This window comes from Ochotona curzoniae, unplaced genomic scaffold (genome assembly GCF_017591425.1).
Source record: "Ochotona curzoniae isolate NIBS_2020 unplaced genomic scaffold, NIBS_Ocur_1.0 contig_1, whole genome shotgun sequence".
In the NCBI taxonomy this organism is placed as follows: Eukaryota; Metazoa; Chordata; class Mammalia; order Lagomorpha; family Ochotonidae; genus Ochotona; species Ochotona curzoniae.
The window spans coordinates 11,498,917-11,643,095 of NW_024464918.1; the positions used below are offsets into that span (position 1 = coordinate 11,498,917).

The 144,179-nt window shown below is 36.6% G+C and overlaps 1 protein-coding gene across 1 annotated transcript; it reads right to left on the minus strand.

Moving 5' to 3' along the window:
* Positions 1-5,718: 5,718 nt before the first annotated feature.
* On the minus strand, positions 5,719-56,204 carry GABRA1 (gamma-aminobutyric acid type A receptor subunit alpha1). Its single transcript, XM_040975699.1, has 10 exons — positions 55,970-56,204; positions 53,536-53,624; positions 50,157-50,269; positions 41,680-41,747; positions 32,313-32,533; positions 29,619-29,701; positions 22,994-23,137; positions 14,593-14,745; positions 9,799-10,001; positions 5,719-8,517 (listed from the first exon to the last, which is right to left on the minus strand). The coding sequence occupies exons 2-10, from the start codon at positions 53,607-53,609 to the stop codon at positions 8,206-8,208; spliced, it is 1,371 nt and encodes a 456-aa protein (XP_040831633.1). The 5' UTR covers positions 53,610-53,624; positions 55,970-56,204; the 3' UTR covers positions 5,719-8,205.
* Between the last annotated feature and the right edge of the window lie 87,975 nt (positions 56,205-144,179).

The following is a 144,179-nucleotide window of genomic DNA, read 5'->3' on the forward strand; positions in this document are numbered from 1 at the left end:
TAAGTCAAGAATATTTCTATGAATACTTCTTGAATGGTTACTACCTAAGACTTGAATTGGAAAACAATCCTGAAATATTACCTGTTTCATTCGTTCTGATTTTGCAATGGCCCTTAGGAGCAAATTTGTGTGAATAACCTCTAAATACGTGAACTCAGAACCAACGTGTCAGCTTACCTGGTCCCAGTGCTAATTGCTGAAAACATATGCTTGCTGAGGAACAAGTGATCACCAACGTTAAAAGTACTCAACATTTTGAGTACTTATGTATTAGTGCTTGAGTAACTTGTTAAGTGGAAATACTCAACAGTATTATTTAGAGGTTCTTACCATATTCCTTGTCTCAGGATAACGGAGGTACCAGAAATCAAATATATTCTACAGTGTTCAATATAATCTATAATACAACATAATATATAATATAGTATGATGTCATTGTAACATTTTGGGGAACATTTCTGCTTCTGTTTGTGGTATCACACTTTAGTCAGCACCTGACTGGCTCATATTGCTTCTACTGTGTTTATATGAAGTAGGAAAACGTATCTTAGATGGCCAAGAAGCAAAACATACTTTGCAGTGTCAGGATTTTGGCATTAAATTTTGATATTTCCATGTGACATTTTCTGTGCCTTCTTGAATAGTAGAAGGAGCAGGGACAAACTCTAACGCTTTGTAACGCTTCCTCTGCAGAAATGAATTATCATGGACCCCTGAGCATCAGCGAGGAATGCTGTAGGATTCCCTGGAAAGCATCATCAGTGGGCTGCCCTGATGTCCGACTCATTCTGCACCTGTGGTAACCAAGGTGAGCAAACTGGCAGGAATGCAGTGCAGTCAGCCAGGCCTTCCGGCCCTGCTCTCAGAGTGCACACACGGTGTGAGCTTCTTTTCTTTAAAAAAAGAAATTTATGTCTGCAGAATTCCATGACATGCTAGATCTGAGATGTTTGAATCATAATGTCAAACACATCCTTGCCTCCTTAGCTTTTTTGGTTGGATTCCGTTGGTTTTTGTTTGTTTGTTTGTTTGTTTGTTTGTTTGAGAAATTGTTAAAGTGGCTTTCTAAATTATCATTTTCCTTCCAACTTTTTTGCTTTGAGAAATTTTCAACTTCTACAAATCCTACAGCCACACATTTACCCTTGATCCTTATAACATAGATGCAGTTGTCTTGTAGCTGTATCTGCACATGTGTGTATTAATGTTTTGTGTGTATGTTTATGTAAAATATCTCTTTCCCCTCTGAAGCAGGTGGGAAGTGAGTTGTAGATATTATAATACTTTATATTATGATGTGCTTCAGTATGTATGTGTCTTCTAAGGATAGTGACCTTCAAAACAACTAAAAATTTCATGATCATGAATAGGTTGCTAGGCATCTGATCTTGTGCAAAAAAAGGTTGCTGAAATGCCTTCTTTTAATATAACCTGTGAATTTTTAAATGAACCACACAGAATGTTTTAAGAGTATATAACTGCCATGGAGAGCTGTGAGGTAAACTGGGTTAAATGTTTTGGCACCTCTTTTTTTTGTTTGTTTGTTTTTAAAGATCTTCTTAGATGGCCATAAAGGCCAGGGCCAAGCCTGGCTGAAGCCATGTCTTCTTCATGGATAGTCAAGGCCAAAACATTGGTCCATCTTCAGCTGCTTTTCCCGGACCATCAAAAGGGAGCTGAAAAGGAAGTAGAGTACCTGGGATATAATCCAACACCTGTACAGGAAGCCGGCTTTGTGGCTGATAGCATTGCCCATTATGCCACTGATATTTTAGAATTAAAAACGATGAGAGGCAGAGAGTGAACAAGTGCCTGTTCCTGTCAGCTGGTTGACTCCCTAAAGACAAGGCTGGGCCAGGCCAAAATTGGGAGTCTGGAACTCAGTGCACATCTAAAGGAATTCAGTTACTGGTCACTGCTGTCACAGTGAGTCCGTGTTAGCCAGAAGCAGGAATGGAGACACTGAACCAGAGACCCAACCTCAGACACACTGACATGGGTCATGGACGGGTTAACTGTAGACTAAACAGCTGCCATGTTGGAATTTTTAAGGTTTGCATTTAAAACCACTGCTGTGAAATTTTACACATCCCCTACCTTGTTGGAACTATTGATTCTTTTTCTATTAGCATGTTTCTTTTTCCTTCCTGTATACCTTCCCTTTAATGCTGACTGTAAGTACTGTACCTTAGTTTGTATTCAGTATTATTATTGCAAAGAAGGGATGAGTTGTATAAATTGTGAAGTATATCATGGAGATAAGAGATCATATGAATTAGTTGACTTACTAATGATTTTTTAAACTTATTTAACACTTTTGATAGAAAGAAAAACTTAGTCCTTTCTCATCTGTTCACCTCTTTGTTGTTTGCTTATAATTGAATAGACAAGTATGACTCATAATGGAATTCCTATGGTGAAAGTGAATGGTTCATCTTGTTTGTGCCATATTGTGAAATTAGTGAAGCAGATTGGATTTTTTTAAAAGCTGATGTCATAGTTTGATCATGGACACCTTACATTAGAAAAATGAGATTGTAGATTTAGTTGAATCAGATAGAAAAGGCAGTTGTTGAATCACATAAAAAATATAACAATGAAAAAGCAATAAGGTTGAGTGTTGGAAATATTTTATTTTTTCTACTGAAAAATGATTCACAATGGTAGTGTTTACATTGGGAACAAAGGCCCTATAGTGCATGTGTGGTTCATTCATCTCCTGTTGTGTGTAGTGGTGAAACTGCACTGAAGCAGTAGCCAGGACAGCTACAATTAGGAAGCTACTTCGAAAACAACATTGTTGGGGAAGAGGACCTGATAAATCTGCTCTGCTTGCCTCTTCTAGAGATTTCTAGCCCGTCTACAGGAAAGCCCTGGAGTCCTAGAGTTGGTCAGGCTCTTTGACCCCCATCCCAATTCATGGATCTAAATTTTTCTCTGGAGTCTTTTTTTTTTCTGCCAAGGGCATGTAGATATGTATAAACTTCAAAACAATAAGTATCTAGGTGATGGCTCTTTATTGCCTGCTCCTTTCCCACTCTCTTTTAGATCTTTCTGAACGTGAATTATACTTTATCTTTCAACGATATATAATGTATCATAATTGTAAAAGCCACAAATATATTCTTGGTCCAAGAAAGCTAATGGGCAAAGTAAATACACTGTAAGTAACAGCAGCAAACGTTATTGTTGCATTCAAATAGTCATGATTATAATGTGATAAGGGGAATATAGTTTCATTGATAGACTCTGAAATTGAATTTCTTCCTTAAAGGACAAAGTAATTTAATTTTCAAAAAAAAAGTTGAATTTAATTAGGTAAGAACCAATCATCTGTTTTAGCAGATCCATTGACTTTTATTTTATTTTTCTTTTATTCACTATTGCACGTATAAGTGGAAGTTATTGCAGTTTCCAGTTTTAGTTTGAACATGACAAAGATGCAGGATCTAGTTCAATAAAACATTGAATTCCTTGTCACACACACACACACACGCGCGCACACACACGTGCGCACACACATTAGGAATGGCTAATTTGAACTATTTATGTTTTTCCTCAAATACTTGGCGTAAGTTCATGCATACTTGGTGTGTATATGCTGAACACACTTAGAAATATGTACTCGACTAATTTTTTTTATGAACTCATTTATTATAATCACCATGTAGAGCAATATATTCTTGCGTGTAATCTCTCAGCCTCATGAAACATCTGTAAACATTTTGCCAACATGTGGTTCCTGTCTCTTCTACTCCCCATCTCCCACCAACTTCTACTCTCAGGCAGCTGCTTTCTATTCTCTGCTTCCCTGTGTTTAACACCTTCAGATCCCATGAAACAAGATCATGTGGTGCTTGTCTTTCCACACCTGTCACATTTCAGCCATATAATTACAAATGACTGGATCTTGTTTTTAATTCATTGTTTACGTCATTTTATATGTATCGCATTTTCTCTACCCATTTGTTCATTGATGCATACTCCCGTTGATCACTGTGTTTTTATCATTGGATCTTTCATCTATCCTTTCCCACCAGCAACCATGCCCATCACAGATGTACGTGAAATATCAAAGCTTCCTCCAAACACTTTGGCTAACACTTTCACTTGACAACTTTCCTCATGCCACTCTTCAAACATAAATCCCCATATGCTCATGCATGTATCAGTAGTCTTACTTGCTTTGAGAAGCATTGTGATTCTGAATTCTTCTGTTTCTCTATGAACTTATAAAACTTCCAAAAACGCAGTGCATTTTACCTCTAAATGCTCAAGCAATCTACCCCCAATGCTGAAGGCTTCCTTGAAACCTCAACTGTTAGTTTAATTAAAGGTCCAACAAGTCGCAGAACTGGTGTCAGATCCTAAATCTGCTGACTCATTCATTGTCCACTAGATTTTCAATTTCTGTTATACATTTCAAGTTTCACTTTGGACATTATTACTTCCTGCTTTTCCAATTCCCTAATCTTTTAAATATTTGTAAGATATTTTTCCTATATGCTGTGAACAGTTTCTGCCATTAACAGAATAATGATTTCATTATCTTTTTCTGATTCCTTTTGTTTATGTCCACCAGAATTGTAATTTCCTTAAGGGAAAATGCTATGAAACATTTATTCTGAAATCTACATAGTGAAGCATGGACCTTAGCACAGATAGGGGATTCATCAAATGTTTGTCAAATTAAGTTTAGTTAAATCGACATTCCGTCTAGACTTACTTGATGGAATAATGAATATAATATTACCAAGACAAAGGTTTGCTCTTATTAGCCATCAGAGATGGGTTGATGACCCTTTTAGAATGTTGTAACTAACTGGAACAGTGAACTCCAAACAGATGCTCAGCGGTAATGCCCAGCCCTTTCTTACATGAGTCTTGTGATAATTGTAAAAGTCTTGACATGAGTTTAGTTGGTAGCCACAATCGTCATCAGTCCCTACTGTCTTTTTAAAAATCCCAGAAATGAATGAATGAGATATTTATGCTAAGAAATATGGATCATTTTATTTGGATTGCATAATTACATTGATTGGAGGATTACTAAAGTTATTTTTTTCTAAGTTTGGACCTTTTCAAAGTAGATACACATCTAATTTGTTTTTAAAAAGCTTGTTTTGGCATGTTCTCTGTCTTTCACATGCTCTAGTCTGGCTACTTATCCCTGAAATTCTTTTTTGAATCTCTTTCAAATGGTTATGATTTTTTTTTTTTACTTTGTGCTGTTTGCTTATAATATGCTAATGAAATTAATACAAATACTAAATATTAACAATTTAGGGAATGGACTGTCAGCCTAAGCCAGGTATTGAATTACCTAGAGAACTGTGCAATCTCCAATGCACTCTCCAAAAATAGACATAAAATCAGCTTTTCTGGGGATAGATCAGAAAACAATTTTCATATTAACACTAGGTGTGAACAATCTGCATTATCATTTCAACATTTTGCTTCTGTTCTGTTTATGTTCTCTAAATTTTCAATTGCCAGTTGTAGTACCAGACACCAGGTATCTTAAAATGTTGTTGTTTCAAGTAATTCTTTGAAAGTCATGATTCAGGAACATACTTGTAAGTATCTTCACTAATTTGAGTGGCTTCCATACATTTCTAATATCTGGTCCATTTAGGTGTCCTTATTCTGGGAATGTATTAAAGCAAAGCATTGGAAGACACTTTTGACAATGTGAAAAGAGTCAAGTATTCCATATAGTTATTGAATAATGTTAGCTTTATTGTTGTAATAGAATACAATATGACATAAAATTAAGAGCTTTTGCTAAACTCTGTGAAGCAATACATGCATCTGCCATAAACAACCTTGACTCATGTTAGGTTTTATTGCCACTTCACTGCACTAAGTGCAATAAACATTCAATGTCATCTTAAAAAAATTTTCCTGGGAGTAAACAGGAACTGTCCCTCTATAAGAGTGTATCTTTATTTTCAAGGAAGACTTAGCTTGTGTTAACATGGTTTAGCAAAGCATTGTAGAAAAGCTACATAGAATAATCTTGTCTTTGATCAACTATGCAATCAATTTACATAACAGGATACTATCCACGTGTACTAACAAACCAAGAAATGATAAAATGCAGTCATTGCATAGCAGAAAGCGGACTATTAAGAAATATTCACATCTAATGAGCAAAATACATAACAAAAGTTATCCACAATGAGTCTGGGAGATAAAATGCTGTCAAGAAACACATTAGGTTAACGCCGAAAAAATAATAAGATAAACAGAAACATTGAAATCGGAACCATAATTTCTTTTATTTTCTATACATAGTATCTACACATGATACCAGAGGATGAAATGTCCTTGATTCGGCCTTTCTTGGCCTAGCTCATGAAATTCAGGCAGGACCAAAGCAAACAATAAAGGACATAGAAAAGGAAAAATGATGCTTTAGGTAAACACAGTGCCTTTTCCTATATCATTGGATGGTAGCTTTTTTTTGAGAAAAGCATTGCTCAAGGCATGAGTATGGATCCCAACTGTCTTATTTGGCAATTATGCTAACAAGTTTATGTTGTAGCGTTCTGTGGATTCTGAATGCTAAATTATCTGTGAAATTCTATCAAACAAAAGAAGACTTCAAAAATACCTTCTGCATATTTACCTCTACAACATCTGGGCAGTAATGGATCAGGCTAGAATTTTTATAGGGAATATTAATGATCCTCTTGTATTTAAAGCCCTTACATAGTATGCCTACAAATATATTGCTACAATATAAATGAAATGTAATCGTATTACTCAGTAAAAGCTATTTCCTGTACATCCGTTCATGTATTTGATATTTAATGCTACATATGGTACAGCACTTATTGAAATAGTTGGTGTCAGCAAATATAGCAATAATATACAGTTGATATTCTAGGTCCCATTTGTTTTCTATATTACAATAGCCTAACATAGGGAAATGTGGTGTGGCAGAACTTGAGCAGATAACCACTGATCTACTGTATATCAGGCAACCATTTGAAATGATAAGCTTTTTCTGCACATGGGGACCTCTTAACCATACAGTTTAAGTTCCATCTGATTCCTGCCAGCTGTTCTATTCTTAAATTCAGGCTCTAAATGTATTTCCATAGAATTTAATAACACTCTAGTAGGTGAGAGAGATGATTCCTATGCAGTGCTTTAGTAACAAAACTTTTTTTTTAAAAAGTAAAAATGTACAATCTCATGCTAAATATTTACATAATTTTAGTTTCTATTTTTGTTTGCTAATCATAAATTTCAATCTAAAACTTTAAGTGTCATTATACAAAAAATACATTCAACAATTCTATTCCTTGCAAAAATATTTTTGCCCCTCTAAAAACATCTTCACTTTGAGGATCAGGTGATGATTGGGCCAGTGTAATATCTGGGAACAGAGTGCAACACAATATTCTTAAACTATTTGTTTATGAATTTGCTTACTTATTAGCTTCTGTTAAGTGTATGTATTTGTCAAATTGAATCTTCCTTGAATCTAGCAGTAAAAGCTCAGAGGATAGCCAAGTAGCCTATTGAAAGCATTTTTTTTTTTTCCTACATTTGATTAAATGTCTTTAGTGAGCAACTGGAACATTACATATAAGATTTCCATGGATTTAAAAATAGCAGTTAACTAAAAACAATAAATTTGGGGCCTTTGAGAAGAGGAAATATGTTGTCTTTGGAAACAGAACATTAAAGCTATATATTAATTAAAAATCAAAACAACATTAGCACTTCATATTTCTGTAATATATATATTTTAAAAATTCTTCATTAAACATTTACAGTTTGTTCTTTTAAGCACTTTCACATAAAAATATTTTGACATATTCATTATTTTTAATAACATTTGGAAATATATATCTACAAATGACCTAGGGGCTCTAGCTAGGGTTTGTTTTGCTTCTACTTTTGTTTCTATCTTTGGACTCTCCTCCCTCCCTTTACATCTCTCCTTCTGTCGCCTTCTGACATGATTTTGTTCTCTCATTTCCTGTCTCAGAATCCTGTCTCCAGGTTGCATTTTCTGCTCTGCTCCAGACTGCCAGACAGGGGTCGCTTGTTCTTATGTGGATTATGGAAATAAGGGAACCTTCGGACTCTTTAAGACAGAGGCGATAAAGCAGACGGGAGTTACTGCATTGAGAATGGAAAGCATTTCCCAGTGCAGAGGACTGAACAACAGAATATAACTAAGAGGACCTATTGGTGTGGTGTGGGGGCTTTTAGCTGAGGCTCTCTGTTTAAATATGTAGCCCAATAGACCAAGTTGAAGATCCCAAATAGCAGTGGGAAGGCTATTCTTGACAGTCGGTCAATTTTGCTGACACTGTTAAAGGTTTTCTTGGGTTCTGGTGGTTTTGTTTCAGGCTTGACTTCTTTTGGTTCAATGGTTGCACTTTTAGCAATGGTGGCTAAGCCAGGGTCGCCCCTAGCCAAATTAGGGGTGTAGCTGGTTGCTGTTGGAGCATAAGTGTTGTTTTTCTTAATGAGAGGATCCTTCACTTTCTTTGGCTATAGAAGGGAAAAGCAAAAAATATCTTATTCAGTAAACTATGAGAAAAAAATTTTAAGTTGCTAAACAAAGTGACCTTACTTTGGAACTGTAAACTGAGCTTTATTTAAAAATCTAAGAAGTAATGTACATGAGTATCTTGTCAGGTCAGTTAAAATCCAGACCTTATTTTACAGACCAGGCTTGAAGAGATAGAGTTTATTTTCCCACTCAACATAAAATGGAGCTGTGACTTAGGCGGAATGATATCTGACATCCCAACTTTAAGAAACTTTCTGATTCGGTCTCTCCTTTCTGGAAACATAGTACTCCTGTGTCAAGAACCTGTATCTGATTACTGAATGACCAGAGAAGGCATGAAGTGAGCAAATTGATGGTAACATCAAGACTGGTCTTTCTCCACCCTCCAGTAGCCCAATCTTCTGAGGGATCCCAAGTCAGGCTCGCAGAAGCCTATTTTAACTGAGAACTCATTTCTTTCACTTTTTAGAAATATATTTCACTTTTTAGAAATATATTGATTGAAGTTATTTGAAAGGCTGACATGGCTAGTGGGCTTCCTAGGCAGCATCTAAAACTGCACCAAATGCCCATTCCTGTTTATGCTTTTTAAATGGGACTAGAAAATTTAAAAAATTATGTATATTCTTCACATTTGTGGCTGAAAGTATATATTCAAAATTACGTATATGGTTCATACTGGGGGCTAATAGTCTAAGCAATACGCATCTAGGAAAGTGGTGTTATTCTTTCATGCACATTGAATCATAAAAATGTCTACTTTGAAAAAAGAAAATGCACCTTCTGTTGACTTCACTGATCACTGATGATAGCTAATTTTTGCAAATTCAGTTAAATTGAAGGATCATATACTTAAGTATTTGACCAAATATTAGAAAACAACTAAAACACAATTTTTAAGTTTGAAAAACTGTAATGTACTTGGTAAATAGTGGAATTGAGTCATTTTATATGCTCCTTATGCTTTGCTTATGTTTACATCATAAATGTTCTCAAATCCATAGAAAGCACATTGAAATAGAAATTTTTTTATCTGCTCTGTGCCTCCTTCACTCTACTCTGCATTTGTATTCACCAAAACAGGCTGTCTCTTTAGCAGTAACGAAGTTATTTTTGCCACTTAATCATATATGAAGAAATAAAAAATAAGATAATCTTCAGTACTCTTCTTCATTTAATTCTCCAGGCCCAGATATTTCATCTCAGAGGCTTAAGCAGAGTTAATACTGATATATCAAAGAAACTGTTAAAGCATTTACCTTCTCGGGAACCACACTTTTCCCATCCCATGCATAGCCTCGCTTGGTGAAATAGTTCACTGTGGCAAATTCAATCAGAGCTGAGAATACAAAGGCATAGCACACCGCAATAAACCAATCCATTGCTGTTGCATAAGCCACCTTAGGGAGGGAATTTCTGGCACTAATGCTCAAAGTTGTCATTGTCAGCACTGTCGTTACTCCTGGAAGGAGAAAAATTAAGTGAATGTAGGGTTCATATCACATAATTTCATCATTGCACACCAGCCTAGTTGAACAGAGGAAAATTATACTGCGTGCAAAATTTGGTTTCCAGTTCATCTCATTGGGGGATGAATGAGAATCAAACATACACTGATTTTTGTTCCATTCCCCATGTTTTTTTAGGTACATTTAAATCAAGTTCTATATAGCTTGTTTCAGTCCATACAGCGAAATAACAAAATTGAAATCTGAAGGCAGATTTTTCTGACTTAAATGTTTGCTATCTTTCTCATTCTTCTAATATTGCGCCATCTTACTTTCTCTGAAATTCCTCCTGAAGAACCTTCATTCAAAGCGATGTTCAAGGAAATCCTTTTTTACTTTTCTAAGATACTGGTATGAGTTGGTTTGTGAGAGGTGATGTTCTTTAATACTTATTTAACCAATCAAAGCTGTCATTGTATCATATGGCAGTATTATGCTGGGAAGAAGAATTGTGTAAGGTTTCTAGTAAGTTCTGTAAACACAGGGAGAAAACAGTTCACCAGCTGGGCCAGGCTACATGCCATGAAAACAATCCTCATCTCTTCTACCGACTCATTGCAGCTTCAGTGAAGTAAACTACTTTGAGAGAACCTCATTCACTGTGGTTGTAAAAGGAATGATTAGTCCTGCATTTTCACTGTTGCTTCTGGCTGGCCCCTCACAAGATTATTATAAGGATTAAATGCAGTAATGCACAAAAGCATGCTAAATATTATAACTTAGTGGTATGGATGACATTGTCTTTCTATGTATCTAACACTCATATATGACTCCCCCTTTTGATTAATTTTAAGAAGTCAGTAGGTTCACACATCTAGTAGGTATAAGTTGCTTTCAGGCAACCATGAATTGCAAGGTTTCAGGAAGTGACGTGATCAAGAAGAATCACTGTGAAACTTTTATTAAATTGTATTTTGGACACAGATCAGGGTTGTAGAAAGTGAAGTCATTTTGAGCTTTGGAGTTATTACTGGAAGTTCTGGGGGAATCCTTCTTATTAACCAGCCAACAATTGGTTTAAGAAATATTGCTGGAAAACTGCCCCCAATTTTACATATCGATATTAACTTGAGCAAATAACAAGGTAATTAAAAGTCAGTATTTGGAGAACAGAGTAACCCAGTTTCAAATCCCATTTTTATAACTGCTGAATGACCTTGGGGAAATTGCTTCTCAATCCTGAGCTTTGGTTTTATTTTTAAGAAGTTTTTTCCTTCTAAACTAATTTTAATAACAAACTCAGAGGGCTGTTGTAAGTATTAAACGAGATTAGCATTCATACCATACAGTATTTAATTCTTAGACTGATAACTGTTTAGGGTGAAATTAATGACTTATTTTTGATAACTTCAATCTGCTTTTTCATAGGTCCCTACTATAAGGAATTCCATTTTTCTCAAAATTTAGTTTATGTAGGTAACTATCAGAAGTAATTTGAGAATGGATACTTAAAAAAATTATTAATCCATTTGATAGCCTTATATAGAAAGGGAGAGTGAGAGAGAGGTCTTCCATTGACTGGTTCATAGCCCAAAAGGCCTCCATGACCAAGACTGCACCAGGCTGAAACTAGGAGTCAGAAGCTCCATCTGCATCTCTCTCATGAGTACCAGAATCATTTAACATTTCACTGCTTTGCCCAGGCCATTAGCAGGGAGTTTGACAAGTAGTGGAGCAGTTGGGATGCAAACTGGAGCCTGTATAAGGTGCTGCATTGCAAGTGACTGATTGGTAACACCAAACCACTGACCAGGGAGTGGTTATTCTTTATTCACATGCATGCATACATTTAGGAACAGTTAAGAATAACATCAAAGGGGGGTGTTTGTGTATGTGCGATGTTTAACAATTCCAGGTGTAAGGAAAGGGCAAGGTATAATATGTGCTAAACAGCAATTAAATCCCACATACCTAGTCTGACAATTTATTTTTCATTTAATTATCTTAAAAAACACTACTGCACTTTATTTGTATTCATATTTGGCAGGCAACTGAAATGTAAAAAAAAAAATCAGGTAAATGGTTGTAAAATTTAGATCTTGCCATGTTGGCATTGCAGCAAATCCCCATGACAACATTACTGCAAACTAGAAAAACCATACAAGGCTAAGAAAATGATCTTTTATAGCATAAAATTTACTTCAGCTTTGTTGCATTCTGGATGCATCTGAAGAAACCGTTATAAAGTACAACGTGTGTGTGTGTGTGTGTGTGTGTGTGTGTGTGTGTGTGTGTTTGTGTTTCTTTAAATATTTTTATATACCTGTGATTCTCTGAGACATTTACCGAACTCAGAAAATGTGCCATGTTCAGACTAAAACCAATAGAAACATGTGCTCTAACTAAATGTTAAAAGGCTAAAGGTCTAGGAGAATTGTATTTGTGCTTTTGATTGAATCTAACACTTTGGAGACATGTAACTTGAACACAGAAACACTTGCCACCACTGAGTTTACAAATATACAGTTGTGTTCACCAAAAGGGCAGAAGTCAATCGACTCACAAGATTGTGGAAAATATTATGAACAATGTTTTGACTTAAAAATCTCCTAAAATTATTTAGAGAATTTCAATGTAGTGAAGATTTGTTAGAGAGGAGAGGAAGTTATCATTGAAATAAACGACAGTGTCACTATAGTGCTAGGCAATTTTAACAAGGTAAAGGAGGAATACTGAGCTGCCCATGTTTTAAAATTTTCATTTCCCGGTGAGTGAAGGTCTCAAATGTCGTTCACATATAGAAGTAAGCACCTCCGTGAGCTTCAGTCTTTTGTAACATTTGTGCTGGTTCACAACCACGACGCTAGTTAGTAAAAATTACTTGCAACGAAATGTCCTTTGGCTTTGCAGCTGGAATCATTGCGGATCTTAACTGAACTCTACTTAGTCTGCTCTCAGAATAAAGATTTGGTGTTTTTCAATTTGGAACCACTTTCCAAAATTTGGGGCATTTATACTGGACTCTTGCTTTTTTTTCTGAAATAACTGATAACCTTGCATATTACTGAAGGATGTTACCAAGGGAATCTCTGCACATGAATAATCCTCAGATTAGATTTTAAGCTTCTTAAGGCTTTTATCCTTTAGCGTAAGGACTTAAACCCAGCAAGGGCCTAGTTGGTATTTATGGAATGAACCTTGGTGATTATACTTTTCTCCAGTAAATATGTGTTTCTTATTTTCAAATAAATGGCATTGTCCATAACAACCCATGGCTTGTCATGATAGCAGAATAATACAATGATAAGCTAGCATAATCATTAAGAGCACACACCCTAAGCTAAGTGCTTAAATTCTACTCCAGAAGCTTCAGGAAGAACTTCTGACCTTGGGCAGGTGTCAATGTCTTATTCCTTAACTTTCACTTTTATAAAATGAGATAATAAATATAAATAGACTTTTTTAGGATTAATTAGGACAGTATAGGACAGTTGCACAGAACAGTGTTGGCACAGAACTACTCAATACATATTATCTATGATGATAATGATTATTCTGATTTCAACCTGAATAATATAACCTTCAAAGGGCAGTGGTTTATTAGTTCACTAATGGTTTCTTTACCTAGAACACAGTAGTAGTCTCTAATGTTGGTAAGTTAAAAAATGAATAGAATAAGCGAATCAATACATTTATTTTAGTGGAATCTTTAACTTTTATTAATCTGAAAAGTACAGTTGAGATTGTATATTTATATCCAGAATATACATGTGCTACTTTATGAACTGTAATACATGAAGAAGTAAGTTTTCCCACTGGTAAACAGTTGTCCATTTAAACAATTGTCCATTAGTTTGCCTTAGTGGAACCAATGTAGAATAGCTAAAATATTTTAAAAGACAAATGTAGGTGAGCACTTCAAAGATATCTTGGAAATAGGAATCAGAACATAAGTTTATTTGGGCAAAAAAAAATTTAAACTCCATGTATAGTGGTTTTATTTTTGTAACATAGATTATTATAAACGGTTTGGAAGACCTCTTATATAAGTAAATCTAAAATGTTTGTTGCACCAAATAAACTTAACACTTAAATTCATTTTCCATGAACCATTTGGAGTACACTCATATTTGCAAATATTAAGGTTTGTATATCTTTGGGAATGTGAGATATTCCTGTACTGATGCAGTACTCATTAATCTCTCTTTACTAAAACAAGCCATGTTACTCTGTATATAACGAGGCAGTTTTGCTGATATTTTCTAAAATCCTGAAAAAGATGTAGTGATGGTTATCATTTATTCTAAATGCAAGCTTTAAATGTGAAGGTTTTATAGGTGTGTTTTTAATCTGGTACAATTCATTTTATGCCTTTTCAACCACTTTTTATTCTCAAAATTCAAATCTAATACACACTAATTGCATGTATTCATATACACTAAAGTAGCTTGCTAATTTTTCAGATCATCCCATGATGAAAATGGTAATGGGAATTATCCATGGTACTAACTTCATATTCAAATGTATAATGCCTCTTTACATTCTTTGCAATGTCACAGACATTTGCCCTTCAGACATTGAGTGCATGTCGTGATTGACACTTACCAAAGACAGTTCTTGCTGGTACAGACTCTCTGTTAAGCCAGAAAGAGACTTGTGAGAGAATAACTGTCATTATGCATGGCAGGTACGTTTGAATAACAAAATAGCCAATCTTTCTCTTCAAGTGGAAATGAGTGGTCATAACAACATATTCTCCTAGAGGATGAGACACAGAGCAAGGTTGAGCAATTTGACCTTGAAAAGAAGTCACTTCTGAGATTTTTCTGTGAGCATCAAAGAAGTGAAAGTTAGACATATTCGTTTTATGTAAAAAAAAAAAAAAATCCAACTCCTAGAGAGGAAAGCTTTTGTTCAAGAAACAAAACAACATTTTTTTTGACAGACGCAAAATGACTGCTGGGAAGAATCTGAGGTGCTACAGTCCTCACAGATATTCTTACTCTCTGATCTTGGTCCATCATTTATTTAAGGGACAGATCTGGACATATATTTACATATTGATATTATGGTCCACAAAAGCAGTATACTAGATCTTGCAAACTACATTATTAGTTCAAAAAGAGACTAGATCCCCCCATGTGTCCATCACAGTGCAAGTTCAGACAATCTACTGGCGCAATCAGGACAGCCAAATTCTAATTCCAACACGTACCCTCTGTCATCTGCAACTTTATCGTTTAGCTTGGTCTGCACTCCAAAATGTGGAGTGTGTACTAAAATCTATTGATTCTCAAATTGTATTTCCCAGAATCATCTTGGGAGCTTTTGAAAGATGTAGGTCTTCATATGCCACATGGGTTCACAAACCATTCTTCAAATGGTTGGGGAAATGTGTATTTATAATGAGTTTTTGAACATGTCCCAGTTCTTAGCTGGTTTGGGAAGCTGCTCTTGTAAAGCTCTCTTCATGGTCTTTACGTACTACCAATCAGCCCTTTTTTTTTTCGTATTCTAGTTTCTCAGTTATACATCATAGAATTTTTCAGTCTGAATCACTCAGAATTTATGCTTAGCAGCCTGTGGGTGGGTAGGAGAAAATAGACATGTTCTAGATAGGAAAGCATCACTCTATTTAGAATACTTGTTTCTCCAAACTGCTCTGTCCTTTTTCCTCCACACTTCTCTCTATACAACCTTTTAATTTTTTTTTTTCTAATCTCAGCCCATTGTCATGTCATCTGACTTCAGCCCCCAGAATGTAACTGCAACTGTTCAGGACTCCTCCATTTCCATAACTAAATCTGTTTTCTTTGGTTTCATGCAAGCTGTTCACCTTGATAACACCGTTAAGTATTAACCATCTGTACTCTTCTTGATAGCACACTCTTTATTCCCATCTTCTTTCATATCTTTTTCAACTTCTTTTGCTAGCTCACTGATTATTTCCATCAGACATCACTTATTGAGCTTTTTCTATCAACTGGGCACTCCAATTCCCCTTTCTTCAGAGATTTTGTAGACATTTTGCTGCATAGAAATCAGAGTATTCCTATTCTCAAGTCTCCTCTCTGGCTGCCCTTGACTCTAACAAGGAGCTCCGCATCGCACTCCTGCTCCTAATTTTATCTTTATGCAGCTGCACAGATATTTGTCCAATCTCTGTTTGTAAATGAGCTCTTTCTCAACATAAAATCCTAAATTTCCAAACACAAACTAGAGTAGACTGGTTTTATAGATATTAAATTCTCACTGATCCCTCCAACTGTGTTCCAAACTCATATTGTCTTTTGCTACAGAAAAATGACCAGCACATGGCACTGCTGGTTCTGCAAACGCATAGTTTTATAACTCAATGACATATCATCTGTCAAGTTGCTCAGACTAAAAACCTACAATTAATTAATCCTTACCTATTAGGATGTATTTGGGATAAGAAGGGAAGGAATCAGTTGATTATTTCAATCTAAATTTTTTTCCTGTGCAGTGTCATTTTGTCTTAAAAAGAAATTTTGATTCGGCTTTGGTAGCAAATGAATTTGAATCAAAACCTGGATATATTAATTTCTTGATAGGTAGCATGGAGCAATACAAGTAAACTCTCTGATATTCATGTTTAAAATACTAAGATATATAAGATAACTAAAGAATAATGACTCTAATTAAGATGATACAACATAAACCTTTTCATTTTTTTTTGTTGTTGTTGTTTCTTTTCCTCAATTTCTTCACACTTCTTGCCAATTAGAATTGGTGTAAGCATTGGTAGAAGAAACACCCTGACTGTCCAGCAGGAAACCATCCAGGAATTTGTTTTTAATTGCTATTAGTAGCACCTGCCATTTACCGAGCACTTATGTGCCTTATTTATAGCTTTAGCTTTTTCATGTTCACGATAAGCTCTCATACTTTGCATTTTAGTTGTTTTTATGTTTATATCTGTTCCACCAAACCAGAGGCTAACTGAGAAGGCTGGTCCTTGGCTGAAAGTGAATATAAAGAAACTCAAGTAGGCTCAATTAAAGAGCAAATTCATAAGCTTCTCTTTTTCAAAGGTTAAACATGTGACATTTAACGGTGTCTTCAATGTCATTTGAAACCATAAGAAGCAATCCAAGTTAGAAAGCAGAGCAGAAAAACAGTTTTCCAGAGTTATACTAAAATACAACCTTATGTGGATATATGCATGTTACATTTCATCATCCTAGGTGTGCGCATTATTATTCCTAACCATTTATTCAGTAGTGGCTTGCAAAATGTCACCAACTCAAAGGAAAAATGCCATCTTTTATACAATGTCAGAAAGAGGATTGTCTAGTTCTGTTCCATTATCTTTTGTTGTTCGCAATGCGACTTCTTTTGTGGAGATTCTTTAAAGAATACTGTTTTAAGACATCTAAAGAGTTATTATTTAGCATTATATTTGTTTTATAACAAACTCATTCCTGAACAGCTTAAGAAAAGCATATAAGCATTTTCAACATTTTAAAACGTTTTCCCTAATCTGAAAAGGGTTGGCTCGGAAGTTTTTTTTTTTAATTATTAATTGCATTGCATTATGTGACAAGCTCAGAAGTTTGAAATAAGGAAAAGAAATAGCGAGAACGTCAGAATTATGTTGCAATAGTTTAAAAATGAAAGAAAAACAACAACAACAAAAAACAAGTCTTGTAAATTGGATAGAAAGAGTATGTGTATGCACTGAGCATGTAAAATTCCTTCTCTCTAATTCAACAGTCTGAAAGAATTGGAATCCAGAGACCCTTGCACATCATAAGAGTCCTGAGGGAAGCTTGTGACAATATCCCTGATAAATTATAATGCAAAACTAAGATGAGTGAAAGAAAAGAAGCAATGGCATAATTTTCCAAATCAGCATCAGCAGTTTGTTTCGTACTGGTTTCCAAGCTTAGCTTTCTCAAATGCTAGTTACCTGAAGGAAAACACTTTGCCAAACTTTATTCAACTTCAGTTTTCAGATTTGCCAAAGTAATATCACAGCGCTTAACTGTGCCTTAAGGCATTATCAGTATAAAATTAAATGTGAAAAAATAATTTAGAAATTAAAATGTTATGAAGATTTATAGGGAAAAAATTGATGTTTTTACCTTCTTCAGATAGGCAATTAACCATTGAGTAATTCAGCAAAATTGTAGTGAACATTGATTCTTAATGAAGCTGTCCTATTCAAAAAGATGTTCTAAATTCCTAGTTTTATGTGAATGCTATCATGTTAAGACAAAGCATATATGAAAACAGTAATAAGGGAAGGATAGGGCCCCGGTGGCGTGGCCTAGCGGCTAAAGTCCTTGTCTTGAATGTGCCGGAGTCCCAATGGGTGCAGGTTCTAATCCCGGCAGCTTCACTTCCCATCCAGCTCCCTGCTTGTGGCCTGGGAAAGCAGTCGAGGACGGCCCAAAGCCTTGGGACCCTGCACCCCCGTGGGAGACCCGGAAGAAGTTCCTGGATCCTGGCTTTGGATCGGCATAGCATAGTTGTACTCACTTCTGGAGTGAGTCATCGGATGGAAGATCTTCCTCTCTGTCTCTCCTCCTCTCTGTATATCTGCCTTTCCAATAAATAAATAAAATCTTAAAAAAAGAAATAAGGGAAGAATAGTCATACAGTGATAGTTAAAAGGCTAGTGAAATGGGAGCAAGAAAATATTGTTATGTTCTAGCCACTTATCCTCTCTTGTACTCTCCTGAATTGAGACGGGAATCCTTTGGCCAGATGAACACAGAGGGGTTTTTGTTGGTTTTGATTTTCTTTTTCTTCTTTCCTGCCTGTTTTCCTTCCATCCATTCTCCCTTCCTTTCTGCCAGATCTTGCAGTTCATGATTATAAATACTTTTCTTGAAATCTTATACCAGGTTTTATTGATAAACATATTGGGGTTAATTCAATGCTCATTGTCAGTATCATTTCATCCAGACTCAACAGATGATTTTCTAACTATTTTGACTTTGCAGTGTCATCCATAAACCAACTGATTCAAAGAGAAGTCTATCTCCTTGACAGAATTCCCTAATATCTCTTATGCATCTGTGTGAAGGAGTAACAATAGTTATTCAGAAGAAGCATTCTTAGTCATCAAGCTAATTTAGATTTCTGGTAATCAAATTCCCTAGATAAACATAGAGACTTTCCTGTCATCACTGTGTGTTTTATGACCAGTATGTTATCACATTCTTACTTTCTGCACACTGATATTCACAAGCCTAAATGTTCATTTGACTATTTATCTTGTATCAAACACGTTTCATATTCTCTAATCACTATTGCATTTTTGCACAACTCTCCTTAAAGAATTACATAGAAGGTGGAAAGAGACAGAGAACAATGCCTGAAATAAAATTCTAAATTCCCTTTCCTTTTCCGTCAGGAAGACATATCTTCTTTCTCCTTTATGCCATCAGTAACTCTTGTAATAGCTTCAATATCATTACTGATTGTAATGCCTGTTCTTTATTGTGTGTGTGTGTGTGTGTGGGTTTTTTTGTGTGTGTGTGTAACACATTCATTGTTCTTCTAAGGAGCTTGCTTGCATTTCAGTATTGCATTAGCTCATGAAGGAGAAATATGAGAAAAAAGGAACAGAGCACTGAAACATTTACCACAAGTCATGTAACTAATTAGTAGTATGACAAGTGTTAAGCCATTGTGGTTCAACTACGGAATCCACGTTAGAAGGGCATATGCTCACCCATCTCAACTGTCTGTGTTACCTGTGTTACCGAAGTTTGCTTTGCAGCTGAGAGCACAGACTTACATCCAAATCCCAGCTCTGCTGTTTCCCAGGAGTAAGACCTTGGAAAAATGGTGAAAAATCTCTGACATATATCCCATCTGTAAATTAGATACAGTAATTGTACCTGTATCTGAAGATTTTTTTTTTTCAATTTGAAAATGAAATCAGTGCCAATACAGTCTAACTACTAATCTTACTCAGCCATTAGTTTATTTATGGCTGTGTGCCTTCATTGCTCTTTACCATTTTCAATCACAGTGTCAGACATAGCAAATAAACAAGATATTCATGGAGTAAATGAACGAACTGTGACATACTTAGCTTTGAAAGCAAATTGGACTAATTCTTCATACCAGTAATGGTTTTATTCTGTGAATTGATTAAATTTTCTTCAAACTAAGGCTGAAAATAATTTCTTTTCTTAAATGTTGCCGGTTGCCAAGAAGGTATTGTGTCATACACTGAACCAAAACATCCAAGTACTGTGAAGTCATTCCTCTGTCGCACCGGAATGATGTAGAAGTATTTTGAACTGAAACAGGTCTCTGAGCTTCTGTATTTGTATAATGACAAGCTGTTGGTGATGGGTAAGCAGGACATCATCTTTTAACCTTGTAAGAGGGGTCTGAATTGATTAGCTCCCCCAAAGAATTTTGAGATGGAAGAAGAGGCCTTTTATCTGGTAGTTTTTTTTTTATGTGTGTGCACTATTATTCTGTATCTCTGACAGAACAAGAATGTGGTAATGGTCAGTGGAAATTATATAAATTTTTCCAAGACTCTACAAAGAGACATGAAATTTAGTATTAAATACCATACATAACAACCAAGAAGCTTCCTTAGCTGCTAAAATGTACACCGAAAAAAGTGCAGTTCATGATCTGATTGTGAAGTAGAAAATATACCTGAGAATGAGCTTCCATATTTGAGAATTTGCCTTATTCTAATCTCTCCTAATATTCTGAGGGATGATAGAATAAAACTCTTATTTTGAACAGACTTGTGGCTGTAGCACGGAATGTCCACATATGACCTCATGTGTGAGATCTAGCAAGCTTGAGGGAAGTGAATAGGTCACTTCCCATTATCATTTTGTTGACTGTGAAATGTTTTTGTTACTAACTAGAGAGTAAACAGGCTGAATCCTCCGGAAGCCAAGGGCAGTAAGTTCTCCCCAGTTCTCCTGACTAAGCACTCATTTAGAAGGCACGAGACCCGAAGCTAAAAATGTTTAGCGTGACATGGTCAATGCCAAGAACTAGAAGGAAGTCCCTTTTTCCTATGAACAACCTTCAAGACTTGCATTTATTCCTTCTATGTTATGCACATTCCTGCATTTGAGTTGTCTCCCTGACATCCTCTGACTTCCTCTCCAATAATAACAGGTGAAGATTTTCTTGAGCAAAGAATCTGTGTGCATAATTCTCAATGTCCTGACCAAGGACAGTGATGAGTTGGCCCCTGACAAAATTTAGACTAACCAAATAAACAGTCAAACCCCCTGCAGTCCCTTCTCAATTGTCCTGTCCTGGAATCATCTTATTATTCAAACATTAAAAATAATTATTTTGTTACTATGTTCAGCTACTATAGAAAATAGAGTAGAAAAAGAAGAAACAGTCACTGCCCTCACAATGATTTATGGTTGATATGCTCATCATTTTTTAGACTTCATATGTCAACAGAGTAAGATTCATATCTTGTCTTTCACTGAATCTCCAGTGCCTACTACAATGCACAGTTTATAACAGCACTCAATTTATAAAGAGTAATTGCAGCTCACTTCAATATCCTCTCCAGAAGATTCTGTATGGCAGAACACACCCAGCATCCTGCATGTTTCAGGATATTTTCAGTAACTGCTACATGATATTCTGCTGTGCTTTACACTTCTTCGTCTTTAATGTAAAATTATTATTATAGCTCCTTAAATAAGATCAGGCTTCTAGTCAGACAAATGAATTTTCTAAAACTCAGAAGCTTTCTAATTAATAGCACCAGGGCTTCAGTTCCCATTTTTCTGACTACAAAGCCTACCATCTTTCTATTATGCCGTGAGCATTTATAGTAATGGCAAATCTAGGGGAAAATCTTTTCCATTTGTCAAAACAGTAAGAATATCTCCTATCATTCAAGAATAATTTAAAAATCTGGTCTTTGGGAAGTATAAATTTTCTGTTAAGAGTCTGGTCTTCAGTTCAAATTCTCTAACATACGGATCCTAATTCTGGTAATAGTATATACATTTGAACAATTTCAAATACTGTGGCCTAATTCTTTAAAGCTATCTGATACTGTTATTTGCATATCGTTATTAAAGCAATCACAGCACTGAAGATGATGCAATTTCATTTACTTTTTACACTAATAATTAATATTTACTGTCATAAAACTCTTAGTCTTATATGCCAAAGAGCATATAATCTTATGCCAGAAGACTGAATCTTGAAATATGTCCCCAAAAGCCCTTCTATATTACAGTTGTGTTTTAGGGTTGAAAATTACATTCTGGTAAGATGAGATTTGGTATAAGATTAAAAAGTATCTTGGGAATGTCTCTTACAAATTATTAATCATTAAAGATAATTTCTAGTATACATCCTCAGTATATGTATTTTATGTCTAAATTATGCTTGTTTCTAACATAGTAATATATTCTAATGTGTCCTGAAACTTCTATAAAGAAGAGATTTAAATGGCAGAAAATAAATGAAAAATTAATTTAATTTAATTTCCAAAATTTAAGTGGCTAGCTGTGTAGCCATCTTTCTGTTGAGTTTAAGGGTGGGAGATTCTCAGCCAGAGATACACATGAATTTGTAGAGGAATGGGCCTTTTGATGTGTGAGAAATACTGCTACAACTTCTATGGAGACTTCTTGATGCATGGAAATAAAGGAGGTCTAGATAGTATTAGTTGCTAGCTTTACGAAAGCCTCTTCTTGGTCAGGAGATGTGACAAGTAATCTTTATGCATCTAATGCACTAATGTCTGTGATTGACTAACGAGCAGAAAGATAAAGATCTAACTCAAACATTCAACCCCAAGCATTCACATCTTTTGTGTTACACTAATCACATGGAGTCAGCGTCTTTCTTTAAAAACAGAAGCAAAAATCCAGTGAGAGTCTAAGACCACGTATCTACAATTTACCTTCTCACTCAAATGATTAATGCAGTTTTCCCTCTGTGTTAGCAAAGAACCAAATGAGTTCTCACACTCTCAAAAATATCTGGAGAATCACACAACACTTGCCTGTACTGGACTGAACAATTCCAGAGTCCACTGTTTGTCCAAGAAGGTCATACTGGTTAAGGCGTGACCCGTCTTCTGCTACAACCACCGACCGTGCTGGCTCTCTGGTCCACTCATAAACAACCTCTGCTCTTGTGTAAGCATCTATAAGGAAAGTACAGAAAATTACCCACTCATTTTCACAATTACCTTCTTCTGATTTGTTGGTATGTTTCATCACCTTTATATTTCTGTCTCATGGTTTTAGAGAGTGAATTAGAAAAATCCATTTTCCTTAATTTTGAGAAGTTAAATCATGTTTTCCTGTTTCAATCATTTGTATACTTTTCTAACAAGTGGTTTTTAAACATCAGTGAACGACAAAGCCACTGTATTGAGGACACAGTAGTGACTGTCGCAAATAAGGCCCTTGATCTTAGAGACCATTCATTGTATTGATGGACCAACTTGCCCAGACTGAATACAAGGGGGAAGTGGAGAGAGGTCCAATAGTGTGGACTCACATATTAGTGAGCCAGAAACAGTTAATCAGAAACATGATTTTAAGAAACACAAACACCAGAAATTTTGCTGTACATTCATTTGTATGAATTTCCTCCATTTTCTATTGATGATATTTCTCATCAATACTTATTTGTAATGATTATGGAGGCAAGTAACATTATATGGATTTTCTTCTTAAACATTTTTATTTGTCATGTCACTTTTAACCAAGCTGTTTTCTATAAAAGACATTCGGTAAATAACCTCGATCTTAAGTTAATGCAGACTAGAAGAGAACAGTGCAGAATGTGACAGGGAAATTAAGGAGGTAGAATACCATAGCTTTGAATAATTTCTATTTACACAGTTTTAGCTATAAAACATTGATTTTATTTCATTTTGAATGATAGTAGATGTTCTCCAATAATTATATACAGAGTGGTGTTTAAAATTTAAGGAATATCACGCTAGATTAAAACCAAATTATTTTTAGGGTTTCTCAGTGGGAATCCTGTTAGCAAACATTGCTTTTGTTGTTGTTACTAAATCTTTGGCGAGTGGCCAACTTCTTCATCAGGTACAGTGGCACGGAGCCCAGGACCTACTATAATTTTAGGAGGACATGAACATGCTTTAATTTTTTAAATGGGAAGATAAATTGAATATAATCTAACTTGGACTATATTCATCTTTATACCAACACAGTCATAAATATAACCTATTTTACTAAGAATTGGCTCAAAAATACAGAAGTGTCTAGAATATGAAAATTTTACATAGCTTTTCCTGACTCAAAATCCTAACCATATGTAAGTAGCTTTGGATATTGTGTCTAATGAAATATATATTATGACAAAACTATGCATATACTTAGGTAATTTTTGTATCAAAATAAATTCATCTGTCAACACCATTTTTTCACAATAAAGCATACCCATATTCTCCCAGGTTGAAATGAGCTGTAGAATTATTTTTACATGAAAATAAGGCTATCTGAAAAAAAAAATTGATATGACACACATCCTCCACCTCTGCATATGAACTTCTTAAGGAGATTTCTTTTTCCTGAGGTGAGGGGTATAGAACAATGTGTCAATGTTCCAGGATTTTTTCTAAGTATCTTGTACTTCAGCTTCACTTCTGGACTCTATTATGTTCATGTATCACTGTAAAGCCATTTTTTCTAAAAGTTTGAAAGAATAAACTAGAAACTACCTGGGTCATTCATCGGAGGCAGGGAAGTGACAGACAAATAACCTGAAATTTGCCCTTATTGGCCCTTCTTTTGTAATTTTCGATTGTCCTCATTGATTTAGAAAGCAAAATAAAGCCTGTCAAGCATCGCACATGGTAGGATAATTGCATGTTTAGAAAGTGTTAGATTTTGTTTTACAATAATATTTTATTTAATCTCTTAGAAGAGACTGAGGCATAGTAAGTTTAGTAGGATGATTGGGTATATACCCATAATGATAAATTCTGCCTTTAAATGGACTTGTGTTACCTAAGAAAATGCACTGAATTTGTGCTGGCACAGGATGATTGAATGGTCAATAGAGGTAAAGACCTACAGTTTAATTGTGTTTTACAGATGCTAAACTAAGACACAGAACACTATACCCACTTTTTGGTGGGAAAACTGAGACTAAAAACTCATGATGCTCTTTATTCTACTCCATGGTTGTTTGCATTTTACAGGCAAAATCTGTGTATTACATGCCCCTAAAACAAGTACAGACACTTAGTGGTCATGTCATTAGTGATGAAAACAATTCCAGATCTACATCATTTTACAGCAAACTGAGCCTCATGCTGCTATATTGTACTGCTGTTAACCACAGTGTGGGAACACTTATTTTTCCGTCTTCACATTGTTGTCACTGGAATGCCAATGTCATTATGAAGGAAACAATATTTACAAAGGACTCCTGATTTCCTGTAATTTGGTTTCAGTTGCATACACATCTCTGCGTATGAAAATCTGTAGACCACTCACTATAGACCTGGTATCACTGTCAGTATGTGAATCAGTCAGTGCTGACATTTCCTGTTGGTGATGTTCAAAGCAGAGTCAATTCTCAGGATGAACTCTGCTATTTTTAGATAGATGAAGAAGGTAGAACATGTAAGATCTTGTCATAGGTGATGTATCCTGTTGTTTCCTCACATTTGAGTACCTGGAACCTAATTTCTATAAAATTTTACTTGATTCGGTTTAAAAAGTCTTAAACTTCACTGTTATTAGGCAGAAAATTGTATTATAATTTCAAATAAATCCTATTACCTAAGAAAAATGCTATAAGCCAAAAGCTTTGCGCGATGACTATGAAAGATCTTAAAAACGGTGTAAACTTGGGTATTAATTCAGTATCAAAAGGACGGTTGCTATTTGACACTATATGTTGACTTTCATGAGTCTGTTTCTCCTGTTTTGTATGAAGCAGGTAAACTAAACAATTTCTAACTTGTAGTTCAGAATTCATCAAAATATCCACTCATAATCTCTCTGTTCTTCCTCTTTACAAGGCATCATGCTTGATAATCACTTGGTCAAAATATATATATATATATCTTTTATGAAGTCTCTACAGAATTCAGTCCTTGCTTAAGTCTTACTGTCAGAATCCATAACACGAATCTCTTGTTTCAACATCAAAGCCTTATTTTGTGTTTTCTTTGATGATAATAATTAAAAGGTGATAGCCATATGATGCACATATCTTCTAGTTAACTGACTATGTGAAGAAATAGGGCTGTATCCCTAACCGACAGAAAGTGTAGTTTACCACTGACAATCTGAGTTTCAGGGAGCGTGATAAGGAGAACATCTGCTTTAATGCATTCCTTTCTAGTAGCATATGGATGAGATTGCTTCAGAAACTTCACAAACATTTCTTACAGAGAATTTCACTATATTACTGGAAACTCCTCTGGCTTATCCCCTTTTCTGATAGTTTGCTGAGACACTTGCCTCACCTCCACATGTGAGCCACACAACCTTTAGCCCACAATTGCCTCAGTTTCCACACCTTTGAAATATGCTAATGAGGTCAGAAAGAGGAAACAGCTAAGCAGCAATGGGACCTCCAGTGTCTTTCCTGATAAAGAATGTCCTGTAATGGTAAGTGGTCAGTATTGCTTTCAGCCTTTGTTTCAATGACCGATGTTCCCTTTTAACCCCTGAGAGGTCTCATTTTCTCTTTGCTAAAACTTACATGTTGATGAGATATTTAAAGCTCTATTATTAGAATCATCACCCAGTCGATAAAGATTTAGTGAGTGCCCCCATTATGTTAACCTCTAACTTAGGAAAATTGTGAGCAAATCACCTTCTGTTTTTATGAAGGTTTCAGTCTACTGACAACAAATACCATTTATTAGCCAATAAGTAAAGCTAGTAATTACTGCAGTAATCAAAGGTATAAAATAGGTGATCCCTGTGGTCTCCAAGAGTAGTACGAATGTTAAGATCATTTGCTGAGGTCCCAGAAGATGTTCATCTTAACATGTAGTGAGATGGAAGAAATAAGCCCTGCTGAAAAGCAAAAAGGGTAACCTAGGCAACAAAGGAGCATGTACAAAGGCTCTGAGGTAGAAAATAGCCCCCTTATTTTATTTGGGCTTCAGTTTTCTTTAAAAAAAAATTATTTATTTTTGTTGATAAAGCATTTACAGGGAGAAAGAAAGACAGAAAGATCTTCCATCTGCTGATTTACTTCCCAGATGGTTGCAACAGCCAGAGCTGAGTCAAGCTAAAGCCAAGAAAGCAGCCTCTTCCAGGTCTCCTATGCAGGCACAGGGTCCCAAGGCTTTGGACCATCCTCTACTGATTTCCCAGGCCGCAGGAAGGGAGCTGCAAAGGATGTGGAACAGCTGTGACACAAAGCAGCACCCATATGGGCTGCTGACACTTGCAGGTGGAGGCTAGCCAAATGAGCTACACCAGTCCCTCACCCAGTTTTTAAAAATAAATAAATAAATAAATAAATAAATAAATAAATAAATAAAAGAATGAAACAAAAAAAAAGAAAAGTATTTTCTATGCATTATCCATTTTCATTTTCCTAAAATATTTCCAAAACTCTTCAGGATGGTATATATTTTTAAATTCCATATCCTCCTTTGCAAATACCATTAGCAATGTCACACACATTTGATATGAGACTTGATGCCTCCCAGGATTTTATAGAAAGCTTTTACCATTTGGATAATAGCACTACTCCTGTTTTCCTGACCAATTACTCCACTCAGTCTTGAAAGCAGATACAATGGTGTGAATTTCAGCAGCCATCTTGTGATGAGGATGACCATCTAAAGATACCTTCAACATCAGCTCTGTTAGTGCTGAACTAATGAGCAATTTAAAAGCTAACATATTGGGCCAGCATTCTGGTTTAATGCGTTAAGCCAGCACCTGTGACACTGGCATCCCAAATGGGCTCTGACTGGAGTACCCGCTGCTCCACTTCAAATCCAGTTCCTTTTATAATGTGCCTAGAAAAACAGCAGAGGATGGACCAAGTGGATGGGACCCTGCACTGTGTGGGCGGTCTGGGCGAAGCTCATGATGTCAGCCCTGCTCAGCCTCTGCCACTGTGACAGTTTTGGACGTGAACCAGCCAGTGGATTATGCATATTTGTCTATCATCTATCTAACTCTCCCTCTAACTGCACATTTACCTTCATCATATTTTATGAAATCTAAACCTTCTTATACCTGTCTTCATTGCTAAGAATGTACTTGACTAAATAGTATGGTGAATCAAAATGACTAATACTTGACTAAAAATGCAGAAAACATACTGTAATTCATTGTCAAAATCTGGACATTGATTTTTCAGGACAAAGAGGGTTCTCTCAGTAATCATACTAGAATAATTGACTTAAGTTACTACTGTTCTAAGCAAGCCATGATTTGTTATCTTCTTAACTATAGATTATGCTGTGGATTAGATGACTTTCACAACAAATATACACATATTAACATAAAATTCTGACATACACCTAATACAAAACATATTTACATTGTTTGAAATGGGGCTGGTCATATAAGAAAGCATAGTAATCTGTGACATAGAACATAGAGAAGATTTGGGGAAAGGCTAGGGTAAAGAAAGTTTTTCCCCAAGGCCTGTGTAGCTGAGAATTTTTCAAGTCATTAATCCTTGGGTTTTAGTTTACAGTGAGAATTATAAATAGAGTCAGCTGTCTCTCCATGACTAGTACAGCCAGAGAGCCTGAAGGTCCTGTGCTATTTTCTTTGCTTGCTCTCTTCCTACCTCACCACTATTTTTCTTTTATGAATCATATCTTCACCAAAATAGTTGCTTAGACTGCCTGTCTGCTGAGAACACAAAGCATCTTCGATATTGCGGGAGTTGACTCAGTCCTTCTAAGTAATTCCTCTGCAGCAAACTGGGAATTTTTATTTCCACTCATTTCACACATGCAGCAGGACAGAGGGAAGACCACAGAACCTGGTTCTCCTGGCCCCCCTTCTCATGGATCCTCAGAGATGCTCTGAATATTTTTATACAGCAGTAACCCCAAAAGCTATCGTAAAGGAGACTTATACAGTGGGATGCCTTCAAGAACATGAATATGCACATGAATTCCGTGGAATATACAAATAAATCTTGGAATTTCCTAAGAATATAATTAGGGTACTTCTTGTCTGAAAACTGTGTAGGTTTAAAGTTTGTTACTAAGAAACAGCTACGTCTCTCACCACTTACTCTTATTACCACCTGGTAAACAAATTAAAGTACTCTTAAGGTCAAACAATCCTAGGTCATGATGTGAAATGAACACAATGACTTGTATTTATTAGCAGGAGAATGTTCTTCATGATGTATAAGCACCCATACCTACCCCTCTTTTTTTACTGACTACAACAAAAACAGAAAAATTCCACTGAAGAGTTTAATTTTTGATGTTCATCCCTGTATTTACAGAATCACTGCTCTTCAGCAACAACTTTGTTAAGTTATATCAAGGGTTTCTACACAGAAAGTTCTTTTAGTATATTATTATGAAAGTTTTCTTGATATTCTTCTCTAATAGATGTAATGAATTGAAGGCATCTTAGTTACAGTCTTAATCATTCATGATAATAAAGAAGGTTAGAAATGAATTTACTCACAGCTCCCAAATTTTAGTGGGCAGGCATGGGCATCCATAGGGAAGTCCTCCAAATGCATTGGACATTCAGCTCTCACAGTCAGCCTTATTCATTAAGGGAAACAGAAGATACAAACAAAAGGCCCGTAGGTTAGCAGCATACACAAGTGTGATGTTACCAATTTTGGTAAATACATCCACAAAAAGGAGAAAATACAAGCTTAGAGTTACGCTGAGTTTTTAATAATGTAGGACTCAAAAAGAATGTTTAAGAACTAGAGTATAGGGCCAGTGCGATAGCATAGCGGCTAAGGTCCTCGCCTTGAATGCGCCAAGATAACATATAGGCACCAGTTCTGATCCCGGTAGGCCCACTTCCCATCCAGCTCCCTGCCTGTGGCCTGGGAATGCAGTCAAGGACGGCCCAAGACTTTGGGACCCTGCACCCTCGTGGGAGACCCGGAAGGCTCCTGGCTTCAGATTGGCTCAGCTGAAGCTGTTGCGGTCACTTGGGGAGTGAATCATTGGAGGGAAGAGCTTCCTCTCTGTATGTGTACATATGGAGTATGTCCATTTGTTTCCTTTGAAAAATACCAATTTCATACAACGTATAAATGTTACTAATGGTTTCCCAAATAAGCTCCATCAACCACTCCACCCAGCTACAGCAAATATAACCAAGAATTTATGAAAATCCAAATTTGCAGAACTAGTTCATCCTTAGTTGGGCAAAAGATATTGATATCAAGGAAAATAAGGTAACATCGCCTGTTTCAAACGTAGTTTCTTTTCTCTTTCCCACCCAAAGGTAGTAAAGAATGCATTAAGTAAGAGGCATAACTAAAGGAGCAGAATCCTTGGAACTCTATGATATCAAAGTTATTGTAAAGTCCCGTTGAGAGTTTGAATGTGATCTCGTTTTATTCCAGTCATTTAATTTTATTAAAAAATTGCCAAGACTCCGCGTGCTTCTGTTTTAGTTCTTAGGATATTCTGGAATGTGAATTTCAGTCAGACTTTTCAAAAATGATTGCTAAGGAAAGAATTCAAAAGGAATATGCTTGCTCTGCAGCATTATACAGGAATTTATCCTCATTTTCCTTTTAACACTTTTTGCCCATATATTAAATAGTTCATGTCTCAAGAAATGCAGTAAGATAGTTTTATAACAAGCCAGTGAAATTTTTAGCTGTAATACAGAATCATTCAAATAGGAAATGAATAACAGTGATTACATTCTTGACCAATTATTAAAGAATATGATAAACATAAAAATGGATGATAAATCAAGAATATGAAAAAGATAAGCTAGCTTTTTTCCCCTTGTTTTTACATTCATACTAGGGCCTCTTCCCCTCATGCTGTTTCTTCCGAGATGTTCTCTTTGCCCCTTGACTGCTCTGTTCAGAGAGCAAGTTGGAGGCCAAAAGCTTCACTCCCTGGCTGGGCAGAGAGCATTAACCATTCCACTTGAGCATCCAGCAGATCTGAGCTTCTCGGTAGCTCTTTAAGACAAAGCAGCAGAGGAAAATGGCACATATCTGAAATCACTAATAGGCAAAATGATCAGGATACATAAATTCCATTTCTGATCATTGATACTTGAAAGGATTGAACATTGGGTGTGGGCTCAGAGATAAATATTGGATTGCTATCGGGAATAATAGTCTAGGTTTTAAATGTAAGTATGTCCCACCAGGATGATTTGAAATGCCTCAACACAGGCCCATTGTCCCTTCGTTTTTATGCTTTATTTTTGTTCTTGTTGCTGTTATTTATTTTTTAGGTTCTGATTACATTGGCTAGTTAGTTCCAACACCTAAAGTATCTCTTAAAGCATTTTCTTCCTCTTTCATTTCGTTGTTTCTAATTTGAAAAGCAATTCATTCTGGCATATTTTTTCACTCAAAATATCATTCTACTCCCATGCTAAATACAATGCCTTTAATTGAAAAAATGCCATTAATGCCAATTATACCAAAAGAATAATTGGGCTGCTTATATTTATAAGCACTGGCCAGATTTACTAAAACAGCATTAAAAATAATTCATCTGAGAATGAAATGCTGCTGATCTCAAGACTGTGTCCAGGACATTACTTAATTTCTCATAAATTAATAATGTCTTAAAGTTTACCTTTTTTCTTTATGCATTTTCTACATTTCATAGTGAATGTTTTGAGCAGTTAGTAAATGCCAAATTTTGCAGTAATCTCAAAAAGGGTAAAATAGTTGTAAGCAGAAATATATTGTACATGGTTTTCAATTTATAATATTAGTTTTATTGTACTCACAGTCTATATTATTGTGGTTCATAATCTTCTTCAAATAAATGTTTGACATTAATTTGTATTTTTTGCTATATTTTTCAGTTTTTTAATTCCTTCACTTACAGCAGAAAAATATTCAGATTTAGCGTCAGATAACTTATAGAAATTTAATCTATACCCTAGCAGAGTTCAGAACCATGTGAGACTTAGAGGAGAAAATGTTATTCCTCAAAATATTATAATCATTTTTCGTTATTAGAATAATTTTCTTGACATTTAGATGCTAGGATAACATTTCAGAAAGCCAAGTTTTAATATAGTAATTTCTTATGTTAAAAATCAGGACAAGTAAGAAGCCAAAATAAGAAACCATCATAGCCTATCAGTGCCTGTAAAGAGGAGATTCAGTGTAGAAGGGGTCCTGAAGGGAAGTGCGGCCACCCTTACCTCATGGTGTACAGCAAGGTGCCGTCCTCTGTGATCCGTAGCAGTTTGTTGGGCATGGTCATGTTGTGGGCCACCGACTTCTTTCCATTGTGAAAAAAGGTGTCTGGGGTCCAGATTTTACTTGCCATTAGATTATTTAACCGGAGAACGGTCATGGGCCCTTTAAATTTTAACCTTTCATCCTTCCAGCTTTGACGGAAAAAGACATCTATTGTATATTCCTAGGTAGTTTTGGAAAATGGAGCAAATATTACCGTGCTGTATTTTGCAATGCAAATATCTTACACGGAGCATCCATAATTTTTACAAGTTTGGAAGCAAAAGGTGAGCTATGTAATGTTCCAGAAGTAAACTTGTAATACATTTAAGTGTCCTGGAAATCACTGGTTGCCATAATGATACACATAAATCCAAAATTTATGTATCTTAGAGATACATAAATATATTTCTAAAACCCCCAACTTTTTTCTAATTAGAAGCTTCAGGCCTATCATGTTCTTAGACTGTAAAATAAGAGTAACACCCCACCCTAATGTCTACCTTAACCTCTACCAAACCTGCAGTCAAAACAAATAAAATTTATTACAGTAGAAATCACACTCAGAGGCAATTATTGAAAGGCCAACATTTACATTAGATATTTCCAGCCATAAAGAAAAAGCACTGTGTATCCTAAGGCAAGGTGGTCATGATTCTACTGGACTGTAAAAATTTCATTGTCTTTTTGATTAAGTGAACCTTGTTGGCACAGATAGTGTAAAGACAATGAAGATTATGAAATGAAGGGATTCATTTCCCCTCAAAAAATGTAAGTAAAAAAGAAATGCAGAATGTGTCTATGTGTGAGTTGATGTGTGATCGTGTGCGTAAGTCACATGAAAAATGTGTGAAAGTCATCATCATTCACAGTTAGAGACTTTATTTATTTGAATAAACATAGCATCCCTTATAGCAATACCCAGAGACAAACATCTGCTAATCTGAAAATAAGCAATGAGCTTTACCAGCTCTAAAAATTGAAACAGGTGGTATCTATCTCGCCTGTAAAACTTGCTACACTGACACTGTATTTGGACTCAATAGTTTGAAATGAACGTTACCACATTCTCTGTCAACCCAAGCATGCTGCTCACCAGAAGGAAGATGGATGGTGAAATATCCTGCTGCATCATAATGTCTCAAAAAGCATCTGGTTTTATTAAATCATATACTTTGTGCTTAAGAATACACAATAATTATGTCTGAAGGCATTTATCTACTTATCTCCTTCCCATGGCTTAAAAAAGGTCTGAAAGTTCAATATGTCCTTCCGGCACATTTGGCATTGTTGAGGAATTACTGGTTGAGTAATTTAGAACTATTATTGGACAGTTTGTAATGCACAGAGCATACCACCCATTGCAGTGGAGAGAGACACAAGGGAGTTTATCTGTCTGTCTTTGTGGCAAGTCCAGTCATTTCATTGGTTAGTTTGATTTTTGTGTGCTTGGAGGAATCAAATGGAAGAGTGACAAACGATAGGCATTTACCCAAACACTTCTTGCATATCTGCTAAATTTAGCAGAGGGAGAAACGATTTAGTCATGGGTACTATAAGAAATGCTCATAGAGAAACTGAATAGGATTCAAACAGGAAAAAGGGGAGATACGAGGAGGGAGACTGAGGATTTCATCAGAAAATAATACAGTACAATGATGTCTATTAAATAAATACATGAATATAACCTGGACTGGATCTGTTGCCATCATGGACAACACAGCCTGGGGTGTGACATACAATATAGGGTATTTGTGTTACTCAAGGTTTAGACACATGGACTCAATTATTAACAATCAAAAGAACTCTTTAATTTACTCAACAGTTCAAACACTACCAAAAATAGGTTTCCAAAAATGCCTAAGATGATACCATCCAAATGTTTAGTTCATCTCTTTACTCCCAGTATTTTTTGAAAATAAAAGTTAAATTTAAAATCGATGTACTATGAAATCTTGACAAGGTATAAAAGACAATGACTGCAAAAAATTATATCAAAACATGCTTGCACCCTAACATTGAGTCCTTTATACATCCAGACCCAGCTCTACTCACCTGTGTGAACAGGCAATGACATCACAAAACTCATTCATGATTCTCCCTTCAAATGCATACCACTTACTCATATACACATACAAAGGGAAAAATATAACTTGGTAAAGTTCATTTCTACTATGGCCTCTGTTGGAAGTAGAAAAGCAAATCTGGAATTAACGCAGTTACTGAAGATCAGTCACTGCCTAAGAGTGTGAATATTTGATCTCTCATTTTCTGAAAACTATGGCAGGTGCTCCATCATCTGTGAAGTATGACATCCTGCTCGATGGTCCCTGTTCGTTACTTGAAGAAGAGCATCTGAAGTAGTGTGGGACAGAATCCCATCTTCAGCAGTTTGGAACAAGTTAGTAGAAAGAGGCAAAGCCCATGGCATACTGTTGATGGATTCAAATTCCAAACCTTTCAGCTGAATGGCCCCAGGTGATTTTTTTAAAATATATTTTATTTATGAGTTATGGTGAAACAATTTCATATGTTGCATACACACAGATTTAGAAAAGGAGATTTGAGAGGAACATTATTTGTATCGACTGTGAGCACATTGAATTTGTAAAGTTCTTTGAGTAGTCTGAGCCTTTTAGTGACAGTATTTCAATCCACGAACATGATTCTTCCATTGTTTTTGGTGTCTTCTTATTTCTCTTTAAATGCTTTGTTATTTATATTGTAGAGATCTTTCACTTCATTGGTTAAGTTAATTCGGAAGTGTTTTTAGTAGCTAATGCAAATAGCACTAATTTCACAACCTGTTTCTCAGTCATGGTATTGTCTGCGTATACAATCCCTATCAGTTTTTGCCTGTCTACTTTATAACCTGCAACTTTACCAAATAGTCTCGTAAGTTCCAGTAGTCTCTTATTGGGTCTTTTTATTATTTTTTTTAAAGATTTATTTTTATTATTTTTTATTGGAAAGGCAGATATATAGAGAGGAGAGACAGAGAGGAAGATCTTCTGTCCAATGATTCACTCCCCAAGTGAGCGCAACGGCCGATACTATGCCGATCCGAAGCCAGGAGCCTCTTCCGGGTCTCCCACGCGGGTGCAGGGTCCCAAAGCTTTGGGCCATCCTCGACTGCCTTCCCAGGCCACAGGCAGGGAGCTGGAAGGGAAGTGGGGCTGCCGGGATTAGAACCGGCACCCATATGGGATCCCGGGTGTGCAAGGTGAGGACCTTAACCACTGCGCCACCGCACCAGGCCCTTATTGGGTCTTTAATTTCCCTACAGAAGCATGTCATGTACAAACAGGAATAATTTAAGTTTTTTATTTCTGTTTTGTATCCCTTTGATTTATGCTTGCCTAATAGCTCTGGCTTTGAATAGCAGCAATGAGAGTGGGCATTCTGGTATGGTTCCAGAGCTTAGTGGAAATGCTTTCAGCTTTTCCCCATTCCATGTGATGCTGGGTGTGGTTTCTCATCGATTGCCTTGATTGTGTTTTGAAATGCTTCTTCTACATCCAATTTTCTTAATATCTTTTATCATGGAACGTTGTTGTATTTTATCAAATGCTTTCCCTGAATCTTTCAAGATACTCATGATTTTTCCTCTTTAGTTTGTGAATATGAGGTATCACATTTATTGATGTGTATCTGTTGAATCATCCCTGCCTAACAGAGACAAATTCAACTTGGTCCCTGTGAAATATTTTTCTGATGTGTTCTTAGATCCAAATAGTCAATATTTTGTTGAGAATTTTTTCATCTATGTTCATAATTGGCATTAGTCTATTGTTCTTCTTATTAGATATTTATTTCTGGCTTTGGAATTGGGGTGATGTTGGCCTCATAGGAGAAGTTTGAGAGGATTCCTCAATTGTTTTTGAAAATATTAAGAAAAATTAAAATTAGTTCTTGAAAAGTTTGATAGAGCTCAGCAATAAAAGCTTTCTGTTAAGAGAGCTTCTATCACTGCCTTAATCTCCATCTTAGTTATCGATAGGTTTACATTTTTATTTCTTCAAGATTCAATCTTGGTTGATTTTATGTGTTCATAAATCTCTACATATCCACTAGATTTTTCATTTATAAAAAATTTGTGTGTAGTGATTCCTGCTAATTCTTTTTCTTTGATTTCCTTTGTGACATCTCTCTCTTCATCTCTGATTTTATTAATTTGATCCTCTCTTATTTGCTAGTTAGCTGAACCAGTTCAATTTTATTTACTTATTCAAAAATCTTGCCCTTCATTTTGCTGATTTTTTTGGTATTTATATCAATTTTACTTATGGTTTTTCTCACATTAATTATTTCTTTACTTCTACTAATTTGGGGCTCGGTTTCTTCCTGTTTTTATAGGTCATTAAGATGCATTGTTTTGTCATTTATTTCATGCCTTTCTAATTTTTTGATGTGGGCACTAATTTCTATAAACTTCCCTATTCACTCTGTTTTTGCTATATCCCTTATATTTTGATATGCCATGTTATCATCTTTACTTGTTTCCAAGAATTTCTCTATTTTTCCTTTTGATTCTACAACCCAGTGTTAATTCAGGAGCATGCTGTTTAGTGGGATGGGTGCATTTTTTCTAGAATTTCTTTAATTGTTGATTTCCAACTTCATTCCGCAATGATCAGAAAAGATATGTGATTTAATTTCTGTGAGATTCCTGAGACTTACACAATAGGTTGGTATATGGTCTATTCTAGAAAAAGTTCCATGCACTGATGAAAGACTGTGTATTCTGAAGCTAGAGGATGAAATGGGGATGAAATGAGTGATACGTTCTATAGGTATCGATTAGATCCATTTTGTACACAGTGTAGGTCAGTCCCATTAGCTCTTTGCTGATATTTGTTCTAGTTGGTCTATCCATTGACAAAATGAGGTGGTGAAGTTGTATTTTAGCTATTCATTATTGCACTGCAAAAGACATCTCCATTTATATTCATTTACATTTGTTTTAAATAGCCAGGAATTCTGGCATTGACTGCATAAACATTACTATAGTCACATTTTCCTGTTGAATCGAACACTTAATTTCACAATGACTCTCTTTGTCTCTTTTAACAGTTTTTGTGTTAAAGTATATTTTTTCCAATATTCAGATGGTTATTTCTGCTCTTTTTCGCTTTCTGTTAACAAGGGATATATTTTTTTCCCATACTTTCACTTTTGGTCAGTGTGTGTCATTGGTGGTAAGTTGTGTGTCTTAAAGGCAGCGGCTAGACGGATTTTGTTTTTGAATCCTTCAATCAATCTGTGTCTTATACTTGAAGAATTTACCATTTACATTTAAGGTTATTACTGATAAGTAATTACTTGACCCTGCAAGTTTTTTTTTTTTAAGTATTCCTATTGTTTGCTCTGGAATTTTCGTACTTTTACTGGGAGATTTTCTTTCTTCAGTATTGTCTGCATCATTATTTAATGCCAAATAAGTGGTGTTGATTTTTTTCAATTTCAGTTTGTTTTGGAATATCTTTACCTTTGTTCATACATGAGAGCTTTGAAGTGAGGGGAATGCCCCACAGGCTTAAATAAGTGCCTCGCTCCCTCCAAATGACCAACACAGGCTCAAAGTCAGTGAGGGTCATGAATTCATTCCTCAGACAAAAATCCTTTAGTTTCAAGCCTGTGAGGCCATGCAGCCTGTGTCTGGCTTTGTTAAGGTGGCACTTCCTCCCCGTTATTCACAGGGAGCCTTCTGGGGCAGATGGGAAGCAGCCAACATGCTCCCAGTTCAGATTTGTGTGAACACTCTGCTGTAAGCTAGCACTCCAGGCTGGACTCAAAGTACATGGAATCCACAAGTATTCCCTCATACCTCACCAGTGATACAGGCTGTTGCAGTCACATTGACCTTGAAGAAGATGCTGATTCTCACGTTGTTCATGGTAAATTTCAAAACCCTTCTCAGCCATGGACTCCTAAGCGGGGCTACTGCACCTGGCCATTGTGAGAAATAGCTTCAAGCCTGTAAACAACTTCCTCCAATATGCCTAGAACCTACAAAGCTCTTAACAATTGGTAGAAAGTATTTATTTCCCATTTGATTATTTATTAGCATGGATTCATAGATTCCTATGGTGCTGGAAATGAGATATTGCTATTTCTTTGGGAGGGCCTTGGGACACGAAACACCTAAAAAGTGAGCAAAACAAACGTAGGACGCAGTGGGAAGGACTCCGTGGAACAGTGTGAGCTTACAAGAAGCTTGATGAAAGAATTTGTTCAAGTTGAATATTTCCATCCCTCACTACTCCAGTGAAAAGTTGCTCTCACTTCTTTTCCTCAGCAGAGTAAGTCCCTGGAGGATGAAAGCCGTATCCTGAAGATCTGGGACAAAACATCCACTGTGTTCCTAAATAAATATTGTATTGAAGTGTTCCTACTTGCCACATTTATTGCCATCTCTGTAAGCTTTGACTTAATACGTTTTAAGCACTGTAGAAAACAAATCCCTGTGATTGTGCTGCCTCGATATTTCTGTCAGAACCTGGTGCCCTGAGAATATTCTCTATGATGGCCAATTAGTGGTTTTTTAAAATAAAATTAAGGAGGTGTCCTAATTTTGTTTTCTATTCCTGATAAAGTCAGATGCCTTGAGAGCTATTGAGTCTCTAGGGATGGAAAGACCGGGTTCCCGCTGCTACACTGAGCAGGTCACACGGTCCTTCTCTGGAACATGTGTATAAAAATTGTATTTAGCTAAAAGGTTTCATATAAGAACTAAATCAATCTATAAAGTTTCTAGCGTCATGCCTAAAATATTGTGATTATTAGATAATGGCAAATTATGTTGTGGTTGTTATTATGGATTAAATATTACATTAGTTCTTAGTTTTAAAATTACGAAGTTTTTTTCTCTGTTTAGAAAAAACAGCTTTAGCCTTCTGCCTTGATATTTTGTTTCTCGGTTCACTGATCCTTCTTCATAATTCTTACATATATTGGTTTAAATGATGAATCTACTAAAGCAAACTAGTCAAGTACAATTTCCACTTAAAAATATTTGCAGAGCTATGACTAATTTGCCCTTTTATAGAGAAAACATTGTCTTTTGTTGTCATATTCAGAAGCTTTGGGTGATATGTTAGACATTGTATCTATCAGTTTTATCTGTTGTGTGACAAGGGTCCTATGTGAAATATAGTGCTATATTGATGCTATCTGAGAAATCCTCTTGTGAGACGGCACCTTGGTGCAGTGTAATTAGCTCCTCATTACCACACCATGGTGGACTGCTCTAGTGTAAACTACTCCACTTCGCATCCACTTTGTTCTAATATACATGGAATGGTAACAGGTGGTGGGCATGTTCTCGGGCCCCTGTCACACACATGGGGATCCAAAATGCATTTCCAGCCTCATAACTTTATCCTGGCCAATCTAACTCCTGCCCATTTCAGCTGCTTGGGGAGTGAACCAGTAGATGGAAAAGCTTGCTCACTCTTTATAGCTCTCGCTCTCTCTCTCCCTCCCCTTACTCTGTGTGTGTCTCCTCCTGGCTCTGCAGCTCTGCATTTCAATTAAATAAATCTTTTAAGAATCCTGTTATATATTTTTTACTTCAAAGGGGGAAAATCACTGGTTCTTTAGGGCCCTTACGTCACAGTTAACTTGAACCGGTAACTGAGAGACATGCTAAATATTTTCCAAAGGAAAAGATTTCTACAACACATGACCTCAATGGAGCACTAATTTTGTGTGAAGAATCATGATATGTATCAGAAAGAGAATAGTTATTTTAAAATTTAAAATTATTATCATTAGGGCCAGTATTCTGATCAATATGGGATATTAGTGATGTTTTGTGCCCTCTGTTGATGACTTGATCAATAAGATAATAAACTTTACCAGTAGAAAATGTTCAAATGCTCTCTTTTTCCCCTCATATGCTTCTGGAAGAGAGATAAAGGGAAGGGTTATTTATGCTGATCTGTGATTTTGGGAGGAAAACACACTTGTCTATTTTAGTCCTTTTGTGTGCCTTTTTCATTTGGATGCTCTCTGTTCATCCTGACAAATTCTGTGTTCCTCAGTGGCAGAAGCTATACATCTAGTACAGATATATTTTATTTTCTGGAACAAATTTAGGAAAATAACACTTATCTGTGCAATCTAAATAACTTTGCAAAGTGATCATCTGTAAGTATCCAGATGGTAAATTGTATATCATATTTAATGCAAATTACTGAAATATAGAAAAGGAAAGCTGTATTAATGTAAAAAGTAATTCCATCAAGCTTTTGGATCTAATGGAAGCATGTAAAATACAGGATTTAGATTGGTAGAGTAAAAATGAAACTTTCATGAAGTCTATATGATATGATAATAGGTCTAGAGGCAAAAATAACACTGTTTTTCAATTTGGGAGTATTAATGGTAAATATCTCACTTATTATAGACATATATGATAAGACACACGTTGAGAAACATTGTGTCTTAGGAACTGAAGCAATTTGTCCAAGATTATACTGGGAGTGACGAAGAGGTTCAAATTGGAATTTCTCCAATCTTAAAACTCGTCTTGCTAGCCCCTACTTATATTACCTCACAAAAAGCAGGCTTCATACAAATGACTAAAGCAATCGTGTATCAGAATTCATTTTTCAAACGAAGATTATTCTAACAACAAGACATTTCAGAATTAAGATTCAATTAATATATCTGAAATATTCACAATAGTATGTCTCCATGTTCTGTTTGTGATGCTTTGTTTATATAGAAGTTTGAGCTCAGAAACATCATACACACATCATACATACATCAAACATGCACAGCCCTATTAATTAAGTAACTCCTGAAAGAAATTCGTGTTGGCTTATTTGAGTGAACATCAAAAAATACAACCCCGTATTCATTTTATAATCACTCGTGCTCATAATGAGTGTATCAGTGCAGCAGAATGTTTCTCATTGGTATAATTAGTTTTAACCATGTCTGATTTTGGTCGAAGACTCATTCAACGTTTATACCATTTGTATGCATTTCTCCCTTCTATCACAAATTAACATGACCGCCTAACTCAAATGAGGGGCGACTTGAACTACACGGCTAACAGAACCCAAACCAAGTGAAGAAACTCAATCATTTACATCAATAGAAATAAGACTATTCTAACAAGCTGATGTGTTTTTCCACTGCACGGATATCATTTGTAAGCACATATATGTCTGTTACTTTTTATATGTTGAGTACACAGTGACACAAAGATATAGCCAAGCTTTTTCAAGTTGTTCCCAAATACTTAACCTCTATTTTTTTCTCACCTAAGTTCAGTTTTGAAAATCTCTCAAGAAAACTCAAAGATTCAGTGCCACTTACCATATCATGGTCTGAAACGGGTCCGAAACTTGTGACGAAGATGTCGGTCTTCACTTCAGTTACACGCTCTGGTGGAGCAGGAAATGAGGCCAGTGAGTGTCTATCAACAGTTCTGATTAGATATCATCACCACATACTCACACCCAAATGAGAAACGTATTGACTTTGATTAGCTGTTTCTAAAATTGGTCCACAGTGTAGTCCTCGTAATTCACTGCTTACACATGAAATTTCACAGTTAATATTTTCAGTGAAGAACAGCATCTAAATATGCCACTTCGGGGAGGCAGACTATATGGAGAACTCAGCTGCTGCTTAATGAGTTGTTTGAGAATGGACACACACTTGCCTAAATCATACTAACCCACTCGGCATTGTATTGAAAATATGTTTGTATTTGGCTTTGACTTCCCTTCAAATATTTTTTACACTGTCAGGCAGATTCTCTAGGTATTTAGGCTACTCTGGGGAAATATATAGTACATTTTAGCAAGCTTTATTTACTCTTTGAATTCTTGAGAGCATGTTGTATAAATGACTGCCTTTTTGCACTAAATCATACTGATTTATTTCAAATTATTGTGGGGGAAAAATATGCCCACCTATGTATCTTCAATTTTAAGGATGAGAACATATTTTGGTATAGAAAAACTTTATTTAATAGATTCTGTTTCACATTCACTGTCATTTTATTACATTGGCCTCTGATGGCATATATATCAACCGATAAAACATATTTATTGTAGTACTATGACAACTCAACACAGACATTTTCAAAGAAATATAGTCACTCACCAAGAACTAGAGAAATGTTGCTTGCAGAAAAAGAAACAATTTGTTGAGGGGTGGGAATGAATAGGATGACTGTGATTTTCACCTTAGTTATAAAAGATAGCAGTCCAGTTTCTTAAGCAGCTCATTTCTTTTATCAGGTCATTTGTACCTCTGGCATAGGACTTTAAAGTTGATCTATTATATGCAATAATAGATGTCTCAGAAAATTTAAAAAGCTGTCCTCTCTCCCTTGTGAATAGTTAATCTCAATAAAAACTTCTGTCAAGGAGACCATATTTTATGGGGTTACTCAAAAAAATATAACTCTGTTTTTGATGTGATAATATTTTTTTTCAATCAATGCATATTTTTTTTCATACTACATACATTCAGTGAACTTTCTGAAGATGCCTCTTACACTGCATGGAATCCATATCTGAATTTACAAAATAACTCGTAGCTAGTGAAGTTCTTTTCAGTCATGGGTCTGATGTTTTTGTTTCTGCAGTACAGCAGTGTTTCAGCTGTCATGCCCATCCTCTTAGGAGGTTCCCATCTTCATCCCCAGTACGTACACATCTCTACCACACTCTCCCAACACAGATTTTGTTTTTATCACAATAACACTTTTTCTTAGCTAAAACATCTGCTCTTTCTTATGATTATATTAAGACCTAGAAAATGAGTTGTTTAAGAATTAGAAAGTCCATATTTTCACTAGAAATGTTGTATAGTAAGAAACACAGACTCATATTTATTTGTTTGGTTCTGAGGACTTATTACTTATGAAGGAGGTCTGTTTACTACTCTAAGCTATTTTTTGTCCATCAAATTCAAAGGGAAAAAGACTACACGGAGACTAAATTACTAGTATTAGTCACTGTGAAATGTATTTTAACACCTTACTTTAAAATGATTCTATTTGGAAATTAAAAATAATCCTGGCCTTCCACATAAATAATGTATACTTGTACATTATGCAGTACTCTAGCTACCTATGAGCAAGATTTGAACAAACTGGTCCTTCATTTCTATTCTTATAAAACAATGTCTTAGAAAAAAATGTCACCTTCCTCCTACTTAATAAGAAAAGCTTATTTCAGGGAGGGGGTTACCGTGCTAATTGTGCATATGGACTAGATGCATATATATTAAGGTATCTAACCAACTGCTGATCATTCTGAGGTTTCAGGATTTAAGAAGTTAGATAAAGGCCAATTTTATTACCGTAGATATTTATTTCTTTTTCACTGAGCACCATTCTCCCTACACCATCCCATGAGCAGTTTATATCGAGAGATTAACTTTCATAATGAGGATACATTGCAATATCTGAGTTTCTTTTTATCTGAAAAGTCTTGATCAAAATTCTATAACCTGTGTAAATAACCTTGAGACATAATATTTCCTGTTCGCAGTGTGGTAGTTAGTTATACAATAATAATTTCTTGAAAAATATCCCATCACTTGGGACCTTGCATTCTCTTAAGTTTTCCAAAAATGGTAGTTTGTAACAGCCAACGAGGCAGCTCTCATCTTAGCGATACTATGCCATTTTTCAAATACAAAATTGATATTCTTCAGCCAAAAAAAAAAGCAGTCCTCTATAGAAAACATTTTTAAAGATAGCATATTAATACTAGAGTTATAATGGAAAAGAGAGACTGTATAAATATCAAGAGTATTTGCCCAAGAAATAAACTTCCCATACGCCAACACCGTGGTCTTGAGCACAGTCTCAGTGGTTACGTTCTATCTCAGGAAGTTCCTGGCACTGACTGAGGGGATGATTTAAACACAACAAGAAGGATAAGAGCAGAATGTTTTCTAAACATGCTGCAGTATTCCTTTGGGCATACGGGTTAGATTCATTGCAGAAGCTGACTGCCATCTCAGCCAGGAAAGGTTACAAGGTGCTGCTAGTTCATTTGAAAACCTCAAAAACCTCTTAGGTTTTTGGTAATTGTCTTTTCTATGAAATTCACCTGAATTACAGCGTGTCCAAATAGAGTGATTATGACGGCAGCATACAAAAATGTGCCGTTGTCTTGCATTAGGAGCAATAGTTAAAATATCACAAGTTTGAAGGAAAGAATTCCAAAAGAATTTCAAAAGATAACACCACAGGCCATTTTCTGGTGAGTACACATAATAGTAGAAATAAAGACTGGCAGAGCTTAACGTGGCTATTTATTCTTTGAATATGGTCAGTAATTTAGGATATTTTTAATCTTGTGATATTATGGCAGAAATTCCTAGCTCTTTATTTTTGAAATTCTTGCTTTTCAGTGTAAGTATAAAAAGAGTATTCTAATGTGGGCTGAACATGAATGGATCATCCCTCCTTAATCTCAGTTTTACAGTGTTAACAAAAAAATCACATGACTAATCTGACATCCCACAGTTTTGAGCTAGATGAAAACTGAATTTTTAAAAATATTGAATCCTCTGCTTTTTTTGATTATCTAGTGACCAAAACTGTAAAGTTGGACAAAACCATCCAAAACTTGATTTACTAGTTGCATCATTAGTTTTCACAATTTTTTTCTTATTTTTACCTGAGGAAATTACAACCCGTGATCTAAGCTCATTGCCTCACAAGCCAATGCTATTTTTGTAGCTGCAAAGGATTTCAGACTAAGCTAGCTTTCTTTTTGCACTTATGATTTGTTATAACTTACAGTTGCACTCTTAATTAAGCTGGTGGCTAATTTGAAATTTGTTTCAGTGGAATAAATATTTCAAGAATAGGAGAATCATGATAATAAGGAGACAGTGTGTTGTGAGGCACATATTTTTTAAAATCGTAATGTACTAGTACTAACATATTAGTATCAACTGAAGTTACAAATACTTCTTTAATAATTTTTACTCATTGAAATTTACCACAATACACAAATGAGTAAAACCAAAACAGCCAAATATACAAACCTTACAAGGGGAAAAGGATGGAGGAAGGACAAAGAAGAAACAGATAGAAGATTCAAATTGCTATTGTGTAGTAAGGATAAAGATAAAATTTGTTCTTTCCCTGCCTGCCTAACTACCTAGCTAGTTCATCTGCTTCTTTACCCATCCTGGGTTTGTCACATTAGAAATACACCTTACCTCTGTTTCCTGTGCCATATCTTTCGTGTGGATGGATGATAAAATCTTTGAGAGGTATCTATCACCAGATTTTTTTACTGAAATTAAATTTCAGACTGTATTTAGAAACTATAACAGTATTTTCAGGAACTGCCCTGAGCAGGTAGGGAGAAGGGGCGAACGCTTCTATTGCAGTCCCTTCAAAATGTGACATAACCACTATCTGATTCCTTCAGCTCTATCCTATTTGTATTCCTGTTAAAGATGGGGTTGCCTTGAGTTGTTTTCAAAAGAGTGATGTTAATTTATTTCTGAAGTAAGTGTCTTTTATGAGTGAGCTGGGTGAGATGAGCATGTGGACAAGAGGAAGAGGATATACTTAGCCTGGTGATATTGGCTAAACAAACAATTGCACGTGACTCTGGCTCGCTGTGGGATTTGGGGCATATAGTAAAGAAAGGGCAAACTTGTACTCTTGTACAGTGGGGCAAAGAGGAAGGGAAATGTACCATGGAAAGGTATCATTTGTCCTTAGAAGCCTAGAACCCTCAAGGACTACTCCTGCAATCTGTTTATAGATTATTTTTCTCTATCCCTAGTGTTAGGAATTAGCCAATAAGAACCTCACTAAGATTTCATCTAGATGGATGCAATTCATTGTTTAACGTGTAATAGTTTAGGAAGCTGAACATCATCCTCCCTTTTACATTTAAGATAATCGTGGCTGATAAAGAAACAATTTAGGAGAACGAATTTCTTCAGAAAATTGCCGATGTGGTCACAATGGAAAATGTCAAAAGGAGCCTTTATTATTCCTGCGACACCTGAACTCACCTGACACTCAAGATGTTCAGTTTTCTCCACCACAGCCTGTCCATTCCTTTCCATTATCTCCATCCTTGGTACTCCATTCTTTCGCCTTATTTTCTGCCCCCACTGCCTTGTTCTACTTTTTATTTTTTTTATTTTTTTATCTATTTTCTCTTTTACCTCCCCTTTTTATCTGACATTTACATTCTCCTTTCCCAGGTATTTTATTTTTGGTACTGACCATGCTAGAAGCAAGAATCTTGAAAAATTATTTTCAACTTCCAATTGCAAGGAATAATCACTTCTTTATTACCTTGCCAACAAGCAAAAAATTATGAGAATGAGTTTGACAGTTATTGACAATTTTGATTTGCCTTTTCTGGATTTATATTTATTTCAACTTTTCTTCATTTACTTTGCACTTAAAATGTGCATGCGACCAATTTATTTAGTTTTTTTTATGTTACTGAATAGCATATATACAAACTTAATATCATACATATCCTAATTCTTTTTCTCTCACTCATGTCTTGAAAATTATTCTTATATATATATTTTCTGTTATCTGTTTTATTGCTTTTTCCCAGGATTGAACTTGTCCCTAAAACGTTACCATTTTTTATTCAGTTACAAAATTTGTGAACTTGTTTATGTCATTTGGATCAACCAAGTTATGCATTTGAATGTTCTACTCGTTAAACCCTCTGATGTAGAGATCAATCATGATGAACTTGCACATACGAACATCCTTTGTGTTAGTTTCAAATCTTATTACGTGTTCCCCTATTTTCTGAAGACATTGAGAAGCAACTATAGCTGTCTTTTCAACACCACTGGTAATTTTACTTAAAAAAAAAAATTGTCCTAATGAAGAAAAAGCAAGCATTTCTTCTGCAGGAGGATATTATCCTAGCTGAGAGTATGAACTTACTGTAAGTAAACTTGTCTCCTCCTAAGCTGACAATATTCTTTCTAGTATTTCCTATACTGAGTGTTTTCATCCAAAAGCATTCAGCTCACATAAGGGGACGGCTGTCTGAAATATGAACTATACTTTTTTTTTCTCAGAAATATATAGTTATGGAATGAAATTAAGTATTTTAATTTTATTGACAAAAAAGAGCCACAAAGTAATTTCAAGTTATGTCTGACAGTAATCAAGATATTATTGTTTTCCTTTTCTATAGTTGATTATTTTTTAAAAGTATGTGTGATATTTTAAATTGTAATTCTATAATGATAAGCATTCTTAGCATATACTGAAAATCTGATAACTCTGTAGATATATGTAATAAACTAATGTCATTTTTATACCTAAAACACAATAGAATGCACTAAAAACAGAATATAAATTACTACATTTTGGCAATATTAAAATTTACTGCATAAATCTCTATTTCATAGCATTTGGTTGTACTATAGTTCTATAACATTTATAAGAAAAATAGAGAAATATTTGAGTCAATTTTAATTTTGTTTTAATGTCTGTTACACTAAAAAAAAAAAAAGGATAAGTGTTTCCAGGAGTCAACAAAAGGAGAAACCTCAACAAAAGTAAAAATGAAGGCAAATCCATTCCTTTGATTTTACCAAATCCTGGAATTTACTATTATTATAAACATGCAAGGGACTTGAAACAGATTGAAACAGATTTTTCTTGGTGAAATACATGTTTTTTTATATTGCAAATTTCAATGAAATTTCAAATACTCCCTCGTATTACATTCATTTTAATCCAAAAGAAGTTATCTTTGTCTATATTCAGTAAGATACTCTTTTGCTCTTCAAATTTACGTATGTATTTCTTATTTCCTTGAATTAGATAATAATAGTAAATTTAACAAAGATTATAATGATTCAGTATGAGTTAACTGGCCTAATTTTATAAGCAAATATTTCAGTTGCTTGACAATTGCAGATTCGTTTTTCAACCTATTAGTTTGTATGTCCTCAGTGTCTATGGTTGTCCCTGGTTTAGCTGTGCTATGAGGATTAGTTAATATACTTCCTGATCAGACTATATTTGATCAAATGGTTATAATATGCACTTACTAAAGTTATCATGGGCAATTATATGGAAATTGGCTGTCATGGCTTGTTCCTTGTGCTCTGAACTGCAATATAGCCACACACCTGATCACTAAAGAAAGCATATATAAGGAAGATTCCTTAAAAAACTGAAAACTATGCAAAGATCTTTCAGAGGATATTCATACTCACACCTTGAAAGACTAGACAGACCTCCTGAGCTGGGGAAAAGAATAAAAAATGTGGATAGATTGCAAAATTCTACTGCCATTTTAATTATATCATAGATTGATAAGGAGAATCAGTAAAGGGATGGGATATAACTCATAACTCTTGCTTTTCAAAAACTGTATGCGCATCCTGACTCTGATTTTTTGGATACTACTCCCCTACACCTGCAGCGTTAATAATGAATTCCAAATTGTTACAAATCAAGTATTCTCTCTGGAAGCAAATTCTAGTGTGTCCATGCAGATACACGAACACTTAGGAATACAATTATGATCTTCACTTGGTGCTCATGCCACATTTAATTTTTAGATTTTTCTCCTAGCAACTTAAATGGAAACGAGGGCTGAATACATTTGTATATTGAGTGCCAAAACCAATGTTTGAAATTGATTTTTTTAAAAGATACCTGATGAGGTTTTTCACATTTATTTCAGCTGTGTCTTTGACAGTTCTTATGTCTTCAGCCTCTGGGACTTTAACAGAACTTGACAGCCCCAAAGAGACCCTTGTTGCCCATCCATGAGTTTGCACTGTGCGGAGTATTTATTAAAAAGTAACTAAATCCAGTCCCACTCATTGAGTTGTAAAATCTGTGTTTTGTTTTCTAAGCTTCTGTTCTCCCTTTGTCTTTGTTGGCTTAATGAAGTAATTTTCTCAATATTGTCATTTAACTATCATTTAAGTATTGATATTAAATAGTTATCATGCATTTTTTGTAAAGGGCGCAGCATCAGCTACAGCTGAAAGTCAGATTCTTCTTTTTACTACTTGTGTGACTTTGAACAATAATCTGTTTTCTTGCTTCATTTTTTTATTTGGAGATCAATATTTTACTTTAGCTTCATTACTAATTGTTTAACCAAACAAGAAAGGTTGATGATGTTATTCAGGAGATGCTTAAATAAGTGCAATTTCTAGGACTATTTACTCTTATTATTGTTATACATGTAATGCTATGAAATGGCATACATCCTGCTAAGCAGATACTCATCAGTATAGTTAGTGAATTTATATATCAATAAATATAAAACTTAACCAAAGAAAATCAGAATCTAAGTTTCAATGTACGTTAATCTATCATGTTAACCTTTTATTGTAGGAAGGAGATAATAATTTAACACAATGTAGTGGATCGATACATAATATTTCAAAATAAATGTTTAAAGCAATGGAATCGAAGATATCCTGTTTGAATGCAATGCAGATGTAAAATGCCAGGGTGAAGCCAACACAGTCCTTGCACAGGAAGGGATGGTATCGTCCCCTTTTTCTGCTATGTAATCAACTCATTCCACAAAACACTTCATTTTCATCAGAAACATATAAAATCATCTTCACACAGTTACAAGAAGTTTGTATCTGCCCTTCACGACTTATAGGTATGTCCAAAAAACTAGAATTATAAATGAAGTTAACAGTGATCTAATAAAACAAACAATCATCAAATTATGACCTTTATTATTACCTTAGCATTCGGTGGGAAAGGGAAGCTATAAGGGTAAAAGTTTAAATATTATTCTTTAAAATAAAATAATAATACAACCTACCTCCCAGTCCTGGTCTCAGGCGATTGTCATAGCCATCCAGAAGTCTGTCCAAAATCCTAGTGAAGACAGTTGTATTATCTTTAAGTTCATCTTGCAGTGAGGGCTGTCCATAGCTGAAAAGGGGGGTGAGAACAGGGATGAGCAAGTCATGCATGTCTGCCCAATCCCGTCTCCAACCAAGGCCTTTCCAAGATGTTCTTGCCATTTGTTTTCCAATTGAATCTCAATTGGGATTCCTCAAATGGAGCTTAAAAATGAAGTAATATTTTAACACTCTGCATTCTCTCAGAATTGTTCTCACTGATGATAAGCTCTTCATTCTAGTGTTTCTAAACATGGAAGAAAAAGTGAGAGAGCTCTATGCAATGTCATTAATTACTATATTTTCTGCATGCAGATTACATTCTCATGAGTGTCTTCCCTGACTTAGCAAAATATTAAGTATCATAGAAAACTAAAACCCGTGGAATTTTTCACAAATAAGAAAAATGTATGTAATAGGCAGAATTTGTAGCTTTTCCTTATTACAGTTTATCCAAAAACTATATTTTCACTTCCCAGGATCCTTGTATCTACTTCGTATAAATCTGTATTTTGCTTTTATTATGTTCTTTCTTCAAGATATTGAGATAAAAATGTAGATAACACTTATATCTTGGTGTAATTATATGTTTGCCTCAGTCTACACATTTTCTTTTCCTTTAGCCAATTTCCTCTATAAACCAATTTTTAAATGTGTCTATTCAAGCTCCTAACTAATGGGATTTCTGTCATGTCTGGTCTTAAATGTGAAAGGAACTTTGCCAAAGATTAAGCTCACTGCTCTTAATTTGCAATTCACTAAACTGTCCCGCAGTTTCAGTGTTTGTTTTGAGAAGACAGCGATTTGTGAGCAAAGCTCAACCTAGAAGCTGTCTTCATCTTGGTTTTGAAACTTTATTTGCATTTTTCTCCTTTGCAAAAAAAATTTAATTAGACCTTAATATTTGAGAACAGTTTGTATCCATTACCATTGCTAGTCTTTGAGTTTCAGAACTATGGTAACCGTAGTTTAAAATTTGTCTATTTCTTGCACCAATCGCATTTCTGAGTATACTTCGTGAATCATATTTTATGTAATCATTAGCATAATACCTATGGAATCATCCAGAAGGGCATTTTCTATCCCCATAGATTACACTCCTGATACATCTTAACAGTCTCTCTGACCTTGAATAACAAAATAAGCAAATAAAGGAGGTATACTCAAAAATTGCTGGAAATCTATTACTTTCATAATTTCCCCTTTAATATGACTTTTGCTTCATTCTTGTGTGTTTATCTTAGTGAAAAGTATCTTTAAACATTTTAAATGCGAGTTCACTTATTAACTGAAGGACAAAATACAATGCTATTTCAAACACACTCACTGATTACCAGATGACTAATTATGTAATGGCAAAGTATAATGGCTATATTTTTCTGGTTAAATCTTAATCTACTAAATTGATTATAAATAAAAAGTCTCCATTATATTACATCTATAAAGAATGTGTTTATGAAACTATTTTTAACATTAGTGACAGGAAATCAGAGTTTACACTCTTTTGGCCAAAATAAATGTTTTGTTCACTTTTTAAAATCTAAATTTTCTTGAACTCTGTAGCTTCTGTAACATTTCACTGGCAGATGACTGGAGTAAGGCAAAGACAGTTTCCTGGAAACAATTATTTGTAAAATCTCGTGAGTGTGCAGAAACAACTGCTATGCATTCATCTTTCAAGGATATTGGAAGGTCATCTTGATAAAGAAGGAAAAAATAAAATGTTAGCACACCTTAAGTTGTGAGGAAGGCCTGATAAAGAAGTCTAAGCTAGGCAGAAATTAAAAAAAAAATGTAGGGAAGAAAAGATGAAATGTAGTGGCGTTATAAAGTGCAATCGATTATTAATATAACCCTTACAATATGTCACTTCTACCTGTACTCCCTATGCTTTTATAGCTTATGCAAAATTTAGGAAATGGCTTTCTCTGATTGTATCTTATAAAACATTGCTTTCTCCAACAGTTTGCGTTGCAAAACAAATGTTCAGACTTGTTAATTTTGCTCAGGAAGACTAGTTCTGCTATCCAGTTTAAGGAGAAACCTTTTATGAAATTGTTTGTGATCAGGTTCTCCTTCAGTTTATACTTCTAATTTACACATTGTATGTCAAATTATAATTGCCAGAGAAGTACTCTAGGGAGAAAAAGATCAAGATTATGAATTTGGTGTTAAACACTTATGCCAATGTAGTGTTTCCTAAATTGAGTGCATATTTTAAAGAGAAATGTCAGCTACAGTACCTGATTTTGATTCCATATGAGCCACTAGATCATAAAACACTGTGCACTAACTCCATCTACAGGTCATTATAATAGTAACAGTTCATGTAATTTTTCAAAAGCAGTAAAGGGCATTTAACTCCTCAGATGAAGAGTGTCTGGTAATAAAGTATGCTCTAGGCATACAATGGTCAGTATTTATCACATGCAATTATTTATAACAATAAGAATAGACTAGATCTCAAGAAAAGAATTCTCTTAATTTCATATGCTTTTTCAGATTAGTCCATCTTGCCTTTTAGGATTTCACGTTCAGACTTTCTTATGGGCCAGAGGAAAAAGCCACATAGAATCATTGAAACACATACAAATAATCTAAAACACTGGCCATTTAAGTGGTTTTAATCGCAATACTTTGTACACTTGATTGGATCACTTGAAACTGTCTTAAATGTGTTACACTTAGGAAACTCTTCTTACAATTTGTTAATGCGGTAGTTATGTCTAGTTGGAGTTCAGTTTTACCCATTGTTGATAAATATTTGTATGATATATTCTACCTCTATTAATTATAAAAGTGATGGTTTCAAAACATAATGTGCTCATGCATTTGTAGAGATGTATGACTTTTGAATTACAAATATATGAAACGTTCCATTTTTACAGATTTACAACCTATACCATGATCTTTAACAATGCTAGAAATTTTATTGTTGGAAAATGAACTGACATTGTATGCAGACAAAAATCAGGGTAACTTTTCCTGTAAATCATAAAGTCACACATTTTGTTAAGATACATGTGAGTAGTGAAAAGTTCAATTTAAGACACAAAAGTTGAATTAACACATATTAAAACCTTATGAAGTTTGTCCAAACTAACATGCAAATAAGACTTAATTTTTCATTTTTTTCACTCTAGTCTAATTTATTCCGTGATGTGGTTGAATTGCAGTTAAATTTTTTTTTTAATTCCCTTAGTCATGAATTCATCTGAGGACAATTTTCTTCCCCCTAATGGGATAAATGAAAAGTTACAGAAATTCTCATGTAGATTTAAAATAAAGTGTCCCCACCTTCTTCCAGTCAGGGTGCTCAGAAGGAGGATTCCGGCCCAAAGAGAGTGAGAGAGAGAGAGACTTCCCTTCATCGCGGGGATGAGCAGCTGGAAAGTAGAATAAGTCTAGATCAGTGTGTCTTGCAGGAAACATCAGGTTATAGCCACTAGGGCTGACTGAGGCAGTTCAGATGAATGCTTTCAAATCAGGAAATGACCTCACTGGAATATGATACCTCATTGGAAGTAATGGAAACCTGGACCATCCATTCTCCACTTTCCCTTCCATCCCTCATTCAAAAACTATATCTGTACTTTAATTGCTCCTGGACAAAAATACAAGTTGAAACACTTTGTGGTGCTAATATGGCTCAACACAAAAATCTGTGACTAGTTTTTTCCTAGGTTCTATTTAGCTCATATAATTTGATGTAGTGTCTCTTCTCTCTGCTTCTCATCTGAAAATTTTGACCTTTTTGATTTAAGTTCCCATAACTGAACTCTTTGTTGGGGTTTTTTAAAACTGGTTTCTCTAACAGGAGGAAAAATATCTCTCTAAAATGGGTGGGAAAGCAGAGGGAATGGCGTAGGTTGCCATTCCCTGTCAACAGAATTCATCTTTGTTTTCTGACTGTAGCTTTATGTCAGAAGCAGTTGTATTTTTTTTCCTTTTTTTTTTTTTTTTTCAAAGCTACTGGAAACACACTGTTGAATACCAAATTCATGCTTAAATTCTGTGTTGATGATTGCCTGGTTAAATGTGCTCACTAAGGCGTCTGTGAGGCTAGAGGACATACTCTGTAGTCAAACCATGTGCTGATCTCTCTTTCACATATAATCCATACACACCACACGCGTAAATGCACACAAACAGGCACCCACACATCTCGCAGTCCCTCCTGAATTCTGCCAGGTTGCTGCTACAAAACGGTTCGTCTCTAACAGATGGGACCTGGAGGGCTTTGCTTGGCATGAGTAAGGGGGTTCTTTTTCCCTCTTAGGTAAAGTGCAATCAGTCACTGTCTGATTGTTGAATTTAGACTTACAAGTGGGGCGATGGAGGAAGAGAGGAGTTCGGGAAGCTCAAAAAATTCAATTTATAGAATCTAACTGTGGAGTCAGTTTTTGAAATCCAGGGCACTACTTGGTAAAGGAGCAGATTGGATAACATTTTACTCTCATGTACCATCATTAATGATAGTCATTGTATGAGAAATGTTAAAGGTGTTTGATAACACTTCCCTAAATCTCTACTCTTTTGTATGGTCAGTGATTAATGGATTGCAGATATTTTAAAACATATTTTCATTAAGCACTGTCTACTTTGGTGTGCTATGTCTTTAAATACATCATAAATGCATTCTACACTCTTGGAGATCATTTAAAACAGTAAAGAAAAAAAATCACAAGCAGGCTGTAAGCAACGAAACATAATTTGTTTAGAATTGAAATGGTCAACAGATGAGAACTGTGAGGCTTTTACTGAAGATAGTAACTGCTTTTGACACAGATAAGTTGAATGTGATCAGAAATCTTTGGTAAATATCATTGTGTTAACAGATTGCATCCAAATTATGCATTGCAATTCACCCTTGTGTTAATCTTTAATATCTACTATGAAGAAAAGAGCCCTTGTCTTGGCCTGATTAATTTTCACTGATCTTTATAGAAAGGAGGAATTCCTGAAGGGATAAACAAAACAAAATGCCCAGAAAGGAACTATCCCCTTTCACCATCCTCTGACATTTTAAAACGAGAAAAACAAACCCATCATGGCACTTCAGTTGTTGAGTAAGAAAGTTTCTTGCAAATACAAACATAACAGTCTAAAAGGAACGCAGCAATCTCCTGCCTTCTTCCCACCTCCAGACACACACAACCCAAACACCCATGTCCCATGCCACCCGTATTGAATAATAAGTTGAGGTCTTCATGTTCAGCGTGGCAGAGACCCCTACACCAGAGGGCATTTCAGCAGCGCGCACCGAGGAGAGGGAAATCTTCAGCCAAGATAAGTGTGCTTATCTTCCGATGGAAAAGGGAGACAGGTTTTCTGTCCTAGCATCTTAACTTTAGACGATGGTCCCCAACATCCTTCCTCAACTCACCCAGCTCCTCCTAGCAAGAAAAAAATTAAAAAAAAAAAAAAAAAGAAGAAGAAGAAGAAGGAAGGAAAGGACCAAAATGACATGTCACCACCCATCCCGCGGGATAAATTGAAGCCTGCCTAAGAAAAGAGGACAGGGAAGAAGAGAGAAACAAATAACATCCTTATGTAGCTGCAGTTGTCACCCTGGAAGAAAAACATTCGTTGTTCCTACCTGTCATGGGATTAGGCTCTTGTCCTGCTCTCCTTTGCTCTATTTCCCCTCCTTCACTAGACAATTCCTGTCTCTCCAGCTAGGCAAAACCTTATTCAAAGCCGTGGGTATCCGGTCCGAAGCCTCACTTACCTCGGGCCCCCTTCTGGGCACAGGATCGCTCAAGACCTGGGAAAAGTCTGCGAGAGGAAATCGTGGAGACAGAGAGAGAGGCTGGAGCCGGCGCGAGTCCGCGAGTCCGGGCGCGCGGGGAGCGGAGCGCAGCGGCGTCCTCGCGCTGCCTCTCACTCACTCGGTCTGAGCCATCATGGACCCTGCGTGCTCTTTTGCTGAAGATTTCACACCCAAATTCGCTTCCCAGTGTTCATTCTGCAGCTATACAACAAAAGATTTCTCTTTACCATGACAGTAGTAATACGTCCCAGGGCAAACCGGATGTGAAATAGGCGGTGACTTCATGCCAGAAAGATTTTATTTTAGAAAGGAAGGTGGTACCAGCCTCTGGATCTGGAGAGCAATCCGCCCTTTTTTTTTTTTTTTTTAATATGCAGCACAATTTAACTTGCACCGCTCTGTCCCTAATCCCCTTCTCTCTCGCTGCAGACTCAAATCCTTCCACAATCTGCTGCAAGCTTCCCTTTTTGGAGAGGAGTGGGAATGGGGGAAAGAAGCGTAGAAAAGGGTAGGGGACACCGCGACTATATTGAGAAATTCTTCACATTTGCCATCTATGAGCACCCCGTTTTAAGGTGTGCCCATTATTTTTATCAGACTATCACTGCTTTGATCAAATATTTAACCACCGCATGCATATGAATGAACGCAAGCTATGAAACAGGGAGGCGCAGGGTGCACATGTGGGGCGCGCACGCTGCTCTCCCCCCTTGCTCGCACGCACTGGTACATGTATGTCGGAGTCCGTGCCTGCCAGAGTCGCCCGTGCTGAGGACGGCGGGGAAGAGTTCTGATCCGCGTGGAATTGGTCCCTGGGAGCCAAGCGCCCCCTGGCACTTTTTTTTTTTTCAGGTTGCGAGCGCTTTCTACCCCACCTTCGTCTGCAGCTGGGAGGACAGCAGAAACACGTTCGGGAACCAGGGAGGGAAATGTCTCTGTCATCGCGGAGAAAACAGGCGCCCGTAGCTCTGAATTATCCTACGTTCCTGGGAGAGGGATATTTGCTTAAATAATCGCCCTGATCGTTTCTAGGTTGGAGAGTCATAGCTCTATTTCCGGAGTCATCCCTCGGCCTGAGATTCATCATTCTCTAATTTAGGAAAATGGGAGAGGGTGAGGAAAGGTTTTTAGAAGCAAAGTTAAGACCCGCTTTTCCTTTTTTTTTTTTTTTTTTTTGCTTCTACTTATCTTGCTAACCTCTTCTTTAACCCTCCTTGGATGCTCTCCACCCACGAATAGACTTAGAGAAGGGGCGTGTGGTCCAACATCAGTCTTGACTAAATTGCCGAGGAACCAACGAGGAATGTAGTTTCCGTCTGGATTTTGTGAATGGCTTTTTGTAGCAGAGAGTGGGTGCTGCTTCCCGGGAGTGCTTACTGACAGGAACCCCCAGGGAACTGTCCCTTCAGCACTTTTGCCCAGACCAGGCAGGAGGCGCTGAACAGATGGGGTGGCCCTTTCTTCTGGTGGGTAAGATTGGAGGTGTGCTAAACTCACTGGCTGTTTTCCTCAAATGGGCTTCTGGTAGATCGACTTTTTGGATAGGGGAGGAACTTGACAAACCAAAGCGAAAACATAAACAGAGAATAGTTCAGAATCGCTTTGGAGTTTTTGTGTCAATATTCTGTTCATTTATTTATTTATTTGCATACTGCCATCAGTTTACCTTATCAACATTGAAGTCAGATTATTGAAATGATAAGCAGTATAAAATTACAAACCATTTTCAGAGGTGATCTGGATCACCTTCTTAGCGTGGATGGGAAATGTGACTGCGAAATAAGTTGAGGAGACACATTTTCAGAAGGGAATTTTGACCATCGTCTTAGAATGGCCCTGTTTCCGGACTGTATTTGTTTACCTGTCCTTTCAAAACACATGAAATACCACTATGTAAATACCAAGAAGATCTCCATCACAGCTTCCTTATGTAATATTGTTCGATTATGACTTCCTTATGAACCCATTAAGCTGCTGATTCGCTGAGCAGTTTTGAGACTAAGAATGCCTAGAATAAGACTTCCAAGTCCTGAGCAAACAATTATCTTCTTCCCTTTCCCTGTTCACTGCGACTTCACAATTGTAACAAAAATCAATAGCAATAAAAACGGGTTTTTTTCTGTTTTAATTTTTCACTGTTCTTTTCAAACCCCTCTACACATTGATTCTGTAAGTAGTGCCACACAACCAAATCATTCTGACAGTTATAATTTGTGAAAAAATTGTGGAATCTTTGTCATTTATTCCATAGTCATTGATATTAAGATCCATCATATCTTGTTTCATACTAAAAATATAAGGTTACAGTGCAATAGAATACAATTGTACAGTATTTCCACAGATTTTTTTAAAAGTAAATATTTACAAGCACTTTTGAAGCTTGTAATATTTATGTAGAAATGAATGAAAGTGCGTGCTCTGATTTTCTCTTTAAAAACATTACTGGCAAAGGAGATTGTACTGATTTCCTATGTAGAGCATCTAAGAGTGTATATGAGGTTTTTCATAAAGTCCACAACAATGTATGTTATGAAAAAATGCATAAGTTCCACAATTTGCTTTGCCTCAAATTGAACTTATCTTTAAAGTAATTTTTTCAATGAAATTCTTAAAATGAACTCATGTATGGAACGATATGTTTATATAGTTAAAGCTGTGTTTGGCCATATACATTTACTGTGGTGTATCGATGCTTTTAATAAGTTGAATGTCTATAATATTGACAATCTGACTACACAAAGCTAGCAGTAATATTCTAAATTATGAGTGTCTATCATTTTCCATCTGAGCTGTCATTAACATGCACATAAAGCTGGAGAGCAAACGCAAGAATTAATGATTATCACTTTATAGAGTCTTTATATAATAGGTTATATAATACTTTAGACAGGCTTGCTGTATTGGTGCTTTTAGATAACTTTGGCATTCTTGTTTTTTCTTTTTCCACATCAAATCACTTTATAATATGGGTGTATCTGATTAAGTTATCAATTATTCTTAATATTCCCAAAGTGTCTATTTAATGCCTAATGTTGCTACCCAGTGTATAGTCAGCTAAATTTTTAAAGTACATTCATGCATGATGGTCTCCTACCATTTTTGTTTTCAAATCATTCAAAACATTGTGATTTAGAGAGATTGACTTACGCAAGGTCATTCAGCTGGTGAGTATCTGTGCTAACGGGCAAAGGCAGATCCTCTGACTTCAAAGCTGATTCTCTCAAACACACTCCTGTATTACTCTGTTTCCTCACTACGAGGTTATGACTCATGTTAAAATCTTTTAAATTCATTTTATACACGTGATTCACCATCTTTGTATCAATGATATGCAATCTGTCTGAATACTTGCATTATTCATTCATTATTTAAGTCTTTTGATAATCAAGTTCGTCCATTTCAACATAGTGTCAGGTTTACTTTGAATGTGTTCCAAGTGGCCAAGACCCTCTTAGCAATTTTTAGTTATTGGCAGAGGCAATTTGAGGTGAATTCTAGGTCCATGGATCCTGGGGAGGCCTAAAAGCTCTATCTGCAGTGTTGCAGTCTGGTACATTTTGCTTTTTCTGTCAATTTGGTATTTGGGCTTGTAGACACGCGGACCTATTGGATGTTTGCTGGGCGGTGGCGAGTGCTTCGATATATTTTGTTGGGGGGGTACGGGAGAATTATTTTGGGCGTTTATGGGTAGTTTTTTGGTGGTGTGTGGGGGGTGGGTGGGACATAGGGTGGGGGTGGGGATTTTAAGCGGGTCGTACACTTATTGGGGTTGGGTCCTTGTTTTTTTTTTTCAGTTTGTTTGGGTATGTTTAGGGAGGTTGGGGCTGGGGGTGCATTGTAGCGAAGGTGGGTAACGAGGAATGGATTGCCTTCAAATTTGTTTGAGTGTCACTCATATCCCCCCCCCCCCCCCCCCCCCCCCCCCTAACCACCAACCCCCAATAATCAAATACAACCCAACAAATCCAAAATACCCTACTAACCAACATCACCCCACACATTCTATTCATTTTTTTCCCTTCCCCATTCATTATTCCAAACCCCCCCCCCATCACCCCCTACTTATACCCCCTAACTGTTTTCCTAATCATACATCACAAACCTCACACCATTCCCCCCAATCCTAACAATTCCCTCTAACCCCATCCACTATTTTATACCCAACACCTAACTTAATCTCTTCCTAAACATATACCCCCAAATAACCACCAAAAAAACTAACCCCCCCGTAAATCTTCCTAAAACCACCTCTCCACCTCCCTTCCGCCCGAGGGCTCAGATACAGTGGAAATATTATAATGTTTACGTACTATGAAATGTGGACACCAACATGCAAAAATAAATGTACAAGTTGCAATTGAATGTGAGTTTACTTATGTTTATGGAAGTGAATATTTATATGGATTATTTCATTGTATTTATGAAAGTATTCTCATTTCTCTGATTTCTCTGTATATAATCCAAACCACATACTCAGAGGGGTACTCATTCTTTGATAACTGATTCAAAAGGAGTAGCTCAGTTGGAAAAGGGAATAAAAACATGATTCTAGTCATGGAGTACTGCTGTTCCTTAATATAGACACAATTGTTTTCTTAGGTACTCAGAAAAAATATTTTTTCTAGGCTAGAGGGCTAGTGTGGCACTTCAACATACTGAGAGATAAAAGATATTAAAACAATAAAACAATTATTAACAGTTGATTCATCAGTGCTTGACACTCCGGTCAGACTTACAGACTGTTGTCCCAATCACTTCTACAGATGACCGTGTAACTTGTCCTATGGTCTTTGCAGAAGTAGAATCCAGGGCAACATGGCAAACAAAATGGTTGTATGTGATTATCTAGTTGAAATCCCTGTACTTAACAGATGGGTGGCAAAGGTAGATAACTGAACTTCCTGAATCTTGCTTTCTGGGGCCTTTTAAAGGGTTTTCCAAGTTTCAAAAGCTGGTTGTGTCATTACATCGAAAAATAAATGTGACTCACAAACCACTTTTTTGTGGCATTTAATGGAAATCTACTATATTATGTTTTCTGTCCTTTTTTCACACTATGAATTATTTTTAACAGCAACTTAGTACCTTACTTACAGTACATTCATATAACCCCAACTACTGAGGGCTTTTCTCACATTTTGCAATAGATATAACTGAAGAATAAGGTTACTATCAGACAAGATGCTGGCAAAACTCCCATGATACAATAATTCTAGGTCAATGTTCTTATTTCTAAAAATCTTATGAGAAGCAAAAGGATTCTCACTGCATTTAATTTAGGCATGGAGTATTTTCCATAAACTCCAAACCAGAAACATTTCAAGATAGACACAGTCTCACGTCACACCCATTGAGTTACTCATAGGCCTCGCCAATGAGACTTCTGCAGCGCTTACTTTGCAGTGATGGACACAACAGATCCCCAGCAATAAACGATGAGGATGATTCAGCATGCTTATGCAAAATGGAATTGGCGTTCATGTTGGAAGTATTTAGAATTTTGGTTTATTTTGGTGCAAGGATTTTGAGTTCCATACAAAACATTTTTGAATAATACATATTTTTATGAAATTTTTGAGGAATATCTAGATGATATAGATAGATATAGATATAGATACAGATATTGATAGTTACATGCACCAGAGTCTACTTACTAGTTATGTAAGTAGGGGACAATCCAGTTCTTCTGTGTTGGCTTTTTCGGTTTATCAGCACTCACTGTAACCCAGATTCACCCATTCTCTTTCAGACATTTTCTTCCACAGATATCGAACCCATCCACCCAAGCAGGTAAATGCAGATTTACTCAGAGAGAGAGGAATTGGTGATTAGCCAATGTTTGGAAGAAATTATTTATTTTCAAGTTAAAATAAAAATTCAATAATATTTAACATTTTGAATATGAGTCTTTTGGCTCTGTAGAGTCAATTGATAATTTGAAAAAGTAGGGAGATAAAAAATCAAAATAATGTCTTAAATGTTGTAATTCTAGATAAGTTACAGTTTTGTATCTTGTATTATGACTTGGTTGTGGAAACGTGCATTCTCTATTTTTACAGGAGAAACTGAGGCATTCAGGATGGATATGTATTTCCTTTTGTGTACATAAGATGCACCAACTATATGCTCATTTTTAATCATAGCTATACATATTCACCTCTTTTTTTCTTTGTCTAGGAAACAGAATCAAAATTAGTAATACTTAGTAAGTTCTGACATGCAGAAGAAAGATCTGAGATAGCAAATCAGTTTAGAAAAATTACTTATCAGATGCAATAAGAATAATACATGGGTTAATACCAAGAAACTTCATTTAGCTCACGCACAATCTCTTGGCATGATTAGGATATGCTCAAAATGAAGTATATGAAGAGTTAAATGTTGTCTCCTTTTTCCTGTTGAATGGCTGCCTTTACATATGTTTAAAATCATAAAACACAAAAGCTAAAATCACTATTAGGCAGCATTAAAAAAAAATCATCCCTCATGGCCATAGGATTTGTAGAAAGGATATGAAACAGAAGGATTTACTAGAACAAAGATCAAGAATTAAGACATTAATGCCCCATCTGTTCAATAGCTCCCAGTTCTTGATGTTTACAATAATTATGTTTTGGAGAATGAAATGAAAACAATTTTGTGGACACAGATGCATTTTCATATGATGGTTAAACATAAATACATCAAAACATAACTAATGCTCTGTGTTAAATGTAGAAAATGGAGCTAATTAGATTATCTTACTATAATTCATAACTACACAAACAAATCTCTTACTATAAACCATTTTCAATTTGGCTTTCAATGATTCTCAGGTTTTTTTTTTCAGAAAGAAAGATCTTAGAATGAAAAGAGACACAGAGACACTTGTGAAAAGAGAAGGGAGAACTAAAGAGATTAAGGTGAGTGCCAGTCCCTTGTGAGTCATTATTTATAAGCCAATGATAAGCTCCAGAAAATCTTCAAAATGTAGATTGTTCCCCCTGAGAACTTTGTTCCACAAAGTATTGCGTTAGATGAATAAAAACATATAATATCTGGGCCCACATAGCCCAAGGCTACCTTGTAAAACAGAACCAAGATGACAAATAAAGATGTATTTCCTTGTCCTACACTTCACCTGCTTATAAAATAACAGCACAAGATTGTCCTTGAGAGACATAAAGTGAGATTTGGATTGAATGAATTTGCAGTTGATCAGTATTCACATGCCATATTAGAATTTCAACATAAAATGGATGAGGAAATGAAATCCAAAATAACACCCCTCTCCTCTTAAAAGATAGTACTTTAAAATTAATAGTTATAATCTGCCAGATGATGCAGCAGCATTTTTCTTGACATAATTCTTGTATTTACATGATCACAATATGCAGTACTATTTACAGAACCATACTTCAAAAAATAGAGGCTTTTTAAAAAATCAATAAGATTTAAACATAGACATGGATTTTGTGACATCCAAAACATGGTGATTATAAGCTACTGAAGGTATATCTCTCCGATAAAGTCTGGAATTTTTGAGAGATTTGTGAAAACTATTGTTGATCACAAATTTTGCAAACAAAATTTAGTTATTGCAAATTGATACAGGTTACGTATTTAGTTTGTGGAAACAGTGCAACATAGTAAAAGAGTACTTGAAAACATTCTTAGAAATTGAATTAAGCAAAAAGTTTAAAATCCATTATATAAGAAATCTTTGAAAAGTCAATAAAATATGTATCATGAAAGAACTATGCATGGATTTCAAAATCTTTGCATCCAATAAAACTGCTTTTCAATTGAACTTTCCACAAACTTTTTGAAATGCCTTCACACTTAAGACAAGTATTTTGAAGCAGACTTTTTTCTCCTAAAATGGTAAAAATTTACTTTCAATTTGAGCACTGTGACTGGCAGGGTAAGCTATTTATTTCATGACTTGCATCACATGTTGAAATTCACCTGCCTCTTCTTGAAATCCGACTTTCAGCCAATGATAGATCAAATACTTGGGATTCTGCTGCTACGAGAGAGCCAGATGGAATTCCAGGTCCTTGGCGTTGGTATGGCCCGCCAGCAGACACAGCAGACATGCAGGGAACAAATCACTGAGTGGGACAGGGTTCTTTCACTCTCTTTCTCTCTCATTTTTCTCTGTGTCTTTTTGCCTCTAAAATAAATGAAGGAAAGCAATTTTTAAAATCATGTTTGTTGATGACCAAAGAGGATGACCTAATATTGCAGTCGAATAATACGGAATACAAACTATATGGAATAAAAAATAATGAATAAACCAGAGTCTAATAGAAATTACCTATTCAAGCTGCATTGTCTGCTTTTTCTTAGTAGATGCTGCTAAAGCAGGAAGCAATTTACATCATTCCAAATGGTTTAAATCCATCGAATTCTAACATTTTTTTTTTAAAAAAGAAACCGTAATTAGAGCAGATAAAAGACAAAGGACAATTCTTTTGTATGTCAAAATTTCACGCCATGGTTTATTTATTTATGTAGGAGTATGTTAGCAGTTAAGTTTACTCCATGATTAAAGAAATGAAGCATAACAGTGACTCAATTTTCAACACACACATAAATGCTATTAAAGACAAATCTAGATGATTATATTGCAAATTTATCAGTATATTTTATTTTCTTTCAAACTTTTTTTCAAAAGTTGTGTTATTTAATCTCCGAGAGAAAGCTCGCATCCACGAATTCACTACCCTAACTACCTACAACGGCCTGGCTTTGCAAGACTCAGCGCCAGCAGCTGGTTTAGTCACAGGAACCACTGCTACCTCTCAAGGTATGCCTAAGTAAGAGACGGAGCCAGAGTTGGCCTTGGCACACAAGTACTCTGATATGAGATGTGTGTTCAGCCAGCATTTAAACTGCAAATGTCCAGTTTGCAGTTATTGATATAGGCAGATCTGATTTAGTGTGCTTACATTTCTTCCTAAGATATCAAAGTAAAATAAAGCTGGAATGTAAGCAAACTGCCTGAATGCAGCTTTGCCACACTTAGGTTCTGTTGTTATCCCTCATTATTAACTCTGTGAGCCAGTCTGTGGTGACCTTCAGAGACTTAATACCTCTAGGAAAACTAGCTGTTTCACAGATTGAACTGTCCTGAGTTAGTCTGACAGCCGTATGTTTAAATCATGATTTCAGTGCCTGGAGAAATTTTTGTCAGGCTCCCAAACAAGTCAGCAAATTCAGTAGACTTGCCCTGTGGCTTTGGAGGAATATGTTTGGGGAAGGTCAATCAAGGTTTAGAAAGCCTTTGTCAAAAGTTTAAAGAAGACTTCATTCCAACCCTGTTTTCCAAGAGAATGGCATGTGTTTACCATGTCAACATAGAAGCCTGCATATTTGTTAGACACACATATTCCTTGGCTTCTTCTCCACACCTTTCTTAAAATCAATTTGTACTTGGACTCTGAGTAATATATAAGAAGAAATGAAAATTTACAAAGTAAAAATAATATTGGCTAATGAATTACTTCACTAGAACATAATTATACACATGTGGAAAGAAAAGAGCATTGCAAGTTTGTTTAAATATTTTTAAGATTTATTTATTTTTATTGCAAAGTCAGATATACAGAGAGCAGGAGAGACAGAGAGGAAGATCTTCTGCCCAATGATTCACTCCCCACGTGACCATAACGACCAGAGCTGAGCCAGTCTGAAGCCAGGAGACAGGAGCTTCTTCTGGGTCTCACACATGGGTATAGGGCCCCAAAGCTTTGGGCCGTCCTCGACTGCTTTCCCAGGCCACAAACAGGGAGCTGGATGGGAAGCAGGGCTGCAGGGATTAGAACCAGTGCTCATATGGAATCCTGGGGCTTTCAAGGCAAGGACTTAAGCAACTAGGCCACGGTGCCGGACCTTTGTTTAAATCTTATAGTAGCTTGTCCATTGTAATGCATAGGTAGGTGCGTGTAATTAATGTGCTTCTTATATTGGAGGTTCCAGTTCCAAATCTTATCATTATTTTTCTTTAAATGTGTTTGTTTACATCTAGTTAACAAATCCAAATTCAAATTTGAGACAGCACCTTTTGTTAAAGGTTTTTATCACTAAAGGTGTTATGATTTTCTCATGTCAATTTTTTTGAATATTTATCCATTTTCCTTGAAAGTCAGAATTACTAAGAGGGAGAAGCAAAGAGGAAAAGAGAGCGAGAGTGATCAACAGACAAGAGATCTTCTATTACTGATTCGTTTCCCACATGACTGCCTTGGCCAGACCTGGGCTGAAGCTGGAAGCCCACACTTCTGGGAATCCCTTGTGGGTGTATGGGCCCAAGAACTTGGGCCATCCTTTTCTGCTTTTCCAGGCCATTGACAGGAAGCCAGTTCAGAAGTAGAGCAGCCAGACCTGAACCGTTGCTACTATGCTGGCCTCATTCTTGTACATTTTTAGAACTGCTAGATATGTATATAGTGGTAGGTATGTACATACTTACCTATATTCACTATCTTGGAGCTTCCAGAATTTGTTTAAATTTAAAAAAAAAATCTCAAACAAAAATACTTGTTAATCTAATCATATTCTTTAAGAGCTGATTATGTTCACTCCAAAATTCTCTGTTAATACCAGAACATTTACCAAGATTTATTTTGAGGAATGCAAGTGGAGACACAGTTGTTTCTCTGCTAGATATAAAAATATGTATGAAGCTATAATAAATAGAACTCACTATTTCTAGCCCTGAAACATTTGTACAGCTATAAATCCAATGAAGAATTTAGAAATAGGTCCATTCATATAAGCAGAATTTAAAATGACAAAGTTATTTTCTAAACTGTTGTGAGAATAATTTGCTATTTAGCACATTGAACAGGATTATAGGCCATAGGTTAAAATAAAACAAAAAATTCAATCATAAAAAAATAACACTTCCAACCAACATAAAAATGGATTCCTGGTGAATAAAGAAAACTGTAAATATTCTATGTATAAATTAATAGTAAAAATGCAGAAAATGAAAATATAGGATACTAAGAACGTTCAGCTAATTATCAAAAAAGCCAGGAACTGGCACTGAAAAGCGATTGTAGCCCAGGAAAGACAAATTAAAACAAGATGATATTATGATTATAGGATTAATAAAATCTTTTAAATAATTAATGATCTCTGTCATTCATCTGAATTAGTAACAAGTGTGTAACTAGTATATTTGTGCATATCAGGATGAAAATATAAAATTGTTGTCAGTATCCTGTTTCTAGAAATTATATAGAACCTATATGTGTATGCATTATCAGAGGGCATTACAAATGGATGCTTGCTATAGGATTATCCAGATGCCTCTGAAATTAAAGGTACCTTTTTCAAAATCCTTAAATATTGATATTCGTTTTATTTGAAAGATACACACAAAGAGATGGATAGAGAGAGTTGTTCCATCCACTGATTTATTCCTCAAATAATAGCAACATTCATGTCTGAGTGGGCTGAAGTTAGGAGTCAGAGCTTTCACCTAGAACTATCAAGTGAGTGACAGAGATCTGCTGTCTCGAGGACCTGGATCCACAGAAACCCAAGTTTGGGAAGCAGAATAGCCAAAACTTGAACCATGCACTGATGTGGGATGAGGCATCCCACCATTGGTTCAGGTGCAGCCCCTACAGGTTCTAACACGTTCAAAAGCAGAGGAAAAGCTGAATGGATTTTGAAGCTTAAAATGATTTGTGGCATTATATGCACCATTTCAGAAGGAAATGTTTATTCCTTGAAACAAAATGAAGCTTACAAAGTATTGCTGGGTCCAAAACCAGGGATATAAATAGAATGATTATTATGTTATCAGTTACATAAAATATGCAAGGCACACATTATAATATGCAAGATAGACATAGAATATGCAAGATACAATAGATATAATGTGCAAGATAAAACGATGGCAGACATTTTAGATACACAAAGTATCAGGAATCATTCCTTTTTGTTTTATCCTTTTCACGTTATGATTTTTTTGTGCTTTCTTGTATCTGTAGTTAATTTCTTCATAAAATAGTAGCCAAAAAATGTAATTCACATTGTTCAATACAGAATAATGAGCTGTTGGCAATAGCATTCACTTAAATTTGGAAAATCCTGAACTCTAGGTTCACAAAGACAGACTTGTTATAATTATCACCCAGGAAAAGTTGGAGTCTCAAAATTCCTGAGATTTCACTCACTCCTAGAAGTTGAGGAGGAAGTGGCAGCATGGTGCTACAAGTTCACACCCTCTTCCTTTGCTTTCCTTTAAAAAAAATTATTACTCTAATTGTATAGTCAAACATGAGTAACACTTCCTTTCAGAAAATTAGATACTTAGTTCAGCATCTCAGGCACCCCTCCAGATACTGTGCTTATATGTCTACTGTAAATTCCACAACACATTATTGAAAATAGAAATTGTTAGTCAGCTGAACAGATATGATTGAGTAAGAAAGAATCTCTGGCGCATGCTATAAATATCAAGCCATGTTTTCAATATCACCAGTATGAAGAAGTGGAGCCACTTCTGTTTTTGGTTTCAGGGAGAAATCATTTTGTGTCTGTAAATACCCTAGGGAGCATATGTTGAAGTAAGTTAGCATCGCGTTGAGGGGAAATGGAATTCCTCTCCTGCTTCCTTCTCTGTACTCCTTGGAACCTTCCGTGAGTCATGTGAGTCTCATAGTCTGGTTACTCAGCGCGTCTCCTCTTTTCCCCTGTGCTGAAGGACCTGCGAGTTTGGCACTTTGGTTTTTGCACAGTTGTGTACCTAGAGAGTTGCAAAGAATGTCCTTTTCCTTCATTTGCAAATAGTCGCGCCTACACGGTTTTAGCAAGCAAAGTACACTTTAAATAAGGAATGAATTTAAATATCCCAAGTTCCTTTCATATCACCCTTACAACATGCAGCAAATCACAAAAGTGACATAAGTAGTTAAATCACAGTCCGAAAAAAGTTAACATTTTTATATCTTTGTACTAAGAAAACAATTCTTCAAAATAGGTTTATGAATAATAGTTTTTGGATGCCTATTTTTCCTTTTGTTGGAAACACATCTTTTTGCTGAAAGAATAAAAATAATCATTAACAGTTATTTCTTGATTATGTCCAAGTGGAGATATATCAGAATAATTTCAGGCAAATATGGATTTATGTTCTAGCTCAGCTAATTACTAGCTAAGATACTTGACACGTCTTCATCTCTGATTATTCACCTGACAATTAAGGGTGATAACCACTTCATATGTTTTCTTATAAAATCTGAATTGCGCACTTAAAGTGTTTTAATAATGTCATGCACATGATTAAAGATTCTAAAATATTACTGACATTTATTATAGTTATGATAAAATACTATGTATACTGTAATATGTATCCTGTACTATATATTATATCATTATTGTAATTAATAGTATTACCATGACTGTCATAAGGAAACGTCTCTATACTCAGTCCTGTTTGTGGTTGGTGATGCCAGAAGTCAGTACTCTAAGGAAAGCTCCACTGCAGGCGTTACTGTGGTTACTGCCATCGCCATGCTTATTTTAGGGAATGCAGTGTGTCTCTGCTACTTCAGAAGTCACAAAATAGTCATGTTAATGCCACACATCAGAGAACATGCATCTTTCTGATCTAGATTGTAATTCAAGTTAGATTTTGAATTGCTTTATATCTTAATATAAAATCTATAACATATAGAATATAAATTTATTTACATAGTTTTATGATTTGTATAATTTTAATTATTTTATATACCTCAAAGAAACGTCTTTTACAGCAGATAAGATATTGTCATTTCAGTTACTTTGTGTTCTAATCCTGCTTTATGACTGTATGGATGAATTCAGGATGAACTTCTAGAGAAAGATGATACTGATGTGTATTTGCTTGAAGGGCCACTATAGGCTCTAGACAACTCTCTCTTGAAAACCACCCTGTGAAATCATGAAGGTTAGAAACATCCGGGTAGTTAAAACACTGATACTAGCTCAGGCAGAAACAGTCCTTCTACGCTAGTATTCATGAAACTCTCTATAAGTAAACTATGCTAATGCTTCACTTTGAAAATTATGTAAGGTTCCTTCTCGCTCTCCATTTCTTCACTGAATAAGCAGGAACATTGTTGTACCATACATCAGAAAATAGGTTCCTTATGGATAGAGCAAAAGGCCTTGCTGAACAATTTTAAAACTTGACAACTCAGATTTCTACTGCACTAAAAATGTCTTTCCTTTGATCTTGGCCCCATAAACAGAAATTGACTATATATAATGCTGTGTAGGAAAAAAAAAAAAAAACGGTTCTAGCCTCAAGGTTTTGGAGCGAGGCAGATCAGGGACATTCGGCTTACTACAAACACCACGAATAGTCATTTACGTGAAGGAATTTTTTGTCAGTTCAAGCTGCAGTATCTTGTGCCAGGTTTAATAAGTGTGAGAGCTTCAGAGGTTTGCTAGCTCTCCACTGCCACTGGAAAGGATTATTGGACTGCTTTCCATGTGCTCTGCTTAGAAGGATGGGTCTGCTACAACACGAGCAGCCACATCAACATCAGAGGCTCTGCTCATGGCCCTTCCTTCTCTGACGAACAACCTGCGTTTACTTACAGACTGGAAGTTCCACCAGGGCAGGGTCATGCAGAACAAAGGAAAGGCATAGAAGAATCATTTAGAAGACTGAAATCGAATGTTAGTAGTGTTAAAGGGATTTGCTTCCTAGAAGATGGTTCACTACGTCTATCTAGTGTTTCTGCACATTTTATGAGCAGCACCATTACCAGCCGTTATTCCACATTATCTTTTCAAGAATGTTTCTGTAATAAGCCGCCTGCCCAGAACACAGAGCAGTTTGGAATACTTGGAACTTGGAGTTGGTGTTTGATTCCAGCACAAGCAGCAGGCTACATCATTTCTCATAAGAAAATAGGTGTGTTCCCTAAGGTTAGGTCTCGTCACAAAATGAATGCTAGCCCATGGATGGCCGTTGTCAGGTCCTCTCTGTGTTGACCTTTGAGAAGTAGGGGAACGGTTGCTGAGGCCAACAGGATGTGCCTTCATTGTCAGGGTCCTTTGTTTTGGGCTCAGGAGGCTCATGTCTTGTGCCAGGAACCATGAAACTGCAGGACAAAGTATTAACTTGCAGGTAAAGTATTATATGCTTCATAGTTCTTGTCAGATCACAGAGAAATAAATTGATGCAGCAGATAGAACTCATGAAGATAGGAAGTTTTTTAAGCAACTCTCAAATCCCCTTCCTTTGTGTTTAATAAAGGTTTTCTTTGCACTGAATCCCTGTGACAGGCGTTCTTCTAGGCGGTAGGAGTGGAGCAGTGACTATAGCTGACACATTTGCTCTCTTACTGCATTCTGGTTACAGAGACAAATTCAGATGTGACCAAATATTCATATATATATATATATATATACACATAATTTGTAGTGAGTACAGATGCTTATTATTCTGTCTTGCTAATTAGAAAGGATAGGTCCGTGAGAGAATACTTCTTTAATTGGCATGATGAGGAAAGTTCTTTCTGAAGTGATAGCATTTTGTGTAAGATCTGTGCGGTAGAAATTGGGGGAAAGGACATTCCACAGTCACAGAAAAGAAGAGGTTGTGTAAGAGAGTGATAATGGGAAAATGTGAGAGAAAAAAATTAAATAGACAGTAGAATCCTGAGGAGTTTGATTCTCTTCCCAAAAGCAAAAGGAAGAGAAATATCTCAACATAATGAGTGAGAGGAAAAAAGCTATTGGGTAGACTTGAGTAGTGCTACAGGACCCAGATTATATCAGAAATTTCAAATTTCATTAACAGAATTGATGATATAAATGCTAGCACTTATCCTTCATGATGTTGAATAGGCATAATTTCCTCATTTCTTTAAGATTTATTTAGTTTTACCGGAAAGTCAGATTTCCAGAGAGAAGTAGAGACAGAGAAAAAAAATCTTCCATCCACTAGTTCACTCCCCAAGTGGCTGCAATGACCAGAACTAAGCCAGTCTGAAACTAGGAGCCAGGAGCTTCTTCCAGGTCACCCAAGGCTTTGGACCTTCCTCTACTGCTTTCTCAGGCCACAGACAGGGAGCTGGAAAGGAAGTGGAGCGGCCAGGATACAAACATGTTCCCGTATAAGATCTCTGCACATGCAAAGCGAGGGCCATAGCTACTAGGTTACTGTGCTGGCCCCTCCTCATTATTTTATAAATATTCTGAAAGCAACATGTCAGATGCAAGTGTATGGATTTCTAGAACAAAATGAGAAAAAAAAAGTACCTTTACATAAAAAAAAAATTGGAAAACAAGGTGGAGCACATTTGCAACAACAGATTTCAATTACTATCATATCTAAAACACATTAAGCTTACTAGGTCTAATATGTGCTGTTAAAAATGATGAAGAATCAAGAGGAAGAATAAGGAAGAAAGCGACAAAGATAGTAAATAGTACAGAAATTCTTATATGCCAAGAATGATGTTCAATGCTTTACATAATGTTTCTAGACTTTAAAATTACCATGTAACATGCTGAGGTGCTCCATGTGGAGATGACAACTCAGGCTCCCAGAGGTAAATCCTTTTGCTTGAGTCTTCTCTGCTGGCTGGTTTGAAGCTTGGAACGATGGGCCTCCAGATTCAGGAAGTCTACATGATGCGTAGTCTGTGTTCTACGGCCACGTGTTCATGCCACCCATGTTTATTTCTCTTGGAAGCAGGCGATTTTGTCATCAGCTGATAGAGAATTGTGGTATTCCCAAGATTGTGAGGTTCAGTCATGGGAACAAAATAATTAGTGGTTTTTATCTGCATTGTTTGAAAGTCTGGCTCTACAACAGTGGCTAAAATACAACACACAATTTTCCCCCCAGTGGATGTCATTGTAGATAGCAGATGTTCAATGTTTAAATAAAAAGATAGACAGATGTGCCCAAATGTATCAGGTAGCATGGAGACATGGCCAACCCATGATTTATTCCAGTTGCTTTTAGATTGCCTTTTTGGAAGAAAATGAAATATACACATACTCTCTCTCACACACATACACACACATATATATGTAATTATATATGTGTGTAATTATATATATATATATATAATTCTGAAAAAAGCACTTTTCAAAAGAATTTTTATTTTTGGACTAGAGAAAATGTTTGTTAAGTGCACAAAGTCAAAGTGCACAATAAGCATTACCTGAAAACTGCAGGTTTTGACATAATAGAAATCAAGTGTGTGAGGATCTGAAATCTGCTTCCTGAATATTAAAGACACATGGCTAGATAAATCTGCTTGTGGGGGAGTATGTGTCTCAGTTTCTAGTTAGTCATGAGATCATGAAGGTAGAAAATTGATACTGTATTGTTAATATTCTCTAGATACAATTAGTCAATAATTTATATGAATTATTACATGTTTTTAAATAAGATTGATTATGTGTTAGATCACGTTGTCCAGATGGAGGTTACTTAAGTGTTCTCAGAATGTTGAAGAGATGATAGGCTAGTCTATAAGTTTATGTCTGTGTTCTTTTTAAAAAAAAAAAAAAATTGGTTTTTTTATTGGAAAGTCAGGTTTACAGTGAGAAAGATCTTCTCTCAACTGGTTTATTCCCCAAGTGGCAACAACAGCCACAACGGAGTAGAGCCAAACTGAAGTCAGAAGACAGGAGCTTCTCCCCGTCTCCCACACAGGTGCAGGGGTCCAAGGTTTTGGGGTGTCCTCTACTGCTTTCCCAGGCCGAAAGCCTTTCCCAGATGGGAAGTGGAGCCATGAACCAGTGACCATAGGCAAGGATTTAACCATCCTGTTAGGCCCAAATGTATATTTTTCAATAACTTATCTGGCATCAACATAGAGGAGGGACAAGTGAAGTTATTTACAAAAAGTGAGAGAAGCAGACACAAGAAACAAAGGAAATCAGACACAGGGAAGCCAAGTTGGAGTTTGCTGGAATGTCCTGAACAGTATCAACAGGGCCCAAACCACTACAGCAGCCATTGCTTGGACTGATGGTTAATGAGCCCCTAGGGTTAACCTCTAGAGACAGTGCTAGTTGTGTGAATCTTAGCAGAAATAACCAGAAATAAATGGACACTGTCTTTTAAACCAAAAGGAATTCTAATTTTTTTTAAAAAAAGATTCCATCTTAAGAGTGTGGTTATTTTTAAGTGCACAAACACACACACGCACGCCCTTCTTTGAATTAAGCTGGTTTCCCCACTAACACTCAGCAGCTTCCATGCTGAAGACTGTTTTAATCTGTCTGCCACCTTGCCGATCTCTCAGTATCCCAGGATGGGAGCAGGCTGTTCATCTTAGTGTCTACAATGAAGAACACATCCATTTCCCTTGGCACTTAGAGGCTGGTGATAGGCAGCTCACGGGGCATGCATCAGCGGACTTGCTTGAGCTTTGTGACAGAAGCCAGAAGCATTTTCGTTGAAGCTGATACCATTTACACTGAAGAACTAATGACTGTGTCATCAAGAAGCTCTACCTATGCCTGATTTTGAAATCGTCATTTTTTGGGGGTTAAAATGAAATGTAATCCCTTAACATTTCTAAATTTGAAGACAAAATATTCACATCTGATTCCATTAGCTCTTACATTAACTTTCTATCAAACCAAATTCAGAGAAGACTGAGGTTTTGAATCATTCCTCTTCCTCACGTGGAGTGTTAACTTGGCAATATTTTCAGAAGAGCTGAGAAATATTTCCGAGTGAGATCCCCAGCTAAGAAGTTGCACTTTGCCCAGGTCTTTGTGTTAGGGCAGTTGAAGGTAAATTATCTTCCTTGATGTAGTTTTTTTTTTTTTTTTCTATCATTTTTATGCTATCCACAACTCTTAACACCTCCTGAGGTATGTCTCAGAGAAATCAGTTGATGTTGGAGGAAATTAGTACTTAAGTATTTCCGTGCTGCTTTTGCTCATCCGTTGTATGAAGCCTCTGGTTTCTTCATTTTCTCCCTGAAGAACTCTTTTCCTTTCAAGGCCTTCATCTCTTGCTACAGAAGATATCTAGGAGACACTGTTTATGAGGATTTTCAGAAAACATCACCGACTTTATTGGATTATAGGAGATATCCAGCAAACATATGAGGGAAAAATACATAGTTTAACAATTACCTACCTTAGAAATATATTACCCTAAAATAGACCACTTATAGAAAAATGTATTTTCACTTATTTGGGCTTTCCCTATTTCCAAAAATAATTAAGAGTGAATAGAGGTCCACCATAACTTGACCTTAAACTGATTGTTACAGTAAAAGTTTTGGGACTAGCAGTTTGGCACATCAGGTTTAACTTGCTGCTCGAGGTACCAGTAACTGTATGAGTGTGTGGGTTTGAATTTCAGCTGTGCTAATTTGGCTCCAGCATCCTGCTTACACATCTGAGATGAAAGCAGATTTGCAAATACTTGCAGTTCTGTCAACCCTCCTAGGGGACTTGGATAAAGTTCCAGGCTTGTGCCTTCAGCCTAACCTTGTCTTTCCCGCATGCATAGGAAACAACCTGACAATATTTATAGCAAACAAAACCTGAAAATCTCAAAGATTCCAAGACATATTGGTTATGAAGAATGCTTCATTGGATGTCTGTACTTAAAAGAAGACAGCCATCTCAGAACAACTTAATGACCTTTGGAAACTCACCTGGTAATGGAGGCCAACTGGGGCTTTCTGAACTCTGCTTTAAAATTGCTATGAAATAATGAACTCCCAGGCAAGTTATCCAAGCAGAAAGCATTTGATAGGACTCTAGTTTTGCTCCTTCAGTAAAGTAGATATTTGACTGTACAACCTTGGGTGTTTTTTAAAACTTAGCTTTCACTTACTATTTTTCAGACAGCATATTTTTAACTTAACATTATGGTCAAAGCTTCAATGTTCAACTAAATAAAACTCCAACAAATACTGCAATAAAAAGATTATAGTTCAACAGAAATACTGGTGAGGACTATAAACAATAATCAACTGAAAAGATGTTAAGTTTCACTTACATATAATAACTCTAATTTTTGGCATAATGTACAACTGTGATTTTTTAAAATTCCAGAATTTACTTATGTAAATTCTAGCTTTTAAAAATCCCCTATTTATGTAAAGTGAACAAATATTATGTATTTCACTATATATAGGGGCATGGTGATACTCCCTTCCCAACCTCTCTTGCAGTAACCTCTCTCATCCACCTCCTCCATCTTTATTACTTTTTTCCTTTTCTGAATTTTTACAGTCATATATTTTCATTATTTCACTTCACCACCACAGGGTTCACATTCCATTAAGTAAAAATTTCAAGATGTAGCAAGTGAAGGAAAAAGCTCTTCTTTTCCTTGGAAGAATAAATATGGGCTGTAAATAAGAATCAAATTCCAGGATATTGATCTCGCACATATAGGATATGTGTTATTTTTGTATTCTGTATTAGATAAGGGAAAGCACAATATTTGTCTTTCGGGGGCTCACTTGTTTTACTGTTATTAATGGTTTTCAATTGGATCTACTCAATTCAAAAGAGAAGATTTTGATTTTTTAGTGGCCAAATACTATTCTATAGTGTATATATTATCACCTCCTTTTCTTTATTGAGTAATCAATTAAAGAGTATCTGGGTTGACTCCATATTGTGAATTGTACTGCTATAAAAACTGGGTGCAGATAACTCTTTCGTATGCTGATTTTATTTTGCTTGAATAGATTTTGAGACTTGGGATGGCTGAATCTTATCAGATCCATTTTCAGATATCTAAGGACTCTTTATACTGTTCTCTGTTATGAATACACTAGTTTAATTTCTTAGCTTCTATCCCCTCACCCCCACACATATTTTCACCAGTATTTACTGTTTTCGCATTTCTATAGGATAGCCATTCAAACTGGGGTGAGGTGAAACTTCCTTACAGTTTTTAGTTGTGTTTCCCCAGTAGCTAGTGAACTTGAGAATTTTTTTTGTATATCTGTTGGCCTCTTGAATTTCATCCTTTGAAAAATCCTTGTTCATGTCCTTTGCCCATTTCTTGATTGTTTATTTTCTTGAGATCTTTACCAATCCTAGATATTAATTCATCATCAGTTGCATAGTTTGCAAATATTTTCTCCTATTCTCTTGGCTGTCTCTTCACCTTGTTGCCTGTGTCTAATGCAGTGCAGAAACCTCAAGGCTCAGTGTAATCCACTTTGCTTATTTTTTCTGTGCTTCTGGAGTCATTTTAAAGAAGTGTTTGCCTACACCTATGGCTTGTAGTGTGTTCTTGTTTCCTCTAGTAATTTAATGCTATCATATCTTAGATGTAGATCTTTGATCCACGTAGTTATTTTGTATAAGATACAAAGTAGGAATCAAATTCATACCTCTGCATGTATAGTTCTAATTTTCCCAGCACTATTTGTTGAAGAGACTGTCCTTTCTCCCTGGACTGATTTTGGTTCATTTGTCAAAAAGTAGCTTTCTTGTAGATATGTGGGTCCATTTCAGGCATTTCTGTTCTGTTTCCTCAATCTTCATTTCCACTTTTGTGCTGGAATCTGGTTATTTTGGTCACAAGTGCCCTATAATATGTCTTGAAATTTGGTAGTGTGATGCCTCCAGTTACATTTTTGTTGTTTAAGAACATGTTAGCTTTTCAGATCTCTTGTATTTTCATGAATTTTAGCAACATTTTCTCTAGGTCTGAGAATGACGTTAGATGTTTTGATTTGAATAGCAGTGAATCTGTAAATTGTTTTCAGTAGTATGGATGTGTGGGTGATACTAATTCTACCAATCCACAAACAAGGCAGATTTTTCCATGGTTTGGAGTCTTTTGGTTTGTTCTTCAGTGTTTTGCTATTTTTGTCATAGAAATCTTGGTTAAATTTATTCTTGGTTAAATTTATTCCAAAGTATTTAAGGTTTTTTTGTAGCTGTTATGAAAGAAAGGAACTGGTCTCACAAGTTCTTTCTCAGTTGTAAAATGTTTTATGGATACAAAGATTTGATTTTTGTGTGTTGATTTATAAATAGAGATAGCTTGACTTGTATCCCTTTCGTTGTTGTTGTTGTTGTTGTTGTTGCCTAATGCCTCTGGCTAGAATTGCTGGGTCTATATTCAATAGCAGTGCTGAGTGGGCATTTTTGTCTGAGTTAAGAGCTTTCTAGAAATGCATTCAAATTTTCCCCATTCAAGGTGATGCAGGCTATAGGTTTTTCATTCATGTAATATCTTAACCATGTTCTGAAATGCTCTTATTTTTAAAAAGATTTCATAAAAACAGCTAAAGAAACAACAATTAAACCACTGCTTGAGGTCAAATTTAATCAAAGAAGTGAAAGACCTCTACACTGAAAACTAAAAAGCACTAAGCACTGAATGAGAAGATACTTTGCATTTTTGAATTGGAGGAATTAATATCATTATAATGTGCATACTACCCAAAACAATGTATAGTTCCAATGCATCCCCATCAATATCAAAATGACATTTTATTCATAGAAGTAGAAAAAACATTATTCCAGTTTATATGTAATCACAGAAGATCCTGAAAACCAAACTGACCTTGAGCAAAAGAATGAAACGTGGGGTTTTATAGTTCCCAACTTTAAGATGCACCACATAGCAGTATACTCAAGACAGGATGCCATTGGTATAATAAACATCCGCTAGAACAAAATAGAGAGCCTAGAGGTAAATGACCAAACTGACAGCCAACTGACATTTTTTTTAAAGATTTATTTTTATTATTTTTTCATTGGAAAGGTGGATATACAGAGAGGAGAGACAGAGAGGAAGATCTTCCGTCCAATGATTCACTCCCCAAGTGAGCACAACGGCCGATGCTATGCTGATCCGAAGCCAGGAGCCTCTTCCGGGTCTCCCACGCGGGTGCAGGGTCCCAAAGCTTTGGGCCGTCCTCGACTGCTTTCCCAGGCCACAGGCAGGGAGCTGGAAGGGAAGCGGGGCTGCCAGGATTAGAACCGGTGCCCATATGGGATCCCGGGCATGCAAGGCGAGGACCTTAACCACTTGCGCCACCGTGCCAGGCCCAAGCCAACTGACATTTTAAAAAGTGCTAAGAATATGCACTAGGAAAAAGAAAGTCTTTTTTTTTTTTTTAATCAAATAGCACTAGGGAAATTTGATGTCCATGCATAGATACACAGAAATATGCTTCTCTCTCACACTATCTACAAAAATCAGTTAAACATGCCTGAAAAATTCTAAATGTGATGCTTGGAACATTGAACCTCTTGAAGAAAACTTAGAGAAAACACCCCAGGACATGGGACTGGGCAAGAATTTTCTGGGTCAGATTACAAAAGCATAGGAAATAAAGCAAGAAATGGATGAATGGATAAAGAAAATGTGGTGTGTGTGCACAATGGAACATTAGCCATAAAAAGATGAAATCTGGCCATTGGAAACAACACAGATGAAAGCGGAGGTCATTATGGTTAAGTGAAATAAGCCAAGCACAGAAACAATAAGATCACGTGCTCTCGGTAATCTGTGGGGTGATAAAATGATTGCTTTCACGGAAGTTAAACCACGTGAACCAGAGGCTGAAGAGGAATATGGGAAGGGATGAGTGAGGAAATATCAATCTATACATATTAGATTTTTGTTAGATAGGAGTAAGAAGTTAGATAGCAATAAGAAGTTCTGGGGTCCCATTATATAGTGGGGTGAGAATAAACAATGTTAATTGTGTATTTCTATGTTTAAAAGACTAGAAATATAGGATTTAGGGATAACTTCAGTATCAAAGGTTTAATACTTTAGACAATAAGTGTATTTATCTTGAGCGAACAATATATACACACGCAAAACATCAAATAATGCCCCATAAATATGTTCATCTTTGTATCTTTGATAACTTTTTAATAATAAATTTTGAATTAAAACCCTGTATGCTATACTATGAAATCAGATTGTTAAAATTTGATAGAATTTTAAGTGTAATTATGTCTCTTGACAAAGGGAGATGTGACAACACATTTTAGCTAGTAAGAAAAGCCTGTATAATTTACAGTTAAGATTACAGAAGTTAAAAGATTAAGTGATCTTCCTTACAGTTCTAGAAATACTTAGTAACCCAGTTTCTTATAATCTGATTACACCACAGCAGGGTTTATGTTTGAGAGCTCTTGAATATAAAAGTTAAGTATAGACCAAAAAAAAATAATAATAATAATAATAAACCAACCAGAGGGAAAGACTTTACTTTTCTTTGAAGACTTACATTTAGTAATTAAATTAATCAAAAGTTTTTTTTTTCATTTTCCTGCCACAATACACATTTTTAGAAGCCATTCAAATATAAATTGCCTTCAGAATCATGCTAATTGGCTCTCTGGTAGTTTAAGAGATGACTTCTTGATGAAGAAGATAATGACAAACTCAGGAGGGAATGTAGAGAGCACAGTTCCCATTCATGCTTTTTAAAGATATAAATAGGAAGGGGGACTTGAATAGGAGTTTCAGAGGGATTTTTAAAGAGACAGTAATGTTGTTTTAGATGAAAGTACTTGACAAAGCTCATGGAGAAATAGAATTAAAAGATGAGTTTATCTTGGTCCAAAGTATTTTGAAAATATTTCAGGATTTCCTAAAAAAACGTGTATGTATGTATCTATCGATTGAAAAAATGTTTATTGAAACTTTTGAAACACGATTAAAAAAACGTGTTTGTGTATATCTATCGATTGAAAAAAATGTTTATTCCATTTTAGAAGTCCTGAATTCCATTATAAATATCTGTATTTAATGTATTTTTTTTCTGGGAAGAGAAATACAAGGGACTGAAGCTTTAGCCATAATTATAGAAGTATTTTTTTAAATAAATCATGTTATAAAATATGAGCTGAAAAATCCAATAAAATGAAGTTTATCCCTCCTCTTCTTTCTCTTCGTCCTTTCTTCCTTACTTGCTTTTACTTTTGTTTTAGTTGATATTCTTAGTACGCACAACAAAGAATATAATTAATCAAATCAAGTGTGGAAGAATTAGCAGTGGACAAAATTGTTAAAAGTTTGTTTATGGGGCCAGTGGCAATACCACGTGTAACCCTCCACAAGCAGCACCATCATCCCATATGGGCACCAGTTTGTGTCCTTTTCCATTCTTTATCTAGTTCCCTGTAATGATTTGGGGAACAATGAAGGATGGTGGTCCAAGAGCTTGGGCACAGGTATGTATGCTCGAGACTCAGGAGAACCTCCTGGCTCTGCCTTCAGACCTTGCCAGTTCTGGCTATTGAGCCATTTGGGAAGTGAACCAAAGAATGGAAGATATTCTCTCTCTCTCTTTCTCTCTCTCTCTCTGTTATAACCCTAACTTTTAAAAAAAAAAACTTTAAAAATAATTTACTGTTTTTTCTTCCCTTACTCTTCTCTATGTAGGGAAAACCATATGGACTGTAGCCTGTGACGTTGGTAGGACTTGGAGAAATGTATGGAGGTGTAGGTTGGCAGGATTTCTCAGTGATAAAGAATGCAGACATTGGAATGGATTAGAAATGCTTAAGATGAACCAACTGCAAGGCTTGATGACTAACAATGGGAATAATGGGAGAGGTTAGGGCTGAAGAAGACTAAAAAAATGGACAGTCTGGTTAGGCTGGGTTACAATGAAAACATAAGCAAAAGTATTGAAGATGATCAGAGCCTTGCAAGGCAAGAGAACATATCAACAGAAAGACAAACAGAATGGAAAAAAAAAACAATAAATGTTGGCCTGAAATTTGAAGTTTAAGTATGGATTCTTCACACATACAGATCTATAGTTGTATATGAATTCACATACACACAGTTCCAATCTCTAGATATTAAAAGGACTTAGAAGCAAGTTCAGTATTTTTTTTTTCCTTTTGTTGACATGAAAGGGGATTAGGGGTAGAGAGAGAAAGAGAGAAAGAGAACAGACAGGCAGGGACAGGTCAGGGTCACAATCCAAGAACTCTACCTGCAGAAAATCAACTACTATGGATGTTATTGTAGTATATCAAGTAAGGTTACCATCTGCAATGAGAGCACTCCATTTGAGTACCGGTTCATGTCTCAGCTGCTCCACTTCTAATCCAGCTCCCAGCTAATGGGCTGGGAAGAACAGCAGAGAATGAATCAAGTGTTTGGGACCTACATGGGAGACCTGGATTAAACACTTGGTTCATAGAAGTATGATATAAACTTTGTAGTTCATATTATGCTTCCCATGAGGTAATGTTTAAAGAATATTAGGGGAATGTTAAAAAACCTACAAGTACCCAGTCTGATAGTGATTTCTCAACACAATAAGTCACTGTATTTCAGCCTCACTGAATAAAGATTGTATTATTTTATGCTATTATGGAAAATTAATTGACAGAATCATAGCATCCGTTTTGCACAATTTGTATCTATTATTATAAATAAGTAAGCAATAGGTTTATTTCTTGCAATAGGATGCCAATGGATTTTGCAGGAATAATGGGATAAACGAATCATCACTAGCAAACATCATAGTTGATTTAGGCAGATACTGACGTTTCACTCCTGAAAAGGTCAGGAAAATACAAAAGCAGACATGTATACAGACAACAAGAGAAATTTCAAAATAGATATGTGGCAGTATTTTAACAATTGGACAATCTGGATATGCGAACTGCAAGAAGTCTTTTCAACCAAATAAATGTTTTTTTTCAATGAGGTATAAAGGTATTCAAATACAAATATTAGCATTGACCACCGAATTAATACAATGACTACTGCAAAAAATGCAAACATTGCTATTTAAATGTTAGCTAAGCATTCAATACATCATTCCTTAGTCCAACAAATACTAAAATCCAAACATGTTTGTTCTGTTGTTTCAAGTGCAGGATTTACAAAGACCGAGCCAAGACCTTGCAAATATCCAGACTCAAACAATCCACAAAGCTATGCTGAGGAATGTACTGTGTGTTTTTCTGATGTAACCCTAGACCCCTGCGATCACTGACGTGATTTTTACATCTCCACCATACTTTAATTGGAAATGATGGCCTTAAACAGAATAGTAAGTATATCCATCAAAGTCATTTCTTTATGGTAACCATGCTCCCCCCGCCTTAGTTCCTTATATCATTAGTTTATGAGATATTTCATGTTGCCAGGATTATGGATAGAAGATTTAAAAGGAAAATTTTTTTCCATGAGCATCATTCTGTTTGTTGGAGCTGAAAACATGCTAGTAGTGCATTGCTTCCTCAAAGAAATATCCTATTCTCTTCTCCTCAGCTCACTGTTTCATGAATTTCAAAGGTCAGCAGCATGGTGACTAAGAGAACAAAGGCCAGAATCCTTTATACATTTGTGGCAGAGGTCCTCAGTGCAAATAATACTTTAAATTACTTAAATAGAAACACGAAAGAAGATGATATGAATGGCACTTCGCTTCCTAGTTTTGGATTTTGAAAGAACAAACTTCCTTGTTGGCTTTCATTTACTCCTGATGGTGTATGTACCAGGAATATAGACTTAGTGAACCATAAGGAAAAAATGTGAAAATCTCTAAGAATCCATACAGTCCATTTCAGGGGGTTATGTATTGTTCCCTTCTGTTTTGTGGAGCTGCCCTTTTTTCTAAAACTGATATTTGATAGGGACTAATCAGAGCTCTCTTAATTTTACCTTTAGTGTACAGTATGACTATTTTATTTCCACATGCATATTATTTAGAATATGTGCAGATATGAGACATAGAATTTAACCCGGGCATATTTGTTGCCTGATTACACCATCTCAGGCTCAAACCTGCTGTGCTCAACAAGTATAATACTAATAAATAAGGTTTTCTCAACAGGAAATTCATACTGGAAATAATGAAACAAATTGAACATAAGAATGGAATACATATTCATATGTCCATGATAAGCAATAGATAAGATTTATTTAAGGAGAGATCTCCCATCATGCAGTTCACTTTATAAGTATCTGTATCAGTCGTGTGAAGACATGAGCCAGAATTTCATCCTTGGCTCCCACATGGGTGGCCAAGGGTCAGCTACTTTTGCCTACTTCTTCATCTGAACTATGTCTAGTCTTCCAAAAATTTTAGTTACTTATTAACTTTCACGTTAGAGATTTATTTAAGTTCAGCAATTTAAATCCTTCCATTTAATTTCTCTTTTAAATGATGTATTCAATTTAATAGATAGTAGAAATATAACTGTTCTAATTGTTTAGTAGACAAATTCCAACTGTTTTGCAAGGAAGATCCAAATTTTTAAGTAAAAGAACAACAACAAAAAAGCTTAGGGCTGGCCTGGTAGCATAACAAGCTAATCCTCCACCTGAAGAAGCGTTGGTGTCCCATGTTGGTGGTATTTGAGTTCTGGCTGCTTAATTTCCAGTCCAACTCCCTACTTACGGCCTAGGAAAATGATGGAAGATGGCTCAAGTCCTTGGTGCTTGAACCCAATGTGGGAGATCCAGAGAAACCTCCTGCCTCCTGTCATTGGACTCATTCAGTTTCACCATCATAATCATTTGGGGTATGAACCAGCAGATGGAAGATCTCTCTATATATCTCTTCCAATCTCTGTAACTCTTTCAAGTAAAAAATAAACAAATCTTTATAAAAATTATTTTTTCCTGTAAACTTGTAACACAATGGAAAAAGAGAAAGAGTACAGGGAAGAAATGTCAAATTGTTAGATCTGGTGAACAAATAAGTAAGAAAATACAGACTTGGTTGCTCCTTCACCTAGAACAGTACATACCTTCTGTTTCTAAGATCAAAACATGAGAATTAGGGCCCGGTGCGATAGCCTGGCTGCTAAAGTCCTCACCTTGCCTGCGCAGGGATCCCATATGGGAGCCAGTTCTAATCCCAACTGTCCCACTACCCATCCTGCTCCCTGCTCGCTGCCTGGGAAGGCAGTAGAGGACAGTCCAAAGCCTTGGGACCCTGCACCTGTGTGGGAGACCTGGAAGAAGCTCCTGGTTCCTGGTTTTGGATCAGCTCATCTCCAGCCATTCTGGCAATTTGGGGAGTAAACCAGCAGACAAAAGATCTTTCTCTTTGTATCTCCTCTCTGAGTAAATCTGCCTTTCCAATAAAAAATAAGTCTTAAAAGAAAGCCTACGTTTGTTTAGCTAAGGAAAACTTCCATGAAGCTTTTTTTCTTCCTTGAAGCAAATTTTTGAAATATTACTTCATAAAAAATTTCCTATTATATATCGTCTTTCAGTTCCCTTAATTTTGAATCAAACTACTTAGCTATCAGGAGAGTGTGGCACTTCAGACTGAGCCAATGCCTGCAGTGCCAGCATCCCATGGGGGTGCCAGCTTGAATTCCAACTTCAAAGGAACTCCTGCTAATGCGCCCGGGAAAGCAGCTTAGGATGGATCAAATGCTTGTGGGAGATCCAGAGAAACTTCTGAGCGCAGCCTGGCCCGACCACAGGTGTTGCAAATATTTAGGTGTAAACGGGTAACACATGGAAGAGTCTGTCCCTCTCGTGTTCTCTCTCTTTCAGATCTCTTTTGTAAGAAGAGGTTGTTTTAAAATGATTTTACTGGAGAAGTTAAAGCAAAATTGTATCCAAAAAACAATATCTAATAATCAGTAGCAATTAATAAGTGACAGCATAGTCTTGCGTTGGGATTATCGAGTCCTCTAATTTGGGGCAGGTCAGCGCTCCTCTGTCTCTGAGCTTCAGTTTCCAAATCAACAGCAACAACAACAATAATGAAGGACGTTGAACTACAAATGATCTTTTCTCTTTTGATATCAGATTACCCTGACACTTTATTTGAACCAAACTATCTTCCCGACTTTGGAAAAATATTATACCATTTTCAGTTCCTCTGATTCTCTTCTCCCCTTCCAGGCCAAAGCCAGAATTACTGGCCCAGCCCGTTAATCGTGCCTCTTTAAAAGCACCTGTCTGCGCCTGCCTTATTTAGCCGCTTGTTTCTGCCACCACGGCTGTCACCTGTGACCACGAGCCTAGGCACTTCATGCTTCGGGCAACAGAAGGAGTTGGTGGAATGCATCCTACAAAACCTGGATTTTCAGCATTGTTCAAGACAGGAGACAGCAAGTTGCTTGAGGACACAGTTTTATCTGCCTGAAGGTAAGGCCTACAGCAGTGTTTTACACATAACAAGCAAATGGATGATAAGCAAAATACATCACCTTTTCCTTTGCTATAAATTGCTACTCCAAGTTAAGGGAAAAACAGACTCACACCTCAGGTTCTATTGCTGAGGTACATAATGTGTCTGAAAGCAAATTTTATGAATCTGTGTCTTTTGTAAACGCGTGCAGGCGGACATGTGGGGGGGAGGCCATAAGAAAAAAGGAGAGAGAGAGAAAAAAAAGTTATCAAATCTGATACAGAAATGCTGTTGTTTTTCTCAGGATGTGATTTTTTTTTTTTAATTTTCTCTTTCCTGTTTTAGATGCTTTTGGTGAAAGACTGAAAGTAGATAAAACTCTAACGTAATTGCTTTTATACTTTTTCAAAGTATACAGGGAAAAAATTCTCTTGTGTTGCTGAGAAAATATATTGAAAGCAAAGATATCCGCTAAACTAAAATACATCTTGCAAAAATGAAATTTTGAAAGGCTCTGGGAACTGATGCCCAAATCAATGATGTTATTTGGTTCAAAATTCATGCAACCCGGTTCATTTTAAAATGACTGCTTGAATTTGGAATTTGATTATTCTAAGTATTTTGACAAATGTCCTAGGTTGTTGCTGCTTTTGAATCTGTGATCAAACATAGTTTTTAAGAACAACTCTAAATGGCATACAGTTACACTTATCTATTAGTAAAAATAAAACTTGTATAAGTATCATTTACTCAACATATATGTATATATTCCCACAATATGTAATAATCTAGGTGCTAGTTAGTACTCATGACAAGTCAGCAAAAAAAGTCTACTCTGGTGGATAATTTTTTCCTAGTGGAAAGAGATTGTATAAATGCTGTGTTGTCAATATCTTATAGTTTGTAATGTAAAGTAACAAGTGCAGTTGAAGAAAGTAAAGCAGGGAGGCATAGATTATGAACTGTTCTTTGAAATGGAGTTACCATATAAAGCCTCATGCAGAAGGCAACGAATGAGCATCATCGTGAAGAAAGTGGAGAAAGGCCTAGGGTGAGTTGAGGAGTGTTGCAGATGGAAGATACAGGACAAGCAAAATGCTGATCATGGTAGCCCGGATGTTAAAGGAGGCAAGGCTGGCGTACGAGGAATGAGGGAAGAATGACTTGGAGTGTATATGTTTCTTTCTTCCTTTAATTAATAAATTTATTTATTTAATTTTTACATTGCATGAAGGTAGAGAGAGGAAGAGATCTTTCATCCAATGATTCATTCCCCAAATACCAACAGCCATAACTGAGTCTGGCTAAAGCCAGGAGCCAGGAATTCAGTCTGCTTGTCAAACACAGATAGCTCTGACCCAAGAATCTGAAACATTGTGGTCTCCCAGACTGAGCCTTAGCAGGAAACCTAATTAACCAGAGCTCAAACGACAGAGCTGCATCACTCCAGCGACATTTAACAGTTCAGCCAAATGCCATCAATAGGTTATATTTCACATAAGGAAAAAAAAATTCTTTTAAAAATCTCTGATGTTGTACTATACTAAATCAATAGGGTACATTGGTTTCATTCTGTCCTCAAGTATTATATTGGAACGCTATGGGAGAAGAGCATTGTAGCTTTCTATATACACATAGCAGTTAAAAGGCAAAACTGGGATGACATCCACACACAAAGATGGAAGACAAGGACTTGTAAAGTATTACCAGGAGCAGCAGATTTTTCCTTCAGCTTTACTCTCTGTGCTGCAGAGTATTTCGGAATGGACCTGCACAGAGATCAGCCAGAGAAATCATGCTTGATTCTCATCTTCTCGACTCTGCTCCACAAGTAGTGTCCCTGGCTGAGAAACAAAGCAGACCACTTTGATGTTACCTATACGACAGGAAGAAGCAAACACTGAGTCTGGGTTGCCCACACAATTTAGCCAAATATTTGCCCCAGCAGTTTTTTGTTTGTTTGTTTTGGATGCTGAAAACTGAATCAGACTTAGTTTTTGTTTATTCTTTCTGCTTCCTCTGTAACATCTTATAAAACAGTGAGTCCTTTATTTCTAACCAAATTTAACAAGTAGGACATACTAAATAGTTCCCAGGTAAGTAACCTCTTCTGGGAAAGCCAGAGAACTCTCCTTACAAACCCTCTTGGAGCCTCTTTACTGGTACCCGGGAGCGGAACGCTCTACCACTTCCCTCCTGCTCTGATCCCTCCACTAGCCATCTGCCCTACTCCCTGGAAAGTCATTGTTAATGGAATGATGAAGAAACATTTTCAAATGTCATTTATTTTAAGGCAGTGTATTTAAAGAAGTGGTCTAAAGCTCAAAGTATGAACTCAAATTCCCTGGTTACTAGGGAATATTTTGGAGACAAGTTTGCAGGTAGAGCTATTTTCTACCCAACTACAAGGCCAAACAGCTTCCCTTAAATATCTGTTATTTGCTTGCACCTAAATTCCAAAACAAGCAAATAATCAAACAAATAAAAAAATCAGGTCCAGGATAACATCATCATGTGTTCCTTTCCCAACCCTATACTGCTTTATATGCTTTGTGTCATAAACACAGAAAGGAATGAAACCTGTTCCTAAGAAAGACTTATGGACCCACCACAAGATGCAATGTCATTAAAATGTTTAGGATTCAACTGATGGCAGTGCGCTGTGGCACAGTGAGCTGAGTTGCCATCTGTAGTGCCAGCTTCCTTTATTGGCTTATGGCCTGCACTGCTCCGTGTCAGTGTGCCTCGGATGGCAGTGGATGATACGTCAAGCATTCGAGCATCTGTAGATGGAGTTTCAGGCTCCTGCCTTTAGCCAGGCCCATTCCAGGCCGTTGCAGCCGTTTCCGGGGGTGAACCAAGGGATGGAAGATCTCTTCCTCTCCCTCTCTCTGTCTCTCAAAAAAACCCCACATATTTAAAAAAAAGTATATATTTAAACTTTGAAGAACCCAGATTAACAGAATAAAATGGTCAAGATGTGATGATCTGTGAAGAAAACACAGTATGTTTTTAACAAATATGCATATTCACTTTGTCCACAGGAACACAAAAATGGAAATGTACCAACATGGGTATAAAGATGTAGACAGAAAAAGAACTACTATCGGTAAGAATTATCTTTTTTAAAGGTATGCCATGTTAGCCATTATATTGTTTTGCTTTTGCTCTTAAAGGAGTACAAAATGTGATGGCTAAGTAGGATTGTGTTTTAAATGCACACATCTCTCAAAATGAAACAGTTGCTCTGTAACCTCTGTTGGCACCAACCGGAAACACACATGAGGCACTGAGGTCAAGCAGCATCCGCATGCCATGTGCACAGATTCGTCCCCAAGGGGACAATTCAGAGGACATTCGGGCTGGTGAACATGGCACTGAGATGTCCTATTTTCTTAGACTGTTTGCAGCATCTAAATGCAGTTGGCAGTCCAAGCACACAGTTTCTTTGTGAAGGAGGTTTGCTGCTGAAGGGTGTGCCGTGCTTTCCATTAAAACGTAAATCCATTGGCTCTTGGTTAAGACTCCTGTGGAATGAAATCAAAGCCTTCATTAATGGATTGTGGTTCACTGGAAAATGTAAATTGGCTTCCCCACCTCAAGAGAAAAGGATTAAACAGTATAGGAGGCTTTGCATATATTTTCCACACACGGCATCTCTCTTGCTAGGTAAAATTTTTATTGCTATGCTTCTTGTTGCACCTGCTAACTTGATCTCTTCTGAAGACACAAATTCCCATTCTAACCAGAGAATGAGCGATGCCTCTAAAATTCCTAGAAAAAAAATGTTTGTAGTTATTGATATTTTATACTTTGATGGTAGGGATGCAGGGAAGGAGAACTGTATGTGAAACCTCAGGGATGTTTTCTCCTTTGCTATCCTGCCCAGGCGAAGGATGCTTAGAAGCAACCTGAATACAAAAGGGACAGCAGCTTGCAAAACAGAAGAGCACCAGAGGCTTGCATAATATATTTGAGATTTCTAGGGGTTTTTTTGGAAGAAATAAAATATAATGTACCATGTGTCTGGGGGTAGGGTAGAAACTCTGGCTTATGAAGGAATCAGATCTACTTGCCTGGGGGTAGCGTGCCATAAAATTTAGACTGCGAAGTGTTGTACATGTCCAAAATCCTCTTTTATAAATCAAGCATTAGCATTTAGTGTTATAAATTGTGTCTACTTTTTACCAAGTTTTCTCTATCACCATATTTTACAAAAAAGATTTTTCCATAAAATACTAGAATTGATTCCTTTAAGATGTACTTCCTTGTAGCCTTTTGAGATAGCTTTGAAAAAATAATTATGAAAATATAGATCGTTTGATTTAAGTAGCTTTACCCTGGTTAGGATTATTTTCTCAGTGATGGATGAGAATAAAGGAAGAAGCAAATTTAAAATGATCCTGAAACGGTAGGAGGCAACATAAATTCAATATCAAGATTCTTTCTAAATACGAGGATATAAGGAGTATGGGGGAAGGGAAGGCAAGGCAGGTGATTTCCTTCTATCATTTTATGTACAAAACTTTATTATTTGTTATCTAATTTTTTTATTCAGTTATCATCAAGAAACTCGTCTCCAAATTATAAATTTAGCAAAGAAAGTAGTATCTGTGTATAATCCTAAAAATTCATGTTTAGTGATCAACTAATGATGATACGTGAATGGTTCACTAATTAACTGCTAAACCGAATGTTGTACTCCCTGTACTTTCTCACAATACCTGTTTCTTCAGATCTTCTCACTGCAGTAAGGAGGCACTTACTGAAGTTCACCTATAGAAATTATCAACTGAAATACCTACTTCTCATCCTTAAAAGTATCACCAAATATCATCCCTGAAAAATTTCATAGTACTCTGTAGGACAGAGATTAGGCAAAAGCAAGGAAAAAAACTGAATGGGACTTTTCAAATATTCGTTGTGTTTTCTTTTCCCATAGTGGAACATGCTTAAATTATAATTTATAACCAAGACCTCTAAGATTTCTAATTGCAAAGAATGGCCTCTGTACAAGTCCCAGAGTTTTTGAATATGACACAGAAGAGGGAAAATGATTTAGACACATTGAAGATCTAGGTTTAACACAGTTTAAAACGCTTTCTTGACGCTTGCTGTGAAGATGGGTCTCTTTGTCTAACTCAGTGTTATTGCTGGTAGGACCTAGCTCACTGGTTCTCACATGTTCCTCAACACCAAAACGGCCTTGATGTCAGGCCTGGCTCTCACCTAATTTCTTTCCACCTTCAGTAAATCTAATTTTACTCAGCCTTTCACCAAATATCCCAGAATTCTTCCCCAACTTATTCCTCTTTAGCCTATGTTAAATCGATTTACAAGTAATCATATATGAGGCGATTTGTTGCCAAAGTAAGTGGAAATAAAGGCAGATTTTTTTTTTTTATATAAGATACACATTCTTGTGAACTTCTTGGAGACTTATCATTTATTATGCTGTGTAATCTCATTATTTTTAATTTTTTATGTGTAACATAATTCTTAAATTTTGAATTTATATGTTGGTTGGGAAGCAGAATAACTAGAAAAAAGAGACCTGTTATCAGAAAAAGGATGAGCATGATGGAGTTATCAGGAAAAATACCACCGTGTAGCAGGAAATGCTACCAGAAGCAGAGCATGACAATGGAGAATTTAAAAATGAGCATTGCTGGCATTGGGCCTGGTTTTTACCGTCATGAGCTTCCAGTATTCTCTGCGTATTTAATGAGGTTTTGGGGGTATATAAAGGCTTTCTGTTTGGTCCCATGTGACAGTGTCTTCTGGAATAGAAATAATGTTGATAGTAGCCAGCCACTACAGGAAACTTGCATCATATGGATCTCAACCAACTCTTTGCTACCAATCTGCATTTTATGAAATTTCAATAGGTTAAACAAGTGTTACTTAAAATATTACCTTTTGTGAGTGATTTAGAAATCCATACATTTTTTGTTCTCCAATTCCAATGATTGGATTTAGATTTTTATCTTTATTCTTTTCCCGTATGGATGTTTGTTATGTACCAGATTTATGCTAACATTTGTTGATCTAAAAGCGACCAAAGTAAGTGAAGTTTCTTCTCAGAATATCCTAACTTCCTCAAGAAGCAGGTGTTAATCAAATAACCATATAGAGCAATGGTTGGAAATTTCATTGTATCCTTTGAGTACTAATAAACTTTTGTAGGACTTTTCCCTTTGCTAGTTACTTCATAAAGTCTTTACCAGTATTAACTCATTAATCCTTGCCACTACCCTTTATTATTATATCCACCTTACAGGCAAAGCAACTGAAGTGGGAGAAATTGAATAGTGTGGTCTAAGAATACAAGGTGTCAAGTAGCAAAATGAACGCTAATACAGCAATGCTATGACTGTGCATCAGTTAATTTTCACTGTAGTGTGCTGAACTAATAATCACAGTATCTCAAAGGCGTATAATAATTGTCTATTGAATTATTACTCATGTTTATGCTGCATGGGAAACACCTGTACTGCTGTTTCATATCTTCTTGTTCCTGAAATCTGCACTAAAACAGCAATACTCCATTAGCTGTATACCCTATTCCTAGATGTAGAATCATCATTACTTCTGGTAATACTTACAAAGCAAGGCTTCAGACTAACTTAGGCATCAGTGGAAAAAGAACTGTTCTCCCCTTTAAAGAGGAGACACCACTATTATTCCTCTTAGGATAAGATCAAAAATCAGGTCATATTTAGAACAAATTATAAAGACATATAATGGGTTTCATATCCTAGATTAAAGAGGCAGGACTATCTCACAGTGTTGACATGGATGCAGTGTGTGGTTAAGTAAAAGCTGTGGTCCACTGCATCCCATATAGTAAAGACACCATAGATAAATATGCAGTGTGAGTGAGGATGTTCTTGTTGAAGAAGATTAAAAAACTGGCTGAAATAAAGGCAGCTCTAAGGAGACTAACTTGAGATAAATATGCAGAAGTGAGCAGTGGAAAGATGACTCCATTCTTGTAGACTTCTAAAAGGATTGGGGCATTTATCCCAATGAAGAGGCACTAAATTATTTTAAGCAAAGTGGATGAAACAATCACTCCCTGGTATTTTGGGCTGCTTTATTAAAGTATCATGCTAGCTAAGCTTCAGTAACTTATCTCTTGATTGCCTATATCCTCCTAAAGTAGTGTTTAAGTTGTTTAAGACACACAATCAGAAGTTTAGTGTCTGTCATTACTCCCGGCAGGGCACACTTTCAGATCTTTTCCAATATAGCAAATAAGGGTACTGATATTTTCTGCTCCCAAGAAGCTGTCGGGAGCCCACGACCCTTCTTAGGATTTTAGCTCACTTTAGTGCCTTAGCGCCTCTGTTTTCCTCTCCTCTTCCCAATGAAATAAAAATGAACAAATGGTGGCAAGGTAAATCTGTATGCTTTGTAGTCAGGAGAGCAGCACATCCAGGAATGGTACCAGTTTAGCATTGGGGATGTGTACAAATTGCCTCCAAGTTATGTGCTTATTCATTTTCCCTACGTATTTCCAAAAACCTCTAATTGGCCTTGGCCTCTGGTGACTTGTTCTTGCTTTCATGATAAGTCCTATGCTATTGGACATGGCAGAGACACTTCCCTATGTGACTGAATCTGTCTTTTTGTTCTTTTCTCTAGCCATAGTCTTAACTAGCTTTTTGTTGCTTGGTAATCGGAATGTCAGTATTAATTCCCCAAATGGTGTCACTTTTCTTCTTGCAAGTCTCTCTTGTGTCAGAGTCACCTAACTGTGCGTGTGGTCTTAGCACAGATGCCACTCTGTTTTTTTTCTTCTGTATTACTGAAAGCAATGCGACAGATTGTTTCAAACATCTGTCTCCCGTAAGGTTGGTAGTGTTTTAGAAACAAAAGAACACTTGATTCATATTTGCATTCCTGGTAGCTAGCACAAGTGAATACCCAAATTGCTTTAATATTTACCAAGAATCAAAAATATGGATAAATCAGTCAACTGGTCAAAGTGAGGAGTGTTCTTTTTGACAGTTTATCGTCTGATGTTCTAAGATATCAAATTTTAAGATAATTCATTGGATATCTTTCATGCATTATTACTAATTTGAAAGCAGCTCTGAAATGATGACTGTTTTCAAAGTCTAGTCTAGATTTCAGTTCTCTAAGCCTTAGCACATTAAAATTCATGGTTTAAAAATGCCTTCTCTGTACTCCATAGAAGTAGTTTATAAGATAGAGCCATAAACCGCAGCAGAGTGATAACTGTTAAGGGTAAAATGATAGCTTTATACACAATTACTGGACGTCCAAGTCAATATTAGATTTTATAAAATCAGTTTACAATATATTTTGATAGTCCTTAAATAATTCATGCCTTTTATCCTGAAATTTTATTTCTAGCAGTCTATAGTAAAGATCTAACTTCAGTGCCTAGAATATTTAGGAAAAAAGTATTTTTGTTTCAGTGTTACTGTGTCTATAGTCTGATGTCAGGGAGCTGAGACTAGATAAAGATGATGTCTTCGTATAAGACAATATTATTTACTCATTTGTTAAGAATTTCGTGAAAGTAATAAAATGAGCAAACAGAAAAATTGAGTCTGCAAGAATAAGCAACATGATGTGAAAATTTTATAAAATATTAGAAGATGTACACTTGTGTAAAAGGAAGAAAGAGAGGACAAGTAAGAGACTTTGAAGAAAACCGTATCAAAATAAATTATAAAAGTAATGTTTCCTTTAATCATACATTGATGTTATAATTTAAGAAACAGCCATCAGGAAGTATTTGCGCCATACCTGTTCTGTGTCTGTTCACTTTTCTATGATTTCTCTTCAGAAAATACTAAGATTTACTCCCCTTTGAAAGGTCAGCATGCTGAAGTTCAAGCATCCTGAAGGTCAAGTGGCCACTGACGTAACCTACACAGATGGCTAGCTACCTCTTGTTTAAACATGGAGTAGAATTCAGGAAAACAAGATGCTTCACTTGCCATTTAAAAAATATAACATTGAAAGTGTTCATCAGTGAAAATCTTCAAGATACCACAAGTGCTCTGATGAGAAAGGATCAGAAGAATCTAAGGAGGGAAATAAAATCAATAGCCATGAGATATTAAAGTTAGGGAGAGGCAGAGGCCATGATTCGGCAGTGGACAAGAACATGACTGGCAAGGAAGGCAGAAGGTGACAAACAGAATGAGGAAGCTGGGCTTGCGTCTGACAGTCTTCCAAATCTGCGATCCCAGCCTATCCCGGGAACCCCTGTATCTGAATCTTACAGATGCATTACAACAACTCTCTTTACCCTTGTCTTTTGAGGTTACTTGAGTATTTATTTATTTATTTATTTATTTATTTGCAACTAAGTAACCCTAAGTAATATAAGGCTTTGCCAGTTCATATGAGCAGAATATATACAGGCCATGATAATTAAATATATAGACCATTATATTTTTCAACAGTGTCTTGTTTATATTGATTTCATGTAGTGATGCATTCACCTGTTAGAACTCAATGCTTTAACATTTCCTTCTAGCCTTCAGAATATTTGAAGTGGAAATAAAGTGGTTATTATTCTGCATCAAGTTAAGGGCAGAGCACATGCCATTTTTATGCTACACTTTATTTCATTCACTTGTTTATTTGGTCAGTATTCTTTTTTTCCAATTTGTTTATTTTTATTGGAAAGGCAGATATACAGGGGAGGAGGGACAGAGAGGAAGATATTCTGTCTGATGGTTCACTCCCCAAGCAGCCACAACGGCCTGGAGCTGAGCCAATCCAAAGTCAGGAGTCAGGAGCTCTTCTAGGTCTCCCATGCGGGTGCAGGGTCCCAAGACTTGGGACCATCCTGGCTGCTTTCCCAAGCCACAGACAGGCAGCTGGATGGGAAGCAGGGCTGCTGCGATTAGAACTGGCACCCATATGGAATCTTGGCGCATTTTAGGCTAGGATTTTAACCACTACACTATCGCGCTGGGCCCTGGTCAGTATTCTTGAATGTCTACTTTTTCCAGAGCCAGGCACTGGCTGTGTTCTCAGAATGCAGCAGCCAACAAAATAGTCATTTTTCTGTGTCTAATGGGACTTACAATTCAGTGAAAGAAAGTGAATTCTAAATATTACCATTCAAAGAAGACGGAATTCAATATTTCTCAGTTGAGAAAGTGAGATTGCCTTTAAATATTTCAAAACCTACTCCATCATTTTTATCTAACAAGAACTCTAGGGTAGAAATAGTGCTTCATTTGAATTCTTATGTCTTTTGTATAAAGACATTATGCCATTTCATCCTTTTTTTTTCACTGCTAAAGAATTTCTATTTTGTTTTTGTTTTTTTTTTTTCCGGGACCAGGAAAGTGTGGTGTTTGAATAGTACTTTTAAAAGTACTGCTCATGCATAACTCCTGATGGTGATTTCTGTTGATTTTCTATGAGGTGTTTTTGCTTTAAAAAAAAAATGAAAAAGCCTAGATAGGAGGGATGTTTGTAGATAACTAGGAGTTTGTTCTTTGTTTGACTTTAACATTATGACAAGAATTTATTTAAGATGTTTTTAAACATGAGTAGCTTGCACATTTAGAAGAGTTGTTAACAAATAGGAAAGCAAGTTATAATCTAGCAGAATTACTACATATTGTGGTATGTTTGTACCATGGCCTGCTATGAACAGTTAAGAACAAAGAAGTGCATGTGATGACGAATAAGATGTTCAAGATATAACATTTTGTTCACGAAGAGAAATCCCAAGCGAGGTAGAAAGAGAGCAAGCAAGCAGGAGATGTGTATGTATGTAAGCAGTGACCTTGTGCATTAGCTCAACAGCATCCAAATTGTCCTGAGATATCCACATTTCTTCATGAACCCGATGTATCTTCATAAAAACGATTTCCGCAGGACTCCTCAAATCCATCTTCACTGACAGTGATTGGCTGAGAAAGTGATCCCATGTAGGTCAGTGTGACATGAGAATCTATTTCCTTGGGTTCTTTAAAGAGATTTCTCTCCCTTTAAAAGCAGATTCCAGTCTCTCAGGTTGCTGATGTGCGTAGTCAGAAGACCCAGCACTGCTGGAACTGTCCAGCTTAAACGCAAGCCACAGAGGACACAGAGCATCACTGGAAGTCACAGGGAAACACCAGGGGCACTGGCAAGCATCCCTCCTATCTAGGCTTTTTCATTTTTTTTTTTTTTAAGCAAAATCAGATCTACAGAGAGGAGGCGAGACAGAGAGGAAGATCTTCCCTCCGATGACTCACTCCCCAAGTGACTGCAATGGCTTCTTCCAGGTCTCCCACAGGGGTGCAGGGTCCCAAGGCTTTGGGCCGTCTTGGACTGCTTTCCCAGGCCACAAGCAGGGAGCTGGATGGGAAGTGAAGCTGCCGGGATTAGAACCGGCGCCCCCATATGGGATCCCTGCGAGGACTTTAGCTGCTAGGCCACCCCGCCCTGAGTGAATACATTTTCTTAGTGTAAAGCTTGCTTCTTTCGTATATCTAGTTGCATCAAAAATCATCCTGAAGTTTTATATGTGAGTATATGAATAAGGGCATGTCAATTCATTGAGAACAGATTTTAAGAACATAGTAATGAAAAGGGAAAACATTGGAAAAAATGGGATTTGGAGGGGAGAAGGGAGTTATCCACTCTTTATTCTTCATTATTATCTGTGAACACATAGTGGATGTTTATTGCATTTGTTTAAACGTAACATGGAAGTGCCAATAAAATATTTTTAAGTAGTATATTCTTGCTGTTCGTATCAGAATAACTCCCTAAATTTCTAGTGAAGTCATTGACAGATCACTCAGTGATGCATATTTCAAATTTCAAAATTAGCAGTAGAGTGCATTGGAAAACAGACAACACAGAGTGCTGGAAAAATTGGATTTCTGTTTTTCTTTCTGCATAAATTTAGCAATATTCCCCAGGTAAAGCATAGAGCCACCCTGGACTTGATTGCTATCATCTGCAGGGAAGTGCTAGGGAATCCAAACATCTCTTCTTAGGAAATTCCAGCCTTCTCTTGGTTGCTCAGTATAATTTACATCCACAAGTCTTAAAATAGTTTTTGAATGCTAGCTAAAGGCAACAATGGGGGCAAAACTAATTTGTAGTGTTTCTTCCCAGTGATGCTGGAGTGCTATAGCTGTGGCAGGCAAAATCGGATTTTAAAAGTACATAACATATATTTTATTTTATTAACTTATTTCCTCCCAAGTTAGTGGTTTTTTTTTTTCCCCAGGGGTTAAAAAGTGAAAAACTTCAAAAGAATAGAAGTTTTTTTGGTAGTTCTTTTTCTCTTGTTTTGTAGATTTTTAATTATCCATCTCTGTCATGACATCTTTACATCAACTCAAAAATGTTACTATTACAATTTTGCTAACCGTTGAATCATTTTCTTTCTTTTGTCTTACTTTTTGAATTGAATGAAAGAGAGAGAGAATGTTTTGGGAATGACAAAAGTAACTGCATGTTATCAAAGCTGTTCAGCAGTTTTCTCACCATGCCTTTGCTCTCTTAATAGCAAAGAATGTGAAAACGTTTTGATTGTTTCCAACATTCTTTGTCATTTTGTCATATGCAATTAAATACAATTATAGTTTATTATATAAATGATTTCTGGGTATAATATTAACTTCTTTGGGGGGGATTTACACATAAATAATTAGCACTAGTGATTATTTAAGATGTCATTTTATGATCCTCAAATGTGTGTTTCATATACTTCTTAGAATTTGCAAATTCTTGAAAAGGGATTCCAGAAAGATATTATCTTCAATGTACAGATGATGAACTAAAATCCTTAAGATGCTAATTATATTTTCTAATTAGTCACCTAATTAAATGGCCATACAGGCCTAGATTTATTAATAGAATGAGAATCACTCAATATTCTTATTCTTTGGCTCCTGCTTTTGGCCTTATATTTTCTAAAGCATTGCTCAGTTTACTTTTTGGCAGAAAATGATATGAGGTTAAATTTTGTGTCCAGATATGTGCAAAAAGCATTAAAAACTGCTTTGGGTGAAAAAAATGTGATATCTGTTCATAGTATTTTTGTATTCATAATTAATACCTGTCTATCATAGCAGTAGTGCTGAAAAAGCAACATGATGATAAAGACAAAATGTAATACCCTGACTCCATACAATTTTTTGCATTATGTGTATTTTTCCATACAATGGTGAGAGTTGTTGGTGAGCTGTTCATATGGCAGAGATTACAACCTGCCCCACACCACAAACAATTATCAGAAAAGAGCTGACCCCCTGTTTGTAGGGCAAACTGGCCAAGTCCTCAAGTGTTCAGAGTGGTGCTCAAGTGGCCATGATGTGAGATTCGTGTAAAGACCCGGCCTGCTCCTTTAAGAGCCTTATTCATTTGACTGGCATGGGGTAAAGGTAGATTATCAATATGCTTGAGAAATCTATAGGAATAGTCAGTGGCGCAGACCATGGACAATCACATGCATTTATGTAAATCATGAATTTCCAAATCGTTTCACTCTGCATGGTCTGAGATTTCAATCTATCTGAGGTATTCTCTGTGCAGTTTAATCAGATTCGTATCTTTAGGTTGTCACTGCTACTAGAGAAATAGAGCGAGGCTGTTAGAAACCACGAAGTAGATTTGAAATTTAAGCACTCTATTGTATATAACTTTATATCCTGAGTCAGTAAAAACAGCCATCTGTCTTTCTCCTAAGTCAGTAAAAATAGCCACTTGACAGCAACTGAGAGAATAGTTTGTGCTAGACTCCCTCGTAGATGGAAATTTCGTTTAACCAGATCCTTATTCTCAACACAGTTAAAAGCTTTTGAGTCTAGAACTACCCCAATCGACATTAACCTATAAATACTCCTGAAAACAGAGTTTCAATCTCTGTTTGCTTTCTTCATTCTGATGAGTATCTGTGGGGGTAGACAACACGTTCTGTGTGGAGGAAATTATTTAAATAGTAATGGCTGTGTGCAATGCTAATTCTTTGGAAAGGTTAAAAAAAAATCTCAATGTACCTTATATAACATGATCTATTTATACTCTGTCACTAGGGAGCATCAGCTGCATTTATATTCAGGATGAAAGGAACAATTCACTTACACCTTCTCACCCAACTGATGATTACCTGTTTACAAAATTGATGAACAGCATTAGATTAGGTAATGAGAGATTTCAGATGTTTTAAAAATGTTTGGAAATGAAACTCTTGAAAATATTTAACATACTAATTTCATGAGCAGAGATATTTTTGCACCAGAATCACTGTATCAATTAAAATATTCAATTCCTCCAGAGGATATTACACTTGACAACAGTTACTAAGAGACTTGCGATCTCAATCCCGAATTAGATACTTTCAAACTTCCTGAAGGATTTTCAGCACCTGGTAGTGACAAGGAATATCTGTGTGAATTTTTAACCAATAAGAAGCTCTTTGAATGAAATGCACATTTTGAATCATGACCATAATACAAACTGTGAGATGATGGAGGGGCTATATTCTGAATTAAACAGCTTTAGAAACCAAAATTTAGCAAATACATCAAGGATTATCTGATAACTCTTTCATTTATACATGCAAACAACACCAAAATAAATAGAATTTTACCAAAAATATAGCCTTCTCTTGGCCTCTGTTTAATTTTTCTGTAATTCTTATACCTGTTTTAGTATTCTTTGCTGATTTTATTACTTTACAAAGATGTCAGTTATAACCTCATAAATTGTATCTCCTCATATTTTGGCTGCATTATTATTTTTTTAATCTTACAAGATTAACTACAATGAAGAATGATTTGTGGTGCAAGAAACTCCTACAAAAAACTGCTTTGAAGAATTGAAAAATACAGAATAAATCAGGAAACTACAACACAAAGATTAGGAAACACTTAATAGACTTTTACGTTAAAATAGCTAGAAAATTATTTCAGATAAGCTGTATGTCTTCACAAAGTATGATTTTCAGGTTTGTGTTTTTTCTTAATGGTTCCCTTTGTATTTTTCCCCATAGATGGGATAATATTACCTTGTTTTTTGTAACACACATTTCCATTTCCACCAAAATAGGAAGTGAAATAAATCAGACATGAATTGAATATTGCCGAGTGATTTAAATAACACATAGAGCCTGCAGATTTCTGTTGCAGGGTATGATAAAATTGCTGTAATAAATGTATCTACTTTTCAGAACAATATGAAAGATGACAGGCCTCTACAGGTGAGAAGACAAAATGCCAGCTCCAAACTTTCCCATTATTTCCTCATCTATTTGGGTGTTACACTTTCTCTGTAGTACCAACATGACTTTAACTGCAGTGAGCCCATTAAAGAAATTAAATGAAAAGGGGTGTGAAGAGTCAGGATATAAAGTATTTGCATAAATTTGCATCACTTATACGTGCAGAAAAATTTCACTTACCAGCCAAATTTAGTTGAACAGATGAAAGTCTTTAGATTCAGCTTCCACTTTTCTGACAGCAACATTTGCTTAGGAGAACCCCTTATCTACTCTGGTAAAGGCTTTTGCTTCTCTTTCGGCACGTTTATAACAATCCAGAACTGTAATTTGGGGGGATATATTTACTCAATGCCTGTTTACTACTCTTAAGCTAGTAAATTGGAGAAGAACGATACTGTGGTCAGTGTTTGCCCTGTGTTACTGCATACTTTGTCTGGGGTAGTACATACAATAGGGATTCAGTTAATCTTTTTGAACGAATGAAAACATCAGTTTTGCTTGCACCCCCATCCCAATGCCTGGTTGAGTCCCTGCTACTCTGCTTTCAATCCAGTTTCTCACTAATGCCCAACCTGGGAAGCAACAGGTTAGGGTTCAGGTGCTGGGTCTGCACTGCCCATGTGGAAGCCTGGACTGAGTTCTGAACAGTAGACTTTTCCCTGGCTGTTCCCTGATTATTTCATTTAGGGAGCGAATCAGCTGGTACAACATTTTTTTTTCCATTTTCCTCTCTATGTTCTCTGCCATGCAAATAAGGTAAAATTAAACTTAATAAAAATTTTTTAACCTGGGGGAGGCGGAAACCTATGCATCTGTGCAACCTGTTCCCGTGCTTGTGAAATGTACACTGTGGGAAGATGATTAAAAGGACATTGGGGGAACCTTTCTGGTATGAAATGCTAACCAGCTGTAATCCTGTGAGAAAGCTCTAGAAACTATGGGCTAAGGTCCTGAAGCAGTTGGAACAGAAAAATGTAGGCTTAGGAACTCCCTAATCCGCAAGCTTTGACAACAGAGCGAAGAGAGGGCTGCTTCTAGCATATGCTGTTTCGTTACACGTAGCCTGCTAGAAGAACACTTTGTCTGCTGTTTGGCCTCTGCTTGCACGCTAGCATGTAGACCACATCCTCTTTCAGACCTTCCTTCCTTATGCCTGTGTGACCCTCAGTCTTCAAAAGTCTTGCTCTTAGTTAACTTTGGCTATTAATCATCGGTCAGGAGTCTGTTTTTATCATTATCGATTCTGTGCACCAAGTCCCTCGCTGTTGGGCAGCAAACTGTACACGTCTACCTTAAAGTATGCCAGGAAAAGGTTGATGCCTACATAGCAGAAATTATGAGTGAAGTTCAACCCTCATATTTAGGCAGTATACCAATTGCTACTTTACTATATTATTCCATCTGGCGACATACAGTATTTTTTCCAGAAATTTTTGTAAAAACAAATTAATTCTAGATTTATAGAAAGAAAGAAATAGCTCTGATTTTACTTTGAATCCCAAAGCCAAACCCTAGGTTTGATTCATGGGTCAATATCAATGTATATTCAACCCTACCTGAAAATGGAAACTTTTTGTATCACTTTCTCTTTCAAAGTGGGCAAAAATAACAAACTATGTTTCAATAGCACATTGAATTATTTGGCAGACATGTAATTTCTCTGTTCATTTGTTTTACCAGTTCCTTCAAAGCTATCTCCTTAGAGTTTGCTGGATGATCAATTCCCCAACTTCTTTTCTTACCAGCAAATGTCTTTCCTACTTTAAAATGCAAATTTGTTGGTGCTTGCTTTTAACCTTTCTGCCATTTTTCAAATCATGCCTGACCTTCAACATAGATACATCAGTGTGGGTGAATCTTGAAAACCCCTCCATCAGCCCAGGTTACAGCATGCCCACCATGATGTCACTGTTTCTGAACTCCCAGCGTGACTCGAGTGTGACTTCTGCCTTGTTATATCCCCAGCAATGTGTACTTCACGTTGTATCATTAAATAGTTTGCCAGTGTATCCATGCAGTGATCACCTCAGTCAAACTGCTGCTTTCTGAGACAGATTCCACATCTGGTCTTCAGACTGCATTGTGACATCAAACATGTGTGCTCGTTGATCAATTAATGGAGCAGTTCTAACTTTTTCACCATGAAGGAAGCCAGACAGCATGAATCATGGGAAGTTAAAAGTGTCTTTCTTTCTGTGAGTTTTCTTGGATATATTCACGTCTACACTTGATCTTAGACACGAGGCCAAGAGGCAATTGGATGTATTCATGTATAAGAATCAGTGAAGTGAGGTCTCAATAAAATGAACACGTATTTGTTAGCCTTTGTCTACAAATTCAAGATTATGAAAAAGGTAAGATGACACAGGTGGAAGAGTGTCCTTTACTATAATTCACTACTGCACTTTGCTCGAAATCTTCCTATTATAGGAGATAAAATTTCCAAATATGTTGCCTACAGAAGTTGATAGCATGACTTCAATCAGAGGTCTGTCAAACATGAGATGATTAGCATAAACTATATTCGATCAGTTTCCTTTCTGTAGGAATTCATAAAGCCATTGATATCCTCCAGCCCACTGTTTCTTTCCAAAGAGATAAGACAACAGGAGAATGTTTCAAACAATTTTTGGAAAGTTCAATGAAACAATTTTATTTTGGTACAAACAAATTGAAATTCATGCACACTTTTTTTCATCATGCATATTTTCCATGAATTTTTGAAGATCCTTTGAACCCATGGATTTGAACATTTTTTTTAGCACAGTAAGTTTTCTTTTTAACTCCATTTCCATGAAGTTCTGAAAAACTTATTATGTATGATACAACACTGTTCCCAAATCAAAATAAGCATAGATTTAAAAATGATAATTTTACAACAACTATGTTCCATCATGCTCACTTTGGGGAACCATGATAAATATTTTTTTGTACATCTTTCATAGCATCAGTTTCATTGGTTCATATCTTATAATGGAAGAAAAAAATCCAATGTTTGCTTAAAGGTGACTGTTCAGTACTTTGTTTACCAATGTAGAGCATTTTCTCACATGGCCATTTTCTTACATAGAATTAATAAGGCTTGTGTACTAGAAAAACATGATTTCCTTCCTAATGTTCTTTTAGCATTGGCTATTAAGTATCTTAATTAATAAGAGTTTCCTGGGCCTGGCACGGTAGCCTAGTGGCTGAGAGCCTTACCTTGAGTGCACTGGGATCCCGTATGGGTGCTGATTCTTATCCCGGTGGCCCACTTCCCATCCAGCTCCCTGCTTGTGGCCTGGGAAGGCGGTTGGGGACGGCCCAAGGCTTTGGGACCCTGCACCCACATGGTAGACCCAGAAGAGGCTCCTGTGTCCTGACACCGGATCAGCACAGCTCCGGCCATTGAGTCAGTGGATGGAGGATCTTCCTCTGTGTCTTTCCTCGTCTCTGTGTATCTGACTTAACAACAACCACCACCACAAAAAGCATTTGTTTTTCACTGCATTATCATGTCCCCTTGCATATTATGTAAGCATGTTTAGATTTTTCAGATAGTATTATAGATCAGAAAACTGTTAAAATTCTGCCCTATAATTATTAGATTTATGACTCAATCATTTTCTTCCACATGCCAGTTTTACAGAAGCATATCAAGGTCATTCCTGATTTATAGTTTTCACATTAAGATATTATGATTTACTAGTTTTGCTCTATGTTTTTCTTAACGAAGGACTGTTAACAGTGGTCTAGTCTGGGGAGGAAGCTAGAGGCACGAATTAGAGAAACGTCTACATTGTATCCTTTTATTTGTAGAATGCTCTTCTAAAGATGTATAAAGAAATGATCTTATATCAAACTAGATGCTATATCATCAATTTACTTCAAGTAATAGGGACCTAAAACCATTATGAAACTTGCAAGGGTAAAACTAAATGCTGACCATTGACCAAAATGTTAGTCTTTTCAGATGTTTACCTGAGGCTAAGAGAAGGGAGCTAGTGAATCAGCCAAAGAGAATCCACACAGAGACTGCACAGGCGCAGTTCCCAGCCCTGCACTTCTTTCATGAGGGAAGGCGGTGGCCTCCTTTTAATTTTTTAAACAGGTTTGACAAAAAACATTGATCATGCTTTTTGTTTGTACTATGAGAGCATCATTTTTTAAAGGAAACTCTCTTGTTTCTCACATTCAGCTGCTGATGATCAATTATGTCCTTCTTTGCCTTTGCATACAGATGAAGTAAAATATCCATTAGCAAATTATTTTTGTTAGACACTTGGGAAAGCCTGAAAGAACACTTTGAGAGGCTAAGAGACTGTCTAAGATGTGGTTGGAGAAAGTAGCATTGATCATGGAATTAATATCAAAGCAAGATTTCCTTTTCTACTGAAGATTTGTTTTACTTGATTAAATTTATTTAAAAGCCAGACACCAACACGGATGGAGCTTTCTATCACTAGGTTACTCCTGCAAATGCCTGAAATAGGCAGGAGCGGGCCGGACTGACGTCAGAAGCCTGTCAGTAACACAGATCCCTCCTGCGGGTATCAGGGACCCAGCCATTTAGGACATGATTGCTGCCTTCTGGGTCTCCACATTCAATCCACTACTCATTGACACAAGACAATAGGGACTAAAATACTAACATGTTATTACTTGGAAGGCATCCAAACTATAGCCATCTCTTTAAGTACCCTATGTCATTTGCATGAGTCAGAAGATACTTTATATCTTAAGAATCTTTTGCTAATGCCAATGAAGTGACACTTCTAATTGTTTCTCAGCTCAAGGCTCAATTTTGGAATATCTAAGCTGAATTCTCTTTGGTTGTAAAAACTCAACCTTATGAAGAAGAGCTGCTGGGACCAGCTTCATGGCATAGCAGCTAAGCCTTTTTCTTTGATATCAGCATCCCATATGTGTACTGATTGGATTCCCAGCTGCTCCACTTCCCATCCAGCTCCCTGCTTAGGGCCTGAGAATGGCACGAAAAAAAAAGCTACAGTGCTCTTGCCTTTTAGAAAAAGTTACTCCTGAGAGTCTCCTCAACTTAATTCAGGTGTATTACTAGAAAATTGCAATATTAGCTTTAAAGACTATTTTATTTTTCAACTTGTCTATTCCATGTCCTGCTTAGCACACCCTTTTCCTCCATGCTGAAATATTTAATAGTATAAGTTAGATTAAATGGCTAGAACTTCAATAAGTTGAACCCTTAAGAAAAAAATAAGAGAACTTTAAGACACTGTGTTGAATCTATCAAACTGAGGCACAGCAATAAAATGTAAATGACATATCAAGACAACTGAAAAGCTTGCAAAACCTTATACATAAAATTAATTTTGAATGTCAAGATCTAAAGTGGTTTTATTCCACTGTATAAAACCTACTAATGGAATTTTGATATTTTAAAAAATAATTTCTAAAGGTTCTATGTATTTAACCTGTGTGCAATACATCATATAATATAGATTATGTATGTATATATAATATGAAGGATGATAAAATAGAAAACTGTTATATGGTAGATTGTATATATACAATTGTATATATATATACAATATATACAATACAATATATATATACAATACTATATATATACTATACAATATATGCAATACAGTATTGCATATATTGTATATATATATATTGCATATATTGTATATATATATCACCTCACACATTTTTCAAGATAAGAGATTAGGCATTAATTATATTTTTTTTCCTTCCAATTACCTAACAGTGTATGGTTCCTCTATTAAATAGATGTTTGCTTTAGGAATCACCTTTTACCTACTACCCTCATTCTCTGCTCCTTTAACAAATAATTCCATAGTCAATTTTCCTAATTTCTTTCATAAAACTTCTACATTTAACCTTTCAAAGTTATAATATCTGTAATTACTACAAAGAGCAAGTCTATCTTGGTCTCCCTGATTTAGTCTTTCCCTTCTATGATCCATTTGGGGGAAAGTTGTTGTTTATTATATATAAACCTGCCTTAAATTCCATCAGTGCTTCCTCTATTCAAATATAAACTGTAGTTTCTTTATCAGAGTGTATGATATCCTGTGTTATCTGGCTCTGTAGAATCATCTGTTGCAAATTTTCTCCTTTCACTTGAAAAGAAAGTGAAGTTACTCTCAGGGTGACTCTTGCACTGAAAGTTTGTTGCTTATTCGCTGGAATAGAATCAGAATCTAAGATCAGACTCTGCTTTCATTTTGGGCAGTAAGACTTTTTACAAGGGTGTGGTGTTTGACATTATCAGAAATGGTTTTTCTTTTCGCAAATACTGTTTGTATATTAAAGCAGAAAGAAAATCCATTTACCCTCCTAGAAATGCTAGGACTTTGCTTACATTGACTTCATGTGCTATGATGAATATTTTCATATTTGCCTTGTTTTATGCCTATAATCCAAAAAGCAAACATGAGAAATTTCTGTGATAGATGAAATTATAATGGTTTAATATCTAGCTAGATAGATAAAAAGGGCTGATGTTGAAAGAGATAGGAAGGAGATTAAGGGTCTGTTAAGGATTGCCTTTGCAAGGAGGAAAGATACGGACTGCCCAAGAATACAGATACATGTGTGCATAGAGGTAGAGCCTGAAGTACAAGATAAGAGCTAAGAACTTAGAGGTATAATTAATAAAATGTGTATGTATGGGACACAATGTTAACGTCCATATATAAACGTATATATATATAGACATTGTTAGCTTGATGTTAATGTAATTGAATTAAGTAGAAAAACATTGTAGATAGATCAATCAGGTGTTTGCTCAGATTGCCATATAGAGACACCAAACCATTACATCATCCATTAATCAAAGGCATAATCTGACCTAAGAGGCAGAGCCAACATACTTCTTCAGGCTTAATTTGCATGCCCAATATGACCAGAGAATTATCTAGATACCAAAGTCTGAATTTCTATGTTGTCGAACAAATTATTGAAAGTAACTGTGAATCAATCTGATAGTCTCTGAGCAGAGAATAATTGCTTTTTGTTATAGCCGTAGGATTTCTCCTTGAGGTGTATTTTCTATTATTAGCAATTAAGTAGGCTTTAGAATGCCACTTGAATCCCTCATTTCATCATTGCACTGCATGATTAAGCAGCCACAAGAGACTGTAATGATGTGAGGTAGCTTTTAGTAACAGCTGTGTTTAAGTCAAGTAAGGGTAAAGTGAGTGTTCATGAAGGCAGAAATTACCTTGATATGGAAATTAAACAGGTTGCAAAGCACAGCTTCTGCTACAAGGTACAGGATACTGTTGCACATCCTGGTGTGGTTCCATATCCTGCAGAACTCAGTATGCTTTCCTTCAATAAATGCACATATTGAACATAATGTAAAATCTGATGCAACAAAATCATGGACTCCTTGCAATAGAGTCAAAATCATGCATTTAGAAGCCAAATTATTGAAGTAATGAGTTGGTACTGATGTTTCCAACTTTGGCACTTTATTGGTTGGTAATTTGTAAAATTTTTTTTAAAGATTTATTTTTTTCTTTATTACGTCAGATATACAGAGAGGAGGAGAGACAGAGAGAAAGTTCTGTCCAATGATTCACTCCCTAAGTGACTACAATGGCTGGTGCTGTGCCGATCCAAAGCTGGGAACCAGGAACCTCTTCTGGGTCTCCCAAATGGATGCAGGGTCCCAAGGCTTTGGGCCATCCTCGACTGCTTTCCCAGGCCACAAGCAGGGAGCTGGATGAGAAGTAGAGCTGCCGGAATTAGAACTGGTGCCCATATGGAATCCCGGCGCATTCAAGGTGAGGACTTTAGCTGCTAGGCCATGCTGCAGGGCCCCTGATTTTAAATTTTTTCAAAAAAAAAAAAAGGCAGAAGGATATTTGCTTATGTCTTAGGAAGCTTTTAACATTAACAAACTCATGTAACAACTTATCATTCTTTGGTAATTTTAGAATAAAGTATGTTTTTAATTGACCAGATAGATAGTTTCTGTTTTAGTTGTTACTTAGTAAGTAGTTGGAAAATTGGCATGTCCCTTAGGAAATTGAAACATGTGAAACTCAGATCACAAGCTTCAACACTTTGGGGATGATTGTCTTGCATTTGTTTTATAGGATATTTAGAATGTATATGTAAGTATAAGTAGCCCCAGATATAATCTCTGTCTTTAAATATATAAAGAAGAAGTAAACATGTATATTTATATACAAATAATAGCAAAGTATAAATGACTTTTATAAAATATCTCATTTTAAAAACTCAACAATAAAGCCTAGTCAAAAATGATGTGCAATTCTCCTGAGGACTCCTCTCCTGTACTCTTTTAACCGCTACGCTAAACACCTGTTATTCATTGTGAGTTTATTTCACGTCAAAAAAAATCAATAGGATTTGCTCCTAAGAATGAACACACCTCCTGAGTCGTAGAAAAATCCAATTAGTTGTCATCATTGTCCCATTGTAGGGCCTGCTGCTGTGGGATAGCAGGTACTACAATCACCTGCAATGCTGGCATCCCGTGTAATCATGTGATGAAGCCTCCACTGCGCCATTCCCTGCCCCCTCCCTAATAATAAGCCTGAGAAAGCAGAGGAAGATGCCCAAATACTTGGGCATTTGCACCCATTTGGGAGAGCCAGAGAAAATCCCTGGCTCCTGGCTTCAGCGTGGCCCAGCTCTGGCTGTTGTGGCCATCTGGTGAGTGAGTCAATGGATGGAAGATCTCTGTCTCTCTCATTGGCTTTCAAGTAAATAAATATTGCACTGCAAAATGGAAGGTGAGCGAAGTAATCACCTCAGATAGCACTGAAGTTGACTGACTGAATGAGCCTAAATACTAAAATAAAACTTGGAGATGGCATTGTGTCAAAACCGATTAAGCCATTGTTTGTGATGTGGGTATAGCATGGAGACTGCCCTTTTGAGGGCTGGTGCTCCACTTCCAAGCCAGGCCCTTACTATTGTGCCTGGAAATAAAGCAGAAGACAGCCCGAGTGCCTGATCTGTCATGTGGGAGATGTAGATGGACTCTGTGGCTTCTGGAATCAGCCTGACCCGGCACTGGCCATCGCAGCCATCTGAGAAGTGAACCTGCGGATGGAAGATCTCTTTCACGCTCTCTGTGTCACTCTCAATTTCAAATAAATACATCAAGATTTTAAAATTAAAATTTATTGTGTATATGCAGCTCAAATTACTTGCTAAGTAATTCAAAGAATCAACAGACTTATTTTTAGAAGTAAGTACATGTTTGTTTTAATGGTTAAAGTAACCAGGTGCCATGTAAGAGCACCTGAATTTTTTCCCTCCAAAAAAAGAAAGAAGAAAGATTGATTTATCTATTACCTATTCGGAAGAGTTGCAAAGGAAGAGGGAGAGCCAGAGCGAGAGAGAAAAAAAGGTTTCTGACTGGGGAGGAGGGAGCGGAGGATGCAGGCACAGAGACCGACTGCTGGTTCACTCACTCATGTGCCTGTGATGGCCAGTGCCTGGCCAGATAAAGCCGGGAGTCTGGAGCTGCATCTGTCTCTCTCACATAGATGGAAGAGGTCTGAATACTTGGATGATACTTCAGTGCTTTTCACAGGCCACTAGCAGGGAGCTAGATTGGAAGCAGAGCAGCTAGGACACAAAGCAGGTACTCATATGGGATGATGATATTGCAGGTAGCAGTTTAACCTACTGTGCCACAGTGCTGGCTCCCAAGAACACCTGGGTTTCATGGCTAACTCCTGACTCAACTGCTTTCTGATGCAAATCTCGGCAGACAGAATGTTGGATTAAACAGCTGGGTTTCTGCTACCCATGTAAAAGACCTGAATTGTATTTCTGGCTCTCAGCTTTGGCCATCTCCCAGTTCCAGCCTTTGTGGGTGTTAAGAGAATGGGCCAGCAGATGGAAGCTTTAGACCTCTGTCTTGTTCTCTCAGTATCTGACTCCCAAATAAATAATTTTTAACTTCTTATTGTCATACTATACTATGGTTGGACATTTTTCTTCTCTAAAAAGTTATAAAAGTTTGATTTGATTCTTGTTTTTGCTTTTGCTGTTAAGCCATAGATGTTCTGTGTAGGAATAAAAAAGTTTTGCAGGTGCTTCAGTTGGTGACATTTACACCAGTGAATTGGAATTAGTTGAGGATCATTGGCAGTCTCCTTCGTGTCAGTCAGTTGATACACACAGGTTACAGCAGGAATGTCTCTTGTCTAAGAACAACAAATGAGGGTTGCTGCCAGGATCACAGATGGCCCATACTTTTCTTACAGTGAAAACTTTGTTTGGCAAAGAAACTTTTAATCATTTCAAAATCACAATAGCCTCTGCAGTTTTCAAAAGCAGCTCGTAAAAACAAAGACCTTTTTCATGCTGTTCGCTTGCGTATAGCAAAGGGAAATGAAAAGCCTGATGCGTTAAGACAAATCGGTAGATTTTGTTGGATGATGAAAGTAGATAGTGTCATTCCTCCATGTCCTGGATCAAAGTCTTAGAATCTCTCAGACACATAATTAATGTCATCAGCTGTGACAGTTTTGCTTCAATTTTCCCCTCTGTTTTAAGCCCAAACTAGATTAATTCATTTGTGAACCTTTGTCTACTGTAATCTCACCCATCAGAGCCCCCACTGCAGCCATCTATACATTTACATCTCGACAAAGCCATAAGCAGCGCAGTGTAATTCAATTCAAATGTTTTCTTTTGGGGCCAATCTCGGTCTTAAAATTTTTCAGCATTTCGAAACTGTCTTCATCCATCTTTTCAAAAATTATTCTTGCTCTCATGCTTTTCTCAGGACAGGAAAACATGAGCAGATCCTAAACTTAAGAAAAATTATATAAACACCATGGTTTATGTGTTCTCTTATTTTCAGATGACAAAGTGCAAGCCAAGTCTATGCAGTTTATCACACTTCACTTTCTGTCCATTTTGACCTGAATCAAGACCTTAAACAAACAAAGCAAGATATCATAATCATGACAAATGCCTTTGCTTTACTTCCATCGGATGTATAATGGTGGCAGTGACATCATGTAAGTAATGGCCAGCAGGCATAATATGAGTATTCCTCCACACTGCACTTCTTTGGCAAGAAAGGAACTCCTAATGACCTGCATTTTTGTAATCATTACTTTCTCACAAAGAAAACGTTCAAAGTAACAGGGTAGAAAAGCAGCAAAACATTGCCCTTGCACAAGTCTCCTTAGAATCCTCTGGAGTTCACGCAGTGTAAGACATGCTGAGTTCTAACTCCCTTTCTGTGGTATTTTCTTTGCAGAGAAATACATTCTATCAGCTGGAAATTAAAACGAGTCTCTGAAGATAAATTAATATGATCAATGATGTCTCTGAATATAGTAGTTGACCCCTATGGGGATTACAACGGTGTCTCCATTGGACTATGATGATATTTCTTAGCCCTAATTGGCTAATCGCATTTGTGCAATGCCTTCTTATAAACCTCATTATTGTTGTTGTCAGTGATACGCAGAATACTGTGCTAATTGCTGTGTTAATCTCTATCTGTATTTGTTCTTTTACGCCTACAGATCTGTCCTCTGTGTTTGAGAGAAGAAAAGTTTGTTTTCTTCTCTTAGAAGTCAGAAAACAAAGCTGCCGGTCAAAAGCCTCAAGACATCTTATCATAAAAAATTTCCATTTTTTGAGAAAGGTACATATTATTACCCATAATTTTCCTGTTAACAATTTCAGAAATAATCTATTTGCATTTATTATTCCAAACTAAATTTTTTTCATACATCCACCACCTTTAAAACGATCAGCACTTTGCAAATAATCTATAAAAATATTCATCAAAAGATAGCAAACAATTCAATTCACAGAAACATCTACTTAATTTGTAAAATAAACTACATCTTAAAAGTTTACGTACCAGAACAGAAGGACTTTAATTTCTAAATTTATGTAAACTTTGCTACATAATCTACTAGTAAATGTAACTGTTCTACCACATCAGTCATAGCCACCGTTAATTATTCACCATCATCTGTGTCTTCTAATCCTGCTCTCCATAAATATGCACATACAAATACACACACGTACATATTTACATGCATGCTTCATTTTACCTTCTCAACTTTATTATGAGACTTGTGTCCATTGTACAAATGAAAGAATACCATTATATGGAGATTATGTGATTTGCATAAGATTAAAGAAGTATATATAATATGGAAGTGAATTGGCAAGTTTTGACATTATATTAGACTGAGTCAAAGCCAAGAATTTCAAAGTAATGCTACCTGCACCTTTGGTCCATGAAAAATACCTTTACTAACTTCAATTGTATTTCTACAACAAAAACAATAGCTTAATCATACTTCTATAACCTTATATACAAAAATTAGGATATGACAATTTGTCACTTTCCGTATACACTTTGGTTTAACATTTATCTTTATGTTTTGTATCACCTAAAATGTTTTTTTAATTAAAAAATCCTGATACCTATTATTGGACTATTTTAAAGATTGATTTATTTTTATTGGAAAGCCATATTTCTAGAAAGGAGAGATTAAAACAAAGATCTCCCATCTACTGGTTCACTCCCCAAGTGGCTACAACAGCCAGAGCTGAGCTGACCTGAAGCCAGGAGCCAAGAGCTTCTTCTAGATCTCTCGTGCAGGTGAAGGGCCCCAAGGTTTTGGGCCATCCTCTGTTGCCTTCCCAGGCCACAGCTGGGAGCTGGATGGGAAGAAAAGCAGCCAGGACATGAACCGGTACCCATATGGGATCCTGGCACATGAAAAGCAAGGATCTGACTACTAGGATATCGTGCCAGACCCCTAATACTGGACTTTTAACACACAAAATCTTTTTTATTGGAATTTAATTGACCAAATTCATACATTCAAAATATGCAGTATGATTATTTGATGTGTATATATGTGTATTATGAGTGACAACATAATCTACTGATTAATATGTCCATTCTACGTAGCTATCTCTCTGCATATGGTATGAATATTTAGGATCTCCTCAGTAAATTCCATGTACATAATATCCTATGATTAACTATATACACCATGTTGTGCTTTTGTTCTCCAGAACTAATCGTCTAATAACCACAGGGATATACCCTTTAACCAGCGTCTTCTTCCTTCCTCCATTGCCAGGAAACCTGGATTCCTCAAATCTAAGGCACAGCTCTGTGCTAAGTTGATTTCGCTTTAAAGACTTCTTTATTTTGATTGAAAAGTCAGTTATACGGAGAGGAGGGAGACAGAGAGGAAGATCTTCCATCTGCTGATCCACCCCCTCTGCCCTGTGGCTGCAACAGCCGTGGGGCCACTAAGACACAAACCGGTGCCCATATGAGATCCTGGTGTGTACAAGGCAAGGACTTTAGCCACTAGACTATTGCGCCGGGCCCCTAAGTTGATGTATTTTACAAATCATATGTATTTTTTTTTCATGTTATGAATTAAACAGTACGTTTGCAGAGTAATTTAATACTTTAAGTAATACCTAAACAGATGTAATTTACTTGTTTCCAACATGGTTTGTACTAAGATGTGAGAATCACCCAGAACAAATTGCAGTGCGTGGTATAACGAACACCATTGACGGGGTCACCCTGCTGATTCCAAACCCGCCCTCTGCCCGAAGAACAACTGCAGTTAGTGGATTGAAAGGGTATTTTGTTTTTGTCCAACAGTGATAGATTGTAAAGCACACGATGTCTACCTTTATAAGTTTTGAGCTTCTTTTCATGTACTTCAAATAAATTAGGAAGAGATTCATACATCATAGAACTTTCATGACGGTTGATATTGAGATTGATTTGCAAAATTTGTTTTAAGCATAAAAAAAGACATATCCTTATGGCATGCTGTATGCCATTGAAAGTGTATCTGGATATATTTTATAGACATTTATACTGGTTAGGAGATTCTACTGTGAACAACTTAGTAAATTTCGTAGTAATCACAATGAAACTTCCAGGATGGCAAGTTCAGTGAGAACACGAACCAGTCTGTGATAGTCATCATTGGACCTCTTGTTAAATGCAGCTTCAAATGAGAAACAAGCAACTTGAACACTTCTGAAGAATTTTTTTTTTTTTTCCCACCAGGGACCCGGTCCTGTCTGGCTGTTCTTCCGTCTAACTCCACAGCTTCCATCGAACAGGTAAGTCAAAACACTTTGGAATATGTCCTCTTTCTGTGTTGCCCCTTTACATTTAGTAATACACAGCTGTATGAAGTACTCAGTTGTGTTTCCCCCCCCCCATGGTTATTTTCTTCATTAATAAAACTAAGTATTTTCCAAAAAGTATAATAAAACACTATGCCATAGTCATCAGAGAAACATAATACTTCATAGCTGTTTCTAAATAAAACAAGAAGGGAAAGAAACAAGGACAGCGAGTACCATAAAGAGAAAGACGTGTGTGGAATGAGCCTGTACTGGACTGTGCTATAAATGTATTTTTATAGTAGATCCCAATGATGCACATTTTAAAGCCACTGACTTTGTCATTTCCTTTGGTTTCTCTACTAATTTTATGCCTCTCTTGCCTCTAAGATTATGTAGTTCTGATAGGAACTTTGATTCCTTATGTTGTTTCAAAGACAGAAAACTCAAGAAAAAAAATAAGATGCTTGCTTAGATAAACAGAAAACAGCAGGAGATACTTCATTCCTTGAATAGTAAAAATATGTGTGATAACAAATAGAGGTTCTGAAATTCTCTCTTTGTCCTATTCTCTGCAGTGAAGCAATTTCTGGAGCTTCTTAGAAACCCATTAATGTGGTTTTAAATACACTGTTTTCAAATACACCTGAGACATTTTTCTCACTCCTTTTCAGAATTCACTTCATAAGAACAAAATATTGGGTTTTTATGCTAGATTTTAGGGTTCATAGAAAGAGAGGAGACAACATGTTAAAATGCAGAAGACTTGTTTTAGAGGGGAGAGTGGGTGCAGATCCTGACAGAGAGCAGGGGATTTGAAAGTGGGCTTGATTCCAGCAGCAGGCAGAGTCCTTCTTCAGGGGCTTTTTGGGGAAAAGGGGCGGAGGTGGATGTGCAGACAGGCTCCCTGGTGAGGTTTCCAGTTCTTTGTCTTAGCAGTTTGCAATGTCCCCATGTAGGGGGATTTCTGGAACAAGAAGATTGCCACTAGCCTTCACATTAACTATCTGCACCTAGTTTTATCAGGCCTGGGGACTCAGGACCAATCTCCCAACAAATCCAGCATTTTAATACATATATAGAAGAGGGGAGGAAAAAAATTTTCGGTGTTACAAAGATTGTTGTGCGGGTGGGGTGGGAGAAGATGCAAGGAATGGGGATACTGACGTCTATATGGCTGAGAAGGGTTGTGGGTGAGAAAATAGTTTTTCCCTCTTCCAGTGCAGGCATGACCGGATTGGTGGCTGATACCAAGTGTGTATTATTTGATGTGGCACACATGCTTCTGGGTGATGTTCTGGACTACTGAATAAATGAACCACTTCAGTAGCTGAAGAGTGCACGATCCTATGTAACAAGAAAATTGTTATGAAGAGTGTGAAGGGACAGCAGCATCACAAGTGAAACTAGATTGATTTACAAAAAAAGCAACATTCTTCTTTTGGTTCATTCTCCCAAGCATTAAGAGTATCTGCTAGTTTGGCACCTGTGAGAGATTGTAGGGTATTACTGTGAATATTTTGGGTGATTTCATAGAAGGTGATTTGGGGATGATTTATAGAAGCCTATACTGAACTGAGAGTTTAAGCACAACATCAGGCAGAGGGAGGGGAGCTGGAGAGCAAGAGGAGAGAGTTTGTCATTAGCCTGGCGGAAAGGTAATACTTAACCCGATGAGCCACTGATGAAAGGTCCAGTAATCTTGATCATGACTCTACATGGATGATGGGGACAGAGGAGGCTCCTTCTGAGTTGTACCAGATCCAGTGGCCCAGCTTCTGGCAAAATAGGTGTGGCTTCCTTGGAAGCCAGCCTCTGTCATGCAGCTGTCGGATGCCATGGTTTGGGAACCAAAATCAAGTGCTATTCTGGGGGTGGACTGGCCTGGTTGGGTTTTCTTGATGGCAGCAAAACATAAAACAGCTATGAGTGCGTTCTAATAGGATCAAGGTTATCAATCACTTTGTACTATCTGTGTACTATCTACTGTTTGGTTGTTTAATGCTTGGGACTGAGGGCTGGGGGCTGATCTTTCAAGTAGGAAAAGTGATTGAAGGTTTTACGTGGGGAAAAAACGTGTTGTCTTGTCTTTTCTTTCTTTTCCTTCTTCCTTTCTTTCTTTTTTCTTTCTTTCTTTCTCTCTCTCATACTGGCTTTGGCTGTCTAATGAGAGGATGAAGTAAGATTTCAAGCAAGGATGGAAATGGCATAGTGGAGGTTCAACCAGCTCCCAAACCCAGCGCCGACCTAGTTACATTCAGGAGCTAGGGTTAAGGAAGAGATCCCATTCCCCTTTTTCATGCAACAAACACAACATATGGGACAAGTGTTGTCTGGTATAGAGCTGTGGAAAATGGGTCCATGAACAGCTGTTGACTGTAATGTCTAAAACATCAGAATTTCACATTATTTTGGCATCATTTAACCCATGACGTATTTTACAGAAGTTAAATTAATGTCTCTCCCAATTGAGAACCTTGTCTTATGAGAGACCCAGAGATTCAGCTGGAACTCTCAGGTCTTTTTAAAATGGTGGCTGAGGAGGTAGATGTGAGGCATGTGGTATGCTTTAGTAAACAGGGATAAATGAGGCAGGTGCTGCGACTTGGCCGCTGAACAGATGCAACATTTGCATCAGCACCACCCTGACATGCCCCCAGTGATCAATAGTTGATGCAAGAGGTGGGGCGGGGGAGTGGTAAACAGACCAGAAAGGCCTAGAGGGTTTGGGAGATAGTGATTTGGCTTAGCCCTCTGCTCAGATATTCTTCCTATAAGAGTACGGCAAAGAGACTGGCTGAATTGGAGAGCAGGGCAGGAAGATAACGTGATGACTAGGTTGCCAGAGTGGGCGAGCCGCCGTCTCCGTGAAATGTCAGCAGAGATCGTGGCCATCACTAGGCAAGACAGAGGAAAAGAAGGCGGCTAGGCACGGAGCATCCTTTGGAATGAAGTTGCTCAGGACTTAGCATTGTTTCTGTGGGTTTTGTTTTGTGTTGTGTTGTTCTTGTCTTGGCTAGCTTGGCCAAATAGGTTCCTGGATATGCATGGAGCCTAGCTAGATTTTACCTTCACTCAAGAGAGAATTTAGATGTGTGAGAGAGTGGCAGTGTGAGATAGGATGGTTTAATGGAGAGGGTGTCATCAGAGCAGATGGGACAGTTCCAGATGGAGAGGGAGACATTTGCTAAGAAACAGATTCTGAGAGATGAGAGAATGAAGGGCAGTGATAAAATGAAGGTGTGCCTGGGCATTGGCAGCTTCAGACCATTTGTAGAGCCTCTATGTCAAGTCATGAAGAGTTCAACGAATTTGGAGGTTCAACATGCTGTATTCCGGCCACTTAGAAAGATCGTCCAACACATGTTTAGGCCAGGCTTTAACACAGAGAAAAATTAGTCATTTTTTGGCCTTCCTTCTCTCTTTGGGTCCAAACTGTGCATGTTTTCTAATTGGCAGGCCAGAAGGGAATCAGCAGGGATGCAACAAGTTTTGGAATCAAGGGCCTGGTAGAATGGAGCCCAGACGCAGGAGAATAACTTCATAGGGCCTTCCCCAAGAAGCATTACAGAATCGGACTTTCCTCGTTGAGTTATCATAGAATTCTTTTTGGCGATAATTCATTGAGGAAAAAGTGTTGCCTGTACCAAGCAGTAGGTGTGTGTAGCTCTGTGGCTGTTTGCACAGGCCGTATCATGCTCTTAGTACTGCACCTCAGTGCATAAAAAGTTTAACACGATATGTGACACCACAGCAGAGGTATTTCAGAAAGCAGCAAGTGAGGAGAAAGGGGCAAAACCCTGAACAAGAAATGAAAACTGAGAAGGTATGTAAGCTTATCCATAGCTGAACTTAGTGCAATGCATACACATATGTAAGCGATCACAGGGTGCCCCATTTCTAAGTATAAATTATAAACTGATTTTTTAAAGCCCAAGTATTGTTTTTGTGAATGAAATTGTTTAGTAGTCTCTGTTTACTCACGTTAGAAATTTACGTTAGCATTTCTCTATGTAGTGATTACCTGAGAGCCATTTCCCTATAGAGTGATTACCTAGGGGACTGCATGTTACAAGGGTCTAGGCTTTTTCTGGTTTTTCTCTTGAAAAAACAAAAAATCAGATATCCTGGGTAGAAGCATTTCATTTAGAAATGTGATTTCTACAGTTCAAATCTCTGCCTTTTGGAGTATCACACATCTTACTTTTGGAAAGAGAGGCTCCTCTCTGTGACAAGCTCTCCCTTCACTTTCTTCTCCCCCCCCACCCCGCTCCAACCTTGGAATCTCTTTCTGCCACTTACCAGTGTGTTAAGATGCCTCTCTCACTTAGAGAGCTGCTAGGAGTTGTGTAAAGCAAAGAACAGGTGTAGACTAGAAGAGTTCAGTGTAAAGATTCTGTAGGGAAGATAATACTTACAGGAAACTCAGAAAATGAGGAAGCCAGTAAACTATAACCCTGAGCTAACTCCCTCCAGCCTGAGTAACTCACTCAGTACAGGATCAAGCTTAGTGCAGAAATAAAATCTCCTGAAACCCACATGCTTAACATAAGAGTTTTGAGTTGCTTAAAATTAACATGAATTTTTAAGTGTATACTGCTTTTTAAAGTATAAACCTCTTTAAGTGTTCATTGCTTCTGCGAGGCCCAGGGTGGGTAACTGTCTTGTCTTCAGGGGCAAATCATTCTCCTACGTTTCTCCATTCATTGCTGCTACAGCAAGGTCCCACACAGAAATACCAGGCTGCAGCATCTAGTGACCACCCAGCACGCCTGTAGGAAGCGAGGCGGGAGAGACCCCTCCGTGTGCTTTCCTACTTTGTTCTAGACATGGAGGGACCTTCATGCTTTAAAATCTAGTTGGTAGGAGCCAGCTTTGTGGTGTAGTGCCACCTGTGGTGTCGGCATCCCACAGAGGCTCTGGCTTGAGTTCCGGCTGCTCTAATTCCAGTCAAGCTAACCGCTTATGGCCTGGGAAAGGAGCTGGAGAGAAACAGCCCAGCGGAAGCCCCTGTCTCCTGGCTTTGTATTGACCCAGCTCTGGCCATTTTGTGGCCATCTGTGAAATGAACCGTGAATAAAGATCTGTCTCTGTCTCTCTTTCTCTCTGTAAGTCTTTGAATTAAAAATTAAATTAAAAACAAAGCTAGTTAGCAGTGCAGTGCCCACCTCCGAATGTAATCTTTAGGTAAAAATGTACATACGTATTTCACAGGTAATACAAGAGGTGTACAGCCTGATAAATTGAAGCTTTTTCAAAGCCCTTGTTTAAACACCTCATATTCCCATTGCTTAATATTTTTATCTAATTGCTCAAGCAGAGATTTCCAATTCTTTTAAAATTTTTGATGCATAAAATTGCAAATTGTTGTGGCATGTTAGCTTGAATTTAGTTTGCTGATCATTTATCTTGAAAGGCAGCAGATGATGGCTCTAACGTTCAGTCTCCTGACAGCCATGTGGGAGACTCAACTGGAGTTCCAGGCTTCTAATCTGAGCCTGGCCCAAATCTTGAAATTGTGAATATTTGAAAAGTGAACTAGAGCATGGAAGATATCTGTCTGTTTCTTTCTGTCACCCTGAATTTCATGTAAATGAAAATAGATATTTTTGAAATTGTACATTTTATGAGATACAAGATGAATCATGTGTGTCTTAAGAATGTATAATATTGAATCACAGTAAATATATATGCCTCTTCAAATTGTTAACATTTCTTGGGGGCAAAAAATAGTGTAAAAAAGTTTTATGCATTTTTTCAAAAATATAGAACTATATATTATGTATTATATGATTAATATTATAAATATTAGCTAGAGGTTGGCCTTATGCCTCGGGGGTTAAGCCATTGCTTGTGATTTTCTGGCATCCCATATTACAGAACAGGTAGAAATCTGGATTTCTGTGTTTCTAATTCAATTTCCCTATGCCCTTAGGGAGACAGCAAGGAGATAGCTTGATTGTTTGGTTAGACCCATATCATCTTTGTGAGAGATATAGCTGGTATTTATGATTCCTGACTTTGGCCTGGCCCAAATAAACAAATGTATCTTCAAAGAATATTAAATACAGTGACCTCACCATGCAGTACAAACCCAGAATTTTTTTTCCCATCGGTGTCTAACTTTGCACCAATGACTAAATCTTTGTCATCCTTCCCTGTGACTTTGACTCCTTGGTTTCTGGTAAGTGCCATTGTACTTTTCCTTTGAAGTTCCCCGAGATCATCTTTTACTAAGCTCCACATGTAAGAAACCGTCAAGTTCTTATCTTTTTTTTTTTCTGTGCTTGCCATAATCCACTTCATAATGTGATCTCCAGTGCCAGTCATGTCGTGGCATGATACAGCTTCATCCTTTTTTATAGTCACGTGGTAATCCATTGTATATGTATACCACAGTTCTCTGCTCTTCAGAGGATAAATACTGAGGTCACTGGCTATTTGAATACTCTGCAATTAATATAATTGTGTAAATGCCTCTTTAATAGGCTCATTACATTTTCCCTAGGATTTATCTATACCCGGTGGTGTGATTAATGGAAACCCTGGCAATACTAGTTTTACTTTGTGGAGGAAACTGTATATTGTTTCCCACCAGCTGCGTTCAAGGGCTCTCTTCTCTTCATATCCTTGACACCATGTATTTTCTTTTGACCTTCTCATAATAGCCTTTCTAATGGGACTGAAATAATCTCTCATTGTGGTTTATACTTGCACTTTTTGATGATTAGCGATGTTGAACATGTTTTTGTTGTAGCTGTTTGTCTTTTCCATGGCTATTCATGCTCCTGCCATCCACTTACAGACTTTTGTGTAATTAGAGCTTTTACTTTGGAATTGTTTGAGTTCCTTGTATATCTTGTTTATTGTTTACCAGTTACATAATTTGCAAAAATACTACTTGACATTTTGTAGTGAGTTCAAATTTTACTTACTGAAAAATAATCACTTTTTAAATTGAGATAATAGCTAGGGAAACTTTAAAAATCAACTGCCCTGAGTACTCATATTCATTCTTAATAAATTAGTTTACAAGGAAGTTGTGGTTTTTAAAGACTATGAATTATTTATCCGATGAAGAATCAAAGAAGCAGTAAGAATTAACAAAAACCTCCTAGGAAAACCAAGAAGCATATTTTGGCCAATATATTCATATGAACTGCTAAGATGTGGCCACAGTGATTGATTGAACATTGATTGCTTTCCCTCACTCTAAAAAAACAAAGCATAGTGAGTTCATAGTAATGTCTATAAGGAACAAGAAAATCAGACGAAACTGAATGTGCTACACACACACACACACACACACACACACACAGAAGATACATCTGTTTTTGTGAAGCCGGGTTCCAAAACTCTGGAAAACAATATGAGTGATATATCAGTATGCCAGTGAGAATGTATCTAAGGTAACTTTATAAACAGGAAGGAAAAGAAATTAATTTCTAACAAAAAAAAAACTTGCTGTATGCTAAAGAACAAAGATTGGTTTAATGAAAGAATACAATACTTTGTTTTTAAGAATGAATTTTTACTATCCCTTGAACAATTTCCTGATATTCATTATAATTTCTTTGTTTTCAATCACATATACAGTTGGTCCCATCAGCGTTTATGTTACTACAGTAGATATTATATGTTGCTATTGATTTAAATCATAATGTGAATAATTACTATTTTTTAAATCCTCAGTAAAATATTAGCAAATACAGTGTGGCAATATTCAATAAATGTAAAAGCTGTTGCTAAGTGAGATTCATTCCATGTGTGAATGGCAAGTTCAGCACATGCAGTTCAACGTGCTCTGCCACTTGAACAGCCTTAAAGTGCCAAATAACAAAATTTTGTGTAAATTATTTTTTTAACAAAAGCTGACAAAACCCCAAATTCATTCATGATAACGACTCTGAGTAAACTGGGAGCAGAACAGATATTCCTTAACTTGATGGAGCTGAGCTATGAAAACATACAACTGATAAAAGTTGATTGCTTTCTTGTATACAACTTTCCTCGCACACATTTCTCCATGTGTTTATTATCCACGCAAGATAATCCACCAAGATCCCTTATGGACTCCAATTCTAATGCCTGCAGCCCCACTTACCATTTAGCTCCCTGACTGTGACCTGGAAAAGCAATTGAATGAGTATGGCTCATTCAAATGACTATGGCCAGTCGAATGGCCCAAAGCCTTGGGACCCTGCTCCCACGTGGGAGACCTAGAGGAAGTTCCTGGCTCCTGGCTTCAGATCGGCTCAGCTCTGGCCATTGCGGTCACTTGGGGAATGAATCATCAGAAAGATCTTCCCCTCTGTCTCTCCTGCTCTCTGTATATCTGACTCTGCAATAAAAATAAAAACATCTTTAAAAAATCCAATAGGATTCTTACTGCGAGTCATCTCTCCATTTCTCCTTTATTCTTTCACAAGTAAACCTTTCAGTTTCTTAAGCCATGGATGGCATTTCCCTATAAATATTGTTATCATTGACTGGGAGGGTAACAGCCAAGCTGGCATTAAACACTTAGACAAGGTACTTCCAGTGAGAAGTATCTTCCTCTCCATCTGATTAAGGTCTTTATCCAAGTTGTCTGTATTCGATTAGTCAGGAATCACTGTCTTGCCCAGGTTCCCTTTCATTGGTTCTGTACACTGCCACGACAGGATTCCTTCTAATGGCTAAGTCCAAACGGTTACCACTCCAGTTGAAATCTTTGAGCAGATGCTGTTCACTATCGGGAAAAAGTGTGTCTCTAGCATGATACTTCAGTTCTACTAAAACCAGGCACCTTTCTCTTTCCTGAGTTGCTTGTCCTTTGGAGAGTTCCAGCTCTGTTTGTATTCTTTTGCCTCGTCTGCACTGGTTGAACTCTAATCCCTCTTATTGTCAACCCTAGAAAGTGTCTTAGTCCATGAGAGACAAGGCTGATGTCTTTACTCTTTAGTCACTAGTCATAGTCTTGGGCTCTAACTCAAATCCTTTAGGACGACTGTGTAACTCTAGTGTGTCTAGACCTCAGCCTGGAATTGAATGGATTCTGAACTAGAAGGTGTGAAACCAATGGGGAAAAGTGCCTACATTCAAAAAAAATTGTTTGAAGAGCCAAAATGCTTACTTAGTCAGAAGAGACATTTCTGTATTTTGAAAGAAAAATGAAATTCTTGGCATTTGGTTTAATATTCTCAAAGAATGCTCACACTACTTAAAAAGCAACTTAATTAAAAATCTTTGAAGATATCTAAAATGACATTTGATTTTTTACTAGAGAGGCCTTTTGTAACCCCAGTGACCATGCCATCTGTTACACATTTCAGTAACATTACTTAGAGTGATTTGTGTTTTCTAAGTTTGGCCCATCGCTCATCTGTTCTGTATAGTAAATGGCATGGCATTTTTAGCATGTTCAAATTGCAAGCAATTTAGCATTTATGAAAGTTCCTTGGTGATTTGAGTTATATTCAGACAGTAATTATGATTTGTTTGAAAATGGAGCATAATGCATGATTATTGTATCATATACATTGAAATATATTTATTGACTTTCTAAGTTTTGAGAACAGTAATTACTCTGAAATGAAGCAGTCAATTTTACTTGTTTTTATCAACTTCAAAATGTGCAAGTTAATGAGATTTGTACACCGGCAGTCTTTATTGTTTTGCTTATTCTAATGTGAATTTGTGTGTCAAAAATCCATGTAATAGCCCCTTTATCTAGCCAGAGAAATAGGTTAGATTTAACGGATTACAATGAGCCCAAGAAGTTTGCCCTAAGCTGTCCTCCATAAATGAATGAGTAGGCTTTACAGTAATGAACTATACCCTAACATAATGTGTAAACAAACTCTAAGCAAACTTAAGTGTGGAGCCAACCAATCATGACAACTTTAATTCCAGCTAATCAGAGGCTGAAAGCTACCAAAACACGGGCAATGTAAGGTAAACACTAACTGTAGCCAATTAGGTTGTTTCTTTATGTCATTCCTCTCCTTTAACTATAAAACATCCTGGTTTTGTGGTGGTTTATGGCATTCTAGCTATCTTTGGTCAGGGATGTTGTCTAGTTCTGGAAAGTTTCTTCCTGAAGGAAATGTTGTTAGATTTAATTGGTCAGTTTGCTTTTAATACGTAGTACTTTAGACTTTGAGGACAACCCAAAATGTGATTTATTCACGTAAGGGTGTTTAAGTTACTTTCCACTAACTCCATTAACTCCATGTAAATAGTATGCCAATCCTAGAAACACCTACGACCTCTATGTAATAACTTTTGTTTAGAATACCAGTGTTTTCTCGTTCATGTGGGCTACCAGTCCTTTGCATCTGGTAAGCAGGTATTACAGAGCAGACATTACTATAGACTGAAGAGTTCTCAATGTGGATCAAGAAGCGTGCTCTCTACTCTCACAGAGCTTAGAGTGTTGTAGCAGGAGAGAAATGCGTGTTATGTGGCTTGAGTCAATAAAGCACCATATGCAAGAACATACAGCACGGGCTCAAGTTTGGGGAAGAAAGGAAAACCTTCAGGTGACCAGTGACAGCTTCGTTAACATCTAAAGACAAAATAGAAAGCAACTTCTAGGTTACACTGGCAGAATCTGCTAGTTGGTGACATAATTGCAAGATTGGCTCTGATTTGTAAGACAGAGCCATTTGGTCCCCAAAGTACCCAAATGGTCAACATTATTGACACATAACAGTGTTGGCCACCTTTTTTGAAATTTGTTGTATTCATTGGTTATGTGTCAGTAGCGGGACTTACTTTAAATAGAGTTAGTCTTGTATTTTGTTGTATTTTTTGCTCTCTTGAGATACAAACAGTTCTGCCAGATTTTCTTTCTATCATCATCATGTTAAGTCTCCAGTGTCTTTTAGGACACTTTGTCTTTAAATGAGTTCCTTAGCAAATGTGAATGTTAAAAAAAAAATCACACATCCACACCTGAATCCACTTCAGATGCCTTGGTGCTATGCAGGAGTCCTTATTAGCAATGTGATAGAGTCTTGATTGTTATTCAACGTGGAGAAAATGCTACCTCATGTCTGGGCATGCTAGTTGGTAGTTTCAAAAATAAACGTGAGATGTCGGAGTCAGGTGGACGCAGCCAGCTCCAACTGTGGAATTCTGAATAGTGAGAATGATTCACAGAGTCGGACAATTTAGGAGAACTATTTATATTCATTCTTTTAATTTTGAGTTTTTAAAAAATCCTCATTATTTGAAAAATTCATCACAAGGAACATTTAGTATATGAGTGAGAATCTTGATGCAATACATCTTTTTCTACACTCAATTAGTGCACTGCAATTAGAATTCTGGGTGATGTCAGGCAATCAACCCCTTTCTTTCAAAGGCTTTTAGTTTTCTCGTCTCTAAAATGAAGGAGCTGGTTTAGGTAACAAGTGACAAACACCTGAGAGATGGCCATAATTTCCTCACCCTGCAACTGTGGCAGATATCACTAACCAATCCCAGTGCTCTTTTGTTTTATTTTATTATTATTATTTTTTTTTTTTTTACTGGAAAGGCGGATATACAGAGAGGAGAGACAGAGAAGAAGATCTTCCGTCCACTGATTCACTCCCCAAGTGAGATCAACGGTCGATGCTATGCTGGTCCAGAGCCAGGAGCCTCTTCTGGGTCTCCCACGCGGGTGCAGGGTCCCAAAGCCTTGGGCCGTCCTCGACTGCTTTCCCAGGCCACAGGCAGAGAGCTGGGAAGGGAAGCGGGGCTGCCAGGATAGAACCGGCGCCCATATGGGATCCCGGGCGTGCAAGGTGAGGACCTTAACCACTTGCGCCACCGCGTGGGGCCCCTCCAGTGCTCTTTTGTATTGAACTTAAGTACAGTTTCAAAGTCGTTCTTAGCACCAGCACTATGCAAGTATGAATCAACTGGAAGGGGAAGAGAAAATGGAATCTGTTCCTCTGTTCCACTCCTCTGTTAAATCTCTTTGACCTCTTATACTACCAATTAACCTCAAATAGGACAATACCATGGAATGCTGAATTTAGTGCTTAATGCTATTTTATGCAAAGTAGAGATATAAACTTAGAAAAAAAAAAACCTCAGGCTAAAAAAAGCATAGGAATCAACTCAAATTTCACAGCTAGCAATAGCTGTTAGTCACATTTTGATATTTTCCATTTTTTTTTTTTAGTTCTATCTCAGTTGCTACATTATAAAGCATGGTATTGGGTTATTTTCTTAATTTCAAATTTTATGCCATACAACCTTGCTAGATTGTTTCATTTGGAGCTTCCACTGAGTGGCATCATTCATTCTTCAGGCATTTTGATGATTTTTTTTTCAGTTTACAATTAATTTTGGTCGGTTATTGTCTTCTAAGAAAGTAGAAATTGATCTGAACACTGTAGGTAGCAAAATAATTCCCTATAGGAACTACCTTCCTAGAAACCCTCACATCCTAACAGGCCAGGTGGACTGGTGGAAGAAACCTCTGATACATTCTCATCTTGATGTTAAAAACTGCTGGTCATCTCTGTGGAATCTAGATCTTTCTTATCTGCTTATCTTTGGGACTATCTTGTTTTTAAATATTCCTTATATCAGCAAAAATAGCTAAAACACAAATCAATAAGTCACCTTTTTTTTTTTGTAGTAAGATTCAGCTTCCTACTTATGACCTGAACCCCTGCACCCACCTAGGAGAAGCTCCTGGCTCTCTGCTTCCAAGTGGTCCAGCTTTGCTCATTGCAGCCATTTAGCGAGTAAACCATTTAGATAGAGTTTGTTTCTTTCTGTCTCTCTCCTCCCCCCTTTCTACTAAACTAAATAAATGGCTAAAAAATATGTGCAAGTCATGAATCCAAGAACATTGATATCTTGGGGATTTGTCTTTAACCAATGGTAGTTGAGGTTCAGATAAATTGTGTAAGTTTCTGCATTCTGTATGGAGGAGTAGAGGACGACCATGAAGTATGGTCACCTACACCGCTGTGTACAGTTCCCCTGTTGGGTTAAACTCCAAATGCTGCCAGTGGTCGTTAGTTTGATAATGTTGGTGCTTCGTGTTAGTACTCTGGGATTTAACTACTGAATAAATAGTATTCTTTCCTCAGCATCAGCTTCCACAGAAACTAAACCAAGATAAATGGCAACAGAACAATAATTCCTGGCACTGATGTTGGATAAACATCAGTGAATGTAACGCAGGAATCCCAAGTGGATACTTAACTCTTTGTGCTACAATACATGCCCGCCTTCTGCATTTCATTTAATTTCATACTCTAAGTTTTAGAATAGGACAATTAAGGGCCTCAGATACTACACCAGTCTTTCTTGTATACAAATGTGTGCTCTAACAGTTCTTTCTCCTTTATTATTTTTGCTGTTAAGTGAATCATCTCTATCTGCAGATAAAGTATTTGTACTCTAACTTTAATAAAAAAAAATCTCAACAACAGGAAAATAGACAAACCAGTTTAAAAGAAATAGTGATCAGACACATCATCTGTGGAATTTTACAAATGGCAAGTAAGCGTATGATCAACTGCTCCCCAGCATTGTCTTCAGGTAGACAAAAATTTATACTAACAAAATCCATAACTTCATAGCAAAATTGGGCAGAAAGTACAGAGCGATCCCATTTATCACCTGCCCTCCCAGGTAACACAGCCTCCCCCATTATCCTGATCCTCCACCAGAGTGCTGCATTTGTACTACGGATGAACCTACATCAAAGCATCATCCTTCAACATGGGTAATTTACATTATGTTCACTTGGTCATTGTATATCCTGCCATTTTAGTTAATTATATAATGCTCCACCATTGTAAAGTCATTAACAGTAGTTTCCTTGCTCCCCAAACCTTCTGAACTTAAACTATTCTTGTCCCCATCATAGCATTGGCAACCACTGATTATTTTGCTGTCGTTCCAATTTCACTTTTTCCAGAAAGTTGTAGTTAGAGTTGTATAATATGTAGCCTTTTCCAGTATGACATCTGTCTTCATTTCTTTCCAGTTTTTATAATACCTTCTTGATAGCTCCTTTATCTTGAAATATTGGTATAAATACTCAAAGGGACAAATATTCTTGTATCTTAATTCCCCTGATAGGATTTTTATCATATTTAAGATTAAGAATTAGATCAAGAGATGAAAATATCAGTTCCCATTATTTGATCACTATGATTGGATAAATATGTTGAGCTATTACACTGTATCCCAGAAATGTGTACAGTTGTTGTACTATAATGTTTTAATGTTTAGGGACATGGAAATACTGTCTTGGTTATTGTGTATTATGAATATGTACTGAAGTATCACATTGTGACTTGTAAGAATGGACACTTAATACAAAAGAGCAAGCCATCATCAAATACCTGTGTGTGACACTGCACTTTTTCCTTTTATGTGTGGATTCACATTGGTCTTATTGCAGAACAAGATATTTTTGCTGGCTATTACACTAATTTTCTGTTCTTTTCTACTTTATTTTCACAAGAATATCGAATATTTATAGCTTCAAGATCCCTTGTCTTTCATCTGTATCCGAGGCTTCCTCTCTGTGGACTACTGAGCCTCTTGTCTTTTTTGCTTGTGTTTTCTACTTGGCTTTGTTGAATATGCCCAGAATTTCCTGCGTGGATCACTTGCCTGTCAATAGTATCATTTTTCCTTTCCCAAGTTGTTTCTACTCTGGCTTTTGTAGTCATGTTTTTTTGCAAACAATGTTTTCCTCATAATTGAAGTCAGTTCACTTCTCATCATCTTGTTTTCTTTTGAGCCAACTTTGATTTGTGTCTGGCTATGCTGAGATTTTTGTCCTGGCGAGTTCTTTATTTCTATACTCTGACAACATAGATACATATTTGCTTGAAATATTGCATTTTCAACCTAGGCTAGTGGCTAAATCTCAGTATAAATCTGCTTTTTCAATAAAAACAAATTAATCTTTTAAAAAACAGATTATATTTTCTTACAGAATTACTCTAACTTCTTTCTTCCTGTGTTGTTTATGTGTGTGTGTGTATATATATATATATATATATTTAAAGGTGAATATCTGTAAAATGTGGTAAGGACATTTCCTAGGCCACAAGCAAAGAGCTGGATGGGAAGTTTAGCTGTCAGGATACAGACTGGCACCCATACGGGATCCCAGCACATGCAAGGCAAGGATTTAGCCACTAGGTTATCATGCTAGACCCCAGTGCTTATATTCACATTGCTTGAAAATAGAGAACTTTTCAGTGGATATCTTTTAATCAATTTTCTGTTACCCAATCCCATACATTTGCTGAAGTAAAATGTTACTCATGATTGGTTTAGTCTAATGGTCCTATAATTTTGCTTTCTTTATACAGAAAGAAAATTTTTATATGAGACAATTTTCTAGTTCACTAAGCCTATAATTTTGTGTAATTGTTTTAAACATATCTATGTATCTCTCTTATATCCCCTTTCATGCTTTTATTGAAAAATGTGATGAGTACTTATTACTATTCCTAGAGCCAGAAAAAGCAAGGAGTGAAAAGAGTAATACATTCCTTTTTAGCCATTAAGTAGTATGGAAGAGGAGATCAGATTAAAATAATAGGAGGGAATGGGGCAAAGTAACACTCTCTTTGACGAAGTGTTCAGGAAGGGCCCGTGAAACCCTGAAGGGATTGTTACTAAAGGATGGTAGGTGTAGTGTAAGGCTTTTGAGAGAGAAGCATTCAGAGCCGAACAAAGGAGTCAGTTCGGTTCATGTTCAAAAATAAATGGAAAACAAGAAGACATTTAAAGTATGTGATTGAAGCCTGCTGGCGAAGGGCCTTCAGTCAGTTGTAGAGCAGTTTCTCAATCTGGGAACTAGACGTTTTGAGTGGAGTTAATCTGAGTGTGTCTGTTGTGTGTTCCATAGGATATTTAGTGGCATCCCTAGAGTCTACTTACCAGAACCCAATAGGGCACTCAAGCCCCACACAACAGTAACCAGAGAGCTCTCCTGACATTGCTGAAGTCCCTTTAGTAGTAATAAACTCACCTCCCTCTCACTGTGGGAAATTACTGTTTGGGGAACTGCCTGAATAGAATGGGAAGCCATTGAACAAGTGAAAGTATAGCATGAATGGCTTGGGTTTTGAAAGTCTCACTCATTTTCAGGTTATCGTTTCGTGAACTGGTTAACTCCTCACTTCCTTTGACTGTCCTATCATAATCCTTTTATCTCTCCCTTACTGTGTATTATTCTCCTTTATTTTGCTTCTTTACTTACAAGTATGGGCTCAGAACTAAATACCATTTGTCAAACAAGTTTTAACCGATCATAAATTGAAGCATATCATCTATTAAATTAGTTAATTCTAAGTCACTGTGTTGGGCATTGGACATATTTGAGTTGGTTTGGATTTATTGTTAACCACCGTCTCAATTGATTTTTTAAAGAATCGTTTATTTACATCTTTATTAAGTCCTCATCCCTAAAATGATAAAATTCATATACAACATAAATGTTAGTGAATTTTACATGCCTCATTCCCAAAAAGTAACATATCAAAGCAGCAGTCAATAGGTAATCTTTAATCAAAAGAAGGAGTTTTAGTAGCTTAACTTTCTAGCAACCCAGCTTGCTCACCAATCAACAAACAAAAATCAGGGAGCTCCTGCACAGAAAGTACTATGCTACATAAAGTAAGAGTGTTGATCAACTTGCTTTAAATACAAAACAGGGTTTTTATTTTGTAAAAGTGTTTTCCCTTTTCATTATCAGGAGTCTTTCCACTGCAGATTGAATTACAAACTTTGCAAAAAAAAAGTATTATTACTGCAGTCACCAGTTTTCAAAATCTTTTCGATGTTTTCTTCACTGCATTCATTGGTGTGTTGAGTGCGTATTGTGTTTGTATGTCTATACCGATGACACATGCTTTAGTTGCAGAACAGTAGAGCAATGTGAATATTTAGTACTCTCACAAGAAATAGATGATGGTTCCACTACTGCCTTGTGTATTCTAATTGTTACCTTGTGAAATAGAAAATACATACAGATAGAATGTAATGCATCAATCTACTTAATGTACTTAGTTTATAAGGAAATAAAACTTGAAGTGTAATATCCTATGAAGAAAATATGCTATTGAATTCATTCCAAGGAACCAGGATAACTATTGTTTATAGGAGAAAGCATTTTTTTTAGAAATGAACTCATTAATCTACAGGATAAAAAATCAATATAAAAAAATCAGTGGTCCCATACACTAAGAATAAACTCTCTGAAAAGGAAATCAAGAAGTAATCACCTTTATATTAATTTAATTTATTCCTAAGTATTTTTTATCAAAAAGGTAAAAGATCTCATCACTGAAAGCTATACCGCATGGATGAAAATACTGAAGCAGTAACTAAGCAGAAAGAATTCCTGTGTTTATAAGGTGGCAAAACTAAATGTGAGTACAGTCCTGAGCAATTTATTAACAAATAGCCAATCACTATCAGAATGATAATGGCCATTCATATTTTGAAAAAAAAATCACAAAATTCATATGGAACCAAAGACTCTGAGTAAATAGAGCATGTTGAACAAAAGGAACAGAGTTTGAGTCATCCCAGTGCCTGATTTCAAAATCTATGTATCTAGTGCAGATCCAGCTTAAAAAAACAGTACACAGACTAATAGAATGCAATGTAGACACCAAAAACCAATTCACTGTTTTGATGGTCCATTTTCAAAGATATAAGGTATATTAAAACAATGGTGCTGTTGGGAAATTACATATTCACATATAGAAAAATGAAATCACATGCTTTTTGTACCATATGCAAAAATTAACATAAATTAGTTAAAAATTGAGAGGTAGGATTTTAAACTCTTAAAGCACCAGAAGAAAACAAGGAAACAAACATATATAACTTTTATCTGGATAAAGACTTTTTGGATTTAGCCCTGAAAGTATAGATAACAAAAACGAAATAGATCAAATGGGCTTTTATGAAGTCTAGTGATTTAAGAACTTGGTTGAACTTAGAGTATATGGTGTCAAATGAAGTTGCTCTCTCTCTCCCTCCCTCTCTCACAAATTCTACAAAATATCATTTATATATGGAATCTAAAAATCAGTAAAATTCATAATAACATAAAGTAGAAAAGTAGTTATCAGGGGCTGAGGTGTGGAATGTAGAAATATTTCCAGTTTGATTTGTTAAAGGAAAATCTTTTTTGAGCTCTAGTGCATAATCTGACTATAGTCATTAATAATATAATGTGTATTTCAGAATGGCTTAGAGTAAAATTTAAAATGTTCTCAATTTACAAAGCAGTAAACATGAGATAATGGATGTTTAATTACCTTGATTTAATTATTCCCCAATGTATACATTTATCAAAACATCACATTTTACCCTATAAATATGCATAATTATTTGTGAAGTAGCTAAAAAGAGGGGAGAAAATGGTCTCCTGGATATTTTAGCATATGGCCCGCATAAGAAGGCAACACTACTCTGCTGCGGACTTGACACATCAACAGTGACTAGTGAGTGTTGTGCTAACGTGGTGATTGTGTGGTAATTCTTGATAAGCTCTAATTTTTTTTCTCATAGGTATGAGATCTCCCGTCTAAAAACCTCTTGAATTTATTTAATACTGGTTGACATAAATTATTCCATTTTGATGCTAACAATATTCACTTATCCTGAATATTTTAAAAAAAAATCCTGTTTGTTTTGCGGCTTTTCGCTTAAGGGGATGTATAGTAACTGTGAAATGGAATCTATCATATCTAGCAGCATGTTAGTCAACTTCATGGCATTGTCAATTTCTATTTTTTTTTTCCTGTTGTTGATTTTGTAGTGTGGCTTTTCATTTAAGGGGATGTATAGTAGCTGTGTAATGGACACTATCATATCCAGATGTGAGGATACAATGCAGTATGCATCTTTACTACCAAACAAAGATGGACTTCCAATGAAACTGTTTACTGTATCTTGAAAGTAGGATGTTGGACTCTCTGCCATTGTCCATGCCCGCAGTGATGGCCATATGACTGTGTATGAAGAACTATACTTTAGTAATAATATAGGGGAACGTAGTGAGGGGGGAGGGAATTAGGGAAAGAACAAGGGAAATCCCAGGGCCTATGGAACTGTATCATAAGATGATAATAATAAAAAGAAGTAAAAATTAAATAAATCCTATTTTTTATAGCATGCAATTATGACCTTACACAATGGCATTAAACTTAAATACATTTTTCTATCATATTTATCCTAATTTTGCAAATGTTAAATGTTGAAATTTTGTATCAGTGTTACAGAAAAATTTGAAAAAATATTAAAGTAGTTGCACAAAGACAACAATATTATCTGGAGAAATTGCTACTTCTTGAAAAAGTGATACTTAAGATACCTGAAGTCCAATTTAGGGTGAAATAAAAGTTGGCACTCGAATAGTTGACCAAATTTAGTCCAAGTGTACTTTGTGATATTTTAAGTAAATCTTTGTATAAAGCTTTATCCCTCACTTAGTCGGAAAGAATATCTGAGAGGATTCTGTTGCTATCACTTTAGCACAATAGCAAGCAGTGGTTGTTAGGGTTTCAATAGCAAGATGCATACACAAATTAAAAAGGGAATTTCAAATATTCTCCATCTTACTACGTTATTGAGATTATGGCATTAGCTGGATATAAAACTTCTATAAAAAGAGGAAATGTTTACAAGTATTGCCAAATTATCATTTTCAATAAACTGTAATAGAGCTTCGCAGGGTAGCCTAGTAGCTGAAGTCCCTACCTTACATGCACCAGGATACTGTGTGGACAGCAGTTCCTAGCCTGGCTGCTCCACTTCCTGTCTAGTGCCATGCTTGTGGCCTGAGAAGGCAGTCAAGGATGGCCCAAAGCCTAGGGACCCTGCACCCATGTAGAAGACCCAGAGGAGGAGGTTCCTGGCTCCTAGCTTTGGATCCGCTCAGCTCCAACCATTGTGACCACTTGAGAGATGGACCAGCAGAAGATCTCTCTTTCTCTCCTTCTCTCTGTATATCTGCTTTCCCAATAAAAGTAAAATCTTTTTTTTAAGATTGATTTTTTTTTTATTGGAAAGGCATATATACAAAGAGGGGAAGAGACAGAGAAGAAGATCTTCCTTCCGATGGTTCACTCCCCAGAAGGCCACAATAACAGCCAGAGCTGAGCCAGTCCGAAGCCAGGAGACAGGAGCTTGTTCTAGATCTTCCATGCAGATGCAAGGTCCCAAAGATTTGGGCTGTCCTCAACTGCATTTCCAGGCCACAAGCAGGGAACTGGATGGGAAGCAGGGCCACCATGATTAGAACTGGTGCCCATATGGGATCCTTGTGTGTTCAAGGCAAGGACTGAAACTGCTTGGCTATCACACTGGGCCCAAAAGTAAATACATCTTAAAAAAATAAATAAATGGAGTATAGGAATCTTATAACTTTAATACTTCCTTTTCCAAATAAATTAATATGCGGGAAAAATATGATTCTTGACATTAGTGATTACTTATATTTATTTGAATAATTTTAAAATTGCTATTAGCAAAAATATTGTCCCTGGAGAGTAGTACTATATCTTGAAAAAAAAAAGACTCATTTATTATGTGTATATATATATTCCATCTGTTGATTCACTCCCCATGTGGCTGCAGTAGCCAGAGCTGAGTTGATCCAAAGCCAGGAACAAAGAACTTCTGGTTCTCTCACATGGGTGCAGGGTCCCAAAGCTTTGGGCTGTCCTGCACTACTTTTGCAGGCTACGAGCAGAGATTTGGATGGCAACTGAAGCAGCCCTTGGAGGTGGAGGACCATGTAAACGAACCATTGTGCCAGTCTCTATCATATATTGTAAGGGCAGAGTTGCACAGAGAAAGCGAAAGCCTGAAAGGAATCTTCTGTCTACTGACTCAAACTCCAGATGGCTACAACAGCCAGAGCTAGGCCAGGTCAAAGGCAAGAGATAAAAACTTAATCCAGTTTCCTACATGGGTACAGAGACACAGTGCTTGGCTCATCTTCCTCTGGTTCTCGCAGGTGCATTAGCAGGCAGCTGGACCAGAGGTTGGGCAGTTAGGACTTGAACTAGTGCTTATGTGGGATGACAGCTTTGCCAGCATAAGCTTAATCCATTGTGCCAGAACAATGGCCCCGAAAGGATGTATTCCAGTTGACTCCTTTCTACTTTGTGATGGGAATAAACATTTGAATTGGTCTGCATTTCCATGTTTCCTGCATTGATTATTCTCATGGATAAGAGATCCAGAATCTATAGTTAAATGAGTTTATTTCAGTCAAAATTAATCCAAAGACCCTAAGGATGTGGAAGACCTGATGTGGGCTCCATGAACTCATTTGTTCAGGCACTGCCAAAGCAACTACAAATGGAACTTAAAATCCAATGTGCTCGACCCAGCATGATAGCTCAGTGACTAAATCCTCACCTTGCACGCAATGGGATTCCATATGGGTGAAGAATTGTATCCTGGCTGCTCCACTCTCCATCCTGATCCTGCCTGTGACCTAGGAAAGCAGTAGAGGATGACCCAAAGCCTTGGAACCCTGCACCAATGTGGGAGACATGAAAGAACTCCTGGCTCCTGGCAACTCTAGTTGTTGCAGCCGTGTGGGGATCTTTCTTTCTGTCTCTCCTTCTCTCTGTGAATCTGCCCTTCCAATAAAAATAAATAAGTCTTTAAAAATGCAATAGGTCTATAGCAGGCTAATATTTAAACTGATAATATTTGTATTTCTTTAAATGATGTTTATAGCTATCTAAATGGCCTTTGCCGGAAATTGATTCGCCACTCCAAAACCATCAGGGTAATAATATTTTTGTAAATATATATGTAACATACATACAATATATGAGATTACAGAAATAATGTATTGCGTATCTCCAAATTTATCACTCTGTTTTTGGAAAGAATAATGATAAACACACTGCTAGAATGTATTGAAGGTAGAATCTTTATTTCAGCTCAGACTGAAATACAGCTGTTTTCAAACGAATATCATAGCGATTATAAAGCTTTCATTTTGATTAGTTTTTCAAGCTGTCACCAAAAGCAAGCTCATGTTATTCTTAACCAGAATGCCATTATCTGAATGTTAGCAATTAAGATGCCTTCGGAGATAGACAATAATCTGAGCTTGTTTTCCCTGTGCTTCTGTATTATCCATAAGAGAGTGCTTAATTTATTGCTTTGAAATGGTAGGTAACAATTGGAGAAGCAGTCTTAATAATGCTGCATTCTGAGAACAATTTATTAAGCCCTTGTCTATAAAAGCATATTTAAAAAAGAAAATTTTCTACCTTATTGGAAGAAAGAATATGATTTTGAATACATCTGTAAAACAAACAGAAGTTTCGAACATTAGAGCTATAAATATTTTTCAGGTTTCCTTTTTTTTTCAATTATCCTTTAAAATGTTCTAACATTTGTTTCAGATTTTGCCGCAATTTTAGGATATTTTCAATCTCACAGCATATGAAAATATAAAAACATTACATATAAAATTATTAAAAATACATAGATAAAGTAAATCATTTTAGAGGATATTTTTATCTTCCTGTTTTTTACAGTGGCTTAGGAAACACAAGAAAAGCTTTAGCAGTAGGTTTAAGTCTTCATCATAGCACATACATGAATTTTAATGTAAAATTATTGCCTCTCAAACTTTTCAAAAAGATCAAAAAAGTCTCCAATTTATAAATTTAGCTTTGAAAAATAGTCAAATTTTAATGTAAACAAATGGAAAACTAACATCTGTTTCCTTTCCTTCTTCAAAAAAACTTTGAGCAGTTTTGCAGTACTTGAGAGCTCAGAAAAGCATCATGAGAAATCTCTGAAGAAGTTACCTTTCCACTATGTTTCATGCCATTGTCAGTAAAATAGATAGAAGACTAAAGAATTTCTTCCTCTTCAGAAAAACAATTTTCAAATTGCATTTTCAATTTGACCTTAAAGATAATCTTATTTCCCAGAAGTTAAGCTGGGAAAGAAGATGGGATGTTATAAAGTTAGGATGTAAAATGTAACATACTTAGGAATGACAAGGTTAGGAGACATACAATAAATGCACAAGAAAATGAGAAAATAAATGCAGAGCTGAAGGAGGGAAAGAGGGGGGGAATCAACAGAATACAAAAGACAGCAATATTAGAATTCAGTAACAAAGAGCTTGGAATTGCAAAGACAAATGCTAAAAGACAAACCCCTCTCTATCCATAACTATTAAAAATAAATGGAATAAACCCATCAAACAAGTTGTAAGTTGGCAACAACATAAAAACAATCCTAGGTCAGTTGCAGTGGCCTAGTGGCTACAGTCTTTTACCTAGTGGTAAAAGTCTTTAACTTAGTGGTTAAAGCCTTTTAACTTAAAAACTTAAGTTAAAAGAGAATCTTTTTAGACCCAAGGATAGAAATAGATTGAGGGTTTGGAATGATAAAGATATTTCCTGACAACAGTAACCTAAGTTGAGCAAGGGTAGCTATACAAATAGCAGAGTAAAAAGTCCTTAAATCAAAAATAAGTTGACAACACATTACATATTCATAAGTTTAATACAGCAAGATGTTATAATGATGAGAAGCATGCAAATCATAAAAGCAAAAACTGACTGAATTGAAGAAAGCAATGAAGAGTTAAAAATTAATAATTGGATATTCCATACTCTACTCCCTGTAATACTTAGAATCACCAGCCAGGTAAAATGGACATGAAGGAATAACACAACCAGCCTAAACTGTCGGAGGCATTGTTTTAGAAACCCCAAACTGAGCCACTCTCCCCACACACAGAAAGCCAATCACTGGCATTGGGGAGAGTGGGAGAAATAAGGTGTTAGTTGCAAGGCACAGAGCAAGAATCCAGGCTGCTCTTGCCTAATTCCAAAGCTGCTCAGGAGGAAAGTTTTATAGGCTGTAATTGGGACTGAGAGGTGTGTGGTCAGTTGGTATCCAGGTTCCTGGTTGATCACTGGAGTGTGTGACCTTCTTTTGGTCAGTGATGCTGTGCTTTTCAGGGAGTTTATGATGGCCGAGTGGACTTCAGTTTGTCTGGTGGTTAGGTGAATGTGGCAGTTATATTCTGCCCAGATCTGAAATTCCCCTACCCAAATCATTCCAGGACAGTACTGGCCATTGTTTATCTGTTGGAGAAGCAAATGACACCTTGAGTCCAGTGATTAGAAGCTTCTAAAGTCAGCTGGATTACCCCTTCAAGTCAGTGAATTCCTTTTGATAAAGGGCAGACCAGGACATCTTAGAAAAAGGGGGACAGACAGGAGCTGAGTCCTGCTTTTAAATTATGGGAGTTCAGTTTCACCAACAAAAAAATACAGAACACTTTTCAAAAAGAATGTACGTATTCTCAAGTACACAGATCTTTTCCAACCATTTGGCTTCAAATTAAGTCACAATAGATTTTAAAAGATAGCTTATATGAGAGCCCAGTGGAATGAAATTAGAAATGAATAACATAACTGAAAAGTTTACGGAGTGTTGGAAATGAGGTGAAGAAATCATGATGGAAATAAAAAGTTATTAAATTAATGTAAAGACAACATAGCAAAATGTATAACTAATCTTTGCCAAAAATAATAATCTTCATGTTGCAGATAAATACTCTAGTTAGTAAATTGTTTAGAACTGATTAGTACAGATCAACCACTAAAAGAAGTGATACTTGTTTTTGTAAACTGTATCTCTTACAGAAGGCAATTATTTATATACTGAAAAGTAAAAAATTATCTATTTTTGTGAGAATGAAAACCCAAGTGCCAACAGACTATGGAGAAAAACATTAACCAATTAATTAGAAAAATGAATGAGGAGCCGGTGCAATGGCTCATGCTCTGTCTGTAAGGACTGGCATCCCATTTGGGCATTGGTTTGTGTTTTAGCTGCTCCACTTCCTATGCAGTTCCCTGTTTGGGGCCTGGGAAAGCAGTAGAGGATGGCCCAAAGCCTTGGGACCCTGTAAGAGAACCAGAACTTCCTTGTTCCTGGCTTTGGATCAGCTCAGCTCTGGCCATAGTGGCCATGAAGGGAGTGAAATAGCAGATGAAATATCTTTCTATCTGTAGAGATGCCTTTCCAGTTTAAAAAAAAAATGAAACTTGAAAAAAGAAAGATAAATATAAGAACTGGTAGAGTTCTACAGTGACTTTGTCACATGGAGCAAAACATGTTTTTAAGTTTTCACCTTTTTCATGTAAAGCAATGTGCAGGTCTATTGCTTTCTCCGATTCCCTCCTGCTGCATTACTGTTTCATAATGTAAAGTGTGCTGAATTGCTTGAGGTACAGCTATCAAACAGAAACTCTTGTGTTTCTGAGTTATTCTGGGAAATGGCATACTATTCACTGTTCATTAAAAGTTTGCATCTTGTCATTCTTCCAATAACCTCATAAAAGACAGTGTTCCTCTAGAATTGAGTGATTTTTTTTTTTTTTGGTTTGTTTTCTTTCAGAAAACAAAAAAAGACTACAAAAATAATTCAAGAATTAGGGGGCTGGCACCATGGCCCAACCAGTGAAGCTGCCACCAGGATGCTGGCATTTTGTATTACCATAATTTAAAGGAGTCCTGGATATTCCACTTCTGATCCTGCTCCCTGCCAGTGTACCTGAAACAGCAGCAGTGGCTAGCTAACGGGCACGGGACCCTGCTACCCCTGTGGGAGAGCTGGAGAAGGTTCCAGGCTCCCAGCTTTGGCCAAACCATTGTGTCCATTTGGGGAATGAGAGAATGGAAGATTCTCTCTCTCTGTCTTGGTCTCTCACTCTCTCACTAACTCTAGCTGCCTTCTCTCTCACTGTAACTCTGCCTTACAGATACATAACATAAAATTTGGAGAATTGTTCATGATAGAAATTTATAGTACTCAGATATGTTTTGTTTGTGGCCAGATAGTAATTTATGGGAAAAAATAATTAATCTTCTTAAATTGACCTTTGACAAAGTTGTTGATATTATTAGATGAATAAGGCTTAATTATACTTGAAGGGATACCCTTTTCAGCTTTACTCTTGCCAGTACCTCTTTGCCTAGAGTTTAGCTGATTATTTTAGTACTATGGTATATATGTATATATATATATTTTTTTCATGTAGTCAATAATAGATTTCTAACACATTGGTGTTATAGAATTAATATGCTTTTTTTCCTTTTTTTTTTTAATTTGCAAGTCAGGCAGAAAGACACACTAATTTACCATGCATTGGTTCATTTTCCAAAACTCTGCAACAATTAGGGCTCTGCCAGGATTGAATACGAGACCTGGGATCTCAACCCAGAGGGCCTGCGTGGATGGCAGGAACAGTGACATGAGTCATTGTCTGCTGCCTCTCAGGGCGCATTTTAGGAAGCTAGGATTAGGAAAGGAGCCAGAACGTGAATCCTAGCAGCATATTAACCCCTGTACCAAATGCTTGCTTCGAAGAATTTGAAATTTGAAAAGACATAATTCTGTGCCACAGCTTAATGAATTCCAAACCACTCCTAATTTTTTAAATAAATCAGAATTTAATAACTAAAGTACCTTCTCCTGGCTTCATAAACTTGTCACCTATTTCATTCATTTATCAGATGTTCATTCCTAAGTCCTTTATTATTTCTCACTTTTCATTCCTAGAAAGCTGCTTTTAGTTTCATGTCATGCTTTTTTTGAAGATGTATTTATTTTTACTGGAAAGTCAGTTATACAGAGAGGAGGAGAGACAGAAAGGAAGATGTTCCATCCGATGGTTCACTCCCCAAGTGGCACAACAGCTGGAGCTGAGCCAATCCGAAAACAGGAGCCCAGAGCCTCCTCCAGGTCTCCCACACGGGTGCAGGGTCCCAAAGCTTTGGGCTGTCCTTGGCTGCTTTCCCAGGCCACAGGCAGGGAGCTGGAAGAGAAGCGGGGCTGCCGGGATTAGAACCCACATGAGAGCTCAGCACATGCAAGGTGAGGACCCCAGCCACTAGGCTACCCATTCGGGACCCTTTGTTGAACTTCTGGTTTTTTAAGACACAGTTTAGAAACACAGAATCACATTTTTATGAGGCCTAATAGCGTCCTTTGTCCAAAGAAATAGAAAGAACAGTAGAAATAATGGCTAGATATTTCAAATAATGACTATTGTCCTAGAAGATTTATAGGACTGGACTGTCTGAACACATCAAGTATACATAACAAAAAGACTATTTCCATGTCATTTATTTTCCACTGAATGAGTGAATTACAAGTAGTCCCTAACTTTGTTACTTTCCTGTCTTCAGTAATATTAGGTTCTGATAGAATTATAGAATCCTGGATTGGAAAATAACTCCTGAAACAATGTGGTTCTGCTCTGGTTTTCATTGAAAGGAGCTCTCTAGGTAAATGATAACGAGGAAGTGCATGACCCAATAAGGAGTGAGATGAACCAACAGGCAGAAGGAGCCAGTTCTCGGGGAGTTAGAGAAAGGGAGGGTCATTTTGGAAACAAAGCTGGTGGTGATCCCTGCCTGTTTTAGCTTTAGTGAGAATGGAAAGACGTTATATATCACACTCTTCTGATGGCTCTGTGTGTGTGTGTGTGTGTGTGTGTGTGTGTGTGTGTGTGCAAACAGCACAGGATTAGAATTCCAGCCTTTTCACTTTCATGTGCTCCTTGAATTGTGCTCCAAAGCTATCGCTTGGACACCTTCTCTGGTGCATCTCTCTTGAAGGCCGTCCTCCTGGCTGCTGCTGTAGATTTCTGACTTAGTAACGCTTGCTGAGCTCAATGTGTTATCCACGAGGCCATCTTCATGATTCATGGACCGCAGCTGCCTCCTCCCTTTGTCCTGTTTCCCTGTAAGAAAACTGTGTGTGAAGTCGTGAGGACAGAAAGCCCTGATCTTCGATTCCCAATGTTCTCATTAAAGAGCTCTATAGCCCTGCCAACTCCTGGGCTCGGATTTTTTCCAGTTTTTAACTGAGTTACTAGTTCCTAATTCTTTGAGTTGTTTGCATTACTAAAATGCATTCGAAGTACTTGATGCATTTAGAATTTAAAAAAATAGGAAACGAAAACAACTATTTTTTTTAATCAACAAAGCTTCTAGATAGATTCTTTTTAGGGAATTAGAATCAATCCTGGATTCAATGTTCCATTACTTTCTTTGTGTTAGCAGACAAATAATTAGGCCTGCGGATAGCCAATTCACCAGAGACACGTATTGATAACAGGCAGGTGTTTATTTGAAAAAGTCATCATCTTGGGAAGAGATCCCAAAATGTGCTCTTTCTCTCCTACAAGTCAGCACAGAGGGCTTCGAAAGGGGAGGGATGCTTGCAGGATGAGGATGCGTTTATAAGGTGGAGAGTTATGCTGCTGTTCAGGCTTTGTTCAGGTAAAGTGTGTATCCAGCCCCAGTGGAGAAGCTTCAGCCAGGTGGATGACCGTTGACCTTGGGGCTCAGTATCAGTTAGGTGAAAGCTGTTTCTTAGGCAGATGTGACCATAAATTTAACTAGACACAGATAGTTTACAATTATCACCAGCTGCTATTTTTTTTTCATGTAAATGAAAATCAGGGAAAGAAAAGGATGATGTGCTCCTTGCATTCTTTTGCTTTTCCTAGACTAGCCCTGGATAAGAAAAAGCATAAGCGTCAGCCTCTGGCTATTTCTACGTGGCCTTCTTATCTTGCAGCTCCCTTTGAAGCTAATTCCAGGAGAAACAAAAAGAACAAATCCAAAAAGTAAGCCAATTTGTCCAAGACCACCTTCCCTGGTGTTACTTAATTTCGTTATCAGGGCAAACCACTCATTTACGCAGTACTTA

Coding starts and splice junctions, on each gene's coding strand:
- GABRA1 (XM_040975699.1), bottom strand. CDS start 53,609: ATGAAGGGAAGTCTCTCTCTCTCTCACTCTCTTTGGGCCGGAATCCTC. Junction 50,270..53,535: donor AGCACCCTGACTGGAAGAAG/GTGGGGACACTT, acceptor CCCCCTTTTCAG/CTATGGACAGCCCTCACTGC. Junction 10,002..14,592: donor ACCAGCAAGAACTGTCTTTG/GTAAGTGTCAAT, acceptor TTCTCCTTCCAG/GAGTAACGACAGTGCTGACA.